The following is a 142690-nucleotide window of genomic DNA, read 5'->3' as shown; positions in this document are numbered from 1 at the left end:
AACAGCATTTTATACAGCAATCATGAACTTGCTGGGAAAAAATATGATAGCAATTCCATTCATAATAGCTACAAAAATAAAATATGTGAAAATAAACTTGACCCAGGAATAGAAAGACTTCTATGGGGAAAAGTACAACCCTGATCAAAAAAATAGAAGAAAGCACACACACAAAAAGCAGAATGAATGAGTGAATGGATGCCCGTATTCATGGACTGAAACAACTGAACTGTTAGAATGTCCCTACTTCCCAAAGTGGTGTGCAGATCCCATAAAATTCCCATTTAAATACAAATGACTTCATAGAACTAGAAAAAAATCATTAAATACATATAGAAGCACAAAGAATCCTGAGTAAACAAAGCAATCTTGAGCAAAAAGAACAAAGCTCTTAGCATCCCAATCCCTGACTTCAACACACTCTCCAAAGCTATAATAACCCGAACAGCATGACACGGCACTAAAAACACAGACCATCGCAACATACCAGAGACCCCTAGACCCACTCGTCCACAGACAGCTGATCCACATCAGTGCCAAAAACAGATGGGAGAAGGAGCGTCCCTGCAGGAAACCACGCTGGGGAACAGGCTGCCCCAGGTGGAAGACTGAAAGCCCGCTGCTCTTCACCTACACAGAAATCAGCTCAACACGGACCAGAAACGTCAATGGAAGGCTCGACACTATTGAACTACAGGAGAAGAGCGTGTGAGAAACACTGTCCGACACTGACAGTGGTTATTTGGGTAAGACCTGAAAAGCGTAGGCAGTAGATTAAAAATTGACTATTCCAGGAAATAGAAAAGGAGGGAGCCTTCCAAACTCATTCTATGAAGCTAGTATCACTCTGATACCGAAATCAGACAAAGACCCGTCAAGGACAGAAAACTTCAGGCCAATATTTCTGATGAACACAGATGCAAAACTTCTTAAAAAAGACTGACAAAGAGAAATTAGACAGGCAAAGAAATTAAAGAGACACATATAGGAAAAGAAGAGCTTACATTAGCTCTCTTTCCTGACAGTATGATTCTATACCTGGAAGACCCAAAAAGCTCCACCAGAAAACATCTAGAACCAGTAAGAATCCAGCAAAGTAGCAGGATATAAAATCAACACCCATAAATCAAAGGCATTTCTGTATATCAGTGACAGATCCTCTAAAAGGGAGACGAAGAAAACCACCCCACTTACAATAGCCTCAAAAAAATAAAATAAAATAAAATACTTGGGAATCAACTTCACAAAAGAGATGAAAGATCTATACAGTGAAAACTCCAGAACCCTAAAGAAAGAAATCAAAGAAGACCTTAGAAGATGGAAATATCGACCTCGCTCTAGGATAGGCAGAATTAATATTATCAAAATGACCATACTTCCAAAAGTGCTATACAGATTTCATGCACTACTGATCAAAATCCCAATGACATTCCTCATAGAAATAGAAAAACAATCATGAAATTCATCTGCTAAGATAAGAGACCCAGAATAGCTAAAGCAATCCTTAGCAGGGGGCATCACTATACCAGACCTTACACCATACTACAGAGCAATAGTAACAAAAACAGCATGGTACTGGCACCAAAACAGACTGGTAGACCAGTGGTACAGAACAGAGGGCACAGAGAAATGATTGGGTTGCGAGACCTTGACCCACTCAGTGAATTGTCCCCTGGTGGGGTTAACTGAGTGGTACCTGGAGGCAGGTGGGGTGTGGCTGGAGGAGCAGGTCACTGGGGTGTGGCTTTGGGCTTTCGTTTGTACATAGCTGTGTCTGCCAGGGAGAGAAACACTCTGTCTCAGTGTTTGGAGAGACCACATTCCACCTAGTCCAGAGCACAGATTCCTCCGTGTGTGTGTGTGTGTGTGTGTGTGTCTTCCAGTCTACGGTGACAGAAATAGGAGAGTAGTTGCCTGGGTTTGAGGATGGGGAAGATTGACTAGAAAGAGGAGATTTTTCAAGTAATGGAAATATCTTCTCAAAAACCATGCCATGTACACTTTAGTATAACAGCTCCAACCAAGTGGCTTTTTAGGAGTGCCCTCCTGGCCCTGGTTGTGGAGGTACCATGGTCTCTCCTGCCTCCCTGCGCCTTATCTCCTCTGCTCCCCCCAGTTCACATAGCCCTTCTGTTTCAGCCGCAGGGGTCTCTCACCAGCAAAGTGAAACTTCTCCTGCCTAAAGGAGTCTGCGGTTGTATTCCTTCAGCCCGAGGTCTATCCCTAGGTCTCCTTATGATTGTCTCATTCTCAAGATCACGTATCGAGTGCTCCTTCCCCCAAGAGCCCATTCCTGCTGTGTTAATAGAGCTTCTCCTTCCCTCAGCCCGTTCCCCTTTATGACTTGCTTGGTCTTTGCCACCACTGAAGATGGACATGTAAATAGAGCTCTTCCGAGTCTGACCAAAGGTCTGTAAGGTTCTGCACATCCACAACTTGTGACTTTTAATGTCGTGGGTATTCCATGATGTCGACGTGCCACAGTGTGTCTTCCTGTTCATCTTGTTGATGGAGTCTTTGTGAATAAGTATTTTGTGGATCCATTTTTCATTTCTTTGGCAACAGTCAGCAAAGAAGGATGTTGGCAAACTCTCTCATACTATAGGACTGTCAGTCTTCTGATTATTCTATTCTGGACGACCTACCGCTCTTGGTGGGGAAATGCCTGAGTAGCTTTCACTGACATGGAACAAATGATCATGTTGGATATCCAGGTAACCGCCTGCCGGAAATGGTGAGAGAGAGTAGATTCCCAGAACTCCATGTACACCGAGGAAAGTAATCTGTCTTCAGAAACTTCATAGAGAAGGTATATCCAAAGAGGCCCTGGATGAAAAAGAAGAGAATTAAATGCAAAAATGATAACTGAGGCCAAATGTGAAATCTATTGTTCACATCACTAAACTAGATAAAGAGAAACACAGTGCCCTTCAGACACATCACCAGGAACAAAGAAGGGCGTTGATAAGGATAAAAACGTCCATTTTAAAGAAGAGGTAACCAGCCCTAAATGTGCACCCACGTGATAACAGAACACAGAACTGATAAGCCTGGATGGAGGGACATAAGCCAGGGGACCCCCATGGACCAGGCATTGGGACAGCGCTGTCCCAGAGGGGGTGCCAGCTCCAACAAGATGGCTTCCTTCAGCTGAAGGAAACTTCTAGAGGGTCTTGAGGGAGGAGGGTCTCTGTCCTGAAGCCGGGTGGCCAGGGCCCCACAGCCTTCACGACGTCAGGTCCCCACATCAGTTTGTCACATTGGAGATGCCTGTTCAACACTCAGTGAGATGTTGAGTAGCAAGTGGTGCGAGATTCGGGAGCTCAAGAGAAATGTCTGGGCTGATGGCAAATGTGGAGTCAACAGCATCGAAACGACGTTTTAAAACCAGGAAACTAGGTGAGGTCACCAAGGAAACTAACAGGAAAACAGTCCACAACCTGGACTGCGGGGCCCTTGGCAGCTGATGGGGAACAGCAGGCCAGCGTGATCGGAAAGGGGCAGCCGGCCAGATCTGAGGAAGGTGGCCGTGAGGTGGCCGGAAAGCCACAGCGACAAGTGTTTCCAGGGAGAAGAGAGAAGGAAGAAAGCCCAGGCGGCAAGGTCAGAGATGAGCCTGAGGGCCGCGGAAGCCCCCAGCCGGTGAGAGTCTTGGGGGTCTGGCAAGAGCCGTGTGGGAGAGGAGGCGCGAGGGCCCGGCTGGGTCCTGAGAGAAAGGAAGAGGGAAACAGGATGTTAAAGATGGCTGTCACGGAACAACTCTCCAGACCCAGGAGAAATGCAGAGGGTTCGTATGTGACGGGAGCCATCGGTCCCAAGAGAGCGAGGCGTGGGAGGGGGCTCAGCTGGAGGGGCTGCAGGGGGGCAGAGATGGAGGCTGCGCCAGGCGGGTGGAGCCCAGGGGATGTGCCCTGCAGCCAGGCCACAGCGGGAAGCCGCGCACAGGGACCTGGAAGGCGCGTCCAGGGAGTCCCTGGTCCCTTTGACTCACTCTGCTGGGAAGCACCAGCGTCTGCTGCACCGAGGATCGGGGAGGCGCTGGAGATTGAGGGCAGGAGAGAGGTCCTCCTTTGTCCTGGAGAGTGGGAAGTGAGGGGAAGAGGGACACAGAGCTGGACAGCATCCAGGCCCCAGGACGTGAGCGAGCGAGAGGAGGACAAGGCGTTTCTCATTCAGCCCTTCTCCTGGAGACGGGTGAGCAGCGCTCTGTCCTGGGTCCCTGGGAGAACGGGGAAGTCCGCGTCTGGCACAGGCACCACTTGATAAGTGTGGATGGTCGCCCTGTAGGAACACTGCTGTCCTGGGCCCATCAGGAGCAGGTCTCTATTCCCACAATCAGCAGAACTTCAGGGTGAGAATCGTCAGGTCCAACTTCTCATCGGCCACTTGAACTCCACCTCGTCACCCTTCAGCCTTTGTCTGAGCGGCTCAGGGCAGGGCCCTGCGTGTCCTCCGGCAGCTGTTCCTCTCTGGACGTCTCTGATAAGTGGACGGCCTTTCTCCGGTGGAGTGGAATCTGCTCCCTGATGACTTTCACCCAGATCTACTCGTCTGGGCCACACTGGAGAGGTCACCCCCTCCTTGCGCATGTCCTCTACAAACGGTCCTCGTGAGACTGGCCAGCATCCTGTGTAGGCACTCTGGACCTCTCCAGCGTAGGTCCACCAACCTGGTCTTCCAGACTGGAACCATTTGTATCTGCAGAAGAAAAACTCTGGTCTCAGGACAGGTCACCTTCTGGAGCCACGGAGTTGTTAGAAGTCTCCCCTTGGCTGTCTCCGCAGAGGAGAGTCCGTAGTCAGTGCCTCCCTAGCCCAGACCAGGCTCTGCTCCTCCTCCTCCCTCCCTGGCCATCTTCCTTTCTCCTGGAGACAATATCTGGCCATCTGGCCCAGCTGGGGCCAACCACGGGGCCCAAGTGACCCTCCTGCCCCGGTCTCACAAACAGCTAGGACTAGAGGCAGGTGCCACTGCACCTGCCCAGAACACGTTTTCTTCACCATGTTCCATAGAACCTGGATGGATCTTAATGATTGTTCCATAAAAGTGGTTTTATATAGTGAAAATGATTCTGGAAAGCTATGGGTCAGATTCAACGGTTTCTTCAGGTAGAGATATGTGTATCATGAATTCCCCGGAGGGCGGGCGCTGTAGTGCATCTCCCAAACCCTCTGGTTAATCAATGTATTTGTGTGTGTGTGAGTGTGTGTGTGAGTGTGTTGTGTGTGTTGTGTATGTGTGTGTGAGTGTGGTGTGTGTGTATTGTGTATGTGTGTGTGAGTGTGGTGTGTGTGTGTGTTGTGTATGTGTGTGAGTGTGTGTGTGAGTGTGTGTTGTGTATGTGTGTGTGAGTGTGGTGTGTGTGTTGTGTATGTGTGTGAGTGTGTGTGTGAGTGTGTGTTGTGTATGTGTGTGTGAGTGTGGTGTGTGTGTTGTGTATGTGTGTGTGAGTGTGTGTGTGAGTGTGTGTTGTGTATGTGTGTGTGAGTGTGTGTTGTGTATGTGTGTGTGAGTGTGGTGTGTGTGTATTGTGTATGTGTGTGTGTTGTGTATGTGTATGTGTGTGTGTTGTGTATGTGTATGAGTGTGTGTGTGTGTTACTAATTTCCTCAGACTAGCATCCCGCAGAATCATCTTTGGGAAATGCTGGCCCAGGAGTGTCTCTCAGAGTTAACTGACACATGACACATACGATATTGACTTAGATCACTTGATTATAAAGTTAAACAGATAGATACAATCATAAACTAGGTGCAGATTCCACTCCTAATGTTTATACATCTTCCATATGCAACTATAAAACCAAATCCCTTAACAAATTAAATATAAGCAAAAGAAAATTCAAATTGATCCTATTAAGTTAATGTAACATGTAATAATGTTTTGTTTAACCAAAATCAACAATGCAAAATTTATTGATAAAAACATCTTATTAACTTAGTTCTGATTTTATGCATGATAAACTTGCTTTTAAATCATTATCATATCATTGTCCATATTTTTCTTTCTAAAAAAAGGAACTCATTTATCCAAAGATTTCTATTTGAATGGGTCAATCAATGCAATAATTTCTAAAAATTCTTTTAAGCAAAAAAGTCACATAATACTCATTGATTTACTTTCTACTACTGAACTGTAGCAAGTTGGTATGCACAAAGAATACAAATAAAACACCTAAAATAATACCACACCAATACTGGACTCACTTGTACCCCAGACTCTTTCAAGTTCAACATTTCTTTTCTTCTCTGTCACATCATGGTGGATGACAATTCTCCCACACTGACTTTTTTGACCCTAGTGTAAAACCTTCATCCAGAGATGACTCTAGGATATTATTTGGACTCCACTTGGCAGGAACATGAACATAAACAGACATAAATTCGGGGGCCCAAACTGAGTGGTCATGTTTAGTTTTAAACTAATCATCTATGATCTAGAAATGCTTATATTATTTTTAGAGGTTATTCTAAAACCACTTTTCCAATCGTGGAAAACGAGAGACTAGAAGCTGTAAAACGTTTGTAGTGGTCTTTATGGAGAGTTGATTGGCATTCTCTTCTCTGCACAGGGACGGAGAGAGACACTCTGCTGGAGCCTCCAGGCCTCCCTCTTGTGTTCCGGGGCCGTTCCCCTCCTCCAAACCAGGGGGAAGAAGCTACCAGTCACTTTCTTCCATTCCTATCCAGGCGCTTCTTACATTTGAATTTTTAAGATTTTTTATTTCTTACTGTGGAAGGAAAGACTTTTCCCCTCAATCACAGAATTCAAGTTCAGACTCCCTGGACTGAGGAGGAGGCTAGATTTGCACCTGGGAGAGGTTTTAGAATTTAATATCCTCAGAATTCAGGGTCTAGCTAGGTCTGAAATCCACCTGACGTTAATCTGATCTTGAAGCCTTCACCAGGGCTGCCGTGGGGTGCCGTGGGGTGCCGTGGGGCTGCCGGAGACCGGCCCTTTCTTCACAGCGCCCTCTTCCAGCCCTGGCGGGACCAGAGCTGTCTAGGGCTCTCTTCCGTTGGCCTGTTGGCCTGTCCTCCTGCTGGGTCCCCTCCGTCTTCTCCTTCTTTCCATCTCCATCTCTCTCCACTCAATGAGGACCAAGTCTCTCCAGGACCCTGTGTTTGAGCCTGGGCTCTCCCCCAAAAGCTCTCGCTCTGACGGTGCGATTCCCAGGGCAGAAAGGTGCAGAGCCGCGAGCTCCTGGGTGGACTGCCATTCGCTGGGCCTTAACCACAGGCTGAAAGGACGAGCGGCATTAATGGGGGCAGCTGGGTGTGGCTAGGGGAGCTAGGCCACTGGACACGCCCTGGGAAACTGCATCTTGTCCTGGCCCCTGTGGCTCCCCAGCAGCCAGGGCTGAGCGGCCGCCCTCCTCCACCCTCAGCCACAGTGTCCGCCTCTCCCAGGCCCAGAGCAGGGCTCAGCCAACTGGGACTGCACCTCTGAGTCCACAGGCAAACGTCCTCCTCTGAGTGGTTCTCCTCAGGTCCTGTGGGGCTGGGGGGTGGGCTGGCTCGGGGGAGACAGGAAAGAATCCCTGTCTCTTCTTGAAGAAGGAAGGAGAGCTGAGCGTGGTCATCCAGTGGGATCAGGAGCCCAGAGGAGAGGCTCACCTCGCACGTGTGAGGCCTGGCTGGGATCCCTGGCACCACAGACAAATAAAAACAGATAAAGACATTGTGTCCGCTACAACTAAATAGGTATATATAGGGGCTTGCCACCCGCAGCCTCCCAGGGCACGCCCGATTCCCTTCTGTGCAGCCTTGTTCCTTAACTTTCCCTTCTCCTTTTTCTCATTCATTTAACAAACATTTATGGAGCCTCCTTTATGTAACAGGCCTCTACCAAGGTTCAAGGTTCAAAGATGGGATGCCTGTCCCTGCCCCCGAGGGACGGTCAGCCTAGAGGGGGACAGAGACCACCACGTCTAGACAGTGAGTAAACACCTGTGGTCGATGCTCATGCCTCAGCTCATCCAGGGCTCGCCCCGCCACCCACATCTCCTGTTTCTTATTGTCAGTTGCCGTCTCCCGGAGCCGAGCACCAGCCTGAGCAGACCCTGCCGTCCTTCCTGCAGTGGCTCAGAGGAGAGCACTGGGCACCTGGGCTTCCATCGTGAAGACGTGGACCGTCATGACCGACACCTGGTCCATCTATAGATCCAGCTCTTTGTGCAAGGGCTGTGTCCAGTTGTCCATTTGTACAGCAGCTGATCCACCGGGAAAGTGCCTTCAGGACTTAAGACAAAGTGTGGGAGCTCTGCCCGCTGCCCCCCGCTTCTGAACCCTGCCATGCTCAGGTGGTAGATGATGCGACCCACGCGCCTTGGCCGTGTTCAGCGGTAACATGAAGTCCCATGCCCCCGCACGCGCCAGCTCACGCACACACGTGCCCTCCTTCATGGCCTCCCGTGGCTGGCCCAGAGCAGACGTGTCTCGGGCTTTATCTCTCACCCTCGGTCACCAGGGATAAAGAACGGGTGTGTCCAGTTACGACTAGAGAATGGGCACGTAGTCAAGGACGGCCTCTGGGGCAGTGTCACTGGGAAGTGGTGACCTGGTGTGAGGGGGGACCTGGGTGAGATCATTGGGAACAGTCTGTCACAGGGGGACTGAGGGACTCTGGCTCCCTCCCCACTGCCTTACTTCCTGACCACAAGGTGAGTAGCTGTGCTCTGCCACGTGCCCCTGCCATGATGGGCTTCCTTACCTCAGGCCCAGAGCAAAAGAGGCCAACGGATCATGGATTGAACCCCCAAAAGTGTGAGCCAGAATAAACGTTTTGTCTAAAAGTTGACCGTCTGCGGCATTTTGTTAGAGTGATGACAAGCTGACTGACACAGGGACAAAGTGGCAATGATCCAAATGACTTTCCTCTGGATGGCAAAAGCGTGTGCTACTGAGGAGTTCCACTGACCCTGAGAAGTTAGTGAAGCACGAGTGTTTAGCTGACTTGTCATCAGTTGTTTTTGAAGACTTACAAAGCAAGAGGCATGATTCAAAGTCCTGGGGAATCATTGTAAACAAAAAAGAAGGCGTATAAAGGAGGTGAAAGGAGCAGGGTGAACAGACGGGGAAGTTGTCCTGTGCCGGAACATTCCTTGCTCATGAGGGTGAGCAGTTTTTCATGTAGTTGTTGACCAGGGGCAGGAGGAAGAGCGGGGTGGCCCGAGCAACGTGGAGGAGTTCCGAGTGAGTAGAGCAGGTGGAGGCGGGGAGGGGCGGGTGATCCAGGACGCACCTGAAGACGGCAGACTTAACTTGATTCCCCAGGCAGCCCTCCATGTGTGGATTCCACATCTCACATTCAACCGACCGCAAACCGAAAAAATCATTTTTTAAAAAAAGGACACCTGTACTGAACCTGTGCAGACTTTTTTCTTGTAATTCCCTAAACAATGCAGTTTAACAGTCATTTACATAGTGTTAAGATGGTAGTAGGTATCATAAGTAATGCAGACACGATTGAAAGTGTGCAGGGTGATGGGCACAGGTTATATGCAAATCCTACCCCATTTTATATCAGGAACGTGAGCCTCCAGAGATTTGGGTGTCTGAGAGAGATCCTGGAACTCCCCATAGATACCAAGAGCTGACGATATGCACACGCAAAGCTACTCCTAGGATCTTAGAAAGTTTAAAGGACACATAATAACTGCATATATTTATGGGGTACAGTGTGATAGTTTGATACATGTATACAACGTGTAATGATCACAAATTAATGTTTATTGGGGATAAACATTTGGGACATGCTAATCTCTTCCTACTCACTTTGGCTTTTTTGGTTTTTGTTTTTGTTTTTAACTGGAGATCGAGCTCAGGGGCACTCAATCACTGAGCCCCCTCCCCAGCCCTATTTTGTATTGTATTTAGAGACAGGTCTCACTGAGTTGCTTAGTGCCTCACTGTTGCTGAGGCTGCTTGGGATCCTCCTGCCTCAGCCTCATGAGCTGCTGGGATGACAGGTGTGCGCCACTGTGCCCAGCCCCACTCACTTCTACAGGTCATCATTTCTTTCTGTTGACAACTTTCAAAATCCCCCCTTTTAGCTATTCTGAAATCTACCATAAATCTTGTTACCTATAGTGACCCCATTGTACTATGGAACACCAGAGCTTACTCCTGTCTTACTGAAATCTTGTCCCCGCTAACCAACCTCTTTCCTTCCCTATGCACTAACCCCCAAACCTCTGGTGCTGGCTTGTTTCACTTACCATAACGTCCTCCATTGCCCCCAAATGACGGGATTTCATTCTTTTTTTGTAGCTGAATAATATTTCAACACATATGTGTAACACACACTCACACACTCACACACACACCCACTCACACCCATTCACACACACACAGACTCACACACACTCACACGCACACACGCATACACTCACACACACACACCCACACACACTCACACACATTCACACACTCACACACACACTCACACAATCACACACAATCACACACTCACACTCACACACACACTCATATACACTCACACACTCACACACTCACACTCACACTCATACACACTCACACACTCACACACACGCACACTCACACACACGCACACTCACACACATGCACACACACTCACACACACTCACACACACGCACACTCACACTCACACACACACACACTCACACACACTCTCTCACACACACACTCACACACACACTCACACACACTCACACACATGCACACTCACACACACGCACACTCACACACATGCACACACACTCACACACACTCTCACACACTCACACTCACACACACACACTCACACACACTCTCTCACACACACACACTCACACACACTCACACTCACACTCATACACACACACATGCACAGTCACACACACGCACACTACACACATGCACACACACTCACACTCACACACACTCTCACACACTCACACTCACACTCACACACATACACACTCACACACACTCTCTCACACACTCACTCACACACACATACTCACTCACACTCACACTCACACACACGCACACTCACACACATGCACACACACTCACACACACTCACACACACTCTCACACACTCACACACACTCACACACACTCACACAATCACACACACTCACACAATCACACACAATCACACACTCACACTCACACACACACTCATACACACTCACACACTCACACACTCTCACACACACACACTCTCACACACACACACACTCACACTCACACTCATACACACTCACACACTCACACACACGCACACTCACACGCACACTCACACACATGCACACACACTCACACACACACTCACACACACTCATACACACTCACACACTCACACACTCTCACACACACTCACACACACTCACACACACTCACACTCACACTCACGCACACTCACACACTCACGCACACTCACACACATGCACACACACTCACACACAATCACACGCACACTCACACTCACACACACACACTCACACACACTCTCTCACACACACACACACTCACACACACTCACACTCACACTCATACACACACACATGCACACTCACACACACGCACACTCACACACATGCACACACACTCACACACACACACTCACACACACTCTCACACACTCACACACACACCACGACTTTTCTGAACCATTCGTCTACTGTAGACATGTAGGTGGTCTCCGTCTCTTGCTCTTGTGAACAGAGCTGCAGTCAGCCTGGAACACACACCAGGCGTAGAGCTCTGAATCACGTGCTGGTTGTGTTTCCAGTCTGTTGCTGCTTTCCCCAGTGTCTACACTGGTTCACGTTCCCACCCACAGCGAGCAGGGCCCCTCTCTCCACCCCTCGGCAGGACCCGTCACTTTTGCCCTTTGGATAATAGTCATCTTGATGGAGGGACTGAAGCCGGGAGGCCACTCGTCTGCTTCCGGGATCCCTCAGGAGGATGGACTGCCAGGGCGGGGGTCCCAGGCCAGTCCCAAGGCTCTGCTGGGGAGAGGTGACGGGAGACGGAAGAAGCTGTCGTCTTTGGGATAAACTGAAGGAAAAGCAAAGGGGCCGATTGAGGACCTAAAGGTGGGGACACAAGTTCAAACGGGGATCAAACAGGACTCCTCCGGAAACAAGGTAGAGAGTGTGACGGTGCAACAGCCTAGCATTCTTTACACAGTGCACCCTATATTACATGTCATGAGTGATCTTATTAATACAAGTCGGTGTTACAAGTGGTGGTGTTAGTGACCTTGCTAAGGAGGGAAGGCTGCGGTGGGGTCAGACACCTGGGAGGAGCCGGGGATCACGGCTCTGTTTGGGCATTGAGGATGGAGAGGCCTGTCGGTATCCAAATGGAGAAGTCAGGGATGTCCCCAGTGTGCGCTCACACCCGGCGGGGGGGGTGTCCCGGGCTCGTAGGCCGTGTTTCTTCTCTCACTCTCCTGGAACACATTTACCGACAGCCTCTGTCCAGCTCCTACAAAGTCGTGTCTCCGTTTGCAAAAATTGCAAAGTAAAAGACAGGGCAGATGAGAATTTGCCATCCTAAAGAATAAAACCACCCGTGCACAGACATAGGACACGAGCTGGTGAGGCTCCCAGGTGAGTCTGGGTGCAGAGGGCGAAAGGACCCGGGGCAGGGACCCAACGTGCCGACCTAACACGGACTGGCGTGCCCTCAGCTCTCCTAGCTGCTGCCAAAATGGTCGCTATGTTCATGGGATGTGCACCGGGTCAGGGGTGTGCACACGCCATGAGTTAATTCATCCTTTATCATCCATGGTGAGTGCCAGGTACAGCACAGAATGAATGAGACTCAGAGTTGGTAAGACGATCGTGTCTTCTGAGAAATTAGGTCATGTCTACCTCAAGCCCCCAGGAGGGTGTTTGTTTTTAATTCTTGGTCAGTGAAAGTCAAACAGGCACCTAGGTGTCCAGTGACCTGTGTCTGCACCAGTCCTTTGTGAATAATGGCCCTGAAAGGTAAGGTACGCTCTGTTCCTGCAAAGCCCCACTAGAGGGCTGCAGAGACCAGCCATGGCCAGTGCAGAGGGCCCTAAACCTGAATGGGCCGTCACCTAGTGGTCCAGCTCTTCCTCTAGGCGGCGGAAATGGAGCCTCAGAAGCATTCAGTGGTGCTCCCGAGGCCACCCAAACAGTTAGTGGCAAAGCCACAATTCCATTAGCGTTTCTCTTACTCAAAATCCAGTGTGAGGGCCAGATGACAGTTCATGTAAGAATGCCTGTCTAGCTGGTGCAAGGCCCTGGGTCTAATGCCTAACAGAGCCAAAGAAAAAGAAAAAAATTCTTCATGCTCTCAGGAAAAGTACCAAGGTTTTAGGGCCAAGAATACCAATTTGCTATGTCCCATCTTGTGGAGTCTGTCAAATCTCCTGGCTTCTCTGAACCTCAGTATCCTCTTCTGTGACACTGCTTCCTTGCCATATTGTATTCTGCTGGAGATTAGCACACAGAGGGGCAAACATCCATCAAACGCCCCACCCCTCACTCTTTCTGTGGAGGTCCTGGCTCCTCTCTGAGGTCCTTGTTCCTTCTCTTGAAGCAATTTTCAGAATGAACTCACGTGATCCTGTCCGGTGAGACTACACGGCTACATTTTGGAGTACTCACGAAGGACACTGCACATTCTTTAGAAAACACACACCGTAGGAGACGCGTGCATCGTTCCTCTGACCACGAGGTGAGGAGAAGGGGACACTGTCCTGGACCTCCTTCCATCCATGTGTGCTGAGTGCCACCAAGGGCATTAGAGGGTGCTGGGCCACATGGGCACTTCCCGCTGCACTCTCCTGTCACTACTATCTCCCTCATTCACTCGCTCAGCATGCTGGGAGTCGGGCCTCACTCCTGACTTCAGAGACGGGACCCAGGCCCAGGAAGTTACATAACTCATCCAGGACCCTTCACAAATCAGTGCGGCTGGGGGCGCGGGGCCAGCTCTGCCCCCGCAGGCACAGCGCCAGCCCCTCCACCTTCCCTGATGTGCTGGTCAGGCAGGGGCCTGGGAAGTGCTAGAAAGTGCTAGAAAGGTGGCTACTGGTGCAGGAGGCTCAGCCTGGCCTGGCAGGAAGAGAGAAATGGAATTCCTGACCCTGCAGCTGTGTGAATCTGCCTGCTGAACACGGTGTGTTGGTGGACAAGGGGCGTGCACACACACAGACCCACGCACTTTGGCTCCTTGAGCTCCTTAGCAGAGTTCTTGACCCTGAAAGGAAGAGAGTGAAGCTGGAGTGAGAGACGAGGGCGGGACCGGCGGTGTGCCCCTACAGCTTGTCCTGGAAGCCCACTCCACGCTGAGGTGTTCTTGTAGAAGACCCTGGCTGAAGGCTGTCCACGAGGTAGCCCCCAGGGAAGGCCCCAGGAATCCCGGAGCACCGAGCCCAGCCCAGCCTGGCCTGACTGGCAGCAGGCACCGAGCGGCCGGGGGCCCAGCTCCCCTCTGCCCCCGCTGCCTGGCAGACAGCCGCGTCGAGGTGCATGGCCAGAGCAGCAGCTGCCCCCCAGCCTTCCCGGGGCTGTCCACCAGCCGGTCAGTCCTCGTGCACATCTTCTGACCAAGAAAGTTCAGGTGCTCTTCCAAAGCAGTTCTAGAAACCGCTGGGCACCTGAGTGTGACCCAGGACGTCGGTCCCTCCGGCGGGAAGCACGCTTCTCCAAGGGCCAGGGGAGAAGTCATAATCAGTGACCTGACCCAGGACGTCCATTCATCCGGCAGAACTGAGCCTCCTCCAAGAGCCAAGCGCAGGTCCTGACCCTGGCTGCACACCACACTCACCTGGGAACTTTCAAAAACACCGACGCACAGCTCCACCCCAAACCCATCAAATAGGACCGTCTGGGAGTGGAGCCCAGCCCTGTGTGATTTTTAAAGCTCTCTGGTGGCTCTCCTGTGGTTGAGAACCGCTGCATTAGGGATTCTACCCAACCAGAAACGGACCAGGCCTCGGGGGCTCAGGGCTCCACAGAGTCCTGCAGCAGGTTTTTACCTGATGGGTCTTCACAGCCCATCGAAGAAGATGCTGTGATTGTGCATTTTACCAACGAGTCTTAGAGAAAGTGTCTGGCCGTCCAGAGTCACGCAGCAGGTAAGCAGCAGAGTGGCCCAGGAAGCAGGCTTCTGATGCTGTAACTCCCACTCTGATGTCACAAAGCAACAAACCCAGGAAAAGGGCCCAAGAGGAGACTCAGAACACATCACAGTTACACCACGGGAGCATCACCCGCCCAGAAGAGGGGGGAGCATCTGCCCATGATCCTGTCACTGCCTACAGTCCCAGCCACTCTGGAGGCTGAGGCTAGAGGATCACAAACTCCAGGCCAGCTTTGACAACTTAGCGAGACCCTGTCTCAAAATGAAACATAAAAAGGGCTGGGCGTGTGGCTCCGTGGCAGAGGGCCTCTGGGTTCAATCCCTAGTACCCCCACCAAGATACCCTGAGCCAAGGGTGAATCGGGGCAGTGCCCTGGGTGGATCTACCTGCCAGGACTAATTCCACCAACCGCCTCCGTGCATCATCCCACCTGAAACGGGGTCGGTGTTGATGCACTGCTGGTTTATCTAACGGTTCTCATGAAGGGTTTTCTCAGCAAAGGAGCCTGGTGGCCCGAATAGTAAGTAGAGACTTGAAGGATCCCCTTGCCAGACTCAACACCTGGTCTGGGATGTGTCAGCAACCCTAAGAAGAATATCATTTTTGCACGAATTAGTGTGTCAGCTATTTGCTGGCCATTAATTAATGGTCAAGGTGTTGGAGGGGCTCAGGGGGTGCGGGAGACAGGTATGGCACATGGCTACACGGTGGGCCAAGCCTCAGCTCTGAAATCTCACTCCCCTCTGGTGGCTGTTCAGCCTCTGTGAACCGTGGTCCTCTGACGTCACACACGGTTGTGCCTTCTCTGGAGGGGGCATAGGATTCTCAGAGCTGCCTCAGAGATATTGAGTCTGGTTCCCAGGTGCTGGTCCCTGGGGAAGCAGAAACCAGTCTCCATAAACAGTCCACTCACCGCTGCCTTCCTCCCCTGAGCCGCTGGCCTGAGCCTTTCTCTGTCTGTTCTTCCTGGTGTTGGTCACAGGGCAGTGGCCTGGTTAGCACTTGGTAATCACCAATAAAATGCAAACCACCGTCCTGCAGAGAAGGTAGCCAGAATCCCACAGAAAGAGCCGAGCCAGGAGAAGCCAATCTCCTGGCCCCACCCCAGCGGCTCAGCTCCCACGGACCAGGACTGCAAAGCGTTTACAAGGTAGACTCCATTCCAAAGCGAACTGGACCAACCCCCAGTTCCTAGATCCGTTTCAGGGGTCTTTGGGCATGGGCCCCATCTTGGACAAGCCATGGTGAAAGCAAAGATGGTCGTCACCCCTTCCTCTTTCCGACCAAGAAGGAGGCACTGAGATGTGTTGATGACATCCGTGACCCACCCCTTGACATGTGTAAGATTCATGTTTGTTGCTTAAAAGGGGACCCACCAAGAATCCAGTAACCGCAGTTTGGGTCTGTGCTGCCTGACGCAGGGGCCTCCCTGGTTCTCTCCATGCAGTCGTGGTGCAAATAGAAACGACCCACCCACACTCTCTGAGCACCCAGGGGTCCCAGCTGATCCAAGACATACTTGTGTGTCACCTAATGCCCACGGGATGGGGTCCTATTTTCTCCTTGTGCGGAGGAGGGATATGGGTGCAGTGGGGGTGATAAGTGCCTGAGACAGGGTGAAGCCTGTCTGTAAAGACTTTGTGCTGCCTGTGATAAAGCTCTGGGCCTTTCCTCTGACCTCAACCAAGATCCAGAAACCGGACACCGCAGGGAAGAAGTATCAGCCCCGTGGCTGAGCGGTCACCTGCTCACTGGCTCCCACCCCTGCCACGGACCCGGCTGGACCCTCCATCTCCTCGTTAGTCACGGACCCTGGAGGCTGTGCAGGAGACACGCAGTTTGAGCCCAGCCTGGCCCAGCTCTGGAATGGAGCCCGATGCCTGTGACATTCATCAACTGGTTAATTTCAGAAAGGCATCCATTTGCACCAGCTGCTTACAAAGCTCTCTGCCCTCAGGAGACGCTCAGCCCATCACCAGGCAGAGGCAGGGAGTCCTTCTGGAAACCCTCTTCAGCCGGGTGTCTGTCGACTGCTTGGTGGCTTGTGTCATCTCAGGGAAGCTCAGGAGAGCGGAGAGTAGAGTTAAAATGAGCCATCTTATTTCCTTTAAATGATCATCCCTGTGTCTATGGCTCACATTTGTCCGTCAGCACAAGGGCCCGATTAACCTATCGTGATGAGGACGCTCATGACAGCTGTTGCTCTTTATGTGGGGATGCGGGTGTGTCTAGAGATTCTGTCCAGGTGCTGCACCCTGTGTGTGTGAGTACGTGTGAGGAGAGAGGAGAGGGGAGGTCACCACAGGTCACCTCAGGTCCACAGTCTGCTACTGGACCCGTTCAGGTCCAGCCTCCAGAGAGAAATGGCTTTTAGAAATGATGGGCGAATCACACGTCCCCACAGACCAGGAGAGACCCCTCACCGGTTCCCAGAATTGATGTCGATCAACGAAACACTTCCTCCCCCTTACCAGGTCCCCTCAGGAGACCAAGGCCTGTGAGCACCGACCAGGGCCTGGAGCAAGGCAGTGTGGCCGTCTCCGGTGTTTATGAGAAAAGCTAGGAACACAAGCCAATTCTTTATTCTGATAATGGGTACCCACAAACGAATGAAATGGAGAAGGGCTGACTGGGATCACTCCTGTTCAACACTGTGCTGGCCCAGGCGATGGACGCCACAATATAAGAAAAACAAGTTCAAAAACAATGCAGTTGGAAACGAAAAAATGAAACGGACTATTTACAGGTGACGCGATGACTCTGCTGACCCCCCACGGCCCCTCCTGCACCGCCAGTGCTTGGCATTGCCTCTCGGTGCCCGAGGCCCTGGACCGGCCCTTGCCCCAGGAGACGGGACTGGTCTTCATCTTCATCTCACGGTGGGGAGGCAGAGAGGGGACAGTACACGCGCTCCAGTGCAGGCGCATCTGCCCCCCGTGGACGCTCAGCACCTCACCTCCTCCATCCGTCGCTCCAGGCTCAACACTGACAGTGCCCTGGTCTGTCCGGGCTCAGACCACCCCTGTCCTGTCGTCCTGGGTGCCACCACTGTGGGAGTGCATCTCCTTTTCCATGGCCTCTGTGTGAGCCACCATCCTGTCTGGCTTGACAGTTTATGTTTGTTGTTTTAAACTCAGTGGTTATTAGAGAGAAGAATTAAAAATGAATCCAGGAAAAGGAAGTATCTACCTATGATAGTAGAAAGAAGCCGGGACCGAGGGGAGTGTCGAGTAGGGGAGGGAAGGACACAAATGTGCGGTTGCCACCCCCATTCACTCAACAGCAAGCACGTGAATACCTACTGTGTGCCCCTGCTAAGGGCTGAGAAGGAGGGTGGGATACCCCCAACAATTCAGTAGTGGGGTGGGGCGGGGAGGCAGTTATGACCCGAGGCTCAGGGTATTCAGAAGCAAAGGAAGATACTGGACTGTCCACCCTTGAATAGGGACGGGGAGCTGGGAAGGTACACGGTATTTTTTTAACACTTGATCATGTCTTCTATTAGCTCATTAATAGCAGCATAAGATCGATTGAAGAAGCTCATTTCTAAAGTCTCTTTAGGATAGAAAAAGTTCAACTGCAACAAGTGTTTAAAAATACTGACTTAGCCAGCAACTCAGGAGGCTGAGGCAGGAGGATCACAAGTTCAAAGCCAGCCTCAGCAACTGACCGAGGGCATAAGCCACTTAGCAACACCCTGTTGCAAAATATTAGATTTTTTAAAAGGGCTGAAGATGTGGCTCAGTGGTTAAGTAACTCTGGGTTCAACCCCTGGTACCAAAACAAACAAACCAAAAAAAAAAAAAAAGAAACTAACAAAATATGCTGAAGTAGAATTTAAAATAAGGATAATCTAATGTTTATTAATTCAGGCATATATCTAACTCTTTACACAGATGTATTCATTCATTTTCTCCTTGGAAGACCCCAAAGAAATAAATATTAAATACTATTCCCATTTTATAAAATTGAGTCACAAATTGATACAGATGACCAAATATCTATTGTCTATTATGTACCTGATCCAAAGGATAAGTAACAAAGAAGAGGGAGAAAATACTAATTAAAACAAGGCTCTGCCACAATCAGGGCTGTGGATTCGAATCATCATGGTTAGAGTGAGTGGGTTGACACATAATTTCTAAGATGCTCTTGATTTCAGACTCTGAAAAATCCTTCCAAACTTTTTAAACCTTTCTCCTGCTGGACACTGAATCCATGGGTGCTCTACCACGAGTTAATCCCCAGCCATTTTGATGGTTTTATTTTGAGAAGGGGTTTCACTTAGCTGTGGAGGCTGACCTTGAACTTGTGGTCCTCCTGCCCCAGCCCCCGAGTGGCTGGGGTTATGGGATGTGCCACGGGGTGAGTTTTCTTCTTTATTTTCTGTGTGTGTAGAGCCAGGAAGGACAAGAGAGAAAGTCGGAAGCTCACTAAGATTTGGAAAATGCTGCTGGAACTCCCACAAAGTTAGTGCAATAGAAACAGAGCCCCGAGGTGAACAGGAAATACTTGTTGAGCAAATGAATGTGTGAAAGAATAACTAGTAAAGGAAAAATAAAATCCTCCCTCAGTGATGAAAAAGGCTGCTGCCCTCCAGTAGAGGAGAAGGTGAACGTGCAGTTCATGATGAGTCCCAGCCAGGAGCTCGGGAGGAGGCTGGACGTGCAGACACCCACAGATTTCACGGCAGGTGTCAGAGTGTGGACCCGGCCCCCGGCTACTTGAGGTTCCATCCACACCTAGCACCGTGGACTGCTACCACGGGCAAGTCCCTCGGTCTCTGTGCCAGGCTTTTCTGGTCTATAATTCAGGGATGACATCAGTACCTTCCTCAGAGGTTGTTGAAGGATAAACTGAGATGATACACGTGGACCTCTGCATGTGGCGAGGCCACTACTGATTCAGCCATTGTCATTACTCCTGAATGGGCGCACGGGAGGAAGACCGGAGGGGACATTGGTAGCACAGCACCGTGTCTTCCCATCACTCCGGCCTTGTTGTTCCTGGGCAGAAGTGAAAGGCTGATGTCAAACAGTTGGTTAATAAGGTCAACCCACTAAGGGGACAGAGAGCAGGCATTGAGAAGGAGAAGGTGAGGAGTATGTGTGGGTTCTTCCAGAGAAGCCCTCCACCCCATTTGAGGGCAGATCCAGAGAATGAACTTGAGTCCGCACAGGAGGGGAGAGTTTCCTGATGAGGAGAGAGGCGCAGAGTTCCAAGGAGGCCAGGTGCCTGCTGCCCACTTCTCGGAGCTCTGTCATTAGATTCTGATCTACTGAGCGGGGTGTCACCAAGCTCTGGGGTGAGGGGTGACCCATGAGGGCTAAGAATCTAGCTGGCAGTTTCCGCTTCCTGGAGTCGCACAGTCTTTTTCACTCTATGGCCACCACTTGCTGAGCACCTACTGTGTGCCCAGAATCCTCCTAGGCCTCTTCTTCTCACAGGCCTTTCTGAGGCACAACTGTGCACATCCGTGTACGATCCCCGTTCAAACCGAAGGCTAGTGTTTCTCGAGGAGCATACTCCTACACAGGTGTGTGCCCGAGTACTGTGCCTGTGGGAGGACTGGGGCAGGTGGTATCGACCCAGGTTCAGACTTGGAGCACCTACTCAGGGCCTGGATCTCGGCCCGGCACCCAGCAACTGGGGTTCTAGGAATCATTCCTGAGCAGGCCCTGACCCTCTACTCCACAGGCACTGAGTAACTGAGCAGGCCCTGACCCCCTACTCCATAGGCTCTGAGTAAGTGAGCAGGCCCTGGCCCCCTACTCCACAGGCTCTGAGTAACTGAGCAGGCCCTGGCCCCCTACTCCACAGGCACTGAGTAACTGAGCAGGCCCTGGACCCCTACTCCACAGGCACTGAGTAACTGAGCAGGCCCTGGCCCTTTACTCCACAGGCACTGAGTAACTGAGCAGGCCCTGGCCCCCTACTCCACAGGCACTGAGTAACTGAGCAGGCCCTGGCCCCCTACTCCACAGGCTCTGAGTAACTGAGCAGGCCCTGACCCTCTACTCCACAGGCACTGAGTAACTGAGCAGGCCCTGGCCCCGTACTCCACAGGCTCTGAGTAACTGAGCAGGCCCTGACCCTCTACTCCACAGGCACTGAGTAACTGAGCAGGCCCTGGCCCTCTACTCCACAGGCTCTGAGTAACTGAGCAGGCCCTGGCCCCCTAGTCCACAGGGACTGAGGAACTGAGCAGGCTCTGGCCCTCTACTCCACAGGCTCTGAGTAACTGAGCAGGCCCTGGCCCTCTACTCCACAGGCTCTGAGTAACTGAGCAGGCCCTGGCCCCCTACTCCACAGGCTCTGAGTAACTGAGCAGGCCCTGGCCCCCTACTCCACAGGCACTGAGTAACTGAGCAGGCTCTGGCCCCCTACACCACAGGCACTGAGTAACTGAGCAGGCCCTGGCCCCCTACTCCACAGGCACTGAGTAACTGAGCAGGCCCTGGCCCCCTACTCCACAGGCACTGAGTAACTGAGCAGGCCCTGGCCCCCTACTCCACAGGCACTGAGTAACTGAGCAGGCCCTGGCCCCCTACTCCACAGGCACTGAGTAACTGAGCAGGCCCTGGCCCCCTACTCCACAGGCTCTGAGTAACTGAGCAGGCTCTGGCCCCCTACTCCACAGGCTCTGAGTAACTGAGCAGGCCCTGGCCCCCTACTCCACAGGCTCTGAGTAACTGAGCAGGCCCTGGCCCCCTACTCCACAGGCACTGAGTTAGTGAGCAGGCCCTGGCCCTCTACTCCACAGGCTCTGAGTAACTGAGCAGGCCCTGGCCCTCTACTCCACAGGCTCTGAGTAACTGAGCAGGCCCTGGCCCTCTACTCCACAGGCTCTGAGTAACTGAGCAGGCCCTGGCCCTCTACTCCACAGGCTCTGAGTAACTGAGCAGGCCCTGGCCCTCTACTCCACAGGCACTGAGTAACTGAGCAGGCCCTGGCCCCCTACTCCACAGGCACTGAGTAACTGAGCAGGCCCTGGCCCCCTACTCCACAGGCTCTGAGTAACTGAGCATGCCCTGGCCCTCTACTCCACAGGCTCTGAGTAACTGAGCAGGCCCTGGCCCTCTACTCCACAGGCTCTGAGTAACTGAGCAGGCCCTGGCCCCCTACTCCACAGGCTCTGAGTAACTGAGCAGGCCCTGGCCCTCTACTCCACAGGCTCTGAGTAACTGAGCATGCCCTGGCCCCCTACTCCACAGGCTCTGAGTAACTGAGCATGCCCTGGCCCTCTACTCCACAGGCTCTGAGTAACTGAGCAGGCCCTGGCCCCCTACTCCACAGGCACTGAGTAACTGAGGAGGCCCTGGCCCCCTACTCCACAGGCACTGAGTAACTGAGCAGGCCCTGGCCCCCTACTCCACAGGCTCTGAGTAACTGAGCAGGCCCTGGCCCCCTACTCAACAGGCTCTGAATAACTGAGCAGGCCCTGGCCCTCTACTCCACAGGCACTGAGTAACTGAGCAGGCCCTGGCCCCCTAGTCCACAGGCACTGAGGAACTGAGCAGGCTCTGGCCCTCTACTCCACAGGCTCTGAGTAACTGAGCAGGCCCTGGCCCTCTACTCCACAGGCACTGAGTAACTGAGCAGGACCTGGCCCCTACACCACAGGCTCTGAGTAACTGAGCAGGCCCTGGCCCCTACTCCACAGGCATTGAGTAACTGAGCAGGCCCTGGCCCCCTACTAAACAGGCTCTGAGTAACTGAGCAGGCCCTGACCCTCTACTCCACATTCACTGAGTAACTGAGCAGGCCCTGGCCCTCTACTCCACAAGCTCTGAGTAACTGAGCAGGCCCTGACCCTCTACTCCACAGGCACTGAGTAACTGAGCAGGCCCTGGCCCCGTACTCCACAGGCACTGAGTAACTGAGCAGGCCCTGGCCCCCTACTCCAGAGGCACTGAGTAACTGAGCAGGCCCTGGCCCTGTACTCCACAGGCTCTGAGTAACTGAGCTGGCCCTGGCCCTCTACTCCACAGGCTCTGAGTAACTGAGCAGGCCCTGGCCCCCTAGTCCACAGGCACTGAGGAACTGAGCAGGCTCTGGCCCTCTACTCCACAGGCTCTGAGTAACTGAGCAGGCCCTGGCCCTCTACTCCACAGGCTCTGAGTAACTGAGCAGGCCCTGGCCCCCTAGTCCACAGGCACTGAGGAACTGAGCAGGCTCTGGCCCTCTACTCCACAGGCTCTGAGTAACTCAGCAGGCCCTGGCCCTCTACTCCACAGGCACTGAGTAACTGAGCAGGCCCTGGCCCCCTACTCCACAGGCTCTGAGTAACTGAGCAGGCCCTGGCCCCCTACTCCACAGGCACTGAGTAACTGAGCAGGCTCTGGCCCCCTACACCACAGGCTCTGAGTAACTGAGCAGGCCCTTGCCCTCTACTCCACAGGCACTGAGTAACTGAGCAGGCCCTGGCCCCCTACTCCACAGGCACTGAGTAACTGAGCAGGCCCTGGCCCCCTACTCCACAGGCTCAGAGTAACTGAGCAGGCTCTGGCCCCCTACTCCACAGGCTCTGAGTAACTGAGCAGGCCCTGGCCCCCTACTCCACAGGCTCTGAGTAACTGAGCAGGCCCTGGCCCCCTACTCCACAGGCACTGAGTTAGTGAGCAGGCCCTGGCCCTCTACTCCACAGGCTCTGAGTAACTGAGCAGGCCCTGGCCCTCTACTCCACAGGCTCTGAGTAACTGAGCAGGCCCTGGCCCTCTACTCCACAGGCTGTGAGTAACTGAGCAGGCCCTGGCCCTCTACTCCACAGGCTCTGAGTAACTGAGCAGGCCCTGGCCCTCTACTCCACAGGCACTGAGTAACTGAGCAGGCCCTGGCCCCCTACTCCACAGGCACTGAGTAACTGAGCAGGCCCTGGCCCCCTACTCCACAGGCACTGAGTAACTGAGCAGGCCCTGGCCCCCTACTCCACAGGCTCTGAGTAACTGAGCAGGCCCTGGCCCTCTACTCCACAGGCTCTGAGTAACTGAGCATGCCCTGGCCCCCTACTCCACAGGCACTGAGTAACTGAGCAGGCCCTGGCCCCCTACTCCACAGGCTCTGAGTAACTGAGCAGGCCCTGGCCCCCTACTCAACAGGCTCTGAATAACTGAGCAGGCCCTTGCCCCCTACTCCATAGACTCTGAGTAAGTGAGCAGGCCCTGGCCCTCTACTCCACAGGCTCTCAGTAACTGAGCAGGACCTGGCCCCTACACCACAGGCTCTGAGTAACTGAGCAGGCCCTGGCCCCTACTCCACAGGCACTGAGTAACTGAGCAGGCCCTGGCCCTCTACTCCACAAGCTCTGAGTAACTGAGCAGGACCTGGCCCTGTACCCCACAGGCACTGAGTAACTGAGCAGGCCCTGGCCCCTACTCCACAGGCTCTGAGTAACTTAGCAGGCCCTGGCCCCCTACTAGACAGGCTCTGAGTAACTGAGCATACCCTGGCCCTCTACTCCACAGGCACTGAGTAACTGAGGAGGCCCTGGCCCCCTACTCCACAGGCACTGAGTAACTGTGCAGGCCCTGGCCCCTACTCCACAGGCTCTGAGTAACTGAGCAGGCCCTGGCCCCCTACTCCACAGGCTCTGAGTAACTGAGCAGGCCCTGGCCCCCTACTCCACAGGCTCTGAGTAACTGAGCAGGCCCTGGCCCCCTACTCCACAGGCTCTGAGTAACTGAGCAGGCCCTGGCCCCTACTCCACAGGCTCTGAGTAACTGAGCAGGCCCTGGCCCCCTACTCCACAGGCACTGAGTTAGTGAGCAGGCCCTGGCCCCCTACTCCACAGGCTCTTAGTAACTGAGGAGGCCCTTGCCCTTTACTCCACAGGCACTGAGTAACTGAGGAGGCCCTGGCCCCCTACTCCACAGGCTCTGAGTAACTGAGGAGGCCCTGGCCCCCTACTCCACAGGCTCTGAGTAACTGAGCAGGCCCTGGCCCTCTACTCCACAGGCACTGAGTAACTGAGCAGGCCCTTGCCCTTTACTCCACAGGCACTGAGTAACTGAGAAGGCCCTGGCCCCCTACTCCACAGGCTCTGAGTAACTGAGCAGGCCCTGGCCCTCTACTCCACAGGCTCTGAGTAACTGAGCAGGCCCTGGCCCTCTACTCTACAGGCACTGAGTAACTGAGCAGGCCCTGGCCCCCTACTCAACAAGCTCTGAATAACTGAGCAGGCCCTGGCCCCCTACTCCACAGGCACTGAGTAACTGAGCAGGCCCTGGCCCCCTACTCCACAGGCACTGAGTAACTGAGCAGGCCCTGGCCCCCTACTCCACAGGCACTGAGTAACTGAGCAGGCCCTGGCCCCCTACTCAACAGGCTCTGAATAACTGAGCAGGCCCTTGCCCCCTACTCCATAGACTCTGAGTAAGTGAGCAGGCCCTGGCCCTCTACTCCACAGGCTCTCAGTAACTGAGCAGGACCTGGCCCCTACACCACAGGCTCTGAGTAACTGAGCAGGCCCTGGCCCCTACTCCACAGGCACTGAGTAACTGAGCAGGCCCTGGCCCTCTACTCCACAGGCTCTGAGTAACTGAGCAGGACCTGGCCCTGTACCCCACAGGCACTGAGTAACTGAGCAGGCCCTGGCCCCTACTCCACAGGCTCTGAGTAACTTAGCAGGCCCTGGCCCCCTACTAGACAGGCTCTGAGTAACTGAGCATGCCCTGGCCCTCTACTCCACAGGCACTGAGTAACTGAGGAGGCCCTGGCCCCCTACTCCACAGGCACTGAGTAACTGTGCAGGCCCTGGCCCCTACTCCACAGGCTCTGAGTAACTGAGCAGGCCCTGGCCCCCTACTCCACAGGCTCTGAGTAACTGAGCAGGCCCTGGCCCTCTACTCCACAGGCTCTGAGTAACTGAGCAGTCCCTGGCCCCCTACTCCACAGGCTCTGAGTAACTGAGCAGGCCCTGGCCCCTACTCCACAGGCTCTGAGTAACTGAGCAGGCCCTGGCCCCCTACTCCACAGGCACTGAGTTAGTGAGCAGGCCCTGGCCCCCTACTCCACAGGCTCTGAGTAACTGAGCAGGCCCTTGCCCTTTACTCCACAGGCACTGAGTAACTGAGGAGGACCTGGCCCCCTACTCCACAGGCTCTGAGTAACTGAGGAGGCACTGGCCCCCTACTCCACAGGCTCTGAGTAACTGAGTAGGCCCTGGCCCTCTACTCCACAGGCACTGAGTAACTGAGCAGGCCCTGGCCCTCTACTCCACAGGCACTGAGTAACTGAGCAGGCCCTTGCCCTTTACTCCACAGGCACTGAGTAACTGAGCAGGCCCTGGCCCCCTACTCCACAGGCACTGAGTAACTGAGCAGGCCCTGGCCCTCTACTCCACAGGCTCTGAGTAACTGAGCAGGCCCTGGCCCTCTACTCCACAGGCTCTGAGTAACTGAGCAGGCCCTGGCCCCCTACTCCACAGGCTCTGAGTAACTGAGCAGGCCCTGACCCTCTACTCCACAGGCACTGAGTAACTGAGCAGGCCCTGGCCCCGTACTCCACAGGCACTGAGTAACTGAGCAGGCCCTGGCCCCCTACTCCAGAGGCACTGAGTAACTGAGCAGGCCCTGGCCCTGTACTCCACAGGCTCTGAGTAACTGAGCAGGCCCTGGCCCTCTACTCCACAGGCTCTGAGTAACTGAGCTGGCCCTGGCCCCCTAGTCCACAGGCATTGAGGAATTGAGCAGGCTCTGGCCCTCTACTCCACAGGCTCTGAGTAACTGAGCAGGCCCTGGCCCCCTACTCCACAGGCTCTGAGTAACCTAGCAGGCCCTGGCCCCCTACTCCACAGGCTCTGAGTAACTGAGCAGGCTCTGGCCCCCTACTCCAGAGGCACTGAGTAACTGAGCAGGCCCTGGCCCCCTAGTCCACAGGCACTGAGTAACTGAGCAGGCCCTGGCCCTCTACTCCACAGGCACTGAGTAACTGAGCAGGCCCTGGCCCCCTACTCCACAGGCTCTGAGTAACCTAGCAGGCCCTGGCCCCCTACTCAACAAGCTCTGAATAACTGAGCAGGCCCTGGCCCCCTACTCCACAGGCTCTGAGTAACTGAGCAGGCCCTGGCCCCATACTCCACAGGCACTGAGTAACTGAGCAGGCCCTGGCCCCCTACTCCACAGGCTCTGAGAAACTGAGCAGGCCTGGCCCCCTACTCCACAGGCACTGAGTAACTGAGCAGGCTCTGGCCCCCTACTCCACAGGCACTGAGTAACTGAGCAGGCCCTGGCCCCCTCCTCCACAGGCACTGAGTAACTGAGCAGGCTCTGGCCCCCTACTCCACAGGCTCTGAGTAACTGAGCAGGCCCTGGCCCCCTACTCCACAGGCTCTGAGTAACTGAGCAGGCCCTGGCCCCCTACTCCACAGGCTCTGAGTAACTGAGCAGGCCCTGGCCCCCTAGTCCACAGGCACTGAGGAACTGAGCAGGCTCTGGCCCTCTACTCCACAGGCTCTGAGTAACTGAGCAGGCCCTGGCCCTCTACTCCACAGGCACTGAGTAACTGAGCAGGCCCTGGCCCCCTACTCCACAGGCTCTGAGTAACTGAGCAGGCCCTGGCCCCCTACTCAACAAGCTCTGAATAACTGAGCAGGCCCTGGCCCCCTACTCCACAGGCTCTGAGTAACTGAGCAGGCCCTGGCCCCATACTCCACAGGCACTGAGTACCTGAGCAGGCCCTGGCCCCCTACTCCACAGGCTCTGAGTAACTGAGCAGGCCCTGGCCCCCTACTCCACAGGCACTGAGTAACTGAGCAGGCTCTGGCCCCCTACTCCACAGGCACTGAGTAACTGAGCAGGCCCTGGCCCCCTACTCCACAGGCACTGAGTAACTGAGCAGGCCCTGGCCCCCTACTCCACAGGCTCTGAGTAACTGAGCAGGCTCTGGCCCCCTACTCCACAGGCTCTGAGTAACTGAGCAGGCCCTGGCCCCCTACTCCACAGGCTCTGAGTAACTGAGCAGGCCCTGGCCCCCTACTCCACAGGCACTGAGTAACTGAGCAGGCCCTCGCCCCCTACTCCACAGACACTGAGTAACTGAGCAGGCCCTGGCCCTGTACTCCACAGGCTCTGAGTAACTGAGCAGGCCCTGGCCCTCTACTCCACAGGCTCTGAGTAACTGAGCAGGCCCTGGCCCTCTACTCCACAGGCTCTGAGTAACTGAGCATGCCCTGGCCCCCTACTCCACAGGCACTGAGTAACTGAACAGGCCCTGGCCCCCTACTCCACAGGCACTGAGTAACTGTGGTAAAGGAGAGAAGACGCACGTCTCAGTAGACCACTGTGGCCAGCCATCCCTCCAGCATGGGAACTGCAGCCACCGACCTGAACACAGAGACACAGCTGAGAGCAGAAGACTGGTGCAGGTTCCGGGCTCTGCTTTCCCGTGTGAACGGGCAGAGCCACCAGCGACAGTAGTGTCCTGGGGGAGAGGTTCCACCAGGATGGACTATTATCAAGCTGTCACCGAGGAGGAGGGAACAGGCCCAGGAGACGGCTTCGTAGGCTGTTGATAGGAGGAGCCCACGCTGGGTCTGATCAGCCCTCGGCCTCTTTAATGCCGTCTGGTTTTTGGAGGAATAAATGCCCAGGGTTACGCTGTATCCTCCCCAGCCACAGCCAGCCCCAGTGGAAGCAGGTGGCAGGGGAGAGTAAATGTGATCTGACCCTACCACCTGCTGGCGGCTGCAGGGCTGGCTGTGGCAGGGAGAATCTTTGTGGCAGCTTTGCTCCCTCCCACCCTCCCCCATCTCCCACGGAATTCTTATTCCTCTGGCCCAACCCTGATTCTCCATGCCCAGGTTCCCCAGGCATAAAACGATCACGTTTGTTGTCTGGTGAGGCTTCATATTCTCGTATTTAAGGAGCATCCCAAACTTCTGCAGCAGAAAGTGACAATCTGTCAGCACCTGGGACTGCTATGGACGATTCACAATTACTGAGTAGTGATTTGGGGTCAGACTTGAGAAAGGAGGTCTATATAAATATGTATATGTGTCGCAGCAGCGCAGTAAAGTAATCTCGCTATCCCTGCCTAGCAAGGAAAAAGCATCCAGGAAAGTTAAATAACTTTGTCAAAATGCATGCAGGTGAAGAGGGTCCAGATTGAACCTGATTTCCCAGTGTCCCCCTCTGTGACTCCACCTCTGACACACTTTGGATCAAGTCTCCTTGGATCCAGCCTTTCATGTATTCAGTGAGCCTGGCACTCTGTCTCCGCCCTTCTCTACTCCCTGAGTCTGTGCATCTGTTCCTCTCTCCATCTTTGGGTCTCCCTGTGATACGCACCCCCTAAGCCAGAGGGAGCTCCCACTCCCAGGAGACCTGGGCCTCTACCCCTGCTACGGGGTCGTCCATCTTCGTGCAAACAGGCGAGTCTTGGTGGCGAGGTCTGAGGAAGTCCGTGCGTCCTACACGACGACTCATTGGACAGTAAGTAACCAGGGCTTTGAGGCAGGTCTGCTGCGGCTGCCTTTGCCACTCACCACTTGAGTCTTGGTCCTGGGAGCAGGACCCTCCCTGACGACGACTGTCTCATCTGCAGTCCCATGGGCTTGACACGTGGTGGCATTCAATGAATGTGGGTGGCTTTCTGTCCATTCCCTCCCTTCCTGGAAATGGACCTGACTCTTGACCCTCCATGACACCTTCTGACCCTTGCTGAGTGCTGATGTCTCCCCTTCTCCGCATCCATCCTCCTCTTTCCATTCCTCCTTCTCCTCAGTTAACCCACAGGAATCCTGGAGGATGTGACTTGGTGGATGACCTCTTTGGGGTCCTATGGGTAGGAAGCAAACAGAATCCGAAGCCCCACCAGGCGAGTTGGGGTGACGAGATGATGATGAAGTTTTAGCTGCTTGGACTCAGCCAAGTTTCTGGACTCCCCCGAGCCTCCATTCCCCACAGTTAACCTCTCCAGGTCTTTCTCAGACCCTGATGCTGCCACGTCGTCCGTGTCCCGTCTCCATAGACAGGTCCAGTAGATCCTCTGAGCACATGGTCTTCATGGACCAGCTTCTCCTCGTCACGACACTCCCATCTCAGCTCTTCACCTGGGTCCTCTGACCCCCTCAGCTGTTGCTGCTTGTCCTGGTCACTCTGCTAATTGTTAAAGTGGCAGCGGACACTACGCGATGCCTACTATGAGCCTGGCTTAAGATGAGCTTTCTAGACACGGCTCTCTGAGTGGGAGCTATGATGCCCCAGTTGAAGATGAGGCCCCAAGGCTCAGACAGGGGACGCCTCTGGCCCAGAGACCTATGGCGAGTCGTCTGACCCTCACCAGGGACAGGGTGCTTCGCAGCCTCCTCTACTTCTGAAGTGCCTTGGAGGTCCACCTGGACCCACTCTCCCTGGGGAGCCCACCTGCTCCCTAAGGACCGTCCACGTGCGTCTCCCCACCCCACCCCCGCTGCCATCCCCCCATGCTCCTGTCCTGTGCTTCCCGCTGCCCCCTGGACAGTGACTCGTGATATCTCAGACATGACGTCATAGATAAGTCACCTTTTCCTCAAACCTGCTCTCCTCCCTCTCTAACGTCATGTGGCTCTCTGTTCATCAAATGACCGAATCAGAAAGCTCAGTGTCACCTTTGTCACCTCTCACTCATCTTTCTCAACATGGCTTACATGTCACTTCTTCTGGAACCACTTTCCTAGATAGGTCCCCCTACTGGCTCTGCCCAGGCATCTTGCTGCCCTCGAGCATCAACTATCACGCTTCACAGAGAATCTCTCCAGTGGACGAGTCCTGCCTGTGGTGGGCCTCACGCACAGTGCCTGGTGCATCAGACGCTTTCAAAGTGTGCTGAATGGATGAACTGCAAAACAGAGTTGATCATAGCTACTTCTTAATTATATCGGGGGACTGTGGAAATGCCGTGAGATTGTACTTGACCAGCTATAAAAGTGTAGAACCAACCCCCACAATGGAAAAAAATTGGCATGGTTGGCCTCCTTGCTTCTCCAGATTCCTCACCCTCTCTCTGGGCCCACCGGCTCCCCGACAGCCAAGATCACGATGTACAAAAAGTCCCAGCAGGTGACCCCCCTGAGATCCGCCCCGCGCTCTCTCACCTGAGACTCGTGTCTGAACCAGGAGCTGCTGACTGGGTTATCTTCCATCACCATCTCTGTCCTCCAGCAACTGCGGCCCAAACTCGCTCCCACCTTCCGTGCCTACCTCTCCCCTAGTTGAATCCATGGGTCCTTCAGGTGGACTCTCCCCCCACTCTGCCTCCAGCTCCACAGGGCTCTTGGGAGGGCCTGTGTCCAACCCCCCACTGGTCCCTTTCCCTTACTGAGAAACCCAGAGGTGGAAGAGGTCCAGACCTGAGTGCTCCTGGCCAGGGAGAAGCTGATTTGGAAAAGAACAGAACATTGATAACTTTTTAAATTGACCCTCGATCAATGGGCTGCTGAGAGAGGGGGGTGGGAATGAGATGGGAAAGGGAAGACCGAGTACAGTGAGGGTAAAGATGTGGGGGGACTCCGTCTCCTGACCACGTGGTTCCCTCAACGGCCCATCTCACCCACGCAGGGTAACTTCTCTGATCCCAAAGAGATGGTGTCCCATCCTCACCCAGGGTAACCCTGAAGGCACAAGTTTGGTCTCTTATGAACTAACCTGGAAACTGGCTGCTCATTCAGAACCTTCTCGGAGCCTAAAATCACCAGCGATTTTTATTTAATATTATGGGAGAGTAGCTCATGGTGTCAGCTTACGGTTCCAAAGTATCACAAAACCACAGTCTCAACAAGGAAAACTGCTCACTCATTCACATAAGGAGAGGGTGTCAAGTGCCCTTCTCCCCACGCCAACACCCCACCTTAGACCACCCCCTCCGTGAGTTCTCGAAATCGCCCTGGATGATCCTTAAACTGACGTCAACTGTGTAAACAGGTGAGGGGAAGCCCTCACACGGTCTGCGTGGACCATCCTCGCCAGGAGAGGACCAGGTCTCCTGACCACACAGGACGATTTAACTGGAAGTCTCAACCCTGGAAGCTCCCAAACCTTGTTCGTGGGTTAACTTCTTCTGCTCTCCTGCTTCTCCTTATTTCCTGTGACGTTCATGTAGAATTGCCATATCTACACTCCAGAGGAAGTGCTGATTGCCTGCTCCCCGGGACATTCTTCCCTCAGTCACCCAACGCTGGTACCTCTCCTGGTCCTGGTGACGCTTCCCCATCCCGCTCCACCCCCTCTGCTCCTGTGCACCAGGCTCGTCCCATCCGAGCCCTGAAGCAGCATGGCGGGTCCAACATCAGGGCTACACTGACTGCACCTTTCTGTTTTTATGTGCAGCTTGAGGAAGTGACAGCACTGTCAGAAGGTGCATGTTTAAGTCTGAGTTTTAAATTCAACACAGACGAGAAAGAGGGGGCTCGTGAGGATGAGAAGGTAGCGACACATTTTATAGTTTTTCAAGATATCAGTCCTGGAGCCTGATGTTTTCACCCCAAAATCCCTGTGCAATCCCTAGTGAGAGTGATGAGCAGTGGCACCCTGGAGGCAGCCCGTCCAGCCGTGTTAGGGACAGAGGTGGTTCAGAACTGGAGGGGACTGATCCAACTCTACAGTCCCATGAAGATGAGTCAGTGCAGCCCAGGGAATGCGCCTGGCCCAAGGCTCCAGGGAGAGCTGGTCTAGAGCCTCCTGGGGCCCAAGGCCACCTGTCCAGGTCCAGGCAGGACTTGAACAGCAGCCACAGGGTCTGAGCAGAGAGCGGGAGGAAGCCAGGGAGGAGGCAGAGGAAGGTGCTGGAGACGCACAGTTTCAAACTGAGGGGTCAAGCTTGAGACATCTGCAGCGTGGAGAGGAACCAGGTGGGCCTGGGGTGGGCAGCCACCAGGCACCAGGGGGTTCACTGGGCCTCAGGCACCTGGAAGGAGCTGAGTCAAAGAGGCTGGTGGCCACTCTGCACAGTCCCTACAGCTGCAAGCCGAGGGCAGGGTTTAGACTCATGAACACGTGGATAGGACTTTGGGTCAGGTCAGTCACCTCAGCCAGGCCTGTGACTCCCCGACAATGGGGACTGAAGGGTGCTGATGGCCTGGACTGCCATCGACCCTCAGGACGGCCAGAGGGCCAATCTGGCCAGCCCTGGGCCCACATGGCCATGTCCCTTAGACTCAGTGCTGCTGTGAACAGAAGCGGCTTCAGAGAGGAAGGCCACAGTGCCCAGCCCGTGATCCAGGGCCACTGTGCCGTGGTCAGAGCTCAGGTCCACTCAGACCCTCGTGGTGGGGGTGCTGGGCGTTCTGAGGAGAGCAGAGCTGGGAAATGGGTTGAACAGGGTTGACTATCTTTATTTTATGGATCCAGAGCTATCAGGGGCGGTAACAAAGCTTTTGTGCTACCGATACTAAAATGGCAAACCTCTAAACGATTTTATTGCCAGTCTCTTCAGAAGATTTTGTCACGGATCTTCAGTAAGTGCCTTGACTTTGCTACGCGCCAGGCTAAACCAGCACAGTGCAAAAACATCTGGATGGAAATGAAATGTCTCCGTCGATTGTCTGGGTGTTTTGTCTACCTGACATCCAGCAGCTGCCTTCCTGTAAACATTTGGATGACACACTACAGTTTTTCATTTTTCATTCAGATCACAAAATCCTGCTCTCCAGTTTGGCAGGAACTTAAAGGTCATCTAATCCCTGATATTTGGCATAGCCTCAAATGACCTATTTGTATTATTATGCAAATCAAAATGCTAAGATATGGGTGTGTGTTGTGTCTAATTAGACACATTGTATCTTATTTAAACACATGTTTATTTTAACATTTTGTTCTCCTTGGTTGTTTAATTGAATTGTAAATGAATCATTTACATGGTAAACTAGATTATTATATGTATGAAAATACAATGAAATCCTGTAATTAGAGAAGACTTGATTTACCAAAAAAAGAAGAAAAAACCTGCAGGTGCGTCACGGTGCACACACCTTGAGGCCTCCTGACCAGACAAAAGGTGTGCCTTACCTTTTCCACCCACAGACCTACCTGCCGAGCTTCCGAAGGAGAGTGTTTTGCCAAGAAGTCCGCCTCACCTCTCTTTCACTCCCTTCCTTGTGCCTGCCACTTCACGAGCTCACGCCAGGTGTCTGTTCTGAGACGGAGACTGAAGCAAAGTGAGGGCACAGGACTGTGAAATTCATTAGCTCCAGAGATCTGTCTCAGCATCTGAATCTTCCCCATCCAGATGGCCAAGGCCTCATGCCGCCCCAGCCCCCTCCGTATCCAGATCCTCCAACCCAGCTCCACGGAGGAGGTAGGCTGAGGCAGCTTCTCTACACGTTCAGCTCCTGGTCTAACGTACGTGTCCAGTTTTCCCCAAGAGTCTGCGCAAAGCTCTTCATTTTTTAGGGCTGCTGCTCTTTTTGGACAGCAGTGGAGAAATGGGTGGAGCCAGAGTAAGATATAGGAACAAGTGGGAAATATTTTCCAAACTAAATAATGTGAGTGTGTGGAGTTAAAATGCTGGTCAGGGAGGAAACGGAGTTAGAAGGTCCCCAAAAGGAAGAAAGGGTGAGATGAGACGGGGAGCCACGGAGGCAGGGAGATCCAGGAGACTGTTCTGGAGGGCAGGAGACGCGGGAGGCAGCTCTGAAATTTGCAGTGATGAAACTTATCATGGGATAGACGAAGGCGTAGTAAGTCAGCCGGACATCAGCACGTGCTTGGTGCCCACTGTGTGCAGAGGGAGAACTGTAACCGTCTTCCAAGATGAACTTGAAAACCAGGGGAGGAGGCCACTGCACACTGAGGAAGGAAGCTGAATGGGATCAGGTAATGAAGATAGCTGTGACCCACATGGGCATCAATACACGACATGCTCAAAAAATAACTCAGGCCATGGAGACGGGATGCGTTTACTGTTTACGTGTGTCAGAGTTAACCTTCACGGAGTGCTTACTAGGCAGCCACGTTGTATCAAGCACTTTATACCCATTATATCTTACATAGGGCCACGTGGCCAAGCCTGGGAAATCTAAACAGCAAGTAATACGCCTGTTCATTTTGGTATGAAATGAGTAAATGAAAGGACATGGGGGAGAGATAGAAGAACAGACGCTGGCATTTAAGATTCTGACATCACTTAGTGGTGACTGTTCACCCTTAAAGTAGAGGACATGGGTTAAGCGGCAGTTTTCAGCCTTGAGACTGACTCACGGTAGGCCATGATTCTCTCGAAGCTTTGGGAGAAATCTGTTCACTGCCTACTGTCTACTCTCAACACGACTTCATTGTTCTGCATGTTTAATTGGGTTTGTCATTATTCTTTTGAAATTATGCTTTATTGCATGATGGGGGGAGAATATAAACTCTTGTTTAACAGCGTTTGAAGATATGCAGATATCTCCAGAAGATACTCACAAAGTCAGCGCGTCTCTTGACTTGAGAGAAATGTTGGCCTACCCCCACTGGGTAGATTCTCCAAGGTCTCTCTCTCTCTCTCCCTTATCTTTTGGTGTGCGGGGGGCAGACTTAGGACTGAACTCAGGGGCACATGACCACTGAGCCCCATCCCCAGCCCTTTTTGTGTTTTATTTAGAGACAGGGTCTCACGGAGTTGCTTAGCACCTCGCTGTTGCTGAGGCTGGCTTTGAACTCGTGATCCCGAGCCACTGGGATCATAGGTGTGCGCCACCCGGCCTGGCCAAGGCCTCTCTCTTTGATCAGGTTCCAGGACAGGACAGCAGTGTGGTCAGTGGTGTCTGCCCCTCCAGTACCTAGAGCTGTGCTGTGGCAGCAGGACTCATCATTCTCCTGGAGAAAACGCTCCAAGGATGACCTGGGGACATAATCACAAAATGGACTTTGGATGGGTCCATCCTTTTCCCAGAGTCCTTCTGCCCATGGTCTATGGTGCTGAGGAAAGGGCCCCAGGCTGTTCCTTAAAGAACGGTGGCTGTGGCTGAACCAGGAGCTGCTCCCTGCCTCTGAGAGCAGGCGAGCTCCGGCCCCTCCTCAAGGCAGCCCTTCTGAACCTTGACAGAAACCCTCCGAGTGCACAAAGTCCTAAGCAGAAGTGCGGATGAAAGAGGGGAAAGGTTCTCTAGAGAATCTGAGCTGGAAAACTCTAAGAAAACCAACTGGTATCAAGAAAAGCCTCAAGAAGAACGTGGAAGGGAGCCTGAGAGAAGCGCTCGGCCATGCTGTGGCCACAGACAGAGAGGGAGGGCCGCTGCAGGGTCAGATCCGTCTAGGACCCACTTGTCCTATTGCTCCTGGGAGTGTCTCTCCTATGGCCACAGGTAAGCCTCAGTAAGTCCCACTGACCGACATGGCCCGCGGGAGTGTCCGGCCTAGAAAACCAAGATCCTGTCCTGTCTGCACGGTGGGCACTCGGGGTAGTCTAAGTGCGGTACCACTCAAAGTGTGGTCCAGGGACCAGTGGAATCCACCACCATCCATCCCTGAATGTGGGATGAAGTTTGGAAATAGAGAGCGTCCACTCAGAAACGTGTAAGTGGGGCTGACCTTGCCCTGTCACCCAACCTTATGTCTGTTGGAGCCACTAATCAAAAACTGAGCTTGCATGTTGTAAGTCTGTGTGTGTGTGTTTCCATTTCACTTTCCCAGTAATATATTTCTACTGCGTTTTACACACGTATCAATCTGTCTATGAAGAACTATAAAATATTTAAAGTTGGTCCTTCACAACACATAGATGGAGGAATGTTGATCAATAGTATCTCCTTTTCAAACTTGAACCTTTGATCCATTAGAGGGTGGCAACCCATTAATAAGTTGCGAGATTACTCTGTGTGGATACAAGCATTAACCAAAGAATGTCAAGTGTCCAGGTGCATTGCTTATAGTAAGGATAAGTGCTGTTTTGTGAAACTTTTATTTTTTAAAAAATGCATCTAAACACACCCAGGCACACTTGTAGATCTTGGTGTGTCTCTATGAGGAGAGGAAGCTGGGAGCCCCACATTCTGTTTGTAATGGGAATCTCTGCTTTTCTCAGAGATGCAGGCAAGAATTCAGTGTCTCCAGAAAACTAGACATGGTCTCTGGCACGCGCTCCCGTGTTACCCGAGTTAGATTCCACGGGAGACGCTTCGCAACTCTGCACGTTGCAGACAACTGATAGCGTTGCAAAATCAGCTCTGCCCAAGGCCATGCAGACTACCACTGTCTGGTACAGGTTCAATGGATTCCCACACCTCTGAGGAAGAAGTCGGTTTTGCCTTTTTTCCCATCCATAAATGAGTCTGCTCTTGGATTCCTTGTGAACCAGTCCTGGCATCCGCCTTCTTTCCTTATTGATTGAGTCAGATCATCTCTGGCAGGTGTTCATTTTAAATCTGTGGGAGAGTCACGAGTCTACCTTTTTTGGAGAGCTATCTTTTCGCCTAGGTCATGGTAGAGCTTTTGTGCATCAGGTTGTGGGTTCTGTTCCACCTTACGCCAACTGTGATGAACGAGATCCCTCCACAGGAAGGGGAGACGGAGTCCCGGCAAACCTGGGGGGCTGCTTTCTGGGTTAACTTTCTGCTCTCGCCCCCAAAAGAATCCAAATGGAGAGGAGAATTTTATGGTGAAGGTCCACGGGTGGGCGACGATTTTAACTGAGGCTCTCTAACACCCTTCCCTGCCTTGTCCCAGTGATATCTCTTCCACTGCAGTTCAGACAAACCTGAAGATGAGCAAGTTAGAAGTGCCAGGTCGGAGACCCAGCCAGAAAGAAAACGGCTCGAGAATGAAACCTAGGCGCGGGCCTGGTTTGATCCCTAATCAGCTGTTCGGTCTTAACGAAGTTATTCAATGTCTCTGGGCCTCAGACTCTTTATGTGTGCATCGACCTTAAGTCAATAGCTTCCATTTACTTTTTCTCCCCTAAAAGAGGAAGCTGCACAGGGTCCCGATTTGCAGAAGGAGACAGCCACCCTGGTTTAGCAGGGCGTCTGCTTGCTTTCAGCTTCCCACCCAGGTGGCCTCTGATTATCAGGACCCTCAGAACTCCGAGGACCCCAGGACGGCCCAGTGTGAGAGGCACAGACCCAGAGCACCCAGACACCTCCTGACGCGCAGAGGAGAGTCTGCAGGGGCCGACGGTCATTAGACGGTCAGTCATTTTGTCTCTGGATCAGGAGCATGAACATGTCCTTCCAGCCTCTGCACCCTTTCCTTCCCACCCTGATGGCCATCTCCAGCTTTAGCTCTAGTCTTTAGAGTCCTTGTCCCTCCCCACTTTCTTTAATTCCTGCGACACTCCCCTAGCATCCTTTCAAAACACATTCCTTGGATCTAATCATCTGTTGGCCTGTTCACCACCTGCTTTCTTCCCCAGGCCACAGAGGGATCTGTCCTTCACCTCTGTTCTCTGGGTCCAGCACAGTGTCTGGCCCTCTTCTCTATTTGCAGTACCCAGTTCTCTCCTCTGCCCGTCTGGTACCTGTCCTGCCCATTCTCTCCTGAACTCTAGGCTCACACGTGCAACTACTTGCCAGATAATTCCATGATGGGTATTTTCTAGGCTGTTCCAAAACGGTATTTCCAAACTGGATGTAACTTCATTCATAATCCTCCTCTTCTCCTGAAGTCTCATTGCAACCAAGGATGCTGCAGTCCACCTGCTGCCTGAGCCAGAAATCCTGTGGACCTCTTTTTCCTTCATTGAAACATCAGCCAGTTTCCGTTTGGCTTTAATTCCACTTCTTTTGCTTCTTGAATCCATCTTGTTTTATTCAGCTTCTCGCTGCTGGGACTAAAGGCCCCGACCAGAACAAGGTAGAGGAGGGAAATTTATCACAGGGCTCACAGTTTCAGAGGTCTTAGGCCAGAGAGGGCCGGCTCCATTCCCTGGGGCTCGAGGTGAGCCAGAACACCACGGCAGGAGAGAGTGGGGGAGGGAAGCAGCTCCCGCAGTGGTCAGGAAGCAGAGAGACCCCCGCCCGCCCCTGCTCCAGATACAAAATGGACACCCAAAGCCACACCCCCCATGAACCCCTTCCTCCAGCCACACCCACCTGCCCCCGTTACCACTCAGTTAATCCGGCCAGGGACTAAGTCACTGATTAGGTCAAAGCCAGATCCCAGTCATTTCTCCTCCAAACCCTCTTGCATGGCCTCACTTCCGAGCTTTTGGGGAACGTCCAAACATCACACATCGACATCTTTCTGTTTCCATGACTGCTGCCCAAATTCAGAGCCCACAGATAATGACGTCAGCTTGACGGTGACTCCAGGGTGCCAATTGTCACTCACAAAACAATAAAATTGATAATAAGGATAGTAGTAATGCCTCTTGGTACGTGAGAGCCTTCGTCCCTACCTGGGCGCGTAGTAGTCCCATTACAGACAAGGAACAGCTGCCTAAGTCAGAACCTGGAACCTGGAGCCACTAAGTCAGAACCTGGAACCTGGAGCCTACGTGGCCCCGTCTCTCTCAGGTGCCACTCTAGCCGTGACCGTCCCGTCACAGCTGAAATGCGGGCCGAGGTGCATCCTTACCGTCAGTTTTGTCTTCAAGTCCCTTCTCCATATCGAGTCCCAGGCTTTCGGGTTTGTGTTCTGAACAGAGGTCTTGTGGCGACCCCCTGGCTGACCGGTGGCCTGGTGACGCGGTGCCAGCCTGTTCTAGCTTGCTGGGCCCTTCACAATCGTGACCACATCAGCTGCCCTCACCCCTTTCCTGACCACAGCCACCCTCAGCGTCAGGCGCACAGAGCCATCGCCATCGGGGGACACTACTTGCAGTGTGGCCTCCTTGTCCGTGACAGTGGAATGCATTCTGACACACTGTACCCACCCGGAGCCGGCTGCTCCTTCTCTGGGTGCGCGGGCTGAGTCACGGCGCAGGGGGATGCCACGTGCACATGGTGACCATGCCTGTCTCCTTCTCATCCAGAGAGGAGGCTCTGACTCAGGGGTTTATTAAAGGAGGAGGGGAAATGGGATCCGGCAGCCCCAGCCAATGACCGATTCTTGTTCCCATTAGCTCAGACAGGACAACCGTGTGATTCCAGCTCTGGGCTCTTCCTGGGGTCAGGCTGTGAAATCTGAAGGGCTCTCGTGTCCCCAGGCCCAGGACTGCAGGGCAAGAAGGCAGCTCTCAGCTGCCTGCCTCAGCCTGTGGGACACCTGGAAGCACCTCCCTCTGGAAGCCCCGGGTCCTGGTCCTCAGCTGGGACCTCCCAGGGCCCCACCTCACCCCCAGGCGGCCAGCAGCCGGGCTGAATAAACACTCAGCTCAGAAGGGCCACAAGGGCCTAACCCGACCTGTCAATAGGCTGATGGTCTCCGAACGTCGGCCATGTGAGGCATGGAAACTCGAACTCAGGATCCTCAAGCCACCAAAGGAATGTGAGCTTGTGCAAAAGCCCAGCAGAATGTCCCAGGAGCTGGGGGTGCACCCGCAAAGAGCTGCCGAGATGCTCTCAGCCCAGGAGAGGGGGGCACCGGTGAGAGACTGAGACAAGACAGAACTTTCCCTTGTGAAGCCTGAGGAGGCCTTGAATCTGGTGGAATAGGAGTGGGAAATCTGTCAGGAAAAGTGAGGGGAGGAGGATTATCAAGTGATTTTTGCAGGTGATTAAAAACTGGAAAACCGGGCCCGGTGGTGCCTGCCTGCGATTCCAATGATTCAGGAGGCTGAGGCAGGAGGATCGCAAGTTGGAGACCAGCCTGGGCAACTTGGCAAGACCTTGTCTCAAAATAAAAAATAAAAGGACTGGGGACGTCGCCAGTGGTAAAGTTCCCTGGATTCATTCCCTGCACTTAAAACCCTACCGTGTCCGTCTAAGGAGGAGTGAAAGAGTGCCCAGTCAGTGGTAGCCCTGGGCTGGTCCTCCTGCTAACCTTCCCTGGCTGGGCGCCCCATTCAAGGCCAAGTTTTATCCTTGGACACTGGAAGGCTCATGAGAAGGATAAGGGAAGGGAGAAAAAGAACACCGAGAGCCGGGGTGGAAGACTGTCATTAGTAATAGTGCAGGCACACTGCAGTGTCACAGAGTGGCCCCACCCACCCCTTCCTGAGCCCTGACTGGGGACTGCCTTCAGGCAGGCCGCAGGGCTCAGGATTGAGGCACTGGGCGGGGTGGGAACTGAGGGTCCAGGGCTGTCGTTTACAGGCTGACCAGCCCTCACTGACCACGATTCACCCCGAGAGCCTCGGTTTCCTCATCCAGAACGGAGCCCCACCAGGACCAGGACTTGGCCTTACTCACGGTAACACCCCGAGGCAGGATGCATCCGCCAATGCGAACCTGCTTGAATGAATCCATCTGGAACCTATTTATTGACGGGAATACTGTTCTTACTACCCCGCGGACAGTGCTGAGTGGCTGAGCCGGCCCTGCCCTGGAGTTGAATAGGACTCGACCACTTCCACTCCTGTGACTTTGGCGAGTTGGTGCCTCTCTGTGCCTCTCTGTTCCTCAGTTTCCCCATCTTTAAAAACGGTGGTAACACAAGCACATCTACCTCCAAAAGTTGTGGCGAGGCTCGAAGCCAGCCAACGTGCGTGAAGCGCATAAAATCTGCCTGGCTATAAATTTGTTTGAGAATTAATGATGATTATCATTGTAAGAATTAATTGACAACACTCAGAAAATACTCAGCATTTTATGTGTTATTCAATAGGCTTCTAAACTATTGCATTTTACTGTATTCTGATAAAATGTAATGGCGGGTATTATTATTATTTTTATTTATTTATTCTTATTTATTTTTATTTATTTGCGGTACGAGGGATGGAACCCAGGGATACTCTACCACGGAGCTACATCCTCAGCCTTTTTTTTATTTTGTTTTGAGATAGGATCTTACTAAGTTGCCCAGGCTGGCCTCAAATTTGCAACTCTCCTGCCTCCACCTCTTGAGTCACTGGGATGACAGGTATGTGCTATGAAGTATTTTTAAATATTAAAAAAAAATGAAAGCAGTTGGTTCATGGCTCGCTGCCTTGCAAGCCCTTGCTAGATGCAGCTTCATTGCTGTTGCTCTGGCTGTGGTTATCAGAGTCACTCTGATCTCACCCGTCCTGCAGGATGATGGCAGAAGCCAAGGTTTGTCCTGGACCAACTTAGAACAGAGGCAGGCGATGGAGGCGTGAACGGGGGAAGAATCCCCAGGAAACAGCTATTGGCATGAATCAAATGAGAGGGACGGAGACTGAGGGAAGGAGAACATGACCAACCAGATGGGTCTTGCTTAGCTTAGCCGCAGGCCAGAGGACAGACTCAGTGAGAGCAGACAGGAGACGGACAGGGTGACGGAGAAGCAGGCACCCAGTGGTGCGGCTGGTTTCTTTCTGTACAGCTACTCCCATTTCTAGTCCCATGTCTAGTCAGAGGGGCAGGGCAATTCCTCAAGATGTGCACGAACTCCTGCCATGTTTCTCAGCACCGTCATCTGGGCTGCGAGAAAAGTGCTGGCTCTCGGGCTGACGACCCAAGATGGTATGTGGTCGTACCTCAAAACAGGTAATGGCCCAAGAAGACAGGGCAGAGGGGCCACCGCACCGTGCGTTCCCTCTGACTCGCTGAATGACGCTGAGCAGCCAGTCTGCAGGAAGCCAGGGGATGGGGAGCTGGGCAGCTACCCCCTGCCCTCAGGGAACCTGCATTTTAATAGGGGACTGGTATGAGGCTGCCCCAACCCAGGCCAGAGCATGGTCACGCGTCCTTTTATTTTTTATTTTTTTGGTACTGGGATTGGACTTGGGGTTTCCATCACTGAGCTGTGTGCCCGGTCCCTTGGTCATTCTGAGATGTGGTGTTGTTGATTGCCTAGGCTGGCCCTGGACTGGGCTCCTGTCCAGCCTCTGCAGTTTCTGAGGTCACAGACCTGCGGACCACAGCTGGCAAGATGACCACACGTTCACAGAGCCAGGAAGCTGGCTGGGAGCACTAGTGGAATGCCTCTCGGAGGGCCTGGTGTGGCGTTCTGAGAACGGTGGGACTCGAGACACCAGGAGGTGACTCACCTTCCAAGAAACCTGACTTCCATTTTATTGATTTTCTAGTATGTTATATTGATTCATCAGTGCATTGAACAGACTTTTTTGGTAATGTCCATTATGCATTTGAAAGATGACTAAGACATCGTTCCTTCCCTCACGTGGTTCATAGTCTAATAGGAGAGGCAGACACGTAAAGAGAAGTGTCTTGCCCTGGACTGACAGTGACAGCCAAGTGTGGATAATGCAGGAGGCAGAAGGGCACCATCTTCCCCGGGCATGGCTGGGGGGCCCGATGGGTGTCAATGGGACCAAGGCCACAGTAGACGCAAGAACAGCATGCGCAGAGTGTCCCGTGGAAGCCCACTGCAAGACAGCGCAGGGGACAGAGGGAGACAGGAAATGGGACATGAGGTAGAGATCAGATCCTGCGGGCTATGAGGACATGCGTGGGATTTGCTTTATTTGGAGGACTGGGCGATCCGTGAAGACTTCATATAACAACATGTTGGTAAATGACAGATCCTAAATAGGATGGTGAGTCCCTGGTGACCCGGTTCTTGGAACACACCCCGTAATGACCCCGTAAAGCCACACAGGGTGTATCCAGGGCCACCTGTGATCTATAAACATCTAACTTCGCAGTCACATTCACCATCTCCAGAGAGATGCATGAACTTTCCCAAGGTCAACAAGATGGCCAGGTTCAGAAAGATCTTCTGCCTTCAGGGACAAACTTGAAACTCCTGTACTCGGTGGCCTCTCTGTAAACAGAACAAACAGGGAGGGGGATAGTGAGGGGAGAAACCAAACTCAGAATAAAATATCAGGCCAGATCTTAAGCAGTGCAGGTGGGAATAGAGAGAGAATCCAGAAATACTTGGCAATATTGGGACATGGCAGGGCACTGGATAGACCCACTGGAGGAAGACAGCGGGAAGTCCGGCTGACTGGCTAGCTGGGAACCGGGTCACACCTGGGCCTGAGTGTGGAATGGGTCAGCAGTCACTGAGACCCTTAGGTTAAGGAAGTGACTTGGTTGATAACAGCATTTTAAATGTCAAGTCTCAAACTGAATCAGCCCAGAACTAAGATGGAATTTTATTCCCGATCCCCACTCCACCCTGCAGTGACAATCGCACCTCAAAAGATCGGCCTGCGCCCCCAGGCTCAAAGGGAACAAGATCTGTAGGTTCAGCAAGCACCCGGAGAGGGGCTGGCCTGGCCTTCGTCCTCCTCCCGCCAAGGCCCGGACACCTTCCTCCACAAGGGCCGCTGAGGGCCACTGGTGAACGTCACAGGTCTTCCCTGGCCTGGAGGAGGTGAGAGGCAGAGCCTGGTCTGACGAGTGCTTGTCTTTTTGCCTTGTCACCTGCCGCAGGTGAAGGACGAAAAGAGACCTGGGAACGGGAAGTAGAGCCGGGAAAGGTGGATTGATATCTTAAAACACTACCTGCCATTTAATAAGAAGGATTTTCCAGGGAAACCAGTTCACAGCCCCGTTCTGCCGAGGCGAGAAGGGGACAGAGGAGCAGGAAAGCCGTTCGGAGCCTGTGGAAGGACGGCAGGCTGCGGTCCTCCCCTTTCCTGCTCACGGTGACCGCGTTGGCTGTCCTGCCCGTTTTACAGATCAGACCACCAAGGGAAGTCAGGAAGTCAGACCAAGTCACCTGTTGAGCAAACAGAAGAGCTCAGGCTGAAACCTTGGTCCTCGGATGGAACCTTAAGGAAAAAGAAGCCCCCTGCCCGTGCACTCGGCACCCGCTGCGCACCCACAGGACCTGGTGCCTCTCGGGGAGCCTCGGGGGCCTGCGAAGGCTCTGTCTTCAGAGAAGGTCCCACGGGAAACAGGGCTGCGCGCGCGGCCTGGAAGGAATCCTCTGGGCTTCAGAAGGGACTTCCCGCCGAGAGCTGCCCACCATGCCACGTGGGGCCTTCCACGGGTCCCTGTGACCTCACTGCTGAGGGACAGGAGAAAGCCACCCTCGGCTCCGTGCTGAGTGGTCCTGGCACACACTGTCGGGGGGCAGGGGCGGCCCCCAAGCTCTGAAGAGGGCCTGGCTCTGATCAGTAGCCTCTCGAGGAACGTCTTTCAAAGGACGGGTGACAACTTCCACCTGCAGCCGTGGGGAGAGGTGGACTCAGAGACGGAGGGAGAGGCCATCCTGTAGAGCTGGAGGGTCCAGGGAGAGGGTGACGGGAAGGGAGGCTGTGGGTGGAGGAGAGAGAGGGTCCAGGAGGGGCAGGCGGACCCTCTGTAGGCAGGGGGCAGGGGTCTCTGTTCCCTGGTAACCAGGCTTTCCGGGACCCCCATGTCCCCCAAAGCACTGGCTCCCCATCCCTCCCCTCCCTCGTTCCTAGAGCGCCTCCATCCGCACTCTCAGATCTGGTGTGGTCCCATCTCCGTACCTTGGCTCACAAGCTCACCTCCCTGGACCCCTTCTACCCTGGGCTGAACCTCATTCAGCAGAATCACAGGTAAGTGCCAAATGGCCCTGGGTCTGACCTCCACTCCACAGGGTCCCAGTGTCCACTCGGTATTCTCAGACCCCAGCATTCGCGGGAATCACCTGGAGGGCCTTGGAGACAGAGCTCTGAGAAGGGGTCTGAGAACTTACGCCCCTGGCAGGTCCCCAAGTGGTGTGATGCTCACAGCCTGGGGAGCCTGGCCCTGACCACTCCTTCGGCTTGGTCCTGCGCTGTCCTGTGTTGAAACCCAGGACCCAGAGGAAGGCAGGGGTGGGGTGGGGACTGGACAGTTCCCCACAGCACCTAGCCAGCATTCTCAGAGCAGTACCCAAACCCAGGGTGAAGAGTCACCTTGGGTCTGGGGCAGTCTGTGAAGTAGACAGTTGTCCACGTGAACCTCCCCCTCTCCTCTCTCCCGTTCCTCAGCTGACGGTGCCGCTCCGCTTCCTCCTCCAGGCTGGCCCAGGCCCGGGTGAACCTGCGCCTGCCCTAAACGCTCAGTTCCCCCATCACCCCTCTAAGTTTAGGGGTGATCCTGACGAGGAGTTTGGCTAAAAGGGAACGATGTGGAGTGAGGCAGTCACTCCCGAGGGGGTGAGGCCCCAAAGGTGAGCGAGACTTGCGCTCTTTAAACACTTCCAGGGCGCGGCTGGGAGAGCGGAGGGTGAGGGTGTGGGAACAGAGGACCGTGGGGGGAGGTCTCCGAGGAGGAGGGAGGTGGATGCAGGGAACAGGGAGAAACATCGCCTTAGACAGGAGCCAGGACACGTCTCCCATGAAGATAGAAAGAGGAAGGAACCAGCTCAGATGCAGAAATAATGAGGCTGTCGACTCCAGGTGACTCCTCGCTCTAACATCTTGTAATTCCATGAAATCAAGTGGCCGTGGTGTCGTTGGCTTCATCTGGCACCTCTGCTGGCAGAGTTTTAAGCCAAAGAAGTGAATCTTTCATGAGAGACTCTCAGGCCATGGGAGGCCTGCCATGGGGCGGGAGAGCTTCCCGGGGGCCTCGATCCCTGTTGCCTGGTCACAGCAGGTAAGATGGAGGAAATGGGGTAGATGTGTCCCACTGTGACAATGCGAGGACCAGAGCAAGACCACAGAGACAACAGGTTCTGGAGTCAGACTCAGAACTCCACCCTGCCGGACCCCAGCAGTCGCTGGGTTCACCCATCCTCACTCACTCACTCTCTGACCACCTGACGTGGCGAGGAACAGGTGGAAGCGTTAAGAACAACTCCTTCCTGACCCTCCAGACACAGACGTGGGATGCCGTGCTCCATCCCGGACCCACACCCAGCCCCAGCCTATCCTGGAAATACAGAACTGTGACAAGAAGGACAACAGCAATAACAATCTGTCAGATGTGTTCCCAATTAGCGTGCAGAGTGTCTGGTACGTGGTATCAGAACCCAATCATTGGAAGAGCTCAAAAAATATGTGATCCTTCTCCTCCTCCTCTTCCTTTTCCTCATTATCATCATCTTTACTCTGAGCCAGGAATCCTGCGACTATATGTATTATATACGTGAGTGTGTGTATATATATATACGTATATACGACATATCACCTACACACACGCACACACACACATGCAGTACAAAAGTCACACGTGGTCAGTATTAAAAAGTGTGCTGTGTCAGAAGGAGTAAGGGCACTAGGTTCGCATTGCCTTTGTTCACGTTCTGGATCTCCTGATATTAGTTGTGTGATTCTGGACACATCACTTGATTCTTCTGTGTCTCACTTTTCTTATCTGTTAAATGAAGGCAATAATAATTTTTATATCATCAGGTTTTTGGAAAATTTAAATAAGATGATAGATGTATACACTAAACACTAACACCGTGTTTGGCACATAGTGAACGGTCAGTACAAGGTGGTTACTCTTGTTATTATTGTTTTATAAAGTTCCTCATAATTCACATCTCAGAAGTAGCCAATGTTTATAGATGGTTGCATATTTTTTCAAACTATATACACACACCCGCATGTTCTGTGAGATGCAAAACACACAATTTCACTTCTTTGGTCACTGACAAATATTATGGGTCACTCTCAAACGATCCTTCAAATATGTGCTGATACGCTATTTCTCTGTTATACTTCCTCTGGAGGCTGCATCTTCACAAATGTCCAAAAGAAACCTCTGAAGGTATGAATATGGAAATAGATATTATAAAACTATATATACATCAGCTGCCTTTTTCTGCAAAGGACCAGAGAGAAATCGTTGAGGCTCGGCAGACCACATGGTTTCTGTGGCCACTCCTTAACTCTGGTTGTCATTGGAAAGCAATCATAGACAATTCCTGAATGAATGGATGAACGGTGGTGTTCCAATAAAGCTTTATTCATGGAGACTGAAGCCTGGATTTCATATGATTCTCACGTGTCATGAAATATTCTTCTTCTTTTGATTTTTTTACAACCTTATTTTAAAATGTAAAACCCATTTTCATCTTGAAGTCTGTATTATGCAAACACAGGCAGCGGGCCAGATTTGCCCTGCAGGTCACAGGGAGCAGACTAGCCTGCCATTCTGGAGCTTGGTGGGAAATTAGAGGGGAAATGGAGTGTAGAAGTAACACCTTAATACCACCTTCTTGCCTTCTCAGTGGGAGGCACCCTTTCCTCTCCTGGAGATGCCTTCTCCCACCAAACCTGTTAAAACCCCTCTCACTTGTCCAGGTCTAGATCAAACCTGTTAAAACCCCTCTCACTTGTCCAGGTCTAGATCAAACCTGTTAAAACCCCTCTCACTTGTCAAGGTCTAGATCAAACCTGTTAAAATCCCTCTCACTTGTCAAGGTCTAGATCAAACCTGTTAAAACCCCTCTCACTTGTCCAGGTCTAGATCAAACCTGTTAAACTCCCTCTCACTTGTCAAGGTCTAGACCAAACCTGTTAAAACCCCTCTCACTGGTCAAGGTCTAGATCAAACCTGTTAAAACCCCTCTCACTGGTCAAGGTCTAGATCAAACCTGTTAAAATCCCTCTCACTGGTCAAGGTCTAGACCAAACCTGTTAAAACCCCTCTCACTGTCCAGGTCTAGACCAAACCTGTTAAAACCCCTCTCACTTATCAAGGTCTAGACCAAACCTGTTAAAACCCCTCTCACTTGTCCAGGTCTAGATCAAACCTGTTAAAACCCCTCTCACTTGTCCAGGTCTAGATCAAACCTGTTAAAACCCCTCTCACTTGTCCAGGTCTAGACCAAACCTGTTAAAACCCCTCTCACTGGTCAAGGTCTAGACCAAACCTGTTAAAATCCCTCTCACTTGTCAAGGTCTAGATCAAACCTGTTAAAATCCCTCTCACTGGTCAAGGTCTAGATCAAACCTGTTAAAATCCCTCTCACTTGTCCAGGTCTAGATCAAACCTGTTAAAATCCCTCTCACTGGTCAAGGTCTAGATCAAACCTGTTAAAATCCCTCTCACTTGTCCAGGTCTAGATCAAACCTGTTAAAACCCCTCTCACTGGTCAAGGTCTAGATCAAACCTGTTAAAATCCCTCTCACTTGTCAAGGTCTAGATCAAACCTGTTAAAATCCCTCTCACTTGTCCAGGTCTAGACCAAACCTGTTAAAACTCCTCTCACTTGTCAAGGTCTAGATCAAACCTGTTAAAATCCCTCTCACTTGTCAAGGTCTAGATCAAACCTGTTAAAACCCCTCTCACTTGTCCAGGTCTAGACCAAACCTGTTAAAACCCCTCTCACTTGTCCAGGTCTAGATCAAACCTGTTAAAATCCCTCTCACTTGTCAAGGTCTAGATCAAACCTGTTAAAACCCCTCTCACTTGTCAAGGTCTAGACCAAACCTGTTAAAACCCCTCTCACTGGTCAAGGTCTAGATCAAACCTGTTAAAACCCCTCTCACTTGTCCAGGTCTAGATCAAACCTGTTAAAATCCCTCTCACTGGTCAAGGTCTAGACCAAACCTGTTAAAACCCCTCTCACTTGTCAAGGTCTAGATCAAACCTGTTAAAACCCCTCTCACTTGTCCAGGTCTAGATCAAACCTGTTAAAATCCCTCTCACTTGTCCAGATCTAGATCAAACCTGTTAAAACCCCTCTCACTTGTCCAGGTCTAGACCAAACCTGTTAAAACCCCTCTCACTTGTCCAGGTCTAGACCAAACCTGTTAAAACCCCTCTCACTTGTCAAGGTCTAGACCAAACCTGTTAAAACCCCTCTCACTTGTCCAGGTCTAGACCAAACCTGTTAAAACCCCTCTCACTTGTCCAGGTCTAGATCAAACCTGTTAAAACCCCTCTCACTTGTCAAGGTCTAGACCAAACCTGTTAAAACCCCTCTCACTTGTCAAGGTCTAGATCAAACCTGTTAAAACCACTCTCACTGGTCAAGGTCTAGACCAAACCTGTTAAAACCCCTCTCACTGGTCAAGGTCTAGATCAAACCTGTTAAAACCCCTCTCACTTGTCCAGGTCTAGATCAAACCTGTTAAAATCCCTCTCACTCGTCAAGGTCTAGACCAACCTGTTAAAATCCCTCTCACTTGTCCAGGTCTAGACCAAACCTGTTAAAACCCCTCTCACTTGTCAAGGTCTAGACCAAACCTGTTAAAATCCCTCTCACTTGTCAAGGTCTAGACCAAACCTGTTAAAACCCCTCTCACTTGTCCAGGTCTAGACCAAACCTGTTAAAACCCCTCTCACTTGTCCAGGTCTAGATCAAACCTGTTAAAACCCCTCTCACTTGTCAAGGTCTAGACCAAACCTGTTAAAACCCCTCTCACTTGTCCAGGTCTAGATCAAACCTGTTAAAACCCCTCTCACTGGTCAAGGTCTAGACCAAACCTGTTAAAACCCCTCTCACTGGTCAAGGTCTAGATCAAACCTGTTAAAACCCCTCTCACTTGTCCAGGTCTAGATCAAACCTGTTAAAATCCCTCTCACTGGTCAAGGTCTAGACCAACCTGTTAAAATCCCTCTCACTTGTCCAGGTCTAGACCAAACCTGTTAAAATCCCTCTCACTTGTCCAGGTCTAGACCAAACCTGTTAAAATCCCTCTCACTTTTCCAGGTCTAGACCAAACCTGTTAAAACCCTTCTCACTTGTCCAGGTCTAGACCAAACCTGTTAAAACCCCTCTCACTGGTCAAGGTCTAGATCAAACCTGTTAAAACCCCTCTCACTTGTCCAGGTCTAGATCAAACCTGTTAAAACCCCTCTCACTTGTCCAGGTCTAGATCAAACCTGTTAAAATCCCTCTCACTTGTCCAGGTCTAGATCAAACCTGTTAAAACCCCTCTCACTTGTCAAGGTCTAGATCAAACCTGTTAAAATCCCTCTCACTTGTCAAGGTCTAGATCAAACCTGTTAAAACCCCTCTCACTGGTCAAGGTCTAGATCAAACCTGTTAAAACCCCTCTCACTTGTCCAGGTCTAGATCAAACCTGTTAAAACCCCTCTCACTTGTCCAGGTCTAGATCAAACCTGTTAAAACCCCTCTCACTTGTCCAGGTCTAGATCAAACCTGTTAAAACCCCTCTCACTTGTCCAGGTCTAGATCAAACCTGTTAAAATCCCTCTCACTTGTCCAGGTCTAGATCAAACCTGTTAAAACCCCTCTCACTTGTCCAGGTCTAGACCAAACCTGTTAAAACCCCTCTCACTTGTCAAGGTCTAGACCAAACCTGTTAAAACCCCTCTCACTGGTCAAGGTCTAGATCAAACCTGTTAAAACCCCTCTCACTTGTCCAGGTCTAGATCAAACCTGTTAAAATCCCTCTCACTTGTCCAGGTCTAGATCAAACCTGTTAAAACCCCTCTCACTTGTCCAGGTCTAGATCAAACCTGTTAAAACCCCTCTCACTTGTCCAGGTCTAGATCAAACCTGTTAAAACCCCTCTTACTTGTCCAGGTCTAGACCAAACCTGTTAAAACCCCTCTCACTTGTCCAGGTCTAGATCAAACCTGTTAAAACCCCTCTCACTTGTTCAGGTCTAGATCAAACCTGTTAAAACCCCTCTCACTTGTCCAGGTCTAGATCAAACCTGTTAAAACCCCTCTCACTTGTCAAGGTCTAGACCAAACCTGTTAAAACCCCTCTCACTGGTCAAGGTCTAGACCAAACCTGTTAAAACCCCTCTCACTTGTCAAGGTCTAGACCAAACCTGTTAAAATCCCTCTCACTTGTCCAGGTCTAGACCAAACCTGTTAAAATCCCTCTCACTGGTCAAGGTCTAGATCAAACCTGTTAAAATCCCTCTCACTTGTCCAGGTCTAGATCAAACCTGTTAAAACCCCTCTCACTTGTCAAGGTCTAGACCAAACCTGTTAAAACCCCTCTCACTGGTCAAGGTCTAGACCAAACCTGTTAAAACCCCTCTCACTGGTCAAGGTCTAGATCAAACCTGTTAAAACCCCTCTCACTTGTCCAGGTCTAGACCAAACCTGTTAAAACCCCTCTCACTGGTCAAGGTCTAGATCAAACCTGTTAAAACCCCTCTCACTTGTCCAGGTCTAGATCAAACCTGTTAAAACCCCTCTCACTGGTCAAGGTCTAGACCAAACCTGTTAAAACTCCTCTCACTGGTCAAGGTCTAGATCAAACCTGTTAAAACCCCTCTCACTTGTCCAGGTCTAGACCAAACCTGTTAAAACCCCTCTCACTGGTCAAGGTCTAGATCAAACCTGTTAAAACCCCTCTCACTTGTCCAGGTCTAGATCAAACCTGTTAAAACCCCTCTCACTGGTCAAGGTCTAGACCACACCTGTTAAAATCCCTCTCACTTTTCCAGGTCTAGACCAAACCTGTTAAAACCCTTCTCACTTGTCCAGGTCTAGACCAAACCTGTTAAAACCCCTCTCACTGGTCAAGGTCTAGATCAAACCTGTTAAAACCCCTCTCACTTGTCCAGGTCTAGATCAAACCTGTTAAAACCCCTCTCACTTGTCCAGGTCTAGATCAAACCTGTTAAAACCCCTCTCACTTGTCCAGGTCTAGATCAAACCTGTTAAAACCCCTCTCACTTGTCCAGGTCTAGATCAAACCTGTTAAAATCCCTCTCACTTGTCCAGGTCTAGATCAAACCTGTTAAAACCCCTCTCACTTGTCCAGGTCTAGACCAAACCTGTTAAAACCCCTCTCACTTGTCAAGGTCTAGACCAAACCTGTTAAAACCCCTCTCACTGGTCAAGGTCTAGATCAAACCTGTTAAAACCCCTCTCACTTGTCCAGGTCTAGATCAAACCTGTTAAAATCCCTCTCACTTGTCCAGGTCTAGATCAAACCTGTTAAAACCCCTCTCACTTGTCCAGGTCTAGATCAAACCTGTTAAAACCCCTCTCACTTGTCCAGGTCTAGATCAAACCTGTTAAAACCCCTCTCACTTGTCCAGGTCTAGACCAAACCTGTTAAAACCCCTCTCACTTGTCCAGGTCTAGATCAAACCTGTTAAAACCCCTCTCACTTGTCAAGGTCTAGACCAAACCTGTTAAAACCCCTCTCACTGGTCAAGGTCTAGACCAAACCTGTTAAATCCCCTCTCACTTGTCAAGGTCTAGACCAAACCTGTTAAAACCCCTCTCACTGTCCAGGTCTAGACCAAACCTGTTAAAACCCCTCTCACTTATCAAGGTCTAGACCAAACCTGTTAAAACCCCTCTCACTTGTCCAGGTCTAGATCAAACCTGTTAAAACCCCTCTCACTTGTCCAGGTCTAGATCAAACCTGTTAAAACCCCTCTCACTTGTCCAGGTCTAGACCAAACCTGTTAAAACCCCTCTCACTGGTCAAGGTCTAGACCAAACCTGTTAAAATCCCTCTCACTTGTCAAGGTCTAGATCAAACCTGTTAAAATCCCTCTCACTGGTCAAGGTCTAGATCAAACCTGTTAAAATCCCTCTCACTTGTCCAGGTCTAGATCAAACCTGTTAAAATCCCTCTCACTGGTCAAGGTCTAGATCAAACCTGTTAAAATCCCTCTCACTTGTCCAGGTCTAGATCAAACCTGTTAAAACCCCTCTCACTGGTCAAGGTCTAGATCAAACCTGTTAAAATCCCTCTCACTTGTCAAGGTCTAGATCAAACCTGTTAAAATCCCTCTCACTTGTCCAGGTCTAGACCAAACCTGTTAAAACTCCTCTCACTTGTCAAGGTCTAGATCAAACCTGTTAAAATCCCTCTCACTTGTCAAGGTCTAGATCAAACCTGTTAAAACCCCTCTCACTTGTCCAGGTCTAGACCAAACCTGTTAAAACCCCTCTCACTTGTCCAGGTCTAGATCAAACCTGTTAAAATCCCTCTCACTTGTCAAGGTCTAGATCAAACCTGTTAAAACCCCTCTCACTTGTCAAGGTCTAGACCAAACCTGTTAAAACCCCTCTCACTGGTCAAGGTCTAGATCAAACCTGTTAAAACCCCTCTCACTTGTCCAGGTCTAGATCAAACCTGTTAAAATCCCTCTCACTGGTCAAGGTCTAGACCAAACCTGTTAAAACCCCTCTCACTTGTCAAGGTCTAGATCAAACCTGTTAAAACCCCTCTCACTTGTCCAGGTCTAGATCAAACCTGTTTAAATCCCTCTCACTTGTCCAGGTCTAGATCAAACCTGTTAAAACCCCTCTCACTTGTCCAGGTCTAGACCAAACCTGTTAAAACCCCTCTCACTTGTCCAGGTCTAGACCAAACCTGTTAAAACCCCTCTCACTTGTCAAGGTCTAGACCAAACCTGTTAAAACCCCTCTCACTTGTCCAGGTCTAGACCAAACCTGTTAAAACCCCTCTCACTTGTCCAGGTCTAGATCAAACCTGTTAAAACCCCTCTCACTTGTCAAGGTCTAGACCAAACCTGTTAAAACCCCTCTCACTTGTCAAGGTCTAGATCAAACCTGTTAAAACCACTCTCACTGGTCAAGGTCTAGACCAAACCTGTTAAAACCCCTCTCACTGGTCAAGGTCTAGATCAAACCTGTTAAAACCCCTCTCACTTGTCCAGGTCTAGACCAAACCTGTTAAAACCCCTCTCACTGGTCAAGGTCTAGATCAAACCTGTTAAAACCCCTCTCACTTGTCCAGGTCTAGATCAAACCTGTTAAAACCCCTCTCACTGGTCAAGGTCTAGACCAAACCTGTTGAAACCCCTTTCACTGGTTAAGGTCTAGATCAAACCTGTTAAAACCCCTCTCACTGTCCAGGTCTAGATCAAACCTGTTAAAACCCCTCTCACTTGTCCAGGTCTAGATCAAACCTGTTAAAACCCCTCTCACTGGTCAAGGTCTAGATCAAACCTGTTAAAACCCCTCTCACTTGTCCAGGTCTAGACCAAACCTGTTAAAACCCCTCTCACTTGTCAAGGTCTAGATCAAACCTGTTAAAACCCCTCTCACTTGTCCAGGTCTAGACCAAACCTGTTAAAACCCCTCTCACTTGTCAAGGTCTAGATCAAACCTGTTAAAACCCCTCTCACTTGTCCAGGTCTAGACCAAACCTGTTAAAACCCCTCTCACTGGTCAAGGTCTAGATCAAACCTGTTAAAACCCCTCTCACTTGTCCAGGTCTAGATCAAACCTGTTAAAACCCCTCTCACTTGTCCAGGTCTAGATCAAACCTGTTAAAATCCCTCTCACTTGTCCAGGTCTAGATCAAACCTGTTAAAACCCCTCTCACTTGTCCAGGTCTAGATCAAACCTGTTAAAATCCCTCTCACTTGTCCAGGTCTAGATCAAACCTGTTAAAACCCCTCTCACTTGTCCAGGTCTAGACCAAACCTGTTAAAACCCCTCTCACTTGTCAAGGTCTAGACCAAACCTGTTAAAACCCCTCTCACTGGTCAAGGTCTAGATCAAACCTGTTAAAACCCCTCTCACTTGTCCAGGTCTAGATCAAACCTGTTAAAATCCCTCTCACTTGTCCAGGTCTAGATCAAACCTGTTAAAACCCCTCTCACTTGTCCAGGTCTAGATCAAACCTGTTAAAACCCCTCTCACTTGTCCAGGTCTAGATCAAACCTGTTAAAACCCCTCTCACTTGTCCAGGTCTAGACCAAACCTGTTAAAACCCCTCTCACTTGTCCAGGTCTAGATCAAACCTGTTAAAACCCCTCTCACTTGTCAAGGTCTAGACCAAACCTGTTAAAACCCCTCTCACTGGTCAAGGTCTAGACCAAACCTGTTAAAACCCCTCTCACTTGTCAAGGTCTAGACCAAACCTGATAAAATCCCTCTCACTTGTCCAGGTCTAGACCAAACCTGTTAAAACCCCTCTCACTTGTCCAGGTCTAGATCAAACCTGTTAAAACCCCTCTCACTTGTCCAGGTCTAGATCAAACCTGTTAAAACCCCTCTCACTTGTCCAGGTCTAGATCAAACCTGTTAAAACCCCTCTCACTTGTCAAGGTCTAGACCAAACCTGTTAAAACCCCTCTCACTGGTCAAGGTCTAGACCAAACCTGTTAAAACCCCTCTCACTTGTCAAGGTCTAGACCAAACCTGTTAAAATCCCTCTCACTTGTCCAGGTCTAGACCAAACCTGTTAAAATCCCTCTCACTGGTCAAGGTCTAGATCAAACCTGTTAAAATCCCTCTCACTTGTCCAGGTCTAGATCAAACCTGTTAAAACCCCTCTCACTTGTCAAGGTCTAGACCAAACCTGTTAAAACCCCTCTCACTGGTCAAGGTCTAGACCAAACCTGTTAAAACCCCTCTCACTGGTCAAGGTCTAGATCAAACCTGTTAAAACCCCTCTCACTTGTCCAGGTCTAGACCAAACCTGTTAAAACCCCTCTCACTGGTCAAGGTCTAGATCAAACCTGTTAAAACCCCTCTCACTTGTCCAGGTCTAGATCAAACCTGTTAAAACCCCTCTCACTGGTCAAGGTCTAGACCAAACCTGTTAAAACCCCTCTCACTGGTCAAGGTCTAGATCAAACCTGTTAAAACCCCTCTCACTTGTCCAGGTCTAGACCAAACCTGTTAAAACCCCTCTCACTGGTCAAGGTCTAGATCAAACCTGTTAAAACCCCTCTCACTTGTCCAGGTCTAGATCAAACCTGTTAAAACCCCTCTCACTGGTCAAGGTCTAGACCAAACCTGTTAAAACCCCTCTCACTGGTCAAGGTCTAGATCAAACCTGTTAAAACCCCTCTCACTGTCCAGGTCTAGATCAAACCTGTTAAAACCCCTCTCACTTGTCCAGGTCTAGATCAAACCTGTTAAAACCCCTCTCACTGGTCAAGGTCTAGATCAAACCTGTTAAAACCCCTCTCACTTGTCCAGGTCTAGACCAAACCTGTTAAAACCCCTCTCACTTGTCAAGGTCTAGATCAAACCTGTTAAAACCCCTCTCACTTGTCCAGGTCTAGACCAAACCTGTTAAAACCCCTCTCACTTGTCAAGGTCTAGATCAAACCTGTTAAAACCCCTCTCACTTGTCCAGGTCTAGATCAAACCTGTTAAAACCCCTCTCACTTGTCCAGGTCTAGACCAAACCTGTTAAAACCCCTCTCACTTGTCAAGGTCTAGACCAAACCTGTTAAAACCCCTCTCACTGGTCAAGGTCTAGACCAAACCCGATCCCTACTGGGCCCCAGACTCCCTGTGCGTTCCCTTTCCCCACCGCGCACTCAGCAGTGGTGGAGGCTCGGCCGCTGAGCGCTTGGGCTAAATGCTGAGCTTCACCCCACCTCTGCTGAGTGCCACAAAAGGGACGCGTTGGACTGGGTCCGGGCTGGGAAGGAAGGGTCACTGGAATCAGGAACATCTGAAAGACTCTGCATCCAGGGAGTCCCCATCAGACTTCTCTCTCAGGCCCGTGGACTCTGAGACTGACCTCTCTGGGCAGGTTTATTTAGTTACTTTTTATTTTCCGGGCAATCCTCTGGGTTCAAGAGCTAATAGAGATCAGCTTGCTTCTGTGAGTCTTTGTTTTAAATGTCTGGGAGAGGAGATCTGATTGGCCAAGGGAACTGGTGGCATAGGATAAATATTAGTGAAAAGTTTATCCAAAAGGATAGCTCAGGGATGATTATTTTTTAAGTGGAAGGAATACGCTGAGTAGACACTTCAGAATGTTTACGATGTCTGCGGCTTCACTTAACTCACGATGGTCACTGATGGATCCCTCTTTTCCACTAGAGAAAGTGTCCCTTTAGGACAGGGACAGGGGATTTCCCTTTTGGGTGTCCCCAGCCTAGCAAGGCTTTGCCCGAAACACCAACAGAAAACACTTTCTGAATCTGAAACATCACCTCCACTCAGCCCTGAGTGCACTTCTTGTCTTGGTGAAAGGTCTGCCTTCCATCGTCGGCAGAAGACAAGACACAGAAGATGAGTTTCCTTCCCCGGCTTCAGTGCTCTTCTATCATTAAACGCTCGTTAGCTGAGATAATGGCACTGTCTCCACTTTAGGAGGTGAGGTCCGGGACCTCAGGTTCAGATGAACTATGAATACAGCTACCTTCGTCTCAGAGCAATTATCTCCTCCTGGCTCTGTGGGGCAGAACAGCTCCAGCTCTGGAGCTGGTTGGTAAGTCCTTTAAGGAACCCTCTCAGAGGAGCCTCAACTAAACCCGGACTCGTCTGAGCAGAGCATTGCTGAGCTGTGGCTGGTGGTCCGGGGAGCCACTGCCTCTGTAGGCTCTAAACCTAGCCCCTCCGTGTCCCAGACCACATCTAGACCCCCTTGTCCACTCCCCAAGGCCAGGGCAGCAGCCAAGCTTGGCCAGAAGAGGCAGTCCCTTTCCTGGCTGCAGAGAGTTTCTCTCCGTGGTTCATTACGTCCCTCTGAGGTGCTCCCTAGGGGAGAAATTGGCTCATTGTTTACTCAACCCAGTGGCTCCCCTGGTAGCTCGCCGCCTCTTTCTGCTCTGATGAGCCAGCTCTGCACAGAGGCAGACCTCACGGAAGGGGCGTTACCAACAGCCCACCGCCACCGCCCTGCGCTCTGGTGGGGACCCTCCTCGCCTGGGTCAACACTGATCCTCACGCCTCTCTCGGAGTTTTCCACCTTCTACATCCCAGTTAGAAGTGGGGGTGGGGAACGCGGAACAAAAATGCCAGTCGTGTTATTGCAGATGTACCTTGTCCCTAACAGACACCCTAAGACTTTTGTATTTGGGAGACTTAATAATGTCTGACCAGGCTGATCTTCCTCCCAAGAGGAATGTGCGTGAGAGTGCACACTCAGTGTGCCAGGACGTCTCTTAATGAGATTGACACAACTTCAACTTACACTTAGTTCACCCACTCAGGTGACCATTATCACTATGAATGGAACACACGTGACCTTGAGCAAATCTCTTGGATCATTCTTTATCAGTTAGAAAGGACCCTCCAAAAGCATTTCCTAGGCATTTGGTAGAAATTAGAACTTAATCAAAAAGTCACCCAGATAAAGCAAGAATAATCAATGTGTATAAAAAATCACGTGTTGGGCTGGGGTCGTAGCTCAGCGGTAGAGCGCTCGCCTAGCACGTACGAGGCACTGGGTTCCATCCTCAGCACCACATAAAAATAAATAAATAAAATAAAGATTTTTTAAAAGTTTTTTTTTTTAAATGACATGTTAAGATCTTGGGGCATTTAGCCTCTGGTCCGATTGCAGGATGAATGGGCACCTATTGCCTACTCTCCTGACTACTTACAGGTTGAAAGAATCAAGTTGTGTTCATTTATTCTGAAGGAGAGGGAAATCTCTCTTCCTTACCATGATGACAGTCTATTTTTACCTCTCACAGAAGCTCAACAATGTGCACCTTTTGTTAATTCATATTTTTAAGGTTGATTCCTGTCTCCTTACACACGTTTTATACGTAAACAATGTAGTTCTCAATTTTCTACAATCTCAGAGTTTTGGGCGAAGCGCGTTTCAGTCTGTGGATCCCTTGGATGCCCTGTCCTTTCTTCTGTGCCGGACCTTCTGCCACTTAATGCTCCTTCCTGACGTGACGCTTAGCTGAGTAGAAGGCGAAAAGTAAACGAATAATTTTCAAGTCCTAAAACATGAGTTTGTCACCATGCCCTTCCGAGACATTTAACTCCAATATGGATTGCTTTGAGGGGTCTTGTCAAATAATATTTTTAAAAGGTGATATAAATAGTGTGTCCCTTCAATGATCTGTGGGTCAGAAAGATCGATGGCAATACAGACAATATAAAACAGCAGTAACGAACAGGGTCTGGGATCAAACAGAATCAAGTTTGAACCCCTTCTGTTTATGAACTGTGTGGCCTTGAGCTAAGCACTTAATCTCACTAAGGCTGTAAAATGAGAACAAATAGAACATCTAACATTTGTTGATTACGTTTTATATGCTGGGCACTGTGCTAATTCTGTCACATGCATTCATTATCTCATTTCATCCTCAAAATAATCTCATGAGGAAGGTACTATTAATATCTTCATTTTACAAATGGAGAAATCGAAGCTCAGAAAGGTTGGGTAACTTGTCCACAATCTCAGGATGGCAGAGCCCCTAGCTCAACGCCACATTTTTTAGCTGTAAAGACCAAGTTCATAAATACGGCATTACACTGTGTTGATATTGTGTCCTTGGGGTAGTACTCTCCTTATAGGGCGAGTTGGGAGTATTAAACGAGATAACCCAAGCAAAGAATATGCCTGCACATCGTTGGCACTATTATCAGGTATTATTCCTATGAAATGCTACCTGCTAAAATGGGTATAGAATTTTACTGTTGACAAAGACGATTTACAAAGTAACTCATTGGAAACTGACTCAGAAAGGTCAAAAAACTCAACCGAGTTCATTTCGTTCGTGAGCACCCCGATATCAGGATCCAAATCTTTTACTTCTAAAATGCAGCAAGCCTCACCCTGCCTTTTAATCACGGTTTTTATATATTTCATTTGTTATTTCCAGATGGGTTATTTTCAGATTAGTTGGATTCTAATCTTACCTGCCTCAAAATTGTGGCTCTAACTTGGTGAATCTCGAAATTCGTTTCTTCATTTTCTGCTGATTCTCTCCTTTCTCCCAGACAGTTCTCCTTCCGGAACGTGGAGGAGAGAGAAGCCCCAGCTGTCGGACACCCACCTTCTTCCCGCTGTTCAGTCCCCGGGTAGGGAGAAGGGGCTGTCTTTTTAAGGGTGATTGCAAGTTGGACGTCTAGAGATGTGAGCATTCTCCTGCATTTTGAAGGGAACTTGAGTCCCAGGATGAAGCCGCGGGAAGCCACCCCAAGCCTGTGCCAGACACCAAAAAGGAGGGAGGCGGATGGGAAAGATGAAGTCAGGGTCCCTCAGGTCCCTTCAGTCCAAGCTCGTCCCAGATCAAGTCCCGAGAGTCTCCCAGCTCCTCGGGATTTTCCTAGTGTTCCTGATCTTTCTGTGGCTCTGAGTAACCCCCCCCCCCACACACACACACACAACCAGGCCAACCTTACACCAGAGAGCCTCCTGAGCTCCAAAGCTATCTGTCTGTTTCTCCTGTTTTTCCCTTTTTACCCTCTCATCTAAATGGGCATTTACATGAACTCGGGGTTTGCAGGACAGGAGAGGGGGAAATAGTTCTCACGAAAGCCGAAAGGGCATCGTTATCAATGCGAGAGAACTGATAATGGTGGGAGTTCTTGGGGTGAGACAGAATAAAGTGGAAAACAGCCCTAGGCAGAAGGTGTTTAGGACTAGGCCTGCTGCACTGGGGCCGGAGAGCCCAAGGAGGGCCTCTTGCCCGTCCCTTTGCCACTGACCTCTCCAGCCCACAGAAGCACATTGGGCCCAAACACACACCTCACCCGCAACCGGGGCTTCCAGACCTTTCCTCGTCAGCCCAACAGCCCTTTTTTCATCTTTGGAGTTTAACCCAGGGTGCTTCACCGCTGAGCTACGTCCCCAGACAGGGACTCACTAACTTGCTGAGGCTGGCCTCGAATGTGCAGTCCTCGGGCCTCGGTCTCCTGAGTTGCTGGGATCCCAGGCAGGCACCCATGCACCGGGCTCAACCTGACAACGTTAGAGCCCCCCCACCAGGGGCTAGAAAGGGTCTTCCAGCACAGAGCACAGGCTCATTTTGTCATTGAGGAGCCAAGGCTCAGAGAACAAGGCCCAGGCCCACGACGGATGGGAGGCAGCGTCTGCATTAGCCTCCAGGCCTTCTGCTAAGGGAGCTGGGCGTCAGCTACACTCCAGGCTCAGCACCCGGAGGCCTGGCATCATGAACTTAGGGACATTTGTGCATGAACCTGCCTGCTCACTTACCCACTGGGCTTTCTTTTCTCTCCTTAGATCGGCAGGTGGAAGTCACCGGTGCTAAAGACATTGACGGTCTGACCTGGTGTTCCTACCTGTGTCTTCCGACCCCGAGGCTTAGCCTGCTCGGCCCTCTGCCAGGTAGCAGACACTAGTTATCCATGGGAGAGATCATGAGGTTTAGAAGTACCTGCAAAAACACTAGGTTAGGGTCACTTCCCTCTTCATGCTCTCATTGAGCATTTAGTTATAATAAGACAAATAATTACTTATTATTAATATTAATTGCATTTAATAATAACTAGAGCCACTCTTTTGCCCTCTTAGCAGGACAGCAGACTGTGGATCCTCTACCTCCAGAAAGGTCCTTTGCCTGGGTCATATCTCAGTCACCATTTCCTGGCCACGTGACCTTGCCAAGTTACTCAACCATGACTCAGCCTCTTCACCTCACAAGTGGAAGCAGTACTAGTTGTTACCTAATGGAGATTTTTCTAATCTACCTGTAAGTGCTTAATACACGCTAGCGGTCATCAGTATGACGGTGGTTGGTTTTTGTTTGCTTTTTTTAAATTTTGAAAATATGTTCTTCTATTTAAGGAAGGGAGACTTTTCTGGTCTTAGGTGCCTTTCCCCACTGCCTGGCAGTCTAAATTGTCACCAAAGGTTAAGGTGACCCTGTGGAGAGTGAGTCACCACCACTTAGAAGCCGGGGGTGAGTCAGTGGCATCTGAGGGAAGGTCGGAAGTTCCCCTGGCTCAGAGTGAGAAGATCCAACCCAGTCCTGGGGTGCAGAACTGAGGGCTCATGTGGCCAACTGGACTTGTGTGTCATGGAGAACTTGGGCTGCTCAAGTGAGGAGCACAACGTGGAGGTGCGTGCGAAGGCTGTGCATCACGCGGAGCTCAGCTGGATTTCAACTCTGCCTCTATCTTGCTATATGTGACCTCAGACAACTTACTAAGCCTCTGTGTGCCTCATTTTAAAACCATCTGTAAATGGAGATGGTCTTAGTAGAAATGACTTCCTGGTGTCAATTCTTGGGAAAATGCTGAGAACAAGTAAATACTCAGTAAAAAGTCATGGTCATCACCATCACCGCCGCCATCGTCACGGTGCCTGGGAGTCTAGTCAGACAGCTCCAGGGATGAGCAGTAGTGAAGGAGCAAGCTCAGGCGTAAGGAACGAGAAGTCCTTCACGTGGTGAGTTTTAGGTAGTGACAGGTCATTAGCTCATATCAAGTATCAAAAAAGCCCTGGGTTCCTCCTTGCTCCTCACCTATGAAGGAACGAGTGATGTGCGCTCACGTGATTGGCATTTTGTAGAGGAAGATCCTGAGGGGTAGGGTATCAGGAACCTTCATGCAAAAACGCAGCTCTGGTCTCGAACCTGTGGTCCGTCAGGGTAGCCGTCTTGGCCTCCGCCGAGGAGACCTAGTGCTGACTCACAGTCACCCTGCCGTCCTCCTCCTGGTCTTCTGGGCCCTGTGACTTCACGCCAGCTGGGAATCTGCACATCCTTTGTGCTTTTTTGCTCACATCTTATGCTTCCTTTGCCATCCCATTTACGCTGCATGTTTCAGTCTCTGGGCTTCTCTCTCTCTCTCTCTCTCTCTCTCTCTCTCTCCTTTTTTTTTAATGCAGTGATGTTTCTCTTTCCCTCCCTCTTCTCCCCCCTTTCCCCCCATCTCCGCCCTCCACACCAATCAAATTCCTGCTTGCTTCTTGCCATATTCATTATCCTACCTCATCCCCCTCATTCCTAGAAAACAGCTCACAGAGACTCACCCTTCCCCCTCCAACTCCCAGGCCCACCCTCCGTAAATTCCAGCAGCCTGACAATCAGTAACTTTAGCATCACACTTCACAGCTCTCCCAGCTCACACTACTTGTTACTATTCTCTCTGCTACTGCTCTCTAGGGTTTCTGCTAAAAAAAAAAAAAAAAAAAAAAAAAGAAAGAAAGAAAGGAAAAAGAAAGAAAGAAAAGCTCCACTTTAAAAATATCCTGGGCACAAGTTGAGCCCACAGTTAAGTTCACTCACACGTTGACACATTTCACGGTTGTATTCTGCCTCGTGCACAGGTCTGTGCTCAATGGTACGCCAAGGAAACCGGATCCTCGGGGTTCAACAGGAGAGAAGGAAACCCTCCAGACATTCACCAAACCCAGTCCTGGGTCCTCCCCTCTCAGCTCCCCCTCCCCTGATCCCCAACTGATGGGACTCTGCTTTTCCTTTGTCGGGTCATTCATGTCACTCTTCCTGGAGCTCAGTGGGCCTGGAGTCTGTGTCCCTGGGCACACGTGGTGGCCCTGCTGTGTCTCCCAGGGCTCCGGCTCCTCTCCATCTTACCAGGACCCGGGAGGCAGCTCTGCTCTGGCTCTCCCTCTCTTTCTCTCCCCGCCCCCAACTCAGCCTGGGCTTTTTCCTGTCTCTCAACTCCACCAGTGCAGCAGCAACTAGCTGAGCTGCTGGCGTGTGAGTGTGTGTGTGTGTGTGTGTGTGTGTGCCTGCCTGTGCAGCTAGGCCCAGCCTGCAAGCCGGGCCTGTCACTGGAGAGTTTTAGTTTGCATTCAGAAGAAAGGAGGAGGGAGACGGGAGGGGAGGAGGGAAAGGTGGAGGGGAGTGGGGGTGCGCAGAGGGGGGAGGAGTGGGGGTGCGGAGGAGGGAGGGGAATGTCTTGTTTGTGGCTTGTCAGCAATTGCTTCAGACAAGCTTCCATGTGTGAAAGCTACTTGGCATGAATGCCTGGGCCGTACCAAGTGTCACCGCAGCGAGGGGGGAGTCAGAAGGAAAACAGATCAGACCAGAGCAGACAATAGGCCCCTAAAGTGTTCCCCCTAAGTTGCTTTGATGTTGTCCTGGTGTCTTGATACCAGGAGGCCGGGGATGGCAGGAAAAGGGCCTTTTTTGTCTTCATTCACTTCCCCCCTCAGTTTCTGAAATGATTCTCCAGAATTTCTCCTCATAAAAAGGTAAGAGCCCTAACAATTCCTTCTTGGGTGCAGGCTGGCTCGCCTGTGCCTGGAAGTGGGGGTCTCCTCCTGCGCCGCTCAGGAGAGCGCTGGGGTCCCGCGACTGGAGCTCCCGTGCTGCCCCGGCCAGTCTCTCCCAGGCGCTCAGGGCTGGGGATGGCCCCTCTTTCCAGGGAACCCCAGGAACACGGTCTCGCCTCTGGGTGGGTGGGGGAAAGGGGTGGAAGGAGCGGGTGGGAGGAGGGTGGAGGGTGGGAGGGAGAGAGGGAGAGAGGGCAGAGCCCTCCTTGGGGAAGCCCAGCCGAGCCAGGGCGGCCTTGCAAGCCTCCAGCCGAGCCTCCTCAGGCTGAGCCAGGGCTGGCCGGGCTGTGCTGAGTGACTGCAGAGATGGCACCGAGCTTTGTGTGTGCCAGTCTGCCGGGGTCTGTGGGAGTGTGGACTTCCCACACGCTGCCTGGGCACGCCTGTGGCGGAGGGGAGTCAGCCGGTCCTCAGCCCCCGCCCAGACTCTCCCAGGGAGAGCCAGAGAACTCTCCACCAGACGACCCACAAACTTTTCCAGCCTCAGGGATCTCTCCAGTCGCAGACACTGTAAAGCAGCCGGGGGTGCCCGAGCCTCAGTTTCCCCACCTGCATAAACGAGAGAAAGCGGATTGGGGATGCTGCCCACCTCCCCGGGATTTAGCAAAACAGGACAGATCACTGTGTCTAAAACACAGTGGAGAGATGGCCAAGCTAGAGACGCTGTGGGATCACCAAGTACCAGTGCCCTCCTGATCCCCATCGTCACCATCACGATGACAAAACCCTCGTTCAGGACACCCCGAGACAAGCACCCCCAGCACAGATCAAGTGTCTGAGCATTTCTAAGGAAACAAAAAGCCCTTTTCCACCTGTTGGCTTCTGTCCTTCCTCTTGTGTCTCCTCGTTAGATTTATTGGCCGATTTGTACAGAGAATGGGGTGGGAGGGGTTGGGTTTTCCCCTCTCCTCCTCCCTCCTACATTTTTTTAAAGAGAAGGTCAATGTAAGATGCTTGAGAAGAAAACGTGCCTCCTGTTGTGTTCTGGCACCGGCAGGGCTGCATACACAACTGGAGGCTCTGCCGTGGAGGGTGAAGATTTTTATTGTGGCTTTTAGAGATTAAATGAGATTTATTTGCAATTGCCGTTTATCAGAGAGTAGATACCTTACTGTGTGTGTGAGGGTAGGAATGTGACGGCTCTTTACTCACTGGTGGTTTTGTGGATAAAACCTTTGGCTTTTCAAAGTGACATCTTGAGATGTGGGAGTCGAAAGCTGAAATTAGTCCCTAATATTCATCTCTAAGATGTTGCATCTATAGATAGACATTTTTTTGAATTGTGGGTTTTCTTTCTTCTGCTCTTACACAGTGATTGTTTAAGATGCTCAGTTGTAGCTCTCTCTGAATTCTCTGGGGGAATTTTGCTTTCTTACCTAATTCTAGGTTTCCTATGATTCTGCTAGTTGCCCCCCCCCCAAAAAAAAATCTGTGACAGTCTGGGAGGCTGTGAGGACTTCCATGCTAACTGCGAATGTTGATCAGAGGACTCCCTGGGATAGCCAGAGGTGGACGCTAAGGCCAGGCCTGGTTGAGAATATTGTTGTTCTGATAGGAGGCCTGGAAACTGATTTCTAGGCAGGGAAAGGATGATGTCTGAAAGACGTTTAATTGGTCTCAATCTGGCCAGAAGATACCCGCCCCCCTCCAACCCACGTTGACTGTTTTATTGGAATGGAGCGATACTTTATATCTTAAAACTTAATTGTTTTCTACTTCGTAGGCAGAAGATCTTGCCGTGGTTTGTCTCTGGCAAGCTCTTGGGGCTCAGATACCTTTCTAAAATGTCCGAATTTCAGACCTGCCATGGAGAAGAAAGGTCATTCATCATGTCTTATTATTTATTTATTTCACTGCAGTCCTGGGGGTTGAACCCAGGGGGCTTCACCACTGAGCTCTATCTCCAGCCCTTTTGATTTTTTATTTTGAGATGGCGTCTCCCTAAAACTTGTGATACTCTTGCTCCAGCCTCCTGAGTAGCTGGAGTCACGTGTGTGCACCACTGAGCCTAGGTTCACCGTGTTTCAGATGAGGATGTTAAGGCCCAGGAGAGGCCACTAAGGATCCGGGGAGGCCTGGCGAAGCTGTGGTGTCAGGCAGAGCTCTCCCTGGGGCTCCGAGTGTCCTGTGGGTAGTCATGCCAGCCGCCTCGCCTGCCCCACACTCCATCTCACACCCTCCAGCCCTGGACCATCGAGGGGAGGCAGCTTCTCTGGTTCTCTTCTCAAGCTAGGTTCTAGCAGCGCTCTGCCCTGCTCCTGCTGTCGCGTGCACAAACGGCAAACACGGCCACAACATGGACTGGCACAGACCCATTCATGTATTCATTTGTTAACTCAGCTAATATCTGGGAGCCTTTGTGATGTGTCGGGCACCTTATTGGGCACTATGGATATAGGAAAAGCACTACAGACAAGCCCCTACCCTTAGGGAGCCTATAGAGCCATTGGTATGATCAACATTAAATACATACTTCCACAAATCAGTAACCAGAACTTTTGATTTTTGTTTTTAGTGCTGGGAGTCAAACCCAGGGCCTCTCACATGCTAGGCAAGTGCTATATCACTGAGCCATATCCCAGCTCTTTTTTAGTTTATTTTTTATTTCTTACACTATGGATCGAACCCAGGGGCACTTTACCACTGAGCCACATCCCAGTCCGTTCTATTTCTTAGTTTGAGAGGATTCTGCTAGATTTCTGAGGCTGTCCTTAAACTTATGGTCCCTGGTATCAGTCCCCAGAAGAGCTGGGATTGAAGGTGTGCCCCGCACCCTGACAGGGATCACAGTACGATACAGATTCAACAGCAGCATGCAGATGTCATAATAAGACACTCACGTTGTCGACCTAAATTCTCTAACTGGATATGAGCTGAATGTCCTTTTCTCTTTGTGCCTGAGATTCCCCTGCCCCAGCCAGTCCTGTTTCCACTGGTGACATTCCTAATCATGGAGCCCAGCAATTGCAATGACAAAGAATTTAGGAAATTCTCTCTGTCTCTGTCTCTCTTTCTCTCTCTCTCTCTCTCTCTCTCTCTCTCTCTCTCTCTCCCTCTCCCTCTCCCTCTTCCCCCTGCAACCCCCAACCCCAGCACACAGCATAGCAAAGACTCAAATAACATCTGCTCACCCTTTACACTTGTACTATTAAATACCTTAACACTTGTTGTGAGCCGGCCTTATAACAGTCATTATCTGGGTAATTCAGTTAGCGGTAGCCTCTGAGCACTGTTAAATCCTCATAGGCGTTGGAGGGGACTGTGGTTCCGGAGGCTTTCCCTTCTTTACTTACTCCATAGTTCCTGGGCTGATACTAAACACTTGGCTGCAGGAAACTCCACCATGATTACTGTCATCTTGGAATTTCCAAGGCAGTAAGGGTAGTGAAATGGCTTTTCCCACTCTTCCCAACATGCCTATAGAGAGAGAGAAAAGATTTTTTAAAAAATCCCAGCAACAGATTCCATTTTGGTTGGGTTACTAAAACCTTCCCAGTTTGGTGATATCAAAGACAGGGCCATCTCCCCATCCCTGTTCCCTGGAGGGGGGATATGTTGAAATGCTAGTCATTTTTGCAAGAAGGCAGATTTATGTGGGTGCCTGTATCACCATTCTCTACCTGGTGTCTTTTTCTAGTACTCAAGGAAATGTTGTCTTCAGTGTTGTCAATCTGTCTTTTTTTTAAAAAAAGATTAATTTAATAGCTTAAAAAGAAGATAGACATGCCCACCCACACATGAATCATAGGTTTGGTGCGTATACTTTGAGAGCCTACACACACGTGGTATGGTTCAGTCCCGTCGTGAGCAGAGTGAGAGTCATTCCTGGGCACCCCATATTGTTAGGTAGTGATGTGCCCCGCCCACACTGTACCCACTCCCTAAATCAGAGCTTGCCAGGGTCTGCCTTTGGCATCTGAGGCCAATTCTTTCTTGGGGCAGGATGCACGCACTCTATTTGCAAGTCTTTGATCACTTCCGACTTAACTCTGCCTCCCAAACATGTCACTCACCGGGGAGCTCTCGCCTCTGGCAGAGGAGATCTGAGTTGGCACTGGAAGAGTAATCCAAAAACAGTGGGCAGGTGAGACGTGAGTAAAACCAGGGCCTGGCTGGAGGGAAGGTTTAACAGACCGTCCTCAAGGCTGGGAGAATAAAAATGAAGACTTCTGTGATGTTTCACAAGGTTCCATGTGTCTGTGCTGGGTGTCAGTAAAAATGCTGGCACCTCTAGTCCCACCGAAGGCAGAACTCACACCATGTGCAGGATGTCCCCAGACTGTTCAGTCCCAGATCCTGTGTCGCATACAGCTTGGTTGAAGGAAATTTTGCACCCCAGCCCTAAGAGACGTAAAATATAAAATGTAAAATAGAAAACACCTTCATTCCTTGTCAGCCCTGATATTTCAATGCACTCTGAAATATCTGCTTGGTCATCTCCTCTAAGAGACTGTGAATTCAGTGATACTGTTATCCTTGGGTTACGTTCGAGTAAGGTTATATGATTCATTCAAGAACTCGGGAAAATAAGGTGCAACGCGGAGGTGGCGATTCAAGTGATGAGGAGCAGAGAACTGAGGCAGTCACCGCGATATTCAGGTGTTGACGTGGCATTAAAATGATGACTGTAGTTTGCCCCCCACACACACACACCTTTTTTTTTTAAATACTAGGACTTAGAAAGTATTGATTTCTAAATTTTTTTTTTAGTTGTAGTTGGACACAAGACCTTTATTTATTTATTCATTTTTATGTGGTGCTGAGGATTGAACCCAGCACCCCGCCCGTGCCAGGCAAGCACTCAACCGCTGAGCCCCAGCCCCAGCCCTGGATTTAAAGGAAAAAAAAGGATCCCAAATCTGATTAATAATGACATGTTTTCTGCAGGGTACACTGGAGCAGCTTCCGGTTTGGGTTTTCCAAAATCCCCATTCTAGTTCTCTAGATCTCTTTTCCATGAGAAAATTGGTTTGAATCATCTTTACGACTCCTCCCAGCTCAGCTCTTCAGAGTTTCTGATTCTGTGAAAAGAATACAGCATGAATCTGGGGTCTTGGACAAGAAGCCCAATTCAAGAACCATGGGTTCTGTGGAGGCTGGGATTCATTCCTGTGCATCCACCGTACAAACTACATTGGCATTTTGAGGTGGGAAGCACGATAGGAAAAGGTAGGATCTTAATTCATGGGTTTTGAAAGAATTTGCCAGTCAGCATGCAGGCACATGTGCAAGACTAAAGAACCATTTTCAAAAGAATAGGCTGCTTGGATGCACGTCTTCACGTATAATAAGTATGAATCTAAACGGGCGGCACTGGGCCCATCGCCTCACCGTTCTTACAGCCCTTTCATAGAAACAGGCTGTTTCTTTTTGAATCATGCTCACGTGTTGTTTTAGGTGCAGAGGACCAGTTTAAGCGACTGTTGTGCTGGTGATATGTGCTGTGTGTGTGACACTCAGCTTTGGGGACCACAGGACTATCGACAGTCTATGAGGACATTATGAAGACATGCTGACATGTACATGTGTGTTGTGTGTGTGCATGTTGTACATGCCTCTAGGATGTGAGTAACAGACTGCTTCTGAGGTGGGCCTGAGGGTGAGGCAGAGCAGAGAGGGAACCAACCCTTGACCATGTCACCCTGTGAGCCATTTCAGGCACTAGTTATTGAAAACTGGTCCAACCATTGAAAAGACAGGATTTTAAAGTTTTGTACGGTAGCTCTTAATGTGATTTTTAGAACCCAGTGTAAATTCTCTGTCATCTTTTAGTAAGATCATTTTGCTTGTAGCAAGGGAGACCCTTTCAAGGCTGCTTTGACGGTTAGGAAACCAATGAGTCTCTTAATTGGCCTCATGGTCTGGTTTTTTTTCCCCCACATCTGAAAAAAAAATAGTATATAAGATATAATTACTTCCTAATTGGGAAAGGAGATTTTGAAGACAATAAACAATTCACATATATACCAATACATCATTATCTTTGACTTATATTGATCCTTTTATTCTGGGTTGCTTAAAATTTCTAACATTGGGTATCTTGTTTAATTTCATTACAATCTCAAAGGCAAATGCATAAAAGTGATGTATTATTGATTTTAAAGATAGAAAAGCAGAACGAGTCTATCAGCAAGCTTTTTAAAACACAAATATACTCTAGAAATATGTAAAATATTTATTATTGATGAATGCTAACTGCTTTTATAAAGGAAAAGAAAAGTGTATTCTACATATTTATTATTATTCTTGCCAATCTAATTTTTAATGGCTTAAGTAGTAATCAAAAGTAGTTCTACGTTATTCACTTCAAAATTTAAAATGCCTTTGGTCTAAAGCATTGAAAAGCTTTAGTAATTCCACAAAAACCATAATCACCCTTTTTTCCTGAAAAATAAATACACAAACTCAAAACTGCCATTAATAGCATTTGAAAGAAACCAAGCCATCATTTAGCTCAGAAGACACATTTGTGGACCTGGAGGTAGTTTATCTTGTCACACACCAGACATGTTGGGTTTTTTACTATTCTCAGGTGTGTGCAGTGGGTATGTGTTGGAGGAGGGAGATTTTGTGAGAAGGTGTGGCCAGGAGACTCCGAGTCACGGTCAGGGCACATGCCCCTCGGATGCCTGTTGGATGGCTTACCACACAGAGGTGCGTGACACTAGGGTGTCCAAGGCCACTGTGACCTAGAGGCTGCCCCTCTCCTTGGTCTGCCTTCTGCTCCATCCTTCCACAGCGGCTCCTGCTACCTGCAAGACTCATCCCGGGCATTTCTTTTGGAAAGCTCCCCGACCCAAGCCTTCCCCTGGTCATCACCCCACCATGCTCACCCCCCGAGCTGGGCATGCCCCCTGTCACCCTCAGCACCTGTCCTACTCTGGGCAGTGGCTCCCTCGGGGCGAGATGTTTTTAGTGTCTGTACCCCTAATGCTTAGGAAGGGGAGGAACCAGCAGGCCATCAATAAGTGCTGTAGAATGATAAACAATTCACATCGAAATAGAGCCTATTAATTAATGTAAATGCAACAAGAAGGACAAAAACCCTGAATTGAAGCATGATATCTCACATTTAAAAAGGAAATCTCCATAAGGTCTTCATCCTTTTCTCTCATTGCAAAGAAGAAACTGACATTTGTAATCAGGTTTGTGTGCCCGGGATCCTTCCTGGCTCCCAGCTGGTCTCCCCTAAAGCTTGCTTCTCACGGTTCCCCTTCCCGGGCCTGGTGACTCTTCACCGATGACTTGTTTTCTTCTGCTGAAGAATCACTGAAGATGGATGATTTGGTCACGTTTGCCTGTCTCACCCTGGTAGGACTGTGGGTTGATATTTAGGTGTTAGGTAAAGGGAAGTTTCTTCTCTCAGAAATGGGGAATGAAGAGGTGTTTGAGAGAGGCTGGGCGATCCGAGAGCAGCCAGGTGGGCGCCAGGCTTCCAGGGGTCTGCATGGTGACCATCAGAGTCGAGGAAGGGAACCAAACACTTCAGTTCTCTAAAAGACACTTGAGGTGCTGGACTCTGTGGGAAAGGGCTTCCAGTGGCAAAGGACTGACTCAGGGGCAGGGCTGGAAGTCAGACTGCAGAGGAGACGCCCTGCCTCCCCCAGCCTCCTTCTCCCCTGGTACCTGCTGGTTTAGTCTGCAGCCTTCGCTGACACCCAGCTGTAGCTTTTTCAACTGGCGGGGACTCCCACCCAGAACTCTGCCCTCTCTATTCTGCCCCCTTCGTGGCTTCTTTCTCACGGTTTCTTCTTTATATTCTTCCGGTTGTTGTTTTCCTGGAAATTTCTTCATTCTTCCGGAATTCCCTAATGCAGATCCCAAGGAAGAACCCAGTTTGCAGACCTCACCTTCCCACTGTGATGCTTTCTGTCCTCAGATGGCTGTGTGGAGTGGCCGGAGGTCGGACGCTCCCCTCTGGTCCAGGTGCTGGGCAGGGCTGGTGTGGACTGCTTTTTGGGAGGAACCATGGAAGGACCATTTTCCTCCCACGTAGTGGCACCTGGTCCATTTGACGTGTCTACTGGAAGTCCATATGGAAGTCTAGGAAATTAAGGATAACCAGGTCATGGGAACTGGAATGTTTCACGGGTGATGATCAGTGAAGAGATGCGACAACCATGGGGCAGCGGATTCGGGAGTGAGACGGACTGGGAGAGGAGGTGTGTGAGAGCCGACTCTTGGATGAATGATATCGGTGCATTATGTCACGTATCTGTTTAAAAGCGAGATAGGGGAAGAGTGAGCGAGAACACAGACTGACATGGAGTCCAGAGGCCAGTGCACGAAGCAAGCGTGATTCTGGAATCGGAGGCCAAGGATGAGAACAAATAGAAATGCTCAACTCCATAGGACATTTCTTCTGTGTGTGTGTGTTTCCTAAACTTCCCTCATCTACCCCGAATCCTTCTCATCTATAGCTTCTGGAATAATCTGAACCCTTATGTGAATTCGGACTGGTTATTCCCTCTTCAACTCAAGTTACTCAGCTGTAAAATAAGGATGATGATTATGATTTCAATGCCTTGTCATAAGAGTTAGATCAGATGGGCCTGTATATTTAGAGTGACTGATACATTGCCCGGTACGTAATAGGTCCTCACTCAATTGTAGCATTCTTCTAGCTCATAGGAAGGAGGAAACACTTATGGAGTGGTGTGTCAAGTAAATTTTCACTTGTTATTTTATTTATTCCTTACAATAATCCTAAAGCACTTGTATTATTATTTCTATTTGATGAATGAGAATACCACCATGATCATTGTTTGCTCTGTGCCCAGGACAGAGCTAAACTTTTTCGTACATCGTCTTGTTTAAACTGAGTCAGATGCTGCTGATACCTTCCTTTCCTAGTTGAGGACCCTGAGGTCTAGAGAGTGTAACTGGCCCAAGTTCACACAACTAAGGTCATAAAACTAGTAAAGGACAATCATAGCTGGAATATTAGTCTGTGTAAACCCAGGTTCATGTGACTCCAAAGGTTTTGCAAAGTCACAAGTGACTCAGTCAAGGTTCAAGTCTTGTTCAGGGCCCGTTCAGTTCCCTACCAGAGGTTCATACTGATTCAATGAAGGATCGCCTCAGGCACCCACCTACCAGGCGCTGGCATCTGAATCCGAGTGACATGATCAAACAGACTAGGGCACATTTTGGAAAGGTTATAGACAAAAAAAAAAAAAAAAAACCTTAATAATTTAAATATGTCAAAATAAGATTTCGGAGACCTGGAGAAGCGATTTAACAGACATGTGGTGAATATTTATTGTTGTCAGGCAACAAAAAATGAGCTCAGCACCGTGGGGAAGGCGGATGAATGGAGCATGAACCCCTTCCTTTAAGGTACTTCCCTCCTGTGGGAGGGAGAGGGTCACCCACGTGGTAAAGCACCTAGCGATGCTCAAAGAACCACAGGAGTCCATCGATGCAGAGGACGACTAGTTTGTCAATGAAATGTGCAGAAAGTCGCTAGGCTGCACGTAGGAGATGTTTGCAAGGTCCTTGAGGGCAAATGTGGAGCAGCCGTAAGTCTTCAGCTGTCTCCTTCTTCAGACCCGTGGTGTGATGAAAAAGGCATTAATAGCTAACTTGATAAGAAACTAATACAGTAAGTAACGGATATGCTGACAGGGTTTTCAAGGTTAGGTTCTTTGAGTGAAAGTAGAGAAACATCGACTCTTACTCAGTGTGAGAATGTATCGGCCCTTTCCTAGTCTATTCTTCTACGGATAACTGTTGAAGGAGTCAGAAAATGAGACCTCCTGTTCTACGCTTCTATCCCCAACTCTGTGTCCTAGAACTGGACAGTGTTCCAACAAGGACCCACAAACCTGTGGAGTGACCCAATGACGCCCTGGTGTCAGTTCTCCTGTGTTGCTCGGTGGTGCGAAGGCACCAGCAGGTAGATGGTCTGTGCGACTACTCTTGGATTTGAACTTAGTCTCCAGCTGGGAAGTCCCAGTTTTCCTTACACACAATACCAGGTTTCCCGAAAACAAATTTTAGGGAGTCCTATTTAAGGCATTCTGTCTGGTTTCCATAGGTCTATCACCACTGGTAGCAACAGGTAGTCCAGGTGTCGCGTTGTTGTTAAGGTGATTGGTTGAGTCTCTAGATCCTCATCCTTTTCAAGAGGTCAAGTAGACTTTATTCACATGGAGTAAGAGAAACGCAGACTGTAAAGTGGAAATCCAGTGAAGATCTCTAGCTTTGTTTCGGTCGGTCCTTATTCAAGTCCCCTTCCCCCAGACTCTTGTCGACGGACTTGAAGCTCATCCTTTAAGGCCTGTCTCAATTGTCCCTTTCCTCATGAAGTCTTTCTCGATTCCTAGAGCCGGAGAGACTCTACCCCAGAGTGTCCATGTTATCTTCAACTCTTTTTTTTTTATCTGTATTTATTTTAGTTGTGAATGGACCTTTACTTTATCTATATGTGGTGTTGAGACTCAAACCCAGGGCCTTACACAGCAAGGCAAGTGCTCCACCACCGAGCCACCACCCCACCCCCATCTCCGACTCTCAGAACGACTGTGATAGCTTTATGTGTTCACTGCCAGAAATCACTTAGTAGCTGGTACACAAGAGGGCAGGAGTTGTTTATTGCAGGCGATTGCGTTGAAGGTGTGGCTTCTTTGGGTTGACTTAGAGTATGGTAACGTTGATATATGTGCCTGGTTTCCTTTTAAAAGAGAAATGCTGCTTTTAAAAAGTCTTTTAACTGATTTCGGGATGAAAGAGATCACGTACTATGAACGGTAATTGTAATCATTATTAATCAGCATCATGAAAATAGTACCTACTGGTAGAATTCCCTCCTTTGCTTGCTTTTGCTGGCAGAGCGGGAAGGCCTGATCAACGCACTGGTCTTTTCCATCTTTAACATCTATGATTCTTTGAAATTTTATGTAGACAAGTGCAAGCTAATGTACACTGGAAGGAACAATTGAAACAGCTCATGCTCACTGATGGGCTCTGAATTACTCTACTTGTAAGTGCTCAGGAAAAAGATCTCGGATTCATTGTGGATCGCTCAATGGAGACATCTGCTCGCTGCGCAGCAGCAGTCACCAGAATGAATGAGATATAATAGGCTGTATTAACTTTGGGAATGGAATAAAGAATCATGCAGAAAATAATATAGTGCACATAATTTGGCATTGAATATTTCTGTAATTACAATAAAACATTTTAATGATATACATTGATGTTATGACTTCACCTTAAAATCAGAATTCAGCATTGGGTCCTTTCATTTCAAAGAAGATAAAGCAGAAATACAAAGGATCCAGAGAAAAACAACAGACAGGCTCAGAGACATGCAAGGGTTCTGCCTGCAGTGAGACTGAAAAGACAAGGACATTTTAATCTGGGTAAAGGGGGGAAATGACAGTGTATAAATTTACTTAAAATTAATGAAAGTTGCAGAAAATTGCTAGAGCTAGCTCTGATTATCCCTGGTAATGGAGGTCGGAGGTAGGCAGCAAACTGAAATCCTCGGTAATCTCCAGCCTCATTCCAGCGCCCTTAGCTGCAGCTCCCTTTCCTACCAAAGTTTTAACAAATGATGAATCACGAGAGCCCAGCCCAGGGCTGTGAACTGAGCAGCTCCAGAGAAGGTGGCCTGGGACCTTGGAGCGCATCTAGAATTTGCCATCAAGTGACTGAGCTCTAGTCCCCGTCCCCTGGTCATCTGCACCACCCTGTGTCATGTGCTTGACTTCCAGGACACCCGGTTCCCACACAGAAAAACAGGTGGAGGTCATGGCTTGTTGGAGGAGTCTGGTGCGCTGTGGTGTGCTGGTGAGCTGAGTACTAGTTAAGTTGAGTGCTAGTTAACAGTGTCTTCCATTCCCTGTGCCTCTGGGGCCTAGGCCCACCCTCTCCTCTCTTCAATCTCATACTTGTTATGTTCTTGGTGCAGGACTTAGAAATAAAGGAAATATTTCCTTCATCTCTAGAATCATCCGCAGCCTTCCTATTACCTGACTTCTGAAAAGTCTCAGAATGATTTCTGCTTACTCTCTATTACTGCACGATCACCTCATCTTCACAGTAGCCCCCTGACGTGGCCCGCTGTTTCCTCACCGGGTAACTTGGGAGAACACCGGGCAGGAAAAAGGGCCGCATCTGTGACTGACTCACCTGGTCCTCCCCTGGGAAGAGACCCGCCCTTCCGTACTTCCCTGGGAGCTTCTGACCCCTTGGCAAGGAGCAGGACTGACCTCTTCCCGTGGAGTCTGCCCGAGCACTCTCTTCCCCGTAAGAGGCCATCTTGTCTGATTCTCCACATTTTATGTTAGCAACGTTAGAAACCCATTCATAACCGACCTGATTCATAGTTGGTGGTTTAGTTGAACAAGAGAGTTCAAGCATACAAATGCTGGAATCATTCCCTGACCTTTAGCCTCATCTTTGGAGTCTAAGGCCTCCGATTAGCACTCTGACCTGGAGTTGCACCTCTGAGGTGCATTCTCTCTCTCTCTCTCTCTCTCTCTCTCTCTCTCTCTCTCTCTCTCCATATATAAAAATTATTATATATAAATAAATAATATACGTATATTTGTCTTGGTTTCTTTAAAGTGGAGCAAGATCTTAGAGACAGTTGTGAGGCAAATGAATTTTCCCAAATTAAACGATGTTTTGCAATTGGCTCTCCCATGGCTACGTTGACAGCACAGTTTCGTTGTTGTGGGTTTTAGTAACTCACTTCTAATGTCTCTAGCAAATGAATTTCTAATACTGCTGCAAGATGGTGTATACCATTAAATAGTTAAAAAATGTGAGGTAGCTATAAAGAGGTGGATTTTGTAATATGTAATTAACCTGGCCAACTTCACTAACATGAAATAACAGTGAGGCCACCTGCTTGATAACATTTATAAAGGATTAGATAGGTTCCTACATGAGGAAAAATCTGCACTTACAACCCTGGTATCTGACTACAGAGAAGGAAAGGAAAACCTCTTTGATGATTATGTGCGGGGCCAGCAGGTCAAGAAAAAATTTCCCTTACTGATGTTTCCTTGCGGCACTGAATTTATTCTGTGCTTCTCGTGGCCAAGTAACACCTGGAACTGAGCACCAGCAGAGGGAAGAACTCGGATCTGTGGCAGGTGACGGGTTTGGAAAACTGGGAGAGAGCGCTGGTGAAGGCAGGAATCTCTCCCCATACAAAGCAGCAGGCACGCCTGGCGTTCCTAAGTGAACCTCGGTTTGAACTCAAGCATCCGGAGCAGGCAGAGCTGGGAGGTACAGAATGTTTCCATGACCACAGGAAGAACGGGAGGGAAGACCTGTTGTATCCAGACCTAAGTGTGTGTAGGTGTGAGGGGGAGTTAGGAATGACCTCCTTGAGTCAGCTGAGAGTGAACATCCGCGTTCGTCTGCCATTGGGAATCCGTCAGCCAGTTCCAGTCATGAATCCTGCAGGACCTCCCTGCTCCCCAGGAGGACGTGAAAAGTTGTCTAGAAAAGAAGGAACAGGGGCTGGGGCTCAGCGGTCGAGCGCTCGCCCAGCACGGGCCAGACCCCGGTTGCACCCTCAGCACCATGTACAAGTAAATAAATAAAATGAAGGTATTGTGTCCAACTACAACTAACAGATAGAATATTTTAAAAAAGGAAGAACAGAAACAGCACTGTGCTGAGCACACTGTGTGCCATTCATTATGCTAATTGTCAGTACACATCGGTCTATTCCTGTGAATATAAATCGCTATTGATTTTGGTAAGGCCCACTTCAATCTGAAACCACGAAATTTGAAGAAAAAAAAACCACTTCCAATTAAATTGTATGTATGCTATAGGTACCCTCAATATTAGAATGTTTAATAGCTTCATTTCAGAGCCATTAAAAGGCAAATACATATGCATCTTAGAATCGATGAGACACGGTACCTCATTTAATCCTGCCAACAACCTTTAAACTAGTACTAATAGGGGTAGATGAAGAAAGTGAGGCTCAGGGTCCTTGGATGATCTGCAGGTGTCAGAGCTGGGGTTCGACCCAAACTTGTCTGTCTCCACTTAAGTGCCTTTTCCATGGTCCTGTGCTGGTGATTGAAACCACTACTTGCCCAGAACCCAGGGGTTTTTAATTAATTAATTAATTAAACATATTTCACTAAAAGCCTTTACCTTTGGATCTGTCTTCCAAAGATCAGGGGCAGCCATGACTTCTGAGGGGTAGAAGGGAACTTTGGGGCTCCTCTGGTCTGGTCTCCTGTCAGGTTCCCCCGAGGAGCCACACAGAGTCTGTAGAAGGACCTGTGGGGACAGGGCAGCTTTGTGCAACCTTCCTGAGCTTTGGTTCATGGCTCACTGGTCCTGGCTCTGTCTGGGGAGACACGTCGTCGTTCACCCATCTTAACCACATGCGGGCCTCCCCCTGTTTGAAATAGGTCTGAGGGTCCCCGTGAGTCTTCTTTTCTCCAGGTGGAACGCTGAGTTCCTTATGGGACACCCTGTAAGCTTTTTCTCTCTGGCCGTTGTACTGAATGCCCTTCAGTTTGTCTGTGTTCCTTTTAAAGAGAGGCCTTCAAAACGGATCGCTGGTCTCCACGGGAATGCAGAACCCTCACCTCCCTGCGTTAGGTATCGCAGACTCTTGGTGCCGCCCAAGAGGATGTTACTTCTCCAGCCTCCTCCTCCCCTCCCGCTCTCCCCATCTCCTTTCCCCAACACATGCTGCTACGGAAGCAACCTGGACTTACCGATTTATATATTGGATATAAGTTATTTTTGCTTGTGTCTATTTTGAAATTCATTTTTTTTAAATTAACATTTTGAGGCTTTTTTGGTTTATTTTTTGCATTTGCATTTAATAGTCATTTCTACCAATTTTATAGCATCTTCAAATGAGATTTTTTTTCTTTTTCTGTTTCTTCTTTTCTGTCAGCAAATGGAGTTTTAGCACTGTGATAAGAAATGTAGCCAACAGGTCATTCCTGATTTTCGTCCTCTGTCAAATGAGATTTTAAAAGATGCTTTCTATAGCTTTGACCAAATCATTCCTCTATAAATGGAGCCGGACAGGTCCAAAGACAGAGGCTTTGGGAGGTCAGGATAAATCTTCTGATTGTTCAGCTACCAGCCCACCAGATTCTTCTGCCATCCCCTGTATTTCTCTATCTTGTCTCCACCTGTCATCCCATATAACCTGTGCAAAACCTTCTCACTCCGGTATTTTTGTTCCTGTTTCACAGTTAGACAAACTGATCCAGGGACATTTGCTAAAAGCAGAACCAGGGTTGCATCCAGGTTTTCCTCTCCCATTGAGAATGACCTTGCTGGAATGCAAACGGAGTTTTTTTACCTTGTTTTCTTGAACTACAGGAGAGTACTTCTGACCCCAAGGAGCCACATGTCATAATAAAAATGCACTTTCTTCCCCTCCCTTCAGAGACCCACACCAAGAGAAGGGACCCTCATCCCTAAGGATAGGCTCACACCTGCATCTCTCCATTGACCTCTCGTACCTAGAGAAACAGTGTTTGTGGGCTGCGGACGTGGCTCAGCTGGTAGAGGGCCTGCCTCACTTGCACCAGGCCCTGGGTCCAACCCCCAGCACCACAAAAAAAAAAAAAAAGTGTTTGTAAAAGAAGCTTGTTTTCTGGACTCTCCGGGTAATGGAGCAGTGGTTGGCCCTCTAAGGCCAGGGACTAAGACCAGGGAACAGGGGTGTGAAGCTGGCAGAAAGCTGGCTCCCTCAACTCTGGCTGACAGAATCCCACACACTCCAGACACCAGGCTGGGAAGGCCGCCTCTCTTCACTTCCGGCAGGACTCCATACTTCTAACAGAAAGGTGAACGACCATGATGATGGGGCGGCAGCCCAGGTGAGCGGCCGCACCCCCAGGAGCCACCTCCTGCTGCGTTCCCCTCACCAAAGGGACCCTCTGCAGGGATTCCCTCATCTTCTAGGAGGAGTCTCCTCAGCTATTAAAAAGGAGTGAAAACAAGGCACCCTTATTCATGGGCTCCTGAGGAGGCTCAGATAGAATCAATAACAGACGGTTTCAACTCAGCAGTGTACCAACAGTCCCTGTCATTTAAATAGCAACAATGCCCTGGGATTACCATCGTATTCACAAAAAGAGTCAAGGTCAATGCACGAAGCCAGAGATAGTGAGGAGAGGTTGCTGTGTTGTTTCCCAAGCAAATGTTGCCCCCATTTTCTTAAAAAGAAAGGAAGAAAGAAACAGAGGCTGCTCCACCAGTGAGTTCTTTCTTCCAAAGCCAAGCCACTTAAAATAAATGCACTCGCCAACGCCACTGATTGAGGTGAACCCCACACACTGATTCAGTCTTTGGGAATGTTGATATAGTACAGTGAAGAACTGGGAAATCAGCTGGAACTTCTGTCTTTTTTTCAGAACAGGAACTGCTCAACTCAAAATTAATTGCTAAGGGAAATGGTTTTACCTCATTTCCCATAAATCCACCGCGGGGATTGAAGGACTGTGGGTAGCGGGGAGCCACAGACTGGGCCAGGTCCTAGGGCCCCGTCAACACAGTCCCGAGTGACTTTTCCTGACTCCCATTCCATGGACAACAAGGGAAGACTGTCTCCACGCTTATTTGGTGCTCCCAGGGGCGCTGGGGTTGTGAAGATGAAAGGGCTGGACCCTGCTTCTTCCCGCTTCTGACCATTCATAGATTTCCAAAAATCATCTTGCTGAGTGATGCAGCCCCAAGATGAATTGTAGAATCTATTGTCTATTTATTCCATTGTTCATTCATTCATTCAACACGTATTTATCAGTCACCTCTTGCAAGCACTTGGTTCTTTGGTAGATACTAACAGCCATAAAGAGTGAATAGCATTCGGGCTGGGGCTATGGCTCAGTGGCAGAGCGCTTGCGTAGCATGTGTCAGGCACTGGGTTTGAGCCTCAGTACCACATAAAAATAAATAAAATAAAGGCATTGTGTCCATCTACAACTAAAAAACAAAAATAAAATGAATAGTATTCAGTGCCCATCCTCAAGGGGCTAATAATTTGGTAGGGGAGTTAACTGTAATACAAAGAAGAATATAATAAATACTCTAAAAGGTTCAGACAAAATCTTGCGGGAGGCTCACATTTAGTCAGAAAGAGCAGAGCCAGTGTTGAGGAGATGGTATCATTTTACTCCAGAGACTGGATGGCAAAGATCTCAGTAGATGTAACTGAGGGAGTGTCGGTTCACTCCCAGGAAATAGTACAAATAAAAGCCAGCCACGTGCCAGAGGAGCAGGTCGGCCAGATTGGCTGCAGTACAGAAGGCATACAGGTGGAATACAGAACGTATACAGTTGGAGTACAGAACATATACAGGTGGAGCACAGGATGTATACAGGTGGAGCACAGAAGGCATACAGGTGGAGTACAGAAGGCATACAGGTGGAGTACAGAAGGCATACAGGTGGAGCACAGAAGGCATACAGGTGGAGTACAGAAGGCATACAGGTGGCATACAGAAGGCACACAGGTGGAGTACAGGATGTATACAGGTGGTGTACAGAATGCATACAGGTGGAGTACAGACGCACACAGGTGGCTTACAGAAGGCACACAGGTGGAGTACAGGATGTATACAGGTGGCGTACAGAATGCATACAGGTGGAGTACAGACGCACACAGGTGGCGTACAGAAGGCACACAGGTGGAGTACAGGATGTATACAGGTGGAGTACACAGGCACACAGGTGGAGTACAGGATGTATACAGGTGGAGTACACAAGGCACACAGGTGGCATACAGAAGGCACACAGGTGGAGTACAGGATGTATACAGGTGGAGTACAGAAGGCATACAGGTGGAGTACAGGATGTATACAGGTGGCGTACAGAATGCATACAGGTGGAGTACAGACGCACACAGGTGGCTTACAGAAGGCACACAGGTGGAGTACAGGATGTATACAGGTGGCTTACAGAAGGCACACAGGTGGAGTACAGAATGTATACAGGTGGTGTACAGAAGGCATACAGGTGGAGTACAGGATGTATACAGGTGGAGTACAGGATGTATACAGGTGGAGTACAGAAGGCACACAGGTGGAGTACAGGATGTATACAGGTGGCGTACAGAATGCATACAGGTGGAGTACAGACGCACACAGGTGAAGTACAGAAGGCACACAGGTGGAGTACAGGATGTATACAGGTGGCGTACAGAATGCATACAGGTGGAGTACAGACGCACACAGGTGGCTTACAGAAGGCACACAGGTGGAGTACAGGATGTATACAGGTGGCGTACAGAATGCATACAGGTGGAGTACAGACGCACACAGGTGGAGTACAGAAGGCACACAGGTGGAGTACAGGATGTATACAGGTGGCATACAGAATGCATACAGGTGGAGTACAGAAGGCACACAGGTGGAGTACAGGATGTATACAGGTGGAGTACAGAAGGCACACAGGTGGAGTACAGGATGTATACAGGTGGAGTACAGGATGTATACAGGTGGCGTACAGAATGCATACAGGTGGAGTACAGATGCACACAGGTGGCTTACAGAAGGCACACAGGTGGAGTACAGGATGTATACAGGTGGAGTACAGAAGGCACACAGGTGGAGTACAGGATGTATACAGGTGGCGTACAGAATGCACACAGGTGGAGTACCGACGCACACAGGTGGAGTACAGACGCACACAGGTGGCGTACAGAAGGCACACAGGTGAGCGCAGAGGGAGAGCAGAGCAGTTCATGGTGACACGGAGGGTTAGAGAATTCCGACTTGGGTTCTGGGGACTGGAGGTCTTTGGAGTTCCTGAAGAGGAAGGTGACATTAGCAGACCATATTCAAGGACATGACTAGGCCGTGGGGAGGAAATACAAAGAGGCTGAGCTCCAGGATCACTCCTGCCGCAGACCAGGTGGCTCTGGCCCAGGCTGGAGGGCGGGGAGAGGCGCCGGCAGGCCTAGTGCGTGCACTTGTGCACTCACCTTCAGAGCTGGGCAGGGGTAGGATCAGGAGTGATCTTTCTAAAAGGTAAACCAGATCTTTTGGCTCCCCTGCTTAATCATATCCAGTGGCCTTCAAATGCCTTTAGAACAAAGCCCAAGCTCCTTCCCAGGGCCGAGCATGATGATCTGGCCCTGGCTGGGTCTGCCCTCACCTCCTAACAGGTGCTGGCCTTTTCCTGCCCCCAGGTGCACAAGCTCATTTCTGCCTCAGGCTCCTGCTCCTGCTGTGACAATTGCCCACCATGTCTGCCCTCAGGTCCTGCAGGCTGGCTCTTCCCTGTCCTGCAGGTCTGGCTTTCTGCCTCTCCTGACCCGTCCACTGTCCCGCCCTTTACCTACAAGCCCAGCTTTCTCCTTCTGGCTGTCCATAGCACCGCGTTCTGTGGGGATCTTGTCCCTCTGTGCACTTTGTGTCTGTCCCCTCCCCCTGTCCTGGGTACTGCTGAGCCCTGACCACCAGAACTGAGCCTGGCCACATGAGGTACTTCCCAAGCAGTCACTGAACGAGTAAAAAGAGTGGTCCTTTGGGGAATGTGGTTTTCGTCCAGGTGTGACGTTCAGGTAGACACAGGCAATGAGGAGTGGACATGTGAACTCCAGAAGGGACAGGGGGACACCGACTCACAGAGAGAGGGAGGGTCGGAAAGCCACCCAGGCCTTGGAGCCAAGATCACCTCGCTGTTTCATCTGGTCGCTGGCCTTGCCCATGACCGTTTTGAAATCTGCGGCATCCCTTCATCTTCACTCCCATCCTCCAACGGAGCGTCCTTGGTCCTCAGAGATCATGTACTCAGGGGATTTTTGTAAAAACACTACTTGTCTGAAGTAATTTTGGGAACTCCTGTTTTAGAATTGCCAACAGTCTGCAGCACATTAAAAATGTAAAATATTAAGAACCACTGTTCACTCTGCAAGTGCGCCAAGCACCATGCTGTGTTTTCTATAACTGACTTTGGTTGAATCCACCCATAGCCCTATAAACTGGGGACGATGTCTCCCCAGGTTTGCAGCTGAGGAAGGGGATTTGGAAAGGTGCCAGATCTCAGGTCCAGTCCAGGCCTGGCAGCCCAGAGATTGATGCTTGGCTTCTTGGCTGCCTTCTCCGTGGGAAGAGAAAAGGGAGGAATCTTCCTTCCTCTGAATGTGGACATGACTGTGGGAACAGCCAGGAGGGCAGGACAGAATTCCAGTTGAGCCATTTCATTGGTGTATGAGCTCAAACTTGTGATTTCTCAACGCCCGACACATACTGGAAACTTAATTTTTCACTCCTTTCCTCTTCTCTTAAGAGATACAACTCCCTGCTGTTCCCATATTGGGGACTGAACTCAGGGGCATCTACCACTGAGCTATATCAAAGTATTTTTTTTAATAAGTCGCTAAGGCTGGCTTTGAACTTGCAATCCTCCTGCCTCAGCCTTCTGCAGTGATTACAGCTACCTACCATGCCCAGCTGAGATATAACGGACTCTTGATTTGCTCAGGGTTGATTATCTAGTTTGGTGGACTATTGAGCCCTTCTTTTGCACATCTTTTTCTATTCTTATTATATTTCGGGATATTTTATAATTTGTTACCATTTCCATGGTGAAGCTAGGCAAGGGGAGGGATTGGAGGTTGGACTGTCTGGGAGAGGGAGTAGAAAAGTGAAGCCGAAGTGATTGGTTGGTTCAAAACATTTCTTCATTCCTGTTTGAAGGCTGCAACCTTGGACAAACATCTGGGTCTCAATTTCCTCATCTGTAAAATGAGAAAATATTACCTGTCTTCTACATCACAGAATTGTTTTGAATATGAAACTATGCTCACGAAAGGCTCTTGGAGAGCATGAGGTTATACATGATCACAAGGTTCATTATTATTTCCTTCCCTACAATCTGAGAGTCTGTCCTTCTTTCTTAGTAGATCTAAAACAATAGTTGTGAGCTGGGATTGTAGCTCAGTGGTAGAACACTTGCCTCACACTCGTGAGGCACTGGGTTCAATCCTCGGCACCACATAAAAATAAATAAATAAAAATAAAGATATGGTACCCATCTGCAACTAAAAAAAAATACAATAATTGTGCTCTATTTGTAACTTTCCAAAATTAAACCCACGCCTTTCTTTATTCTTCAACTGAACAGTTCTCGACCCTCTCCCTATTTGATCTGTATACCTGACATTTGGCTCGCATAAAATGGCTATTTTCCCTATTCAATATGATAGCCACTATTAACATAGAGCCATTTAAATTTGAAATAATTAAAATGAAATAAAAATTTTAAATCAGTTTCTTAGTCGCATCAGCTTCATTTTAAATACTTGATAGTCCCAGATAGCCAGTAGCTACCACTTTTGACACTGTTTACAGAGAACATTTCCATCTTTGCGGAAAGTTCTGTTGCACAACAGTGTTGTTTTTCTTGAATTTTCTTGAATTCCGTTTCCCCATACTTTCTCCTGATCCTAGAGGTACCTTAAAAGCAAGCTAGTTGTTTTTAGTTAATAACTCAATGTACTAAACTCAAGGACCAAATCTTAGAATGTTGAGCGTTGACAGGATGCTAGCTAGCCATCATCTATTCCAATCTCTTCACTTTATACCTGAGAAAATGTAGGCCCAAAGGGATGAGAGCGCTTGCTGAGGCCTACCCAGCTCTACGTGGACCCCCTGCTATTTCACAGGGTCACTATGACGGAGATGGGCTTCCATTCCTCTTGCCGGCAGGGGACGTTCTTCTCCTGCCTGGCGCAGTGCTGTTGGTAAGCTCTCACTGTGTTAGAACAAAGATACGCTGAACGTTCCCCCACCTCTGTGAAACCACAAGTGCCCTAGACAGCCGGCTGTGGGGGTAGAGTATTCAGTGACTTGGAATCTGAATAAACTCCCAGACCCACGTCAATACCCTGGGCCTGGCCTTACCTCCTCTTCTTCTCTTTTCACTTCAATCCTGAAATAGTTGCTCTTCAGGCAAACGTCTGGGGAATCTGGGATGGGGATTGTTGTCCCCCAGGATCACATGCAACATGATGGTTAGAAATACCAGGTCTTCGTAAGGCGTGGGTTCCTGGTAGGTGTTTAACTCTCTTCCCTCCAGACCCACCCCTTGCCCCATCTTCTCACCAGCTGGCCCTCTCCAATCCAACGCTTGCAGTTACAGTTGCACCAGTGCTACCATGTACTAGAACCCAAACTACAGTTTCCTAAAATCCTTATCTCTTTGATCAATTGTCATTGAAAGACCACGACTGAATGAGCAGTAAGCTGATAGTTATAAAAGTATGGGGGGGTGCTTTTAAAATTTGCCAAGACCCTTCGCATCGAATCAAAGGATCTGGTTGGTATAAAAGCTCATCTCAAGATGAGCGGGTCCAACATTTGAAGTAGCAATCCTGCTGGAAACGTCACTGTGTGTGGCTCTGTCCCTCCAATACGTGTCTCAGCTGAGCAACTGTGGGGTTCGCTGTCAGGTGAAATGGATGTTGGGTCTTGCTGAGGAAGAGGTCAGCTGGCACTCGAGAGTGAACTACGGGTCCAGGCAGAGCCGAGTCCAGGTGCATGTGGCCGGAAGCTCCATTTGGGGACCTCCTGAGGAAAAGGGCCTGGCAGGAGCTCTGTGAAAGTGAGAGGTCCTGAGCCTACGGTCCTTAGGTCCCGACTTTTACCTCTAGGCCTGAGTGCGGCTCCTTTCCTTCTGAGGTACAGAGAGCGTCTGGGAGCAGGTGAGCGCAGGAGGCTCGGGATGGGAGAGGTCTCGGCATCCGGCACTTTCCATACCTCACCTTATGTGGGAGCTGGGGGAGGAAGGGAGGAAGGGAGGGAGGGAGAGAGAGGGAAAAGAGAAAGAGAGAAATGCAAAGGTTGGGCGCTGGGGAACAGAGCCTTGGCGGCTGGGAAGCCTACGGGGACTGAGCATCCCCCGGTGCTGACGGTGCTGTCTGCAGTCCCGGTGTCTGTCTGTCTGCAGTCCCCGTGTCTGTCTGTCTGCAGTCCCGTCTGACTTGACCAGGGATACCGCACCTTGAGAGCTCTTTCCAGTCCTCCCTCTCCTGACCCCCCACTCCACCCCGAACGAGCACGGTTTCCACAAGTGGATCTTACAGACCCATTGGCTCAGGTAACCGTGTTCTGTAAGAGTGAATCCAACAGACGGCAGAATTTAGGGAACTGACTCAGGTCTTTCAGAGGAGAATATTCTAAAAATCTTAATGAGAGATTGTTGCTACGCCTGCAGCAGCCATGTTGTCAGTGAGTTTAGGAAGAGAATTGTACTCTGGCCTGCTTTTCATAATCGCAGATAGCTTACTTCCAGAATATTCTAACTGAGGTGACATTTCATGCGTACTTGCCAAATGCCCAAGGCACATGTAAGAGGGACACTTACTTCTGAGTCAAGTGAAAGCCAGGAGAAAATGTTTCACTTATAAAAAAAAGATATGCTCAACCATGAATGGTACAAAAGCCATTATTTTTTTTTAAGCATCAAAGTTGGCATGTAACTGACCCCAAATGAGAATAATGCCTAATTCTGTGGAAGGAAAACGTGGGGAAATAACGAGACCCGGGAAATGAAGTGAAGCCTAAAATCCTTTCTAGTCCTCCCCACCCATCTCAGGAACCAGTCCCTCCTCCCCTAACGCAGAGATCCCCTCATCTACGTAGAAGGTGGCCTTGCTGGTGACCCACGGTCAGACTGCCTCCTGACCAACTGCTGGCGGTTGCAGATCTAATGTTCCGCTCCAGCTGGGACATCGCACTCCGGCGTCCGCCCTTCTGCTCTGCAGAGCACAGGCACATGCCAACGACGGCACGTGCCCCCTCTCTCCCTGACAGGTTGCGCTGCAGCCTTTCCCACGGAAGCCTTGGCACGCCAGCGTGGAGGCAGGCTGACAATTCTGCCTCTGGGGTCCACGCCTGCTTTTTTAGAAATGTCCAAGCTCTCCCCTCATCCTCAGGAAAAGTCGTAGTCCTGGAATCTGTCCCGACAGGCTCTGTCACAGGATGGAAATGCTTACGGGCAAAGTAGTACGGTCAGGCCATCTCCTAAGAGATGTGGTGCCACAGTCTGGAGAGGCTTTAAAACCCACAAAAGAAATTCTTCTTAACAAATGCCACTTCCCCAAGCGGGAAAAAGTTAAGAAAGAAGGATCAGGCTCAGAAGATTATTCCATTTATGATGAATCTGAAGACCCACAGGCACAATCTGGGACATCCTGATGATCCTGGCCACGGTCGTCGGAGGCCCAAACAAAATCCAGCTAGAACTCTGGCGGTCTCAGCCGACGTTGATTGCTTCCTTTCTATATGTCAGATATCGTGTTCGACTGGGTGTCTGGGCTAGAAATACGGTTCAAAAGCCGTCTGTTCATAAGCAGCAAACGAAACTTTGCAAAATCCCTTGAAAGTGCACATTGAACGAAAGAGAAGTCTTAGGATAGAACTCTGGGGATCCCTGATACTTAAGGAAAAGGTAAAAGAAATAGCTGGAAAAAATGAGGAACAAGAGAAGAAGTGAAAAGATGGCATCACGGAAGCCAGGTGAGGGAGAACTTCAAGAGGCCTGGACAGAGGCGTGGACGAGTCCCTAGTCAGAGCCCACAGAGAGGTCAGGCAAGATGGAGGCCAGCCAGGGCTCTCTGGGTCTGACAATTCACAGCGTGTTCTCTCTCTTGCTCCTGTCCGCACCTGTCCTTTGCCCTACTCCCATTCTCCCTGACTCGACACCACTGACCCACTCCCCGTCAGCCGTCCCTGAACTCTCCCACCGCTTCCCAGGGCGTCCCTGACACTTGTGCCTCTCTCCTGAGTCCAGACAGTTTCAGTTGCCCTCGGGCATCTCAACCTCCACCTCCCTGGGCACATTTTCAACATCAGAAAGCCTGCATCTCCTCTGACCTCCCCTTTCCTGGTTAAACAATACCACCTTAAAAAGGTAAAAACCTCCGACCAACCCAGTCCTTGGTTCTGCATCTTTATGATCATGAGAATCTTCGACTTCATCTTTAAAATGTCTCCAAACTCGGTCTTTTCTTTTTTCATCTAGCAGTGCAGATATACTTCCTTTAGGACTTATGTCAGCTTAATTTTGAGGATGTGTACGTCTCCTCCTCTAAGCTGAGAGTCTCCAGAATAAGATCATTGTATCTCATCTATAGCCCTGCCCCTAGTACAGTGCCTGGCACCTAGCAGGAGCTCATCTCATATTTGTGGAATGAATGAATACGATTGGGGGTTTTTGTATTTCTGTTTTAGGCAGCGTTTGCATCACCATGACCAGAATACCCAACAAGGAACACTGACAGGAGCAATAGTGTGTTGGGGGCAGATGATCTCAGTTCATAGACAACCCGCCCGTGGGTCTGGGCCCGAGATGAAGCCACGTGCCTCGGGGGCAGGGAGCAGCAGAGGGGACGTCTCCCCTCCCGGCAGCAAGGAGCGAGGGGTGCGCGGGGAGCCACGGGAAGAACACCCCTCCCGGGGTGTGCTCCAGAGACCCCTCCTCTAGCCAGGCCCCACCTGCCGACCGTTACCTCCCCGTCGAGCCATTCAGACCAGGAGGGACTGACCAGGTCACAGCTCTCACAGTTCAATCACTTTACACCTGGATCTTCCTGCTCTGGGGGACACCTCATGTCCAGATCATGACAGTTCCACTTGGTTATTGTTCATTTGTTTGTTCTGCCGTCCAGAAGTTCATAGAACCATTTCTCTGCTTGCAGCCCTGCCATTTCTGAATTTTCCCCTCCTTCCCCTTCCAAAAGAGGCTGATACTTCTCAGATAAGAAGAGTGATAGATAACCCAGTCTTCAGGGGGTGGAGGGAGGGGAGATCACTGGAGAGCAATTCCCTCCTCATTGCCAGGACGCGGCCTTCCCAGGCCTATCCTCTGTGGCTCAGAACAGGAACCCAGGCAGGGCCGGGTGATGAGTGAATAAATGAGGGAGCGGAGCCTGGAGGCAGAGAGAAGCCCCGTGAGACCCCAGGGGAGCCACTTTGTACACCAGGAAGGGCGTTCTGAAGGCTGTTTAGGAAGACCCATTTCAAAGTTGGGCCTTCATTTATTTACTTAGGTACCGGAGATCGGACCCAGGGGTGCTTCATCGCCGAGCCACGTTTCCAACCTTTTTAATTCTTTATTTTGAGACAGGGTCTTGCTAAGTTGCTTAGGCCTTCATAAAGTTGCCGAGGCTGGCCTTGAACTCACAACCCTCCCGCCTCAGCCTCCCGAGTCTCTGGGATCACAGACATGCACCACCACCGTGCCTGGCCCTCAAATATGCGGAGAGATCTATATCCAAACAGCTGGATGACATCTTCAGGGACAGGCGTACTCCTTTCCTGCAGAAATCAGCCCCCCTGAGGCTGCTCCTGGCCCCGTGGGGGAAGGAGTAGCTAGGACCTGGGCTCCCTAACACACCTGCCCTGGGCCACGTCATCTTCCTGTCATCTCCAGGAGTTACCTGGAATGAGAGTCCCCCATGGGGGACTTTGGCCTGGGGTTTTGGCAACTTTGTTGACTTTCCCCCCAAAGCAACAGATGTTAGACATTTTTGTTTTTCTTCTCACACGGGGAAAGCAGGCAGGCTTTCTCAGGCAGTATCCCAGCAGCCTGTCTTCAGAGGGCACAGTGTGTAAACCTGGGCACGTCGTGTCACCTTGCTGGGCCACGACTTCTTCATCATCAAATGAAGGCGTTGGTCGGCTGCACCGAGCTCTCCCTGGGTGCACCGTGCAGATCTGGGGTTCTGAGTGGGCCTCTGACCGTCCTCAGCCCAGAGGCCCTCATCTCCCTGGCCGGCACGTCTTGGCAGCAGGGGAAGCGGAGGATCACATATGTATTAAGGAAACAGAAACGAGGAGTTAAAATCGGGCACGCACAGAATGCAGAAGGAGAACTGAGAGGATACCTGTTGATTAGCCTTACAAAAGCTCCTGTAACTTACCAAAGCATTTATTTATTCATCTTTATTCTCCTAAACCGTATGGTAAGGCCTGTCCTTAGAGGTAGGTTGCTGCCCTCTTTCAGGTTTCTTAAGAGTGAGTTCTAGTAAGTCATATGGGGCTCCCTGTGACCAAGGGTCTTTCCCTCAGTCGCCACGGCTGCTCAGACTCTCAGGAGTGGCAGGAACCCACCCTGGAAACAGCAGAATATAAGGAGGGCTTCCTTAGCTCCTCTGGTCTCCACCGTGTAAGTCCATCCCCCGCAGAGGACTGTGTGGAGCCCAGGAAGACCCTGTGTACGGTTTGCTACCAAGGCTCTGGGCCGTCTGCCAGATGGGCAGCCAGGACCAACCGCTGGCAGAGCCAGGGACCTGCTTGTCTTCCGTCCACCCGGCTGTATACCACGGGCCACCAAGTGCCTCTGAGGACACAGCGGTCCCACCCTTCCTAGGAGCGTTCCTTCACTAGAGAAGAACCTTGACCAAGAGGCAGCCGCCCTCACCTGACGGGTATCTGCGGAGTGGGATCAGTTGTGACAGTTCTCACAACTCTTGCTCTTGTGGTCCCCGTTTTACACAGAAAGAAACAAAGGCTGCTGGTCCGAGACCCAGGTGGCCAGATTCCAAACCCGTCCGTCCCCCTTGAACTTCCTGACCACCAGCACTCCTGCTCCACTCCAGCTGTGAGGGCCGCCTGCCACACTCCTGGGCAGGGCGCGTCGGTGCTCTCCACCCTCCCGGACGGCCGAGCTGCAGAGGCCTCCTGTCCCTCAGGGTGAAGCCGCCGTCTGAGAACTGGGGAGTGTCCCTCGGGTCCTGTTCAAGTCCTGAGTTCTTTCTCAGCAGGAATCCCGCCCCCATTTCCCCCACAGAGAGATCCAAGAAGGACAGAATCCAGAACCAGGGACGGGTTGATAAAGGCATGGCTGGGGGTGGCTCTCCAGGCCTAAGGATCCCAGGGCAGAACCAGGAGGGGGTGGACCTTCTGGGACCTCCTCTCCCCTGGAGAGGTGCGTGAGCTCCCTGGTTCTGCCCCAAACCCCTGCTTGGACACCAGGGTCTTTCATTTTCTCTGCTCATTGCTCTACAGACTGGACATTGACTGAACATCCACTAGGTGGTAGGCCTTGTCTGGGGGACTGGAGATGAAGCGCCATACACAGCCCAGGTCTTCCTGGGTCTTATATTCCATCAGGTGTGAACCAGAGGCCAGGATCAGGGCAGGTTTTCTCCGCCAAGGCCCCTCGGAGCCAGGCGACCGACGTGTTTCCATCGTCTCTTCAGCCTTAATTGAAATCACTTCTGGGAGAGGTGACAGCTGTGGGTGGAGGAGATTCTTGACCTGAGCTGACCAAGGTGACCAGCCAGTGTTGCGTTCCCATCCCCTGAACACCTCTTCAGGAGGAAGGTCTGCAGGGTGAAGGTCTCCGTCCTCTGTCATATTTAAGGACAGAAGCTGGCTCTGTTTGGGGGGTTTGTTCCTCCCTATGGAACAATCCAGCAAAGACTCTGCGTGTGTTGTTTGTGTGCGCGCAGGAGCACGCGTTAGTGTGCCCACAGATCTGTGCAGATCTGATTAGACTTATATGTCAGGGCGTTGTGTGGGGCTGTGTTATTCTCCATAAAATGGAGAAATAAAAATAAAGTCTTCATCGTTGATTAATCCTGCTGCTTAAAATAAGATGCCTGACCACAGAACAAGAGCCAGACCCTCAGAACCCGAAGGCACTCTGGAGACTTCAGTTCTATCAGTCAAAAATGGGCCCAGGGAAAAATTCGGTGTAACAAAGATCAAGAGTGGTACACGCCTCTAATCCCAGCCACACAGGAAGCTGAGGCAGGAGGGTTGCAAGTTCGAGGCCAGCCTCAGCTACTCAGCAAGATCCTATCTCAAAATTTAAAAAAAAAGAAGAAAAAAGGGGGGGGCCAGGGTGGTGGCTCAGTGGCAGAGCGCTCGCCTGGCAAGTGTGAGGCCCTGGGTTCCATCCTCAGCACCACGCATAGATCAATGCATAAAATAAAGGCCCATCAATGTCTAAAGAAAAATTTCTGAAAAATAAAAAGGGCTAGGAATGTAGTTCAGTGGTAAATCACCCTGGACTCAATCTTCAGTGTAAAAAGAGCAGGCTCTGAAGGGAGATGCAGTTTAAACTTCTGAACTTGCCATTTAAGGGCAGTACGGATGGTTTTGTTCTTAAATAACTTGTTTATTTAGGTCTCAGTTTCCTCATCTCTAGAATGGGGAGGACTGCCGTAAAGGCCCAGTCAGGAGTCCATGTGAACTACCCCCCACAGTGCGTGGCTCCACGCGTGCATGAGTGTCATTGTTCCCCAGGAGGAAGGGACGTTCTCAAGTCACACAGCTAGTCAGAGGTCAACAGGAAAATAACCAGGGTTCCTCGCTCCCGGGGGTGATTTTGGACACCGCCCCTGCACTATGCCCTAGAAGAACAGCAGGTGAGCAACTTCATTCAGATGTGGGTGTAATGGTGCCCTACAGGAAGGGAAAATCCTGTTCTTTTGAGAACTACTGTGACCAAGCACTATTCTGCGTACCCTGTGTCTGTATGAGCTCATTTATCTTCAGAGAAACCTACAGGGCATTATTACTGTCCCTGCCCTAGAGGCGGAGACCGAGAAGGAGCTTAGGAGAATTCAGCGTGCCTTGCTCTACCTGAGGCAGGGTCTGGAGGCACAGTAAACGCAACTGCAAGACAAAAGGACTTGAGACGAGGGGTGGTGGGAAGAACTCGGTATCATTTGAGTGGACAGTGTTGTCTCCCTGTATGAGAGAATCCCTAGACAGAGAAGAACCTGCCACCATCCGGGACCAGAATTCCAGGGGAACAAGCCAGGCGCACCACCTGACTTCAGGGGAAGGCGCTCGGTTTCCAGTGTGAAGTGCCAAATAGTCCAGGAATGAGAAAATCACCCTAGTTTTTCTTATGAACTCCTAGAAGTCATCTTTGTTGGTATAAATGAGATCATTTAGCCTAATTAGTTCCAAGCTTAATTAGCAGTAATTATCCCAACATGGGAGTAATATCCGAGCAGGAAGTGCGGAGTCCTCGATTAGATAGATCTCTAATTGGTGTTACAATATTGTAATTAAAGCGTGTTTGTACGCCTCTGCCGCAGCACGCGATCTGTTTCCTGTCTGATTAAACAGGGAGAACCAGCAGCCTGAGAAGGGGCCAGAAAGTGGATCTGACTCACGTAACATGTGAACCCCAGGAAAAGAGGTTTGGACACCTGTCTCTTGGTCTGGGTGAGGGCCCACGCCGAGCTGCGGGCGAGCACTCTTGGGCCAATAGGACGTGCTTTGGGTCAGCTCGACCCTCCTGCTCCACAGAGCATAAGCAGGAGAAGGTAGATATTTGGTTGGAAGGTCACTTTGTCAGTTTTTGTACTTTTGAGGATGGATTCAGACAACTCAGGGAAGGCTGTAAAAAGAGTAATCATAGCTCTCATTTATTGAGCATTTACTATGTGCCAGATGCTCTGCTAAATGCTTTAAATGTCAAAACTCATTAAAACTTCAGTGAGACCTCTGAGATAACTTGTTAAACTCCGTGTTTTACGACTCTTCTTCCTGGAGGGAAGGAGTCGCTTCCTCTGGCTGAGCCTGGGTGATGCTTCAGCTCTTGCATTGACCACCACTCCTCTGCAGGCCACCTCTGAGCACCAGGCCTGGTTAGTTCCCCTCCAGAGTTCCTCGTGACTTTTTCTCACACTCTGTCAGAGTCTAATGGTCCGTCTTCCCCATCAAACTCTGATCTAACCTCTGCCTCTGCCACTGCTCTCTGCCCGGTGCCCAGCACCCCGTGAAGTGCCAGCAGTATTCAGGAACGGAACAAAAAGACCCCAACGAACTGTCACCCAGCTCGTCAGTCACCCAGAGATTCGAGCCAGGGCTGTGGGGTTCTCCACTCCGTGTTTTCCATTACATCCTGCTTCCTTTCTTTAGGTTAGAAACATCAAAGGTAAAGTTTCTAGGTAACACAAATATGATCACGTTCACTTGGGGAAAGGAGAGGAATAGACACTTTCTTCCCATTTCAAAAATGCTGTTTTACAATTTTGCCATAGATCCCCTTAACCACTCATTAGTATTTATCTGCTTAACGTTCCAACCGTATGTTACAACTTAGAGATTTTTGCCCGTAGTCTAATAATTGGTAATTGAATTTAATAACCCTAAGAGAATTGGAATAAACCAGATAGAATTTATGTGCATTTACACATCACTGGATTCTGCAAATTCTTTAAGTGTACCTCACACTCTCAGAGTCTGTATTTCAGCAATTACCAGCTCCGGTTTTGGCAAACCTCAAGAATGTTCACTTATTATGAACACAAAATTTGGGGGAATATTTGTCTCAAATTAACTCTGCCAGATGTTTAAATGAAACAGTGCCCCCAGTGCACTGTGGAGGACCGAGAGCAGGCCGACCGGAATGGAGCCCGTGCCTTTTAAACTTGGAGAATCACTGCTATTAATCTTGGTCGCTGCTGAAACATTCCGGGAAGTGAGAAGCTCAACAGGAATTTTTGCTTACTTTATGAAAACCTATTTATTTACTTACTTATTTATTTTTATTATGATACAAGTTCTCACTCTATAGCCCATGCTGCTCCTAAACTCTTTTTTTTGAAAATTTTTTTAATGAATTTAATTTTTTACACAAATGGAGCACAACTTTCCATTTCTTTGGTTGTACATGAGGTAGAGTCACACCATTCGTGGAATCACACCCGTACATAGGGTAATAGTGACCGTCTCATTCCACCATCTCCCCCCACCCCCTCTCCCCTCCCTCCCCTGGCCCTAAACTCTTGGGCTTAAGGAACCCTCTGCCTGAGCGTCACAAGTGCGAGGACTATAATGCAGGTAGTGATACTCGCGCCAAGTATAAAATCATCACAAAAATCTAAAAGTGAAAAAGCTCCCTTCCAACTTTCCCCCACACCCACCTGCTCCAGAGATGCCCAGTTTCGCACACTCCATTCGTATACGTTCTCAAAGGTCTTATCCTTAACAGAACACAGAGGTGAGTCAGTTCACGTCCTCATCCACTGTGCAGAAACCAAAGAGCCAAGCCCTGTAAGTCTGCCTTCCTGCAAAAACGATTACGAAACATCTTGATGATAGACTGGGATTGAAATACAGAACTAATGATGAGAAATGCTGCTTGACTCATGACAATGGTGACGTCATCGAGAATGACTCCTGGACCTTCCTGGGTTTCTGTTTTGACTGATTCTTGAGACGAGGTTTCTATGCTGCTGTTTCTCTCAATACCAGCAGTAATGAGACTGAGGTGCTAGGGCATGGTCACTGTTAGCAATTTCACTTTCTGCTGATCTCTTGCCACTGGAGGAACAAGGGGAGAAAGTGAAGAGCACTCATGCAGATCTGTTACTGTCAGAAGAGAAATGTCTGTTTACGTGAAGGGCATCTTTGTCGTATCATTTGTGTGGACAGGGTTGGTGAATCTGTTGGAGGGCTATCTTAGTGCAAGAACATCCACATAACTTCCGATAGTTATCACCCTAAAATTTGGGATTGTTTTTGGCTTTTGAATAGCCAGAAATAACTGTGATAGTAAAATAATTAGATTTACATTTGGGCAAGTAATAGTTGACGGGGTTAATATTACAGCAGAATAAGCATCATGATATCCAAAGAGCCACTAGTCAAGGTCTTCATTAGCCTAGTTTCTATTTAGAATTTATTGAGCCCTGCACATGCTAGGCATTGTAGAAAACTTGGTGGCCTGTGAACTGATGGTCTTATTTATCATCTCATTTTGTTTATCAAAGATGTGTCTGTATTCCCTGTGGCTTTTTTTTTAATACCATGGGCTCACGTTGGACTGAGATAGATTGATTTTTGTTGTTGTTGTTGTTGTTAGTAAAGACTATGGAAGGCTCTCATGACTGAGTAGAACATGATTCTCTTCTGGAAAGTATCTTTGGCAAACCCAAGGTCTAAAGCAGTAGAATGTTCTGAAACCGTCCTCTAACACCATCGTAACTTTGTATCTTTATTTAAAATATTGAGTTCCGGGGGCTGGGGCTGGGGCTGGGGCTCAGGGGTAGAGCGCTTGCCTGGCATGTGTGAGGCACAGGGTGTGATTCTCAGCACCACAGATAAAATAAAATAAAAAATAAAGGTCCATCAACAACTACAAATAGAGGTCTATTACAAAAAATATCATGTTCCATTGGGTCCAGAGGGTGCTTATATTTCATCTCCTAATTTTTTTGGCTTAAAAAATATACACCTGAGAGCTAAAACCAAATGGGTTTTCCTTCTGTTTCTCTGGACCTTTATTTTTCCGTTGGTAATGACCTCCAAGGTCCCTTTTGGTCTGCGGTGTCCTCCTCGTCTACCATAGGAGCTTTGGAGAGTGCTTCCAGTTTTTCCATGAATGCTCCGTGTGGGTGCGTGTTTAAATGTCTTCTTCAGCGTCTTCGTGATATCAAGCTGAATGAACATGGCTATGATCAATACAAAAACTCAAGACCTGATGTCTATAAGGACAAACTCCAAATGGTTTTAATCTATAAGTGAATTGATGATTTCTTCTTTTACTCTGCTTGAATTTGGAAAACCTTCCCCTCCTACCTGGATAACAGTTGGAACTCTCCCTCTTGATCACTTTTCTTTGCCGTCGCAGTATTTCTGAGGGCCACTCTCCTCTCGCTGGCTGAGGACTGTCTGTGTGGCTGACTTCCGTTATCCCCCTCCACTAATAAATTCAGTGGGTACAGCTGCCTTGTAGGACAGGTCTCTGTGATACCCACCTGATGGGCTTTCCTCCCATCTTTATCAAATACCTGGCAGACATCCGGCATTCAGAAGCGGCTGCTGAGCTGAACTGCGTTTCTGACCATTCCTACACACGTCCTTCAGACCTTCCTCCCAGGGAGACCTTCTGGACTGACTCCAGGCCTCACATTCCACAGTCCTTTTGTGCACATGGTTTTTGGTCATATTAACTCACATAGTTATTTGTTCTAGTTATTCCTTTTGAAGTGTAAGGGAAGGGCACCCGGACTGGAGTTAGAAAACTTGGCTCCATCCCTGTTGGCTCGTTATTGAGTGGGAAGGACACTGAGCACTCAGCCTCCCGAGATTTCAGTTATCAAACTTTCAACCAAAAAGCCGGACGGAGGCGTGAGACTGAACCGGATCGGATGACACCCAGGGTCCTTTCTAGCCTTGGGATTCTGACTCTATGCTATCAGTTTCCTAGCAAGATCATAAGCTCCTCAACAGCACAGGGTCTCCTTTTTCCTACTATTTGGAGTAGAAACCTCTTGACGTTGATGGTGCTTGATAAACTAGAAGATGACCGCCGTTCCACCCCTTCTAGCAAGACAGCGAAACTGACTGTCTGTCTCCTCACCTAGGTCCTGAAGCGGCTCTCAGACCCACCCTGGAGATGCTCTCCTGGGCATGGGCATCGGCAACGGAGACCCAGGAGCTGTGTCAGTCGTGCACAGGGCACACCTAGCAGCTCTGTCTCCTAAGTGCGTGTGCGTATGGTCTGTGCGGCTTTCCTCAGTAAGATCATTTCCTTGCAAGTCACGAGAGCTGTGTGTGACATGGTTGAAATCCTGTCCCTGAGACGGAGAGCTCACGTGAGCTGACTGGGGCCCATTACCCCAACGGCACTCACAGGAATGCTAAATCTGGCAAATATTAACTCGGGAACCGCAGCAGCAGTCGGGAGACCGCCGTCTGCCCACCTTCCGGAACCTACCGCTTTTGGGGTCTTTTCTGATTTTTCTTTTCCGTGTCTTGAGCATTGTTTATTTCTCCCTTTTCATTCATTCTTTCTTCTCGCAGAGAACACAAACAAGACCTGGTGTTTCCTCCGATCATCCCTGCAAAGCTCGACGTCTCATCCATTTCAGGGCCCAAGTCTTCTCCTTGTTATCTATTTACTTATTTATTGGTACTAGGGGGTTGAACCCAGGGGCACTCTGCCTCTGAGCCCCACCCCAGCCCTACTTTGCATTTTATTTAGAGACAGGGTCTCACTGAGTTGCTTAGGGCCTTGCCATGGCTGAGGCTGGCTTTGAACCCACGATCCTCCTGTCTCAGCCTCCCGAGCAGCTGGGATTATAGGCGCTCGGCTGGCTTCTTCTCTTTTTTAAATATTTGTTTTTTAGCTTTAGGTGGACACAATATCTTCATTTTATTTTTATGCCGTGCTGAGGATAGAACCCAGTGCCTTGTGTCGAGTGTGGGAGGCGAGTGCCCCACCACTGAGCCCCTACCCCAGCCCTGGCTTCCCTTCTGCCTGAGCAGTGCCCAGGACATGAGTTCATCCCTCCTGCCCCAAGCCATAGGGAAAAGGGGCGTGGGATGTGCTTCTGTGAGTCGGGGAAGGGAGCGACATGTTAGATGGAAGAAAACCAACTCCCGTCTGAGTGGATGTGAAGAAAACACTCTACTAAAGGGGAGGAGTTGTGGTCTAGGTCAAAACCACAAAGGAAGGGAAGGACGTGACCACTTTCCTCTTTGTGGGTAAAAGATTCTCCTCTGGCTCACTCAGGGGCTTGTGAGCCCGAGTCTTCCTATAGGAGAGTGTCCATCACTCCTGCCGTCCACAGAAGCACCACGCACAGTGGTTTAGGTCGATCGCAAAAGCACAGACATGCTATGAAGTACCTCCGTTTCCAAACCTGTTGTCTCAAACGTGCTTCCTTATCTTGAATAGAAAAGGAAAGAATTAAACTTCTGAGAAGTAAAAAGGAAGAAAAAGTCCTTTTCCCATAATCCACGCCATCTCCCTGCTTGACTGTAATTTCTTGTTCTCCTGATGGCGATCCTAGGAATGCCTTGACTTGGCCAAGGAGATGAGCAGTTCTGGTTCCCTAATGCCACGTTTTACGGAGGGCCCGCTGTGTGCTGGGCATTTCCACTGTATCATTTCTAAGGCAGAGGTCTTATTACTACTCCTATTTTTACAGGTGAGAAAACCTAAGTTTTTTTAAAAAATTGCCTATAAGTCATACCATGTGACCTTTGAACCTTACACTCAAGTGTGTTTCATGGTAGCACCGGTGCTCTGCCCTGCTTCTTTAACATCTGATTTTAGAAGTATTTCAGCCATTTTAGAAGTGTTTCAAGTCACAAACTTGAAATTCAGGTTTATATGGCTAACTATCAAGATGACCCAGAGCAAATTACTTGACCCTTCTCAGGTTTATGTGGTGTGTCTGTCTGGCAGGACAGTGGTTTAGGTAACTTTGGGAAAGACCTTCTTACTGTCTTTTTATCAGAATTAAGTAAAGCAAAATGTATACAGGCGTAGCCTAGAACTGGCTTACAGTGGGCTCCCCTCAATGGTGACCGGTTGTGCACAGTCAGGTTCTGGAACAAGCTGTGAAATCCTGGACTGGTTAGGGGAGCCCTCCGTTTCCTTAAATTGTCCTCCCTGATTCCTGTCATCCTCGGGTCCAGAAAAAGATGCATCAAGGTGTCACCAGCTGTTAACACTCGGAAGAGAGACACCAGGAGAGACGGTGATCTCTAACAGTCACACAGAGTCCAGGGGAGCTGTAGAATCCCCTTACTCTAAAGTCTGAAAGCAGAGTCGGGTTGTTTGTTTGTTGTTTTGGTTTGGGTTTATCTTTCTTTGGGGGCAGCAGGCAGGGAGACTGGAGGGTAGGAGAAAGGAAGCCTCCGGATGCCCCAGCCGCTCTGTGCGCAGGGATCTGCAGAGGGTTTGATCTCAGGCTTCTTTTTCTGGAGACGTTCAGGGTGGATACGTTCAGCTGTAGACTCCAGGTCTCGGCTGCTTTTGATCAGAATTTTTTCCTCCTGTGGTGATGTGGCATGAATTTTAGACGCGGGCGAATTTCCGTGGCCTGGGTCTGTTTTTCATTGCAGTTTTGCGGGGATTTTACATCTAGGTCGAATGTGAAAGCCTTCTCTTTCTCTCTTCTACGTGAACTTCAGATTTGGGATTTTTCTCCAGTCTATTTAAGATACAGCCTTTGTATATTTCCCTAATGTCAAAAGTGACGACTGTTCATGGTGGAGAATCACAACAAAAGGATAAAGGGAGATTCAGCCATTCACCAACAGCCTCCAGAGCTCAATCCACATTTCATTGCATTTCCTTCCATCTCTTCTCTATGCACATATGTTTCTATCCACATACACCCTATGTGCATGTGTGCTTTGCAAATCTGGGGTAGAATAATGTACATATTTTGTATCCTGATTTTCCACATAATTTTGTCATGAGCATTTTTTTTTTGCATGTGACAAAATATTTATGTCTGTATAATATTTCATCGTATGAACGTACCAAGTGTTAATGTACCATCCCCATTCTACCAGATGTTTAGATGCCTCTTTGTATAGATTTCCTTTTGCCTTATAAACTATTCCTTGAAAAGGAATTATTGGAGCAATTAGGACAAGGTATGAACTTTTAATTTAATACTTAAAAAGATATTTGTTCCTGATTATTTTCATACCTACAAGCCTGTGTATGGCCTTATTAAAGTCTAATTATTAAAGTTATACCATGTGACCTTGAACCTTAAAATCTGATGCCAAACTGTTTTCCGGAAATGTGACTATAATACAGGAGATGGCCCAGTATATAATAAAACACGAGGACCAGATCTGTCCTGTGGCTTGTTTTTGGACAGCCCATGAGCTCAGGATGTCTTTACATGTTTAAATGCTTAGGACAAAACCAAAAGAAAAATGATATTTCATTACACATGAAAATTAAGTGAAATTCACATTTAAGCGTCCATAAAGTATTTTTGGATCACCGCCATTATCATTCATTGACACACTGTCTGCGGCTGCTTTCACCCTACAGTGTAAGGGCTGTGTAGTATCAACGTATACTGTATGGCCTGTAAACCTCCAAATATGCACTATCTGCCTGCTACAAAAATACTTTATGACTGGTCACAGTGGCACACACTTGTAATCCCAGCAGCTCGGGAGGCTGAGGCAGGAGGATCCAAGTTCAAAGCCAGCCTCAGCAACTTAGCGAGGCCCTAAGTAACTTAGTGAGACCCTGTCTCTAAATAAAATATAAAATGGGCTGGGGATGTGGTTCAGGGGTTAAGCAATCCTGGGTTCAAGCCCTGGTACCAAAAAAAAAAAAAAAACCCACAAAAAACCAATTTTAATGATTCTTGCTTTAGTGTGCAATCCTACAAGCTGCTATGAGAGTGTTCCTTTGACACATACATCAACACTGAACATTGGAATTCTCTTTTTCGTTAATTTAAGCAAGTCAACAAATATTTATCAAGTATTTTCCATGTGCCAAGTCCTCATGGAAAATATAAATTATGTGTAGTTCTTTGATGACTAGTTATAAGTTTTTTCCATGAGTTCAAGAGAATTTTTAAAAATATTTATTTATTTATGTATCTTTAGTTTTAGGTGGATGCATTAGCTTGTTTTCATGTGATGCCGAGGATCGAACCCAGTGCCTCATGCATGCTAGGCGAGCACTCTACCACGGAGCCACCACTCCAGCCCCAAGAGAATTTTTTTTTTTTAAATTAATACTGTGTGTGTGTGAGAGAGAGAGAGAAAAAGAGCAAAAGAAAGGAAAAATTGTTAAATTTCTACTAAGGCATTTATATCTTTCATATCTCTTTGTATGAGCTCTTCATATACTAAAAATTTTAATTTATTTTCAGTTACATTTGGAATATTTTAGTTCCCACTACGTTGTCTGACTTTCATGATTATTTTATATGCAGAATTTCACATTTGTATGGAATCAAATCTATTCCATTATTTTTGCCTTTGATTTCATTCTCAGAATCTTTCCCTGTGCCCAACTTTAGATAAATATTCACCTGTATTTTCTTCTGTTTCTCCTGATTCATTTTTTATAGTTATCTCTTTAATCACTCTGGATTTTTTTTAATTGTATGGAATGAAATGGGGATCATAAATTTTCTCCCTCAAGTAGAAGAATCACTCCAGTATTATTTGTGAAGTGATCCTTCCTTTCTCCACTTACTTGTGTTCATCACCTTTTCTAGACGTCTGTATCCTGGGATGTGTTCTTGGCCCGCATTCCAGTGATCTTCAGGGGCGCGCGCGCGCGCGCGTGTGTGTGTGATTCCCTGTGATGTCCACCTTTATCAGGTCCTCACAGGATACAGACCCTGGCTGGACTTCTGTTTTTTCAGTTCCTTTTCCCCAGGTGTCATCCCTTTGCCCTTGTCCCTTCTCTTGGTCACTTTGTCAGGAATGCAGTGTGAGCCTGTCTCCTAAAAGTCCACCAACAGTAAGAAACCTTCCCACAAACCAGGAGAGAAGAGCCAGGGCCAGGCCTCCACGTAGGTAAACCTGAGCCACAGGGCTCCTCTTCACCACTCCAAAGGATGCAGGCCTGGCCTGGGCCTGGGAGGGGAGGTTTTCTGGCCAAGTCGCCTCCACTGGCATGAAAAGAGCAAGTCTCTAGCTGGGGTTCCCAGAAGAGCTGTTACCTGATGCAGAGCCCCTAACCTTCTGTTAATGGCTCACCCCAACCTGCCCTGGGTTCACAGTGGAGTTATTTCATTTACCAGGTGTGAAAATTGGATTTTACCACAGAGGAGGGGAGTGGCGACCGATCAGGCCTGCTCTTTGGGGGAGCGGAGACTGCGATGGGATTTGCTAAAAGAGATTTGCTGTGCGTGGAGCATGTGATTAGAGGTGTGCTCCTGTAAAGCTGGACTTGCCCTCTTTGCCGCTTTGGGGTGCTTCCCCTTTCAGTGTTTCTGTCTGACAGCCTTCTTGCCGTGTAGGTTGCACACATCTGATCCAGGATCTGAATATTTTATATGGCACCATTCTGCCAAGAGGCGGACCTCAGGGGTGTGACAAGGAGCACAGTTTAAGAAGGTGGTGGGGACTGCCTGCAGTTGGTATGTGGCTGGTAGTCACATGTGTGATACTAAGAAGTCAGAAAGGATGATAAAGTGGTTTTCATGTTAGTTCATTGCTATAGAGTCTGAGCCTTGGTTTGATGGAGGTATGAGGGTCACTCTAAGACCTCTTAATGAGAGAACTCTTGAAAAATCAAGATTTTAGACTTAATTCCTGGTTGTTAGGAGACTACACAGACAACCTCAAAGTTAGTACCTGGTTAATTACACTTGCTCTTAAAAAGAAAAAAAAAAAAAGACACCTTGTTTACTCTCATGGTGAAAGGGTGGCTGGATTTGTTACTGTTTAGCATCTCTAGCACACTGTGTTCTTGCACCTTGTTTACTCTCATGGTGAAAGGGTGGCTGGATTTGTTACTGTTTAGCATCTCTAGCACACTGTGTTCCTGCCAGAGGTTCAAACTTAGTTGTGTATGTATATTGGTTGCTCTTTGCAGCACTCCCAAGAGAGGAGTGGGTGATCAGTTTTATTACTGTCTGCTTTTCCAACAAGAAAATGAAAAGGGAGCTCCCGAAAAGAGAAGGAATTGCCTGAGCTCAGAGCTCAGAGCCGCTGCCACCTTGTTAGGGGCTCCTCAACAAAATGGTGATACACTCAGCCTGGGCACCCTCCCCGGCCTGAACTTAGCGCTGATCCAGTTTCCCACGGAACCACAGTGGGAGGCTCCGTTGGCTTTTCTGTGTTGGGCACTCGATGTCTCAGCACACCACCTGCCTCACCAAGTCACCTGATTCCTCGGCTTCCCTCCGAGAGGCCCTGCTCTTCCCCCACGGCCAGCTCAGATCCCGAGGTCACGGGTGACTCAGCCTCTCCACCCACTTCTGTGGCCCAGCGAGCCACAGACAATCTGCCACCAGGGACCTTTTACCTTCTCCCGTCTTTTCCGCCGGCCACTCCTGACCGGCCCTCCTGGGCCTCTCTGGACACGGAGAGCCTCTCTCTGTTCCCACACGTCCCATCCTGATTCTCCTGTCCCCTGAACCGGTCTGGATGGAGACCCCTCTCCCCCTGGGCCCCTTCTCAGGAGCCACGTAAGTCCAGGCTCTCACTGCCCTCAAAGCCCCTCCTCTTCAGCCTTCTGTGCACTGAGTCCCGAGAGCCCCTGTGGGCAGGGCGGGGGCAGCCTGCCATCCGAGAGGCCGGGCCGGAGAAGCCAAGTTCACAGCGGGACCCAGCGACAGCCCTCACCACCCCTCCTCTGGCGGGGAGCTGACGGGTTGACCAAGTCCCAGGTCCACGCTGGCCGCTGGTGTGCCTGGCCCCGTCCCCTCCTGCGACAGTGCGCTCAGGCCAGCTTCGAGCAGCCTCTTCTGACGGTCGCCAGGGGACAGGAGGCAAACTTCTTAGCGACAAAGTCCAGGTCCCTTCGCCACCCAGCCCCGGGACCAGGTGCAGCCGGGTCCCCTGCCCCGCACACCGCCGGGGGCCTCCCCCACGCCCCGCCCTCCCCCCAGGCTGACCCTGCTGGACTCCGCTGGCAGGTCACTTCCTCAGCGACACGGTCGTCACCCCAGCCCCCCGCCCCCGCAGGACTCAGTCACTTCCTCCTGCGCGTCCCCAGACCCCGGTAACCCGGGGGAAAGCCCGCGGCGCTCTCAGGGGCGTCCCCTGGCTCCTGGACTGCGTCCCCAGGACCCCGCTGCCGCCGGCCACCCCTGCCCGGGCCACCTGACTCGCACTCGTCCGGGAAGCTCTCCTCCCTGAACCTGTGTCCTCCGCTCCTAGACCGCGGACACCCTGGAGGGGGATCTGGGGGTCTGCGCCCTCGCCCGCCTGGCCCCCTCCCGTGGCAGGAGGTCAATAAACATTGGTCTAATGGAATCGTCGCAGGTTGTGCTCAGCGAGCTGCTAAACAGCCCCATTTAAGGGTTAACTAATAACACTCGGAGAAGTTCTTCTCCTTTGGGGGCATTTGCATTTTAATGGGAATCTTAAAAACCCAAAGGAAATGTTCTCTAATGGTGGGATTTCAGGCATTGGAGGGAGTGTTTTTTTTAAATGGTGCTAGATGGGGACTAGGAAAAATTCCTCCAGCCCAGGGTTCTTAAACTTTTCTCTGCTGTGGGTCCTTTTAGCAATCTGGTGAAGCCTACTGATAGGATATTCTACTGATAGAATGATGATTTTAAACATAAAATTAAATACATAAGATTACAAAAATAGTTACAATGATCTAAATATTCAAAGCATCAAATTTGCGATACATATTTGTATGGCAATACAAGTAATAATATTGAAATACAAATATTATTTATGCTTCTTTATTAAAACATTAATAAAGTCTACTGGCAGGTTTGATAACTACTGTAATTTTGTCATAGTGATGACTATCATTGCACTTGGAATATCTGTGATTGTATTGGTAAAAAAAAGAATTGCAGACTATTTATACCATCTTATTCTGTTGCCTATATTTATGATTGAAGAACATGATCAACGTCAGTTAGAAGTTTGGGAAAACTTGCCTTCGTCCCTTCTTTAGTCTTCATCCCCAGTTTAGGGCTTGGGATTTAGCTCAGTGGTAGAGCCCTTGTCTGGGGTCCCGTCTCCAGCACAGACCGAGACCAGCACTGCTTAGCTGACAGACCTGGTGGTCCGAAGTCAGTGCTGTTCCCAACCTAGACTTTCTTTCCTTCACTCCTTTGCCTCTGTACCTGAAACTCCCAGGTTCTTTTTTTCCCACATTTTTATTGGTGCACTGTAGTCGTACATAATGATGGGATTGGTTACATATTTGTACACGCACACAACATAGCAATGTAATTTGGCGAATATCACTCCCCAGCACTCCCCCACCCTGCCCCAGATCCTTTTTACCCTTTATTTCACAACCAAGGACAGTAATGATTGGGTTTTCCCTCCACTGGCTGAGGATTTGAGATGTCAGGACTTGGGGGAAAGAGAGGATCTCTAGTTCCCTGGCCTGGGAGGATCCCCTCTTTGAAGTCTTCAAGCTTGGGGCGGGGCAGGAGGAGGAGGGTCTGCCCCAAATTCAGAAGAGGGAAATAAGTTGCAGGATTTCTCCAAGAGTCTGGACAGGCTTTTTCTAATTTCAGAAGTTTGTGTTAGGGTCAAAGAGCCTGATTTCAGGGGTGGTCCAACATAATATCCATCTTGGTAGTTAATGAATCATCATTGCGTTGCTCTTGAAACTCCACGTTCCCTATTTCTAATTTGGATAAAATTGCTTTTAACACCAAAATGCAAGGGACATATTCAGTCCATTCACAGTTATCTTTGTGTATTTTAATCCCTTAAAGGCAATTTCCGCCTAGACAGCTTTCCCCTGCTCTTGAGGGGCACATACCTCTGCTCTCAGTGGATATGAGCTTTGAGAATACAACTAAATTTTATGATTGGCTGGATATGTTGTTACCCAAGTGAGTACCATATCAGCTCAGCCGTGAGATCATCACTGCCCCTAAAGGTAGTGACATGGAAAAGTATTGCCCTTGGCATCTTCCTGTTCTCCTGCAAACATTTTCTTTTGCTGAGCTCATTCATTTTTATGGCTTTGGCTCTCACCTCTGTAACCCTGGCCTACTCTCTCCCCTAGAAGGACGTCTCTACTTCCCTGTCCGGTTGTCAATCATAACCCTAAAACTTAACTCTCTTCTCCCTCACAAATCAGCTTTACTTTTCTGAAACACCAGCTTGACCGAAGTATAATTTATATATATCATAAACTGAACCCACTTTAAGCATTATGATTCAATGATTTTTTTTTGTAAATTTACAGTAAATTTGTATCCATTGCCAAAATCTGGTTTTAGAGTATTTGTTTCACATGAAAAAGAACCTTATATCCATTGGCAACCAACCCTCATTCCTACCTGAACTAATTTGCTTTCTGTCTATATAGATTTTCCTTTTTTAGACAGTTCATGTAAATGAAATCACACAACATGCGGTCTTTTGCCTCTCACTTGGTATAGTGATTGTGAGGCATTTCCATGTTGTAGTAAGTATCAGTGGTTCATTCCTTATGGCTGAATAGTATCTCACTGTAAATAGCTGTACCATCTTTTATTAATCGAGTCATCGGTTGATGGACATTTAGGTTGTTTCCACTTTGGGGCTAATTAGGAACAATGCTGCTATGACTATTCACATATAAGTGTCTGCACAGACATATTTTAACATTTATCTATTTATTTTTGTAGTTGTTTACTTGTCAGTATTCCTATTTTTGTTGCTTCCTCAACTGGACTGTAAGATTTCTTCAGCTTTTGTTGGAACTCTCGTCCTACTTCTTTGGCACCAGACACATAGTAGGTTCTTATCAATTCTTGTATGATAAATGGTAAGAAAGCAAACAGGAAAAGTCATTGTGAAATCTTAAGCCAGGGGTTCCTGGAGCACCTGTCCAGCATCCTCTACTAGAGGACTGACTCTGAGTGAAATTACTAATTCCAAAACACAGCCCAGAGTAGAGACAGGGGCGACTGAAGAAGAGTCCCCAGATCAAGGCCAGCACTGTGTCAGTTAGTAGGCCTGTCTTTACTGGCACAAATGACCTTGTTTCCCTCATCCCTTCTTGGCATCTCTCTTGTTTCAACCCCTTCCTCCAATCCCAGAAAGCCCTCTGGGTGTCTCGCCTCCTGCCTTGAGTTCTGGGGAAAGGTCTCCAAGCTTCAGAATTAGCCTTTTCTTTCTTCCCCACAATATTCCCTCAGTGCAGTTAGCAATTAAGGAGGATAGAGGTATGGCCAGATAACTTCTTAAAACAAAACAGAGTTAACCCTTTATTGTGCTGTCTGCCCAAGGGCTTGGGGAAGTGGCATCTTAAACCCAAAGGTATGAATTTCTAGTGGCAGAGTTTAAAGGGGCATGTCAGGAGCATTAAGAAGACGCTGGTGATTGACATAGGCATGAGAATAAGTGAAGTGTTAGGGTGGTGGATGGCCCCTAAAATCTCCCCTACAGTCAGGTCCACTTTGGGTAATAATAGTAACCAGGACATCAGTAATAATAATAACCAGCATCTATCGAATCCTTCCTATGTACCAGGCTCTGCTGGCTCATGTTTCTACATAGTCGCTCATTTATTCCCCTACTGCTGCAGGTGGAAAATGTCACTTGATGAATCCTAGTATTGTCAAGTAATTTTTCTAAGGTCACACAGCTTACTAATGGCAGAGCTGGGATTCAAAACCAGGCAGTCTAACCCCTTATAAGCATCCTGGGAAAATAGAGGAACAAACTTCATGAGAAAGACCTAGCTACCATCCCTGTCATCATCACAGTGGACAGGGGGCTGTCCTTGTCACATGCAGGGCACTGCATGCAGTGCTGAGAAGACAGAGGCTTCTGCCCCTGCCTGTTGGCACCAACCTGACCTTCAGGTCACCTCCAACACGTGCACCTCCAGGGAGCAGTTTTTGCTCATCTCTTCCCCCTCAAATATCTTTTCTGACTGCTGCCATTTACGCTCACTGTCACACTGTGGTGGTCTCCACACACTGTCACACTGTGGTCATTTCTACACTGTCACACTGGGTCCACAGCCCAGCCTGGTGCTGAGTCCTTTGCCTGGTGACTCCTAGGCTTCTTTAAGATTCTGCTCAGGTTTGTTGGCATTCCCTACTCTCCTATTGGATAGACACCTCTCTTTTCTATGCCCCCAACCCCTGGTATTTCTCCATATCATAGCACTTATTATAATTGTTTATGAATGTTTACTTGTCAGTATTCCTAACTAGATAGATCCCAGATCCCAACATCCTGGAACATGTCTTAAGTTTTTTGAATTTCATTCAGTTCTTTGCACCTGCCACACACTGGATGCTTACTAAAAAAACCTTCTTAAAACACATGAACCATCCATGCAAGGATAGAATCTCATGTCTGATTCATTTTTTGGATCCCAAAGATGCTATGCACTTTATAGATGCTCGATAAATATAACAAAAATAAGCTGTTCAAAAGCAGGCATGAGATTCCACTCACAGGATATGGGGGAACTCTGGGACCTACAGTAAAAACTGGATGATATTAAACGTTTGCATATTTAGGCTATGTTTAAATTGATAATATAAACAACTACCACTAAAATGGATGAGAAAGAAAAAAAGGGTTTTTTTGTGTTGTTTTGTTTTGTTTTTGCTTAAAGTTTCTTGATTAATAAAATGTAGCTCAATATTTAAACCCAAGTCCATATGACTTTAAAGCCAGTGTTGTTTCTACTACATCGTATTGTTAGGATCTTAGAGTAGATGGGTCCTGAAGTATCAGTGTGGCTTAAATAATTCTAGAGGAAAAGACACTGCATGAACTGGAATAAGAGCACTGTGGATAGGTATTTAGGGAGATCTATCTGGAGAAAGCATGTGGACTCAACTGGTCAGGGAGAAGCAGGGACATTGTTGTGACAATCCCAATCTGGAAACAGAGAACAGTAAATCCATTTAAGAAGGAATTTGTGGATATTAGTGACTGAGAAGATCCATGGACAAGAGGAGATTTGGAGTCAGGATTACTCCCAAAGTTATGGGTTAGGTGGAAGACAGGAAATTCAGGGGGGAGACTTTGGAAAGAGGGTGAATTTGCTGTTTTTTTTTTAATATTTATTTTTCAGTTTTCGGTGGACACAACATCTTTATTTTATGTGGTGCTGAGGATCGAACCCAGCGCCCCACGCATGCCAGGCGAACGCATTACCGCTTGAGCCACATTTGTTTTGACAGGTGAAGTCCCTCTAGATGGGCGAGGAGCAGATAGATATGCAGGGTTAAGTTCAAATGAGGCCTAGTTAGACTTGTAGATGTGTTGTTTAGACTCTAAGAGGTGATAGCTAAAGTGGGGAAACTGGAGAGAGGGGCTGATCAAAGAACTGAGGAGTCTAAGGAACACCCACAGTTTGGAGATAAAAGAAGTGATTTGAATCAATAAAGAAGACAAAACATGAATATCATCACTTCTTAGAATTCAGAGTTAAAGGGAAAAAAGGTCTTCATTAGGAGGATTTGGCCATTAGGTTTGGTCTTATTAAAGAGAACATTTCAGAGTGGTTGGGTTATTGACAGGAAGGAAAGAACTGTGGTGGCAGCTTCTATTTAAATAAGTTTGGAGTAAAAAATGGGGAAATGGAGTTTGCTATAGGAAGGATTTTACTGAAGATACTGAAGCAAAGGGTAGGTAGGCACTGGAAGGGAGAAACTGAGCAAGGCCCTTCAGGAGTGGAAAGAGAAAACAAGGTTGGTCCTGCAATACAGAGGAGTATGGATAAAATTTGAAATAATTTCTCTGGAATATGTCACAGGCAACAATAAGACTCCATAAAACGAATGCCAAGTGATAAGAAATGGAGTTCAGTTTGTTTCATTGCTTTGGTTGGGATCCGCTTCCTTGGTTTCTTGTCTGGCAGCCCAGGAGGGAAAATGTGGGTCCATCTCAGCATTAGGCGTTCCCATTGCTGCAATGGTGGACGGTCCTGCATATAGCTAGATAGGCTACTATGGCTATGAGAGCAACCCGGATACAAACCCAAAACGTGAAGTCAACGTTGAAATGGTTGAGAAGCAATTCAGGAGAAACTGGGAAGAGGTTGATCTTGCAAAGTGGGAAGAGTACAGCAGCAAATGGAGAACTTGGAAGAATAAAATCATTTTATTGTCTCCTAGGTAAATCTAGAAGGAAATCAAATGAACTAGGAGGGGCACTTTCCCAGCTCGTGGGAAAGCAGTAAAGAATAAGAAACGAAATAATAAATCAGTAGAAACAGAGGGGGAAGAGGGAAGGGGGAGAAGAACCAATGTAAAGACCTGGTATGAAGCTCCATCAATCTGGGGAGAAATGGTCGCAGCTCATGGGACGCTTACTGAGTCTCATGCTAAGCCATAATGGACCACACAGTTGAGTCTGAAAAGTGGGGAGGGCATCAACACTGAAATTCAGTCATTTAGGACCCAGGAAAATGGCAGGTTGAATGTCACAGAGCTTGAATCTTCTAAGGCAGAATGACAGGAGTTAAGAGGCACAACAGTATAGGTTAAGCATGAAAATAAAGGAGGGAAACATTGGTGAAAACTTCTCAAGAGATGGGAGGTCATCTCACAGATCCACCAGAACACAACCAACAGGGTGCCTCCAGTTCCCAGATGGGGGAAAGCACGTCTGTCGTGACACACAACAGTACCCAGCCTCTCACACATCATTCCAGGTGAAGCTACGGGAGGAAGGAAGGGGGAATGAGACAGCTGGCCCCACATTCCCCAGCAGGAATGAAACACTGGCTCTCCCCCATGGCCCTCAGTGGACTGGTGAAAGTCAGGGCAAGGAGATGGGTTTCTCTAGTCGTGGACAACTCAAAGAAGAAATGTTATCCTAGCAGCACACAAGGCAGGAGATGCCATTCCATTCTCACCCTTCAATGTGAGTCAGTATGACTTCCTGGGTAGTCTTCCTTGGCATTGAGATTCACTAGCTTTGGTTTGGACAGTGATGTAGATGAACTGGTCATAAGTGGTACAAGCAGCAGGGACCCATGGCCAAGCTGAGGACTTTGACCATGGGAAGAATTCATTAGAGCCTCTTGAGTGGGCTCAACCTTTCTCAGTCTTAATCTCCTTGTTCCTAAGGTAGAACTTCATGTTCTTTCCACAATTGTAAGTACTGTTAGGAATGAACAATCCTGGGAAATTAGAACCGTGCTGTAGAGTGTTGAACTTAAATTCTAATCCCTAACAGAGAGCATGATCTTGGCAAATCACTGGACTTCCAGGTCAGCATTCTTATCTGAGAAATGGAATGGAGTTCCTTCCAATTCTAATATTCAGGCATGTTTATCAAGAGCTGAGGAAACACAAGCACTTATTCCTTCAATTCAAAGTGTAGCGTACAGTAGAAAGACTGGAGGCAAACCTAAATAATAACACAAATGCTATGTAGGAAGTAAGGAGCAAAACTTCCACCTCCCATGTTTGCAATCAGCAAATGCTTATTTATCATCCCTGAGAAGCAAATTTCAGTAGCTAAGAAAGTCAAAGCTAGGTTTCTTTAGTGTCAAAACCCATTTTTTTTAAAAGCAATTTTACCATTTGGATTTTTTTTAAAAAATTCCTTATCTTAGAATTTCTACAGTAGCAAAAACAGTTTGAAGCATTTATTTATAGGATGCTTTTAAAAATGACTTCACCATTATCCATTAGTGTTCTCTCTCTCTCTCTCTCTCTCACACACACACACACACACACACACACACACACACACAGTGTCAGATCCTTGTATACCAAAATAGAATTCTTTCTCAAGTGACATGGAAAGGAATGGAAGTTAAAAAACTTAGAAGGCAAATATTCTAGTAAAATAAACTATTTAATAGAATAAACATTTTAAAACATTTCCATCCCATGTGTATTACAACTAAATTAATGTTACTACTGAGACTCTAACCTTTAGATTTTGTGACTTTTAGCATGCTTAAGTTCTTCTTTTTCCCTTACAAAACATTCATTTATTTTGGTTGCACAGAGCATGCTACAATTCTTGATATGATACCTTTTATTCTAGTGTTCTACACTTAATACTCCTTTGTGTTTTTGTTCCAATAACAAAAATAATTTTGAAATCTGACACATAAGACTGCATGAGGGTTTAATGCCTAGCAAAAACAGTTAAGAATATTTAGTTTGTGTCGTTATGAGTATTGTGAGCTTGCTGAGCAGAGGTGATCTAGTCTGGAAGACCCCAATTTAAGGCTTATTTTGGCAGTGTTTTTTACTGAAAGGTACAATCTGATCTATGCACCCTATGAGTCCTTCTTTCCACCTACATTGGAAATCCCAAATGTGTCTTGCATGTTCTGGGTTTGGTTGTCTTTCTCTTAGATCTGTACCATACCTGGCTCCCCCACCCCCAAACATTTAAAGAAGTTCTTAGCTATGTTACATCACATATTCTATAGACAAAACTTGACCAAAAAGCATTTTATTTTAATTATTTCCTGTTTGGAATCCCTCACTTGCGCTTAGGTTTTTATTGTTTACAACCATTATTGGTTTCTTTATTTATATCCTCAGTCACAACAGAAGACAAAGAGAAAACATCTTGCTAAAATTTTCCATAGGATCTTTGTGGGGGAGGTATGGCATAGAAACTTACATGGCCAGTTAGGAGTTTCAAGTGGTTTGGAAAGCAGTGAATCAGCTTTAACATTGAGGGTTCTCTGGTACAATTCTTTACCACAGAACTGTTCCTTAAAAGGGTGCCTCAAGGAAGGTTTCCTGTTTATAGACAGGGAAATTGACACAGAAATCGGTATCCCGGTTAAAATCATGGGTGACAGAAGCAGGAGCAGAAGAAAATTTATCTAGGTCTTTTAGTGGGTGGCCTGTCTGTCTTTTGGGGGAGAAACAAGGCACCTTCTAACCTGGGCAGGCTTCACTTAACTGAGTTCCCAGAGCTGTTGGGCCAGTGCACGGAGCTGCAGAAGCACCTGAGGTCAAGACCCCGCAAAGCCCAATCGCCGAGATGAACGGCGTGTATCTGGGGGCGGCTGCAGAGCAGCAGGTGTGCAATGGGTCTCGGCAGCCACAGGGCCACGCAGATCAAAGAGGACTCTCCGAATCTGAGCTTTGATTCAGCAACAGGCTGAACCGTGATGCCTTCACTTTTCCTTCTGAGAAAAAGTGCCCTCTAACCGGCCACCCTCACTTCTCGGTGCCCAGTATCGGGGTCCGCTGGCTTCGAGCCTCCATCCGGAGGCCTGGGGGGAGCGCACTGCGGTCGGGAAGTGATTCCCAGACCTGGACAGAGGGTCCCCTGTGTGGCTCTAGGTAGCACTGCCCGTGCGGGGCGGGGCGGGGCGGGGCCCGACGGGAAGGACACCCCGGCCAGAATCCGCTCCGGCGCGGGTGGCGGGGGTGCGACCCGGGCTTCCCCAGGGAGGGGACGGGCGCGCTGCCGCCGCCGGGCCAGCCCCGAGGTGACGGGAGGCCGGAAAGGGCGGGCGGAGCGCGCCTCAGGTGCGGGGAGGCGGCCTCCAGCTCGGGCCGGGCCGGACCGGGCCGCGCCAGAGCCAGACCTGGAGCAGCTCGCCACCGGTCTCGGCCCAAGATGGCCCAGTTCCACGTTGCCCTTCCCCCTCGTCGCCTTTCCCGTCTCCTCCGGCGGCTCCCAGGGCGGCGGGCGGCGCCCGGGCTCCGGGAGGGCGCGCGGGAGCCGGGTGCGGGAGAGGCCCGCCCACCCCACCGCCCGCGGGAGGCGCTTTCAGTTGAGAAAGAGGGCTCTGCCACTTTAAGGTGAGGAGTGGGCGTCGCCTCTGGCCGGGTGACGGGCTGGGAAGGGGACCTGGCGGGCGGGTCCAGGCCAACCAGGAGGCGGAGCCGGTGGGGCGGTCCGTAGTAAAACGTCGGGGGCCGAGAGGGGGTGAGGCGGCGAGGCTGCTGGTGGGCGGGGCCGGGGCGGGGCCTCCGCGGGAGGGAGGGGTGGAGGCGGCGGGGCTGCTGGTGGGCGGGGCCGGGGCGGGGCCTCCGCGGGAGGGAGGGGTGGAGGCGGCGGGGCTGGTGGTGGGCGGGGCCGGGGCGGGGCCTCCGCGGGAGGGCGGGAGGGTTGGAGTCGGCGAGGCTGCTGGGGGGCGGGGCGGGGGCGGGGCCTCCGCGGGAGGGTTGGAGTCGGCGAGGCTGCTGGGGGGCGGGGCGGGGGCGGGGCCTCCGCGGGAGGGCGGGGGGAGGAGCGAGCGGCCGGTGGGTACCATCGCGCGCGCTCCGGGAGGGGCGCCGGGGACCTTCCCCGGAGGGGGCGGCCCTGCGCGGCGCGGGGCGGGGCGGCCCCTTCCCCCGCCGGCGGGATGTCGGGCCGGGGCGGGGCGGCTGCGCCCGCGTCCGAGGCGGGGCCGGCCGTCCCTTCGGCGGCGCGGCGCGGCTGGGGGAGGGCCGAGGGGAGGGAAGAGGCGGTCCCGGGCGGGGGCGCCGGAAAGGGGGAGGCGCCGGCGGACAATGGAGCCTATGTGCGCCCGCGGGAGGGGGACGGCGCCGCCGCCGCCGGGGGGAGACGCCGCGCCGCCGCTGCCGCCGGCCCCGGCCCCCCGGGGCTGAGAGCCGCCCGCCGCCGCCCGCGCCCCCGCCCGCCTCAGGGTGAGTGGCCCCGGGGAGGGCGGCGGGCGGGCGGGCGCGGGCGGGCTGCGGCCCGGGGCCGGGCGGGCGCCCGCGGGGGTGCGCCGGGCCGAGCGGGCCGCGGGCCGGGGAGGCCGGGGACGCGGGGCGGAGCGCGGCCGAGGCGGGAACCCGCGCCCCGGGGGCGTGCGGCGCAGGAGAGTTCGCGGGCCGCGGCGGCGGGCGGGGGCGGGCGCGAGGGGCGGGCCGGCAGGTGAGGTCGCGGCGCCCGGCGCCCGCAGCGGAGCGGCCGCCGCCTTCCAAAGTTGCCGCGACTCTTAAGATGTCACCGGTGAGTGTCGGTGGGACCGGCGAAAGGGCGACGTCCCCAGGAGAGCTCGGCCGGGCGGCCATCCGTCCCCAGGGAGCGCCGAGGCCTGTGACAGTCTGCTGGGGGCCTTCCGAGGAGGCCACCGAGCTCCAGGAGGAGGCCTGAGCCCGCCCTCCCGGAGCCTGGGCTGGGGAGCCCCAGGGGCAGGCAGCCCGGGGCCAGGGAAGTTACCAGGCCGGCGGGCGGGGACCCGGGGACCCGGGGACCAGAGCCTTAGCCGAGTCTCCAAGGTGAGCCAGCAGTGACGCCGGTCACCTGTGTCAGGTGGACCCAGGGGGCTCCGTGGGAAAAGGAATGAGGGGCTGAGGAGCCACCTTTTGGTCAGTGTTCTGTGATGAAATCTCTGTTAGCATTTGATTTGTTAAGGAATTAAATGTTTGTTTGTTGTACCCGGAATTGAAAGCGGGGGTACTCAACTACTGAGGCACATCCCCAGCCCTTTTTTATTTTTTATTTTAAGACACGGTGTCAATAAGTTGCTTAGGGCCTCACTAAGTTGCTGAGGCTGGCTTTGAACTTTAGATCCTCCTGCCTCAGCCTCCTGAGCTTCTGGGATTTACAGGCACCCACCACCATGCCCGGCTAAATGTTTGCTCTTGAGGCAGAGATTTGGGCTCTTGTGCACTGAGCACAAAGTGATGAATCAGAATTAGCAGACAGAAAGTCTAAGTTGTAAAATAGTTGAAAAGTGGAAGGAGGGGACAAAAGAATGTTAGATAGTAAGACTTTGTGTGTTTAGAACCTGTGATTGTGGAGACAGTGCAACATGATTGTTTGATTCCCAGTGACTGGGAAGTTTAGCAAGGAAGAAATATTTGTGTATATAAACATAATGCTCCTAAATAAAAATTTAAGACAGTCCTCTTTATTTACTGCTGAAAAAGACCCTGACTATTAGAGGGGTAAATAAAAGGAGCTGTTAGTTAACTGGTGGTTCCATTAATTGTTTGATGGTTGGATAAGAAGAGAAAATCTAAAGTTTTAGAAAAGTTCAGAGAGTGGGGTGTGTGTGTGTGTGACATTTGGTAGTTTTATGACCTAGAGATTTGGTATTGAACCATTAGCATGTTCTTTTGTAATAACTGTACTGAATTTAAGGTGATAATAGGATAGACAGACATGGAGGTCATTGGCTAAAAGATGAAATTACAGTTATGTGGTTCTCTTTTTATAAGGCAAGTAGTACATAACTGGCCCTTGTGCACACCATTCTTAACTTGGATGTTTAGATGACTAGCAGAAGCAAAAAGTACTTATATACATTGAAATTTATTGTATGAGATGTTTCCCCCTTAGCCTTCAGAAGTGTCTGCTCTTGTAAATCAAAAGAAAATACTCTGGTTTTGTGGGAGAAAAAAGAGAGATTTCACAAGCGTGTAATCAACTAAATATTTGATCCTGGTGGCTTGGATCAGTGGTTAAAGCCTGAACGTGGAATCCTTAGCTCTCCAATTGCCTTATGGTGACTTTGAACAAATCTCTTGTTATTCTCCCATCTATGAAGTGGTAATGCTACCCGCTGGAACCACACATAACTGCATTTCAGCGTATCAAGTTAATGCTTATCTCCAAAGTACTTTGAACACCTCTGAGAATGAGGTTATGTAGTCTTAACTTTTTCTCACCTCTACAAAATTACCATCTCACTAGCACACTAAATTCAGCTGTTGTAACAATTATAGCAACAAGCTTATCAAGCTGTCTTGTTCTGTTTGAGCTTTGGTTTTATATTAATTTTGAAAGGTACTACCTCTGTCCATTTAGTGGCAAGATAGGAATACTGCTGAAAATTGCAAAAAAGTAAGCAAAGGTCACCAAGAGAGAATGGAAAGATAGATGCTGTGAGTGCTCACCTAGGCTTTGCTAACTCTGTGTACATGTGGCCTTGAATTTGTTTCTCTGCTTCCTGGTAGTTTAGTTTTCTCCAGCTATGAAATAGTGTGGTGGGATGACTTAGCTTCTGTTGGCCTCGGGGAATATGATGGTTGAGTCTGTAGAAACTTTATTTGCTTTAGATTGGGGGTTCTTAACTGTTATATTCCATGTACCCCTTTAGCAATTTAACAAAGGACCCCTTCTGAAAATATTTTTTAAATACACAAAATAAAATGCATAGAATTGCTTATGAAATGTAAACAGTTATCAAAATGTTAATTGTGGTATAGTGATGTATGTTCTTCTTTATAACACACTGAATAATAAAATGTAGCCTCAGCTTTAATGATACTCTAATTTTGAAGTAGCAATGACTATACTAAGTTATGTTAGGGTATTTACAACAACTATAATGTTGACATGAAATGTCTTGTGGTTATTTTGGTAACATAGTCACAGGATTGCTAATACTTTTATGAATTATTATAACTATAACCACAGTTGAAGAAGTTTTTCCCAAAAAGTCCATAGACACACCTCCTCCCTGAAGTCTCTCCACAGAAGCCTTGGGAGTCAGTGATTCCCAGGTTGGGGAATGCCTGCTGCAGACCAGTGGATTTTGTTTTTTTCCTAGACAAAGCAATTTGGGGAAGTTAAATTATCATTTCTTATGGAACTTGCCTTTTAGGCTTTGTGATATCTTTCAGTATCTCTACCACTTGAAAACCAGGGACATATGAAATAAAAATCCATTTTACAACCTATGGTGGCTATTCTTGACTGTGGAAAAAGTTAAAAACAATAATTCATATGAAATTTTTGTGTCTGGTGAATTTTGCTCTATAAGCTCTCAGTTACCTGTTAATCATAACTGTTCCTCAGTGGGCTAGATTTGGGCTGCAGGGTATGTATCTCCAACTTGTATTCTGAGTTCTAGTGGGTTTTGCCTTCCTTTCCCATTTTTGACCAGGGTGCTTTTTTTATTGCCTTTTCCAGATATTGCTTTGACCACAGAAAATTGTGGAATGGGTGGTTTTCTTTGGAATCAGTATGAACTTGGGTATAAACTTTAACTTTCATCTTGTCCTTGTAGGACTGAATGTGGGACTAGCTAGTGTCCTTCCACTTTGATTTAAAAATTTCCTTCTGTTTGGGTGGCAGAGATCATTCTCAGAAAGCTCTTGTGTCCTGATGTAGAAGAAGAGAGCAAATTGGACACCTTGAAAGGTAAAGAACTTGATAATAAGCCCATAACTTCTGGGATTCGGTCTGGATTTTGGGGGGTTTTTGTTTTTGTATCCATAGGGTTGTTAATAAGCTAAAATTGTATTGGTTCATTATTCTAGCAGTTCCTAAGGTAAAAGTCATCAAATAAATGCAAGTCAAAACTACAAGTGCAGTTACTTGTGAGCAGGGACTGAGCGTAAGTCACTTCAGAAGACTGAGGAGTAAGACAGGTGGTAGGGGGTTGAACAGGCATTTGCCCCGTCACCTTTGGTTCCTAGAAATACAAGGTGAAGGTGGCAGTGCTCAATCCCATTATGATGCAGGCGTCAACCCACTTTTATTGAGTTTCTCCTGGGTGTCAGGTGCTGAGGTGATGAAAGACATGGTCCTCAGGGAGTCCCCTGTCTGTATATAACAGTGCCACAGTTTTATAGGTGTTATAATGGTGTTAATACAATGCTATGTGGCCATGGAGGACATATGGGGGACAGTTGGCAATCTAGGAGATTTCATAGAGAAGGGAAATTTATTCTAAATACTACTTTGGGTAGCCATTATTCTAAATGATTCAAATCAAGTAGTTGAAATTCATTTTTAAGTGCTTGAATGTTGTCGAGATTCTTCAGTTTAATATGAATTTTTCTTTCTTTGAAAGTTTGCTAGTTATTGAAGGTCAGTAGATACATTTTACCTCATAAGTACTAAAATATCAAAGTACCTAAACATAGATTGATATTTTATGTGGACCAAGGTCTAGACATACCCTACATAGAGTTTACTTTCCTCCGCAGTCTTCCTGCTGGTGGGGAAAGATTGGTTTTTCTATTGTATACTTTTGCTGAGAAGAAGCCTTTTATTAGTTGGCATGCCACAAGTTAAGAATGAGCTCGGAATGGAATCCTGAGGCCTTGTAGTTCCACATTCTAAGTTTGATACTATGCCTTTTATGGAGTAGTGGTCAGAGCATAGAAATGAAATTTGTTAAACATGACATAGTTCTAATAAACTTAGAATAGGAAAGTAGGAAAGCATCGTTGTCAGAGCTGAAATTGGAATTTTAGAGGTGATTCTGAGCTTGGTCAAATTTATTTGTGAATTTACCTAAAACTTTACATCAACCTATAGAGTCTCCTTTTAAAAATTCTGAATAATTTGGCCGTAAGAGAGTCTGGAACTGTTCTTCCCTGCAATTTCAAAACTATAAATTCTGGTCAAAGGCGGGGGGCTTAGTGTCAGAACTCTAGTATATGAGGACTAATATTGAAAATAGTTCTCCTTGACCAGTATTTCTGCTGGCTCAATCTTAAGCATTTTGCACAAATAGTAGGGGTTGAATAAAAGGAGATCACATGGCCAGGTTGCTCAGCCCTAAGTTCCTTCCAAAGTATATGAAAATACATTTTCTTGCTGGATGCTTGCCCTGTAGAGATACAGTTGAGAGGAGGGAGGAACCACGAATGGTCTTCACTTTGTCAGTTCAAAAGCGCATCTGGAATTTTGTCTTTTCACCTTTACAGTCAGTGCTCAATTCTCTATACTCATAAGAAATGGGCAGAAGCAAAAGTACCCCGACCAAATGCCCAGAAACTTCAAAAGTAGAAAAATAAATTTTGGGGGCTGGGGATGTGGCTCAAGCGGTAGCGCACTCGCCTGGCATGTGTGCGACCCGGGTTCGATCCTCAGCACCACATACCAACAAAGATGTTGTGTCTGCCGAGAACTAAAAAATAAATATTAAAAATTCTCTCTCTCCTCTCTCTCTCTCCTCTCTCACTCTCAAAAAAAAAAAAAAAAAAAAAGAAAAATAAATTTTGATTTCACCCAGTATTTCTCTAGTGTCTGACAGTAAAATACGCAGTTGGGAAGGAGGAGAAGCCACAGGGTCTTGGATTATCTGCAGGTTGTATATCTACCCTTTCATAATTGGGAGTAGGTTCTGTTTACATGGAGATGACAATTTTCTTGTCAATTAATATTTTAGAATAAGTGGGAAACCTGTTTTTCTCTTAAGGTATTTAGTGACAAATTGATGTGATTCATTTTTTAAAATTTATTTAGGAATTTTTTTCCACTATTTACCATCTTCCAGGTGAGATCACCTTTAAGAAAGGGGTTCCGGACTCCCCACCTCCAGGATGAGCACTGCAGTGTCGTGACGGGGGGTTTCGGTGAGTACACTGGTGGAGAGAGCACGGGGGCACAGGCCTGGCTTGGAAAGGTGGTCTTGAGGAAGTTTGGGCTTTGCTTCACGGACCTTTTCCCCTCTGCATCACCCAACTCCCCTCTTCACCTCCTGTCCCTTAGTAAGCACCATCCTACTATTTACTTCTCTGAGTTCAACTTTTTTCAGTTCTGTGTGTGAGATCATGCCATATTCGTCTTTCTGTGCTTGGCTTATTTCACTTAATGTTCTCTAGTTTCATCTCTGTTGTAAATGACAGGATTTCAATCTTTTTTTTTTAAGGTCAAATAGTATTCCAGAGGGTGTGCATGAATGTAACGCACTTTCTTTAACTGTTCATCCGCTGACAGATACTTGAGTTGATTCCACATCGTGGCTATTGTAAATGCTATAGTGAGTGTGAGAATGCAGATATTTCTTCTCCATGTTGATATCATTTTCTTTGTGGATAAAAACCAATGTTTTTCATGGCATTGTAGTAAGTTCTGGGAATTCAGGGATGAGCAAGTCGGTCTTCATCCCCACCTTCATGGAGCTTCTGGTGTGCTGTTAGAGATGAATGTTACACAGATGATCACATAATTACACATGTAATTATAAACACGGAAAAATGCAGGATGCTGTGAGAAGAATGTAATGCAGAATCCCGTGTAGATTCCTGGTTTTAAGGAACTTTCCTTCTCTGAAGAAGAAACAGGCTGAGACTTCATTCTTTAAACAAAAATGTCCAAACTTGACGTGGGGTTAGCAGACAAGTGTCAAGAATGACTCCCAAATTTCTGACATGAGCAACTGAGTGGATAAAGGAGACATTTATTAAAGTGGGGGAAACTGAAGGAGGAAGACTACACAGAGATAAGAACTCATGTTTGATCCTGTCGGGTTGGAACTGTCTGGGGAAGTGTGAAGTGTAGGGGTGGGTGCAGTCCGCAGACGGGGATCTGGGAGCTGTCGGCATGGAGAGAACTCCAGGATGAGCACAGCGGAGGGCCCAGAGTCGAGTCCTGAGGAGCTTGGGCTTTAGAGCCCGAATGGAGAAGAGGCCTCAAGGGAAGCAGGTGTAGAGTGACTGGAGCGCTAGGAGAAAACTAGGAAACATGGTATTAGGGAAACCAAATGAGGTCAGTTTCAAGAAGGAAGGGATCCCTGGCAAAATCTAGATGAGCTGGGCGTCAAGGTGCACGCCTGTAGTCCCATCACTCGGGAGGCTGAGGCAGGAGGATCACAAGTTCAAAGTCAGCCTCAGCAATTTAGTGAGGCCCCCTAAGCAACTTAGTGAGACCCTGTCTCAAAATAAATATAAAAAGGGTTGGAGATGTGGCTCAGTGGTTTAGTGTCCCTAGGTTCAATTCCTGGCACCCCCTGCCATCCCCCGCAAAAAGATGAGAATTTTGCTCATTTGTTCTTACTATCAGAAGGCCTAGAGCTTGGGGTGATAAGAGAATAAGGAACTATATGTACAAGTACTTTGAAAATAAAAGTGTTTTATGGTCACAGCATTATTACTAGAAAGAGTCTGTGCTACCAGCTCATCATAAATTTGTGGCAGATTAATAGAGATTTGATATTTGTAATATGTTTTATATTTCTTTGGAAAGAGATTGCAACACAAATGCTGGGTGTTTCCATTCAGTGAGAAGCCAAGTAAGTCACAGAAGACCCAGCTCTCTTAGTGTGTTGTGCTGAGTGTTATAGAAAAACCAAAGACCTTGAAACGGGTTGTCTTCAGAGACACAGCCTTCACACAGGGGTAAAATACGCACACGGGGTGGTCAGTGTGTGACACAGACGGGAGGGACCAGGAGCTACGGGCCCTGTCCAGGGGTAACTGCTTTTCTTCCCTGAGGTAAAAGGTTTGGAATAGCCTTGTCTGTGTGGATGCATTTGCTGCTCCTCCCTACCAGAGGTTGCTGATGTTGGATGGGAAGCTACAGAATGCTTTATGGTTCTCTGTCAGACGGGACAAACACAATCCATTTTATAGTTTAAACTGGAAAAGCAAAAAGGCTGAAAGGTGATAGGGATAAAATACAACCTTAAATTAAAAACAAAATGTTTAGCCTAGAAACATTCCCTATGTTTTGTTCTAGTTCTTTTTCCTGCCTTCTCTATTTAAAAAGTGTGTATATTCAGAACTTCCATGATTTCCTTCTGTATCCCAGGTAGAGTGGTTGGGACTGTAAAAATTTCTAAATGACAAAATAGACACTTAACACTTGGCAATAATGATACTGCCAAAACCTAGAAAATAACTGACCCTCCCGGTATTAGTCCAGTTTTCAACTCTGGAAACACATGTAAGCTGCAACACTGAGCTATTTGTGACACGTTTTGATTCTTCAGCTGCTAGTCCTGCACTTAATGACCTCCCCCCTTCAGTCTTGTGTTCTGAAGTAAGACACCAGCAGTGGGAGGGGAGGGAGGGGAGGGACTGACTCAGGGTATACCTGGATTTTCCCTTAGCCAGTCTGGGCTTCCCTAAATAAAGGGCTTTCTCATTTATTCTCTAGCTAGGTTTGGGAATATTTACTTGACCTTTATGCTGCACATTAGCCTTGCAAATTGGCTCAAAAAATATATTAGCCTTCAAAGATGTTCTTTTACCTTCAGAATTATGGATCATTCCCTTGCTTACCCATGCCTAAAGTCCCTGTCATTAAGCAGTGAGAACACAAGACACATATTTGGCATAATTTAATAGAAAGATCATGGAAATCGGGAACAGAACTGATTGTATTTAGTATTGGCTCAATATTTGTTTTCAGAAGTACCTCCTTTCATGTCTCCTTGCCCTTGAGGCCCTAAGAAAATAAGCATAGATTCATTGGATTCCTGGTTTGAAATTGGGGTGGGTTTGTTACATTTTGGTGCCATTGTTTTGCCACCAGAGCTAAAATAGCAGAGAGTCACTGGATCTGCACTTCCCAGTGGTTTCAAAGCATTGTTTTAGAAGAAAAAAAGAATAAAATGTTTTTGAGGATTTTGTACTCAGAAGTAGAGAAATGTGAAGGAGACTAAGTGGCTAAAGATTAAACTGCATTTCTCCTCTGCTTACAGATGCCTGGATCTTGCTGCTTGGGTGGGAGGTTGTGTGCTGGGATAAGGTCTTGGTCACTCTTTAGCTACTTCAACACCGGAGCCTGTGGCCAGGATAGGAGTGTCGCCCTTTCCTTTAACTCTGCAGGAAGCTGAGGGATGATCTCGCTGGCTCTTTGTTGGCTGGTGCTTTCCTCTTGATCCTGTTGTGATGTGGTTTTATGTTTCTGTGTTATGTTATGTCTCACCATTTTGGGGTGTTCTTTTCTTGTAGAGTGCCCTGGAGATGCGAGATTTTCCTTTGGCAGCAGGAGGCACACACCCAGAGAATGCGGGAGCTGCAAGGAGAAAGGACCCACTTCCCCAGCCGAGAAAAACAAAGAGGAAAAAGGTGTACAGGTGGTCAGTGCTAAGGGACACGCCAAGCAAGCAGTGGGCCACTGCTGCTGCTCCCAGCAGCTGCTTCTGCGATAGCCCGAGAGGAGCTCGGTGAGCCCGTCCCTGTTTGTGACTGCAAGCTCAGGATTTCAATCAATGCATTCCAGTAACCCTAAAGTGAGGAACTCTCCATCAGGAAACGCACAGAGGTGAGGGCAAGGGCCACTCCCCATGGCCCCTTGGGGATTCCTGGTGCACCACAGACACTTACTGATGATACGGTGTGTTGGGTTAGAAACAGATGACAGCAAATGGGAAAGGAAGGGAAATGGAGTAGGAACAGAAGAGTCACTGGGCTAATAACAAAGCTTATGTAGTTTCCCTGTAGTATTCTTTACTCATCGTTCTCGGACCTCTCCTCTTTACCACTGCACACCTTGCCAAAACTTGCATACAAAGACCAACAGGACAGTCTGCTAACCTTGGCAAGGTGAGGGCCTGAGGTCGCCCCAGTCCCATGCCAGCTTTCCCTCTGCTACCCAGTTCTCGAGTTTCATTTTGAAAGGAGCCTTTCCCTCCCCCACTGGGGCAGTGGTCGGTCTACCCTGTTTTGGTAAAATGCACCGTTGGGAGGGATTCGCGTCCTGGAGGATCTCCCTAAGCTTCCAGGCACCAGTGGGTTTCCCTGTAGCTCTCTGGGACTGTCTGCATTTCCCAGCAGGGAAGCTGGCCTCTCCTCACAGCTGTCTGTCACCAGGCTGGGGGTGCACGTTTGTTGACTCTAAACTAGTCTCCGTGCGAGAGTCACTTCCCTATGTACATAGAAACCGTTGTCCTTTATTGACAGAAGGCCTAGAGATGGGTCCCCATGTGACCAGGGTTCCTGGACCTGGCAGTCCACTGTGTTCAGTCCTCTGTAGATGGCTTTGAAATGGGAATGAGCAAGTGGCTGAGGTGCAACATGGGGTGGTTATTTAGTCCTTAGGGTTTCCTGGACCCACGGAGGAAATTGGTGCTCCTGTGCCTGGTGTCTTATCTCCTTTTGTTATTTGTTTCTTCTAGTAGCCCTAAGTCAAAGCAGGAGGTGATGGTCCGTCCCCCTACAGTGATGTCCCCATCTGGAAACCCCCAGCTGGATTCCAAATTCTCCAATCAGGGTAAACAGGGGGGCTCAGCCAGCCAATCCCAGCCATCCCCCTGTGACTCCAAGAGTGGGGGCCATACCCCTAAAGCACTCCCTGGCCCAGGTGGGAGCATGGGGCTGAAGAATGGGGCTGGAAATGGTGCCAAGGGCAAGGGGAAAAGGGAGCGAAGTGTTTCCGCCGACTCCTTTGATCAGAGAGATCCTGGGACTCCAAACGATGACCCTGACATGAAAGGTATGTCTGTAAGATCCCTGAGACTCAGAGGGAAGTCGGTGTCCTGAGGGAAGTCGGTGTCCTGAGGGAAAGCCTCTGACATTTGTTGGAGGCCAGAAAGGCTAGCTCGGTCAAGTGGGGAGAACAGGAGTCAGGTTCAGGAGTTCTCACAGGGTGTAACGAAACTGTTTCTTCTCATTTTTCTACTCACTGGAGCCTAGTCTGGAACCACCTTGTTGAGTGCTGCCCAGGGGGATGCACGTAGTTTGACGGGGTACCTCATAGGGCTGGCCACATTGTTATGCATGTCTTTGGCCTGGAGACTCAAAATGAAAAATAAAAGGCCTGGGGTTTTAGTTCAGGGTAGAGTGTCTGCCTAGCCTTCAGAGGCCCTAGGTTCAAGTCCCAATATTGTGAAAAGAGAAAAGAAAAGAAAACCTGGGTGATTGTTCCCCCTTTCTTTCCTCCCTACCTCTATTCCTTTCTTTCCTTTCCTTTCCTCCCTCCCTCAGGTGTTGGAAGGCCTCCTTAAGTTTGGGAGGCCTACTATGAGGGTCAGCACCATGCGGATGCTAGGGGTACCATGGTCAGTAAGATAGATGCAGTAGCCGTCCTTAAGGATTTGAGTCTATCTAGAAGCTGATCGTTAAACAATGACATTTCATGAATGCTGAAGTAAGAGAAGTTAGGGGACTACGAGTTCCATTAGCTGGGGCATCTAGTCAAGTCCAAGAAGTTTGAAAACTGTTACCAGGAGGGAGGGACAGTTATACTGATATCTGAAGGATGTATTCTATTTACAGAAATGAGGAGGGAGGGTGCTTTGTAATGAGTCATGTAGGGAGACGAGTGTTTGAAATTTTATAAGTAGAAAGAAGGTTTCCTCTTAACAAGATAATTTCTCCTTGAAATTCTCAAGGTGGGTTTGTGTGGTGATGCTGTAAATGCTGGCAGAAAAAAAAAGAGTCTCAGTCTTTCCATGACAATGAGTCTTTTATTCTTTCAGAATGTAATTCTGCTGACCATATAAAGTCCCAGGATTCCCAGCACACACCACACTCCATGACCCCATCGACCGCCACAGTCCCCAGGTCTTCCACCCCTTCCCATGGCCAAGCTACTGCCCCAGAGCCCACACCTGCTCAGAAGACTCCAGCCAAAGTGGTGTATGTGTTTTCTACTGAGATGGCCAATAAGTAAGTTGATGGCACTGTCCTGCTGTTGAACGTCACTTGTGTGTGTGGGGAGAGAGGACCTTAATTCTTATTCCCCTTCCCCTTGCAGATTGATTTTCCCCTCTTGTATCATGTAAAGTTAACAGTACAAAAAGAGATAAAATAAAATGTAAATCCTTCCCCATCCTACTCCCCAGAGGCAACCACTGATAATACTTCCTTGACTTTTCTTTCAGAAATTTTTTGTGCTAATACAAATATACACATCTACCTTTTTTTAAACATAGAAGAGTGATTGTATAATAAACACTTTTCTACAATTTGCTTATTATTTTTTAAATGCTCCAAGTAGTAAATGTTTATAGTGGAATGATTAAAATTAAAAAAAAAAAAAAAACACTAAAAAGAAAAACCTCTGGAATTTAAACATAGTTACCGTGAACGTTTTGCTATATATGTTCTGAGTGGATGGCTGAATCGATTTTTATTCGTTTATTCGTCAAAAAGTACCCTGTGTGCACTTTTTTCTTTTCTTTTTCACTTAAGATAAAAAGTGAATCTTAACAAACTTAAACTTTCCCTATCCTGGGTGGTTTTGAGATTTCAGTGTTCACTCTTCTCAGTTTGGGATTTTGAACTAGGATCTTCTATAAAATACCTTAATAGTAGGTTCATTAAGAAGAAGAAGAAAGTTTGGGGTTTTGTTTTTGTTTTTTTAGTGCCTCTTTTGGGGTACATTCATGGCTGTCTTTTAGTTTCAGGTGTTTGATGATAATAAAATGTTTCCCTTGGTTTCTTCTTCTGTTCTTGAATTTATTTTTTAGTCGTTGATTTACTTACTTACGTATGGTGCTGAGACGCGAGCCCAGAGCCTCACACAGGGCAGGCTGCGCTCCACCACCGAGCCACCCCCAGCCCCTTGGTTTCTTCTTCTCCAACATCTCTGGTGGTTCTTGGTGCTTCTCCTTCCACTCCCTCAGAGCTCCGGCGTGGGGTCCAGTTGGGGTCACAGTGAGTGAGACAGAGACATGGCCTAGCGTGTTGCCCTTTTGTCTCTGCAGAGCTGCCGAAGCCGTGTTGAAGGGCCAGGTTGAGACCATCGTCTCTTTCCACATCCAGAACATCTCCAGCAGCAAGGCGGACAGAAGCACAGCCCCTCTGGTATGTAGTTGAGAAGTGGGTCCACAGTGACTGCCCAGGAGGGGGTGGTGATTGACAAGGAGCTGTATTCTGGATATCTAGTGTGACCCTGGCATTGTAGGGCCTTAGGCATGTCACACTGTGCCTTTCTATCAGATGCTGGTAAACTGATGACGTGTGAGGGGAAGAAGGTGCTAAACAAAAGAGGAGTTACACAGATATTCCAGGGTCACCGTCTCTAGGAAAATCTAAATTCAACCCTATGTGTAGAGCAGATTTTTTAAAAAAAATAACATTCTTGAATTAGTTGAAGAAAAAATATGCAGTGTTTATTTTAATGCATATAGTTGATTAAATTGAACCAAACGACGATTCTGGTGTCTGGCATTGTCCAGACATTGCACCAGATGCTGTGGGGAGTGCTAAGAAGCTCAAGACACAGTCCCTGTGTTCAGAGAGCATGAACTCTAAAACTGGTATGAGTCTTCATCATGGGAAAGTTAAATGACAGTAAGCAAAGTCATAATTCCAGATAAAATCGGTGCCATCTTGTCTACTTTGTGTATCAAAGAAATCTCCATCTCTGTGGACATAGCAGAGCTTGAGCTTTCTTGAACTGAGGGATTTTTTATTTCCCAGGTATCTGCACTACTCAGAGATGGAGAGTATCATTATATTTAAAATGCTTGTTGTCTGGGGGACCACTGGGTACCTTGCAACTCAGTCGAGCTTTATTGACTTAATGATAGTTCTTAATACAGTTATCACCTCCACCTTCTCTGGTGCTAAAATGTAATCAGAATTGGAGTTAAGGAGGGAATTAGTAATAATCCATTGCTCCAAATCTGAAATGAAAGGGGTAGTGAGAAACAGTTTCCTTGACTGTAATTGCTTTATTAAATCTTACCCCCCTCTAACCTGGCCAACCAAACCAAACCTGAAACGGCACGACAAGGAAAATTTGGGTGACCTCCATGCTCCAGTTGAGGAGTTTCAAAAGTGGAATTGTACAAACAGATTGAGCTGATTTTACCCATACAAATGTATCTAAAGACAAATGTGCATCAGTACTTCCAAAGGAAACATTTGTGTATATATTTTCTCACAGAGTATAAATACTCTTTTGCTTATATGAAATATAAATTCTTCATATGTGTAGATACACATAATAATTCATGTGCAGATTTACCCAAAGATAAACATTCCAGAGAGTAAGTGGGGAGGTAAGTTAAGAGGAGTCTTGTGGGTTTAGGAATACAGAATGGATTAAATGAACAAGTAGGAACAAATGAACACCAGAAAGGGATTAGGAGGGTCACTGAAGGCTGGTGAAAAATAACTGAGAAAGTTTGTAGACCAGGCCCTTCTTAACCCTCTGAAGTCTCAGCTGTGCTAAAGTTGAGACCTAGAACATCTACATCCTTCTTCCAGACAGTTGTAGTGTCTGTGTCACCAGTTGTAGGTAAGGGAGCTTTTATCCAGGACTCAGTTTAGCAGTAGTACTTACTAAGTTAAAGAGGGCAGCCTGCTGTCCATTGGAAGGAACAGATCAAGGGACTCCGTGAGCTAGATAACCTCAGACTTCTGTGCAAACGCTTCCTTCCTGCAGATTATCCTACTACAGTTAATGTACAAATTCTTATCAGATATGGAATCAGTGATCACAAACTAAAAACAGAAACCATAGAAGTGAGGCCCCTGGAAACTCAAGGAGGGGAACACTTCAGTCGTTTGTCACCCTACCAGAGGGGATGTGACATGGAGTGGCCTCCCGCTGCATCCAGCTGGCAGAGCACAGAGCTACAAGTGAAGCATCAGACCTTTTGATTGATGACCATAAGTCTGCATACCCTGTTGTACTTCCAGAAAAAAGAAAAAGGTGTTAGGTGTAGCCTCCCACATACCAAGGCACTAATCTTTTCCCTGAATCAAAAACACATAGTAGACATGTGATATCAAACCTGTTCCTCGAAATAGATACTCAGATGTACTCTCTTTGGCAGAGTGGCTCTCCCCTGGCATGCTTATAAAGTTATTGGAACCTGATCTTCAACAAGGGAAAGAGGATGCCATTTGACAGTAAGGTTTAAAAAAAAAAAATCAAAACATCTCTATGTCCAAAGAAGGGTTGTACATAAATAATTTCAAAATCAAGTGTCAGTATAGAGTTATGTCACTGGGACAAGTCCTTTATAACGTATCTTGCTCTTTTAATTGCCCCTCCATTCAGTTTAACAATGATCTAAACAATCTCGTTTATCTTCAGAATACACAGATATCTGCCCTTCGCAATGATCCGAAACCTCTCCCACAACAACCCCCAGCTCCAGCCAACCAGGACCAGAATTCTTCCCAGAACACCAGACTGCAGCCAACTCCACCCATTCCGGCACCAGCACCCAAGCCTGTGGCACCCCCACGTCCTCTGGATCACGACAGTCCTGGGGTGGAGAATAAACTGATTGCTCCTGTGGGCAGTCCTGCCAGCTCCACTCCGTTGCCCCCGGATGGCACCGGGCCAAACTCAACGCCCAACAATCGAGCAGTGACCCCTGTCTCCCAGGGGAGCAGTAGCTCTTCGGCAGATCCCAAAGCCCCTCCACCCCCATCAGTGTCCAGTGGTGAGCCCCCCCCACTGGGAGAAAACCCCGACGGCCTGTCTCAGGAGCAGCTGGAGCACCGTGAGCGCTCCTTGCAGACCCTCAGAGACATCCAGCGTATGCTCTTCCCTGATGAGAAAGAATTCTCAGGAGGACAGAGTGGGGGGCCCCAGCAGAATCCTGGGGTATTAGATGGACCTCAGAAAAAAACAGAAGGGCCAATCCAGGCCATGATGGCTCAGTCCCAAAGCCTGGGTAAGGGTCCTGGGCCCCGGACAGATGTGGGAGCTCCCTTTGGCCCTCAAGGACATAGAGATGTACCCTTTTCTCCAGATGAAATGGTTCCACCTTCTATGAACTCCCAGTCTGGGCCCATCGGACCTGACCACCTGGAGCACATGACCCCTGAGCAGATGGCGTGGCTGAAGCTGCAGCAGGAGTTCTATGAGGAGAAGAGGAGGAAGCAGGAGCAAGTGGTGGTGCAGCAGTGCTCCCTGCAGGACGTGCTGGTCCACCCGCACGGGCCGAGGGCCGTGGGCCGAGGGCCGCCCCCTCCCTACCAGGTGACCCCTGGTGAAGGCTGGGCCCCCGGGGCTGCAGAGCCGTTCTCTGATGGAATCAGCATTTCGCATTCTCTGCCCCCCAGGGGCATGGCTCCCCATCCCAACATGCCAGGGAGCCAGATGCGCCTCCCGGGATTTGCAGGAATGATAAACTCTGAAATGGAAGGGCCAAACGTGCCCAACCCTGCGTCTAGACCAGGCCTCTCTGGAGTCAGTTGGCCAGACGATGTGCCAAAAATCCCAGATGGTCGAAACTTCCCTCCCGGCCAAGGTGTCTTCAGCGGTCCTGGCCGAGGGGAGCGCTTCCCAAACCCCCAAGGATTGTCTGAAGAGATGTTTCAGCAGCAGCTGGCAGAGAAGCAGCTGGGTCTCCCCCCAGGGATGGGCATGGAAGGCATCAGGCCCAGCATGGAGGTGAACAGGGTGATCCCAGGCTCCCAGCGCCACATGGAGCCCGGGAACAATCCCATCTTCCCGCGGATACCAGTCGAGGGCCCGCTGAGTCCTTCCAGGGGCGACTTTCCAAAAGGAATGCCTCCCCAGCTAGGCCCTGGTCGGGAACTGGAGTTTGGGACGGTTCCCGGTGGGATGAAGGGAGACGTGCATCTGAACGTCAGCATGGGGCCCAGCACTCAGATGATACCTCAGAAGATGAGAGAGGCTGGCGCAGGCCCCGAGGAGCCGATGAAGGCCCGCCCAGGCGGCTCAGACATGCTGCCTGCCCCGCACAAGATGGTTCCCCTGCCATTCGGTGAGCACCCTCAGCAGGAGTATGGCATGGGCCCCAGGCCATTCCTTCCCATGTCTCAGGGTCCAGGCAGCGGCAGTGGCTTGCGGAATCTCCGAGAATCCATCGGGCCCGACCAAAGGACTAACAGCCGGCTCAGTCATATGCCACCACTACCTCTCAACCCCTCGAGTAACCCCAGCAGCCTCAACCCAGCTCCCCCCGTCCAGCGTGGCCTGGGACGCAAGCCCCTGGATATATCTGTGGCAGCCAGCCAGGTGCATTCCCCAGGCATCAACCCTCTGAAGTCTCCCACGATGCACCAAGTCCAGTCCCCGATGCTGGGCTCGCCCTCGGGGAACCTCAAGTCCCCCCAGACTCCGTCGCAGCTGGCAGGCATGCTGGCAGGCCCAGCTGCTGCTGCTTCCATTAAGTCCCCCCCTGTTTTGGGGTCTGCTGCTGCTTCGCCTGTTCACCTCAAGTCTCCGTCACTTCCTGCCCCGTCACCTGGATGGACCTCCTCTCCCAAACCTCCCCTTCAGAGTCCTGGGATTCCTCCAAACCATAAAGCTCCCCTCACCATGGCCTCCCCCGCCATGCTGGGGAGTGTAGAGTCAGGTCAGTATGTCGGCTTCCTCACAGTCGCACTCACACCTGGAGATGGCCAGACCCTGACTTTGCTTAAGAAAATTGGTGTCTTTGAATGTAACCAGAGGAAATGGCCTTTGCCAGAACTCGTGGCAAGGTGCATCATTCTGAGGACTGCGTTAGGCGTTTGCACAAGTACCCAGCCCTACAAGGTGTCTGTGTGTGGTGGTGCTATGGCAGGAGGAGGGGAGTGGGACGCTGTGTGTCAGTTGCCACAGTGACTTACCTGAGCACAGTGACAAGGCTGGTGAGATAGAACGTCCTAACCGTGGGGAAGTGTGACTTCCTCAGATCCTGGGCCCAGCCACTTCAAGGGGCTATGACTGAGTCTTGTCCCACGCAAATAGAGGGAGGCTATTCTAAGACTTGTTTGGTTCTTGTAACTACAGTTGCCCACAGAAAACTCCATTTCCTCAGATCAGCTGCAGTTTGTTCATATTTTCTTCTTGGGAGAGACCCTCACTGACGATAGGAGCTTCGTGGGTGGAACCAGAGCCCTGAGGTGTGCACTAGTTTTGGTACAATCTCCACCCGAGAAAACTAGAACCAGAACAAGATGGGAGGCCTGTCCTGCCAAGCCAAGGGTCTTCCTCTGGGGTAAGCGGGTCATTAAAACAGTGGAGTAGCTAGCTGCTTCGGACCTTCTGAGGTCAAGCATCATGGCCACTGTTGTAGTTAGCTTTTTTGCTGCTGTGACTAAAAGATCTGACCACAACAACTTTAGGAGGGAAAGTTTATTTGAGGGCTCATGATTTCAGAGGTCTCTGTCCATAGGAGGCTAGCTCTATTCCTAGGGACTCAAGGTGAGGCAGAACATCGTGGCAGAAGAGTGTGGCAGAGGGAAGCAGAGAGAGACTGCCTGCTCCAGATAAAAAATACATACCCCATAGCCGCTCCCCCACGAACCACTTCCTCCAGCCACAGCCCACCGGCCTCCAGCTGCTACTCAGTTGGTCCCAGCAGGGATTAATTCATTGATTAGGTTAAGGCTGTGACCCAACTGTTTCTCCAAACCTCCTTGCCTCGTCTTACATGTGAGCTTCTAACCCGTAGCAGTCATGGAAACGAAGAGTTTGTGTAGGGTGATATGGCTGGTCCTGGGGTTGGGCACTAGTCTGGCTTCATGGGGTTCTAATACCTGGATCAGGGCTGGGGATGTGGCTCAAGCGGTAGCGCGCTCGCCTGGCATGCGTGCGGCCCGGGTTCGATCCTCAGCACCACATACCAACAAAGATGTTGTGTCCGCCGAGAACTAAAAAATAAATATTAAAAAAAATATTCTCTCTCTCTCTCTCTCTCTCTCTCTCTCTCTCTCTCTCTCTCCTCTCTCACTTTCTCTTTAAAAAAAAAAAATAATAATACCTGGATCAGGTTCTAAATTGTGACTGGCAAGGGAAAGAGTTCCATTTATATTTCACATTCTTTTCAATGAAGTGGTTGTTCATAATCTCATTTTTCTAATGTATTCCTGCTGCGTTTTGTCTTCACATCTGCTGATCCGTCACCTCCATATCACGCCACAGTCTCCTTCTGCACACACAGAGAGCTTGACTAGAAGATTGATGACTCGTGTCCTTGGTCTAATAACACTGTCCTGCTCATCTGTCTCCTTCCTGGCCTTGCCAGTTCGTAATCATAGGGCCCAGTAACGCTCAGGACCAGTGGACTCCCTGCCCATCTTTGTTTTGCTTTGCTTTGTTCTCCTAGGTGGCCCTCCACCGCCTGCAGCCAGCCAGCCTGCCTCTGTGAATATCCCTGGAAGTCTTCCCTCGAGCACACCTTACACTATGCCTCCAGAGCCGACCCTCTCCCAGAACCCACTCTCGATTATGATGTCTCGAATGTCCAAATTCGCCATGCCCAGTTCCACCCCCTTGTACCATGATGCCATCAAGACTGTGGCCAGCTCTGACGACGACTCCCCTCCAGCCCGTTCTCCCAACCTGCCGTCAATGAACAACATGCCAGGTAAGAAGCCCGAGAGACGGGGTGTGGCGCTGGTGCCCACCAGGGAGGAACTTCCTGAGTTGTTTTCTTAGTGACAGGTGGACGTTGAGCAGGTAGCCATGTGCCATCAGAGTCAGTCTCAGTGGAGTTGAGGTGCCTGACTAGAGGAGGATGGCCTTCTTCATCAGCTCCTCTGAGGCTGTGGGTGGAGAGGGCTTCCCTGCAGTCCCCCTGCTCCGTTAGCTGCGGGTTCTGGACTTTTTCCTCTGGGGTCCTCCTGCAGTCATGCTGAAGCCATTTCTTTCTCACATGCTGATGGGAATGAGGTTAGCTCTCACGGGGTTTCCTGGAAAGGCACCCTCAAGCCACCAGCCACCACAGGGTTCCAGAGAGTGGAAAGCCCCTGTTTCCTAGACGAGTCCTTCCTTAGAACTAGGGCGATAATAAAAGTCTTCCTTTCACCGTTTGCTCTGTCTGCCTTCATTCCTTCACCCACCCCCACCTCTGCCCCCACCAATCTCAGAAAAAAGGCGTGATCTTCAGTGGTGAAGGTGATGGCCATCCCAGTTAACCAGGTTAGGCCCCGCTGTGTGAGGGGCACAGACGCCATCCCTGCCGCCCTCAGTGACAGTCCAGAGGGAGGCCAGAAGTTTAGACATCCCAGAGACTGGCAGACAGGACGCTTCCCCTTTTCCATTAAACGTCATCGCTGTCATTGCCTTGACCTGTCTTGTAACCTGGAGTTAAATGGTCTCTTGGGAAGGCAACATACAATAATGCCAGGTGTCAGTTGGAAAAAAAGACTGGTTTGGGTTCTTTGTTGTCATTCCTGACCATTGGACTTGTGGAACCAATAACCCTCTGTCTCCAAAAAGGGCCGTCCTCCAGTCGTTCAGGCAGATTATTGTCTTCCTGTGTTCGGTTGTCTCCAGGGAAGAAGCAACACTGTTTGCATACTCACACAGAATTTTTCCCTTGCTGTTTTCTGCACAGTCGTGCCATGTGCGTGGGTCCCACGCCCCCCAGGTGTGTTACAGTCTTTGATGGCAGGGATTTTGTTTTCCCACCATAGAACTGTGCACATTAGATGCACAGTAACTTTTTTTGTTAATTTGATGTATTAGTTTTTCTGAGTTGCTTTTAGTTGATTCTTTTGATATCTTTATTTTTCTAGGAATGGGCATTAATACACAGAATCCTCGAATTTCAGGTCCAAACCCCGTGGTTCCGATGCCAACCCTCAGCCCAATGGGAATGACCCAGCCACTTTCTCACTCCAGTCAGATGCCCTCACCGAATGCTATGGGACCCAACATACCTCCTCATGGGGTCCCAATGGGGCCTGGCTTGATGTCACACAACCCTATCATGGGGCATGGGTCCCAGGAGCCTCCGATGGTACCTCAAGGACGGATGGGTTTCCCCCAGGGCTTCCCTCCAGTGCAGTCTCCTCCGCAGCAAGTCCCGTTCCCTCACAATGGCCCCAGTGGAGGACCAGGCAATTTCCCAGGAGGGATGGGTTTCCCAGGAGATGGCCCCCTCGGCCGCCCCAGCAACCTGCCCCCAAGTTCAGCAGATGCAGCACTTTGCAAACCTGGAGGCCCAGGGGGTCCTGACTCCTTCACTGTCCTGGGGAACAGCATGCCTTCGGTGTTTACAGACCCAGATCTGCAGGAGGTCATCCGACCTGGAGCCACCGGAATACCCGAGTTTGATCTGTCCCGCATTATTCCATCTGAGAAACCTAGCCAGACTCTGCAATATTTCCCTCGAGGGGAAGTCCCAGGCCGTAAACAGCCCCAGGGTCCTGGACCTGGTTTTTCGCACATGCAGGGGATGATGGGTGATCAAGCCCCCAGAATGGGACTAGCGTTACCTGGCATGGGAGGTCCAGGGCCAGTAGGAACTCCGGACATCCCTCTGGGTACAGCTCCATCCATGCCAGGCCACAACCCCATGAGACCACCAGCCTTTCTCCAGCAAGGCATGATGGGACCTCACCATCGGATGATGTCACCAGCACAATCTACAATGCCCGGCCAGCCCACCCTGATGAGCAATCCAGCTGCTGCCGTGGGCATGATTCCTGGCAAGGATCGGGGGCCTGCTGGGCTGTACACACACCCCGGGCCTGTGGGCTCCCCAGGAATGATGATGTCCATGCAGGGCATGATGGGACCCCAACAGAACATCATGATCCCCCCCCAGATGAGGCCCCGGGGCATGGCTGCTGACGTGGGCATGGGTGGATTCAGCCAAGGACCTGGCAACCCAGGAAACATGATGTTTTAAGCTGCTAAGATTGGATGTGCCGATGCTTGTCGATGAGATTCCAGGTCCTGAGAGCTGCTCGGAGGGAGCGCCAGGAGTGCTTACTGTTGGTCATGCAATAGGGGGACAGAGACCCCAGGGCTGCTGTGGGGGAGGGGAACTCGAGAATGTATGGATCTATCTGAAAACAAATCATTCATCTAATCAACAGGTGTGGTTTTTTTAAGATTTATTTTTTAAAAATTATTTTTGTGGACTTGGGTATCCCATGATGGCACCTACTTTTGGGAATCTGTAGCCGTGCTTTGAGAATCGCCGTCAGTCACGTGTTGCACCGTTCTCTGTATGTTTACGTCCTCTGGACTGGCTTCTCCCAGGATTCTTTTATGTTTTTTTTGTTGTTGTTTTTTAAATTTGGGCTTTATTTTTTTGTGTGTACTGTACTATATTGTAAAAGGGATTTTAGCAGAGACGTTAGTCTTTGGGGCAAGAGGAGAACAGGAATGCTGGGCTGTTTACTTTAGGTGGAGAATCCATCTTCAGACTTTGGACTATTTTCTTTCAACTCCAGTGTATAGAAAAACCAAACCACGACCTCAGAGCAGAGTATTAATGAAAAGCACAAAAAAGGAACTAAGTTCAGCGAGGGGTGGGGGGAGGGGGGAAATTTTTCTTTTTAAAAATAATGAAGCTTAGGACATTTGTTTCAGTTGAGTGCTCGTCAGCACTGTCCGTCTCTCCCAGCACACAAACCCACCGTCAGGTCTTCTCTGTTTCCAAGTGTGTCCTCCTCCCTCGGGCCCCTGGGGACCCTCGGCCCCTCCTCTCCCCTGCCCTGTGGCAGCTGCAATACCTGGTGTCTGCTGGGGACTGCTCCAGCGAAACCCTGTTCCTGCCGAGTGTCCTGCCCTGCAGGGGAGCCCTGTCCTGGGAGGGCCCTTGGCCTTCCCACCCCCGGCCCACTCCCCCTGCCCACCTCATTTTCTGTTCTCTTTTTATTAGGAATTCCCAAGTGAATTTTGTTAATGTGGGAGTGGAACAGATGCTAAAAGCTACCCAGGATTTTGTTTTTGTTTTAGATTTTGTGGTTCCTTCCCCTTCCTCCCCTCCCATGCGTAAAACGTTCTGTGTGACCTCCATTAAATTTGGTACAAAACCACTCGCCAGAGCTGTGGTGTCAGAAAAATAAACTATATTGTTTCTTACAAAACGGAGCTGCCTTTCTGCTCACTTGGGTCCTGTGTGTTTGGTGTTGGCGCACTGGTTGCCACGTGCCCAGCCGCGGAGAATCCCTGTGTTAGGCGGTCACTGGGGCGACAGGGAAAGTCTCCAGAGCACCTTCTCGGATGAAGCCTGTTCCTGGCTGCGGAGGAGTCGTTGCTCAGGAAGTTCATCCTGGACTGTCAGCCCCGAAGTCCCGGCGATGAGCAGAAGAGCAACCCTCGTCCCCTTGCTGACCTTGACCTCTCGGGCGGTCGATCATCTTTATGAGGAGTTTTTGGTGACAGTTTAATGGTATAAAATAATTAAGGCCAAGATATGTTTAGCCATTTGAACAAGCTGTGAGGTGTCCCTGCCTCCTGCCAAGATAAAACGTCACTACACCTGCAGATCCTGGGTTCTCGGCCCGTGGACTTCTGTGTCCCTCCTCCCTGACCCCCGTCCCCACCGTCAGCTCCCTGTCACCCCTGCTGGCCCTGCAGTCTGCACACTCCACTTCCCACTGGACGTGCCTGCAGCACCTCAGGGTCTCTGAGGGCCTCGGTGTCGTGTTTCTGGGCAGTTGACTTTATTCTGGCCTGCGCACTTCTTTGGTCACAGGATTTTTTACCCCGATGAGTGGGCGGGCGTCTGTGTGCATGTCTATTCCTAGGTGAGAGGATCTAAGCCAGGAGCAGCAGGTGCAGCACCATTTGCTGACAAGCTCGTACCATTGGGCTCTGCTGGTGTTTCACGGTCTGAGTTTGATCTGTGAATGTGGCTCTTTCCGACAAGTGCGTTTAAGAGCCATTTTCTCTCACCTTCAGCAGTTTTCCAGCCTGAGCAACACTAGAGCACCAGACAGCAGGTAAGTGTCAGAACGCCTACTCCCCCAGGCACCTCCATGTGTTGTCCTGCTGATTTTTGAGGGGCCCCATGAAGGAGGTGGTTTTGATTTCTTCTGCACTTGAGAAAATTGAGCTTAGTAGTTTAAGAAACCCAACTCAATCAGATCTATTCTGTTGGTATTGGGTGGTGTGACTTTTTATGTTCTAGAGAAATTAGGATAGTAAGAGGTTTTCATTTTGCAAATTCAGCCATCTCACTAGGTTTCTTGCTTTGAATTGGAGAAGAGGGTAACAGCCAAGCATGTGGAGCGTGAGACGAGAGCCTGAGGACGGCTGGGAACTGGCATTTGTCCATGGGCTCGTTTCTTAGCTGCGCTCCTTGCACATAACCATGGAATAGTGTCACAGTCACTGGTGGTGTGTGGTCCCCTTGCTCCTGCCAGGCAGCGGGGAGTCAGGTCAGGAAAGGGTTGCAGAGCAGGTTCCACCTGGGAGGGCAGGCAAGAGTTGGGCGGCCTCTGCGGAGGCAGTTACAGTTGGCTCAGGGAGTGCTGCCCCCTTCTGGAGAACTGCTGCAGTACAAATCAACTTTCCCATTTCCAACTAGTTGAGGTTTTTAAACACGTCACAAATCTTTCATTTATTTACTCTATCAACATATGCCAACATTTCATGATGATGTGTCTGATAAGCCAAGATTATTTGGAGCTATTACAACTTTTTCTACTTATGAAATAAAATCACATTTTGAGAGACTTCATGTGATTGCATAGGGAACTAATGATGCAAGATTTTTTTTTTTTTTACAAAAAATCAATAAGTGATAAAAATGTCTCATCCATACACAATCCTGTGAGGCTCAGCCAGTCTTCTCTTACCCGCTCTCCCCGAGTTTGGGATTGGATGGAGGAAATGCAATCAGTCATGGCCTGCTGCTTCACCTCAGGGGTAAGTGGTGGGACATGGGTCATGACATTATTTCTTAAGAGCTAACAAGGAATATGTGGCATTTTTACTAACACAATCTGAAATAAAGTAATTCTGCAGTTGTAAATGAACACTTACTGTGGTGATCTTATGAAGGATGTGGCATGAGAAAATAAAATTCATTCATTTTGTGGGGCTGGGGATCAAATCCAAGGCCTCACACTTGCTAGGCAAGCTCTCTGTCCCAAAGCTGCATCTTCTACCCCCAATAAAATTTAAGTCACTCTTCAAAAAATTGATCCAACCTCTTTCCCAGTTTTCCTGCTCTCCCACAACTTCTCAATATTGTGATTGCTGTTCAACTGCATCACTGGGGCTGTTAGACCCCAACTGGTTTAATGATCTGCTGTCACTGTTTGGAATTCTTAACTTCTTGATATTGTGCCACATATTTCCATTTTTTGGTACTGGGATTGGACCAAGAGCACTCCAGCCCTTTTGAGATGGGGTCTTGCTAAGTTGCTAAAGCTAGCCTCAAACTTGTGCTTCTCCTGCCTCAGTCTCCTAGGTAGCTGGGGTCACAGGTGGGCACCATGTGCCTGGCACTGCATTTATTCTTACTTTCTGCTTAACCAGCAGCTGGGAGCACCCAGCTAGATAGTCGTGTTCCAATTAAACTGTGTACCCCTTTGTCGTTTCCTTTTCTTTCTCTGAGTACTTTCAAAGTAGTGAAAGGAGAAGGAAGTCGTCTTTAATCCAAGGACACATGTATTCAACAAAACTGGTAGAGGAGCCACTGTATGTAAGAACCGGGCTAAGGCTGGGATGAAACAGTCGATGTTTGATCAACCACGAACACAGACAGGTCCCCACTGGTGTGAAAGTGCTGACCCTGGTCCAGCAGGCCAACAGGGCGTCTCCATAGAGCCTCAAGCCCAGGGGATGTTGTGTGACTCTTGAAGGAGGGAGTTTCCTATTGGTGAGGGAAAGGGAAACAGCAGGGTGGTCTCTTTAAGAGGCCGAGTACACCAGGAGCCCAGAGGAAGGGGCGGTCATAAAACCCTGGAGCGGCCCACTTCAAGGTTCTGAGCAAGAAGGCTTAGGGTGTCAAGGTCGGGCTTAGCATGTGTGAGGCCCTGAGTTTGATCCCTGAACCACAAAATTTGTAAATCAGTTTTAAGCAAGGGAATGAAGTGATCAGATTTTTTTTTTTTTTTTGTAGTTGGACACAACACCTTTATTTTATTTATTTTTATGTGGTGCTGAGGATCAAACCCAGGGCCTTGCACATGCTAGGCAAGCGCTCTACCACTGAGCTGCAGCCCCAGCTCAACCAGATTATTTTTCATAAAATTTACAAACTGGAATGTGTGAAGGCAGCTGGGGGCTGGGGGAGGGAATCACAGGAAGATCACTAGTAAAACTTGCTTATTTTACAAAATCCTTAAACTCAAGACTCATCCCTTTTGCTTTAAAAAAAAAAAAAAAAAAGAAAAACATCAAATTGCATCACATTTCCCATACTGTTTAGACAATTTGAATCTTAATGCCACTTTCTTTTCTCTCGCTCAGATCTGTAATTTTTTTGGAAGTCACAAACTCTTACATTTAAGAAAAATCATATA

The 142690-nt window shown here is 49.3% G+C and overlaps 2 protein-coding genes and 1 long non-coding RNA gene across 10 annotated transcripts; 2 read left to right on the top strand and 1 right to left on the bottom strand.

Moving 5' to 3' along the window:
- Positions 1–43059: 43059 nt before the first annotated feature.
- On the bottom strand, positions 43060–63239 carry LOC113177952 (uncharacterized). 5 transcript variants are annotated; one of them, XR_013342164.1, is made up of 7 exons: positions 62936–63239; positions 61666–61846; positions 60366–60651; positions 44791–45126; positions 44463–44679; positions 44152–44322; positions 43060–43773 (listed from the first exon to the last, which is right to left on the bottom strand). It is a non-coding gene; the product is annotated as an uncharacterized LOC113177952 (long non-coding RNA). The 5 variants fall into 5 exon arrangements; XR_003300156.2 differs by lacking the exon at positions 62936–63239 and having other exon boundaries at positions 44782–45126; positions 61666–62661; XR_003300154.2 differs by lacking the exon at positions 62936–63239 and having other exon boundaries at positions 61666–62661.
- A 1228-nt stretch (positions 63240–64467) lies between these two features.
- On the top strand, positions 64468–125776 carry LOC144249094 (uncharacterized). 2 transcript variants are annotated; one of them, XM_077791206.1, is made up of 4 exons: positions 64468–64632; positions 120000–120065; positions 122155–122233; positions 125558–125776. In XM_077791206.1, exon 4 carries the CDS (start codon positions 125570–125572, stop codon positions 125774–125776), a length of 207 nt encoding a protein of 68 aa, XP_077647332.1. In that variant the 5' UTR covers positions 64468–64632; positions 120000–120065; positions 122155–122233; positions 125558–125569. The 2 variants fall into 2 exon arrangements, with proteins under 2 accessions (XP_077647332.1, XP_077647333.1); XM_077791207.1 differs by lacking the exon at positions 64468–64632 and adding an exon at positions 116581–116614.
- Positions 125777–125786: 10 nt separating this feature from the next.
- Positions 125787–139263, top strand: Bcl9 (BCL9 transcription coactivator). Of its 3 annotated transcripts, none has more exons than XM_077791205.1 (7): positions 125787–125870; positions 126724–126818; positions 128026–128215; positions 129256–129355; positions 131601–133842; positions 135580–135840; positions 136994–139263. In XM_077791205.1, exons 1-7 carry the CDS (start codon positions 125818–125820, stop codon positions 138109–138111), a joined length of 4059 nt encoding a protein of 1352 aa, XP_077647331.1. In that variant the 5' UTR covers positions 125787–125817; the 3' UTR covers positions 138112–139263. The 3 variants fall into 3 exon arrangements, with proteins under 3 accessions (XP_077647331.1, XP_077647330.1, XP_077647329.1); XM_077791204.1 differs by having other exon boundaries at positions 126724–127040; positions 137030–139263; XM_077791203.1 differs by having other exon boundaries at positions 126724–127040.
- The last annotated feature ends 3427 nt before the right edge of the window (positions 139264–142690 follow it).

The sequence above is a fragment of the Urocitellus parryii genome, chromosome 11, assembly GCF_045843805.1.
Source record: "Urocitellus parryii isolate mUroPar1 chromosome 11, mUroPar1.hap1, whole genome shotgun sequence".
Classification (NCBI taxonomy): Eukaryota; Metazoa; Chordata; class Mammalia; order Rodentia; family Sciuridae; genus Urocitellus; species Urocitellus parryii.
The sequence above is the reverse complement of the archived record's forward strand: the minus strand, read 5'-3'. Positions and strand labels throughout refer to the sequence as shown.

What these genes read in the sequence shown, in the direction of transcription:
- LOC144249094 (XM_077791206.1), top strand. Translation starts at nt 125,570, where the DNA reads ATGCGAGATTTTCCTTTGGCAGCAGGAGGCACACACCCAGAGAATGCG.
- Bcl9 (XM_077791203.1), top strand. Translation starts at nt 125,818, where the DNA reads ATGCATTCCAGTAACCCTAAAGTGAGGAACTCTCCATCAGGAAACGCA. An exon ending in TCTACTGAGATGGCCAATAA is followed by an intron (nt 128,216 to 129,255) that starts GTAAGTTGATGG and finishes TTGTCTCTGCAG; the next exon opens with AGCTGCCGAAGCCGTGTTGA. An exon ending in ACAGAAGCACAGCCCCTCTG is followed by an intron (nt 129,356 to 131,600) that starts GTATGTAGTTGA and finishes GTTTATCTTCAG; the next exon opens with AATACACAGATATCTGCCCT.